We start from the raw sequence: 140,098 nt of genomic DNA, 5'->3' as shown, positions 1-140,098 counted from the left end.
GTGGCGCCTTAAAAACTGGCTTTACAGTAAGTGTAATTTAACTTTTGCTGGAAAAAATGTTCGGAAGATATTAAATGTTTGTAGTGATAATATTTATCAAGATGCTGTATTTTAAAATTCTGTTTTATCTGTGGGATTGAAGCTTGTTTCAGTTACTGCTTACAAGCCATTTATACATTTGTTCTGTTGAATGACATTTGAAGCAATATACAAGCAGCAGCCATTCCAAACACAATAAATCCCCACCGTCTAAACAATTCTTCAATTATTTTGAAGACACAAAACGATTAATTGAAATCATTAATTGAAGTAGCTGGGAGGATGAACGAGTTGATTTGCACTCTCTGCCAGCGAGCTAAAAGAGGTCTTACCTACCTGTCTCTGGAGTGCTTTGTCTCGACAGGAGAGCTGTCGCAGCATTTGGAGGTGAGCTGGTGTGAGGAGGTGCTTTTTGCTAGGAGGAAAATGGCTTTTGCATTGACGAGTGTTTCTCTTTGCAGCGATAACTCCCAGCATTTGGAGGTGAGCTGGTGTGAGCAGGTGCTTTTTGCTAGGAGGGAAATGGCTTTTGCATTGACGAGTGTTTCTCTTCGCAGCGATAACTCCCAGGTGTTCCAGGCCAGCGTGCTGCGCACCCGCAGGAACAGCACCACGGTCATGAATCGGCACAGCCTGGTAAGGACACTCCCCAGCGACCCACAGGTGCCGGGCAGAAGTGTGCAAACAGGAATAAACAAAACTGGGCTGCAGTCTGTGAAACTAATACCACATTGCTTTCAGAAACAAGGCTCTAGACTGTGACGTTAATGTGCTGTAGCTGTAATGAAGTGTTATTTATACATCACTGGGCTTGGAGAATGCCTGTATTTCATTGGGATCATAACTTTGCTTGCAAAATAGATGTTCCAAGGTAGAGTAAGAAAGGTAGCTTGCTAAAAAAACTAATTATATAACTGTATTGTTAACAGTAATCAATGTCTTAAATGATTTCTGATGCTTAAGAAAAAAAGTGCAGACAAATACTTCAGCAAGATTGCATCTGTAACAGAACCAGAATAGTTGTATATAAGAAAGATTGGTGGAAAAGCCTTTCTCCTGCTGGGATGAAAAAGCTGAAAGAAAGTGTTATGGTCAAGATTTCTTAATCAAGTCTCTTTCTTCATATTTTTAGGGCAGCAGTTTAGTGTAAATCTTTGCTTGTGGTCAGGAAAGAGGAGAAAAATCAAAGGCAAAAGCTCAGTTTATTGTGTTTACTCCTTAAGATCCTCAGTTGTTTGGCTAAAAAGATGCTAATTCAGGATGCCTTGCCCAGAACTTGCTGGGAAGCAGGAGCTAATTCACTGATGGGCTGCTCTTCTGCCTGCCCCTCATAAATGTTGCAGTCTCCTGGACTTAACCAGTGTTTCCATCTTCATGGGATGATGTTCCTAACCTTTCCCCTCACACTAACGTTATTAAAAAGTCTTCTTCTTCTTCTTCTTCACTCCCAGCTGACCAGGTGCTGGCAAAATACATGAAATTTTACTTACACTGAAAATCAAGTTCCCCACTGACTGCTTGATCAGGGCCTTGTCTGCTTTGAAATGCTCCTTTGAGTTATAATCTGGGTTATGGTTCTGTTGAATATGGCTGGGAGGATGGAATTGGAAAGGATCTTAGAGATTCTCATCCTTCTGTGGTCTTAAACCAGGATCATCCACAGATAAATGATTTTGTGATAGAATTAACCTTTCAGCATCAAGGACCCTAATCAACCTTCCCTGGTATTCTTCCTATAGCAGAGAAGTACCCTTAGTTTTATGATGTTAGAGATATTCTAAGGAGCTAGATCACATCTACTTTTGTAAATTAAATTTTACATAAGAAGGTGATAAAGTGTATTTCAAAACCCACTTCTTTGTATTTAAGAAAACTAATCCAAGTTTTACTGCAGTGTAAACTGTAAGAGGGTTAAAAGATTGAGCAAGCAACTCAAACTTCTTTATTACAAGTATTACAAGTGCAGTTTAAATTTTATGTTCTGTTAAACTTCATGGAAAAAAAGTTGATGAGTGTTCGTCTCATCTGTGTGGTGTTCCCTGGAGGTCATACACCATCAACTCCATCTTCAGTGCTGTCCCAGTTGCTCAGCTGAATTCCACAACCTGTTTTTGGAGTAGCTTCTCCAAGTCTCAGACTTCAGCTGAAGGTTTATAGTGATGACTGCAAGGGCAGTGGTGCCATTTGGGCTGGGGTTTGATCTGCACTTTTCTGACACTACATGTAATTGCCAAGGAAGGGTTAACCAGGCTCTGCAGTATCTGCAGTTTATTTTCCTCCAGGAGATACCAATGAGTAAATGTTTTGATGTTTTTTTGATTTGTTTTGCAGGGCTGGGGTTTTTGTTTTGTTTCTTGAGCGGAGCAGTTGAGTCTGTGGTTAGATGTTTAGGTGCTATTTCAGCAGAAGCCAATGTTAAATTTTTTCTAATATTTTTTTTAAGCCGGGTAGTTTCCCTGCTGGGTTCAAGTGGCTGTGCTGCAGGAGGCAGAGGGCACTGCAGGGCAGGGCAGAGGCACTGGGGCCGTCTCTGCCCACCTGGGCAGTGGCTCCTGCCAGCCTAGCACTGCTGAAACTTTACCTGCACTGGAGCACACTATCTGACACATTGTACTGGGGGCAAGGCCACAGTATAATAGTTTGTAATGTTTTTATTAAGCTTTTTGCTCTCTTAAAACAATGGGGATTTGAGTAGCACAATTTTGATGCATGGGTTCAGTTTAGCAAGTAGCCTTTGAAAGTGACAGAGGTTTCTTTTCACAAGAATGAAATCAAAGGATGCAAACAGAGCAAAAGTGAGTTTTACACACTGCAAAGCAAGGGTGGTGACTTGTTGGGAACAAGATGTAGGATCCTCAGAGCTGTGTTGGTGCATCAGACCCTGCAGAGGAACACTTCATTGTCTCTTTATATTTTTTGTTTTATACTGCAAGCCCCTGTTTTTTTACATATTCTATTAATGTCAAACCTTAAAGTATGTGGATCACAGTCATAAAATTAGAATATAATGAGTGGAACAAATGCATGTCTACTGTGGAATGACAGAGTGAATAGGCAGGAATGCACTATTGTCCAAATCCTTTTCTATGTGTGAGAATCAAGGTCAACTCAAGGTCTGCATTGGCTGGTGCAGCTTGGAGGAATTTTTATTAGATGCACAGGATTTTTGGGAACCCAGTATAATAGTAAAGCTGACCTAAACTGGACCTTAAAAGTAGCAAATCAAGATATTATAGTTGTTAGACTTCAGTATTATGTATTTTGATGACTAAAATCTGGCACAAATGTTAGTCATCCTCTGCGTGAGCCTGATAGGCTGAATTCTTTTGTGAGAAGCAGGGTGTGATGTCTTCGTGTTTGTTTTTTTAGAAGGAGGGTTCTGGATGTGTGAAGCATTAATAGTCTGTGTTAACTTACCCTGTCAGGCAGCAAAATCCTTGTATTCTCTGTGGCCTGATTGGAAGATGGTGCAGTAACAGTTAACTGAGTGTTTGCTAGTTCTCCAGCTTCAGCATGATGAAGAGCTCTAGTAATGTTTTGTGAAGCAGATGAAGCCTTATAATGAATGGAGTACAAAAACACCTATAATAATGCAAGCCTTACTTGCTGAACACATCCGTTTTGAAAAGACACCTTATTTTTTGGAAGGATTGTCATCTTACAGAGAAGTTAAAGCACTGTTCAAGGCTTCGGTTTAGAATTTTTGTTCCCTGAATGGCTATGACATAAATAAACTGAGGGCTGACAATGTGAGGGGTGGGAAGTTAATGAAAGAAAATTATATTTTGAGAAAATAATCACTTTAAATTACTCGGTTTTGGGTGTGCAGGTTTAGATCATAGCATTCCGGTGAGATCTTGATGCAAAACTGTCAACATTAACAGAAGACCATTTTTAGTGACGTCTTCTCTGATTTCACCCAAATTGGTGAAGCTCTTGAGAAACCATAAAGAAAGTGTTTAACTCTTTGTTAGCCTTCTAATAGCTGCTCTTTTTCACCTGTCAAAGTACTCATTTATAAGCAGACAACAATCCAGGAACCTTTTTGTACAATTCCTTGTTTTGGCTTTGTATTTTAAGGGAGCTATTGGGGAGCTTTCTGGACCACTTAAATGAAAATAAATATTCTGAGTCACATAAAGGAAAATATATATGCCAACATATATACTAGGGGTGACAGTGTGCTAGTGAAAAGCAGCTCCATTCTGTGGGGAAAGCTGTCAGTTCTAGTTGCCTGGAAATGGAATGGAAGCCAGGCTGATACCAATTAGCATCTGTGAGCTTACAAAGCAGTATAATGTGGAAATACATATTAACATGCAAGAATGCATGTTAACATGCAAGAATGCCAGATTGTTGCAAGTAAGTAATGTAGGTTATGTATACACTGAGAATGTTATAAGTGCTATGGCTTTTTTTTTAATGAGTTTTTAAATTTTTATTTTGGGGAGACACTGGTTCACTAACATTTCTGTGGCACCTTTCCCTCCCTTCTGCAGTACTTTCAATTGTGTGTGACTTTGTTTTGCAGTTTGTGCCATCATCTCCTATCCGTATTCCTAGCAGCCGTCTTCATCAAATCAAACAAGTAAGCACAGATTCTTCTAAATGTATTTTCTATAGGTGGCTGGGGTTTTTTGCAGTCAATGTTTAATATCCTTCAACTGGCTGTAGATTTTATTTTCAAACTGCCTGCCCAGTTCCACGTTTCATGAAGCAAAATGCATCTTACAGCAAGGAGAAGATTTAAGCAGAGAGAGGATTCTTAAAATGGACATTTTAGAAAGGAAACCTTTAATGTAAACCCTTAGGGTAAAGTTTCACCAAGTTTTTGGCAGCAGTGCCAGCATAAATATTCAGGGCCAATAACAAAGTGTTCCTTAACTTGTGTTGGCACAAGACTCTTGTGCAGCCAGAAAATGAGCAGGATAAGGAAGCACTCTGGCTGAAAAATAGTCTGTACTCTTCTGGCTGGGCTATTTTTCATCTGTATAATTTTCTTATCCAGATCCCTGTACTTGTGCTGTCACAGCAGGAACGCAGGGGGAAGGGCAGCAGAGCAAACACTCGGGAAGGGGGGTGGTGTGGGGAATATCTGAGCAGGCTCAAATAGCTCTGCTCCCAGCCAGCACACCGCAGGCTGAAGGCTCCAGCTTTAAAATCAACTAGCTCCAACTCCTGTGTCTCCTTCATTTTATATCTCCACTTTTTGACAGTAGAATGGTTATAAAATTGGATTGAAGATGTTTAATTTTTTTGAATTTTTTTTTTAAGCTGGCTAGTTTTCAATGGACAGGCTTAATTTTTACAGGGTCAAAAGTTAAGAAAACAATTTAATGCTTCAGGCAGCATTTTTAGGGTATGGTGTCTGAGGGGTGGAAGGCACTTCTGCTTCCTACCTCGGTTATTTAAGGTAGTTGCACAGTAATCCTGAAGAAAATAACTGCTTGCTTTCATTATGTAAATAATTTACTGGCTTGAGTAGACTCTGAAGCACTCAGGTCTGTTGTACAGCTCTCTTTATCAGTATAAAAACGCTTAGAATTAATATGTAAATATCATAGAATCATAAATTAGTTTGGGTTGAAAGAGACCTTTAAAGGTCATCTGGTCCAACCCCCCTGCAGTGAGCAGGGAGATATAATGAGAAATATGCTGGGAGCAAAGGAATGAACTGTTGTGGCTCTGCTCTATTACCTGAAGTAAAATTTGATAATTCAATCTTCTGGAAAATGCTTCTGCATTCATGTTTGTGTTGTCCATTTATTGAAGCAAACAGTGTAATTTCCTAATTTGTGTTTGAGCTTTAGATTCACTAAATCAATTGGAGCTTTAGATTCACACATCAATTGGAATTGATTCCATGTCCTGTATACTCACTGAGAACCTGTGTGATTGGCTTCTGATCTCTTTCAAATCTGAGCAAATTATCACACAGGTGAAGAAGTTAGACTCTTCCTACTTATGATGAGGATTGTGAAGATGTTTACTTGAACTTTTACTCTTGAACTAGGGAACCTGCTCATCCACTGAACAAACTGGGTAGCATTCAGTTAATTCTAATGTCTGCCTCAGAAAAGATTGAGTCGTGTTTGTACTTGGTGTTAATGTTTAGTTTAATTTTATATATTTGATCCATTTAAATAGTATTTTATGGAGGTTTGGTTTTTTTTGAAAAAAGCCTCACTGACTCCTGAATTCATTGTTTGCAATACAGTGTATTGCAACTGAGATGCTGACAAGTGTCTAGTTAGTCACTAATCCATAGAGTCAGGTAAGAATCCAGCCATGTTTTTGAGGTTTATATGTACTAGCGTCCCCTTTGTAAAATGAAATTACTCAGGACTGCATAAAGACGCTCTGACATGTGCAGAATTTCTGGTTCATACTACCATTATTCATTTTGGTAGCTACTTCTTGGTTAGTAATGAAAATAAAGCTGCTCTGGAAACAACCAGCTCACATAAGCACTTCTTACATGATGGTTTCTCCTGCTACATCTTTCCCATCCTCTCCTCCTCACTCCTTTCCATGGATGAAATCTTGAGGTTATTGTTGCTTAACCGAGTTGAATTACATTTTCCACATGCCAAAGTGAAGTGAAACCACAGCTTTTCTGATTTGCTGGAACAAAGTGAGGGGTTTTTTTTGACCTTATTTCTTCGTGTGCTAATCTTTTAGGAGGAAGGAATGAATTTGCTGAACAGGGAAACCGTTCGTGAAAGGTGAGCACTAAGGCAAAGCAGAACAGTCACTGCAGCCGTCTGTGGGCCCAGGACAATACATTTCTTTTCTTCTTTATAGAGAAGTGCAAGTAGCAATGCAGATGAGCCACTCATGGGAGGAGAGCTTGAGCCTGGTAATGCATTCATGCTTTAATTTGTGTTTCTATCATCAGTATCAGGACACTAGAGACTCTCTCATGTCAACATTTCCTTTGATAGTTTGACCTGCAGTTAAGTTGTTAGTATAGTACTGCTTTTGATCAGCAATTTATCACACTAACAAGGCATAGAATTATCAACTCTTCAAGGTACATGTGGGTTCCTTGGGCTGCTGTGTCAAAAGGAAATTGCATGGATGTCTGCCTATTCAAATTTTCTTCCATGTTCTGATACTCTCCATGTAATGTTTAAGGCTTTTTTGTTCTTGTTAAGCATAAGCTCATAAATGGCTGCCTAATAATTGTTCATATGATGGAGGATAACTTTGGGATTTCACACCAATCACCCTTTTCTTGTTAAGGTACCTGCTTGTAAGATTAATTATGTGTACTGTTTACAGAGTGACAATGATTTTGAAAAATCACTATCACCAAAGCAAGTAGACTTTGTTCCAGTTTCTCCAGCTCCTTCACCTACACGAGGAATAGGGAAGGTGAGCAAAATGTGGTAATAATGGTTTTATCTTACTAGAGCTAAATAAATTCAACCAAATTAGAAGCAAAAGATTAAGCCACCTGCTCCTTTCTACCTCAGCTGCAAATAAGAAACTAGAGAGTAAATAAAACCCCCTAAAACCCCAAACCAGAAAATACCAGCTGCTCATGTTGTGGGTGTGAATATCTGTGGAGTGTTCAGCTGTTATGCTGTGGTTAATAAAAACCAAATAAGTCTGTTTAACCAGAGTACAGAGGAATAAATCTGCATGAAAATGGAATCTGTCCAATTTTAATTTATTTTTTCTCAGTTGCAAAAAGTGATGTCTCAGTATAGCCAAAGCCTGGTTGCTGAGTTTGATACTGGCTTGTTTATTTCTCTGCAGTTAAGCATCAATTGTTACCACATGGGAGTGATACAGTATTTATAATAACACAAACTCTTTTCCTCTCAGCAATGTTTCTCACCATCTTTGCAAAGTCTGGTCAGCAGCAGTGGGTTGCCTCCAAGTCCCAGCCCAAGTCCAACAAGGAGATTTTCAAGGTAAGTCACCAGATCATGCCAATGATAGAAAATTAATGTAGCTTGTTCATAGTAGGCATTTGAAATACCAGAATGTGTTGCATCCATAATTGATTTCTGAGCACAAATACAATTTCATATACTCATGCAGACTTTAGATTTTACAGTGTTGTAAAACATTTGTCAAAACCCTCATGTCATAGCATTGGGAAATGGGCTGCATTGTGGCATCTGTCTTCCTGGTGTAGTCTCTATATTGCTCTCATTCACATCTTTAGTAATTGAATTCTGAGGGAAAGAAAACACAAACAGATTTAGGGTTTGTTACTCCTTTGAGTCATGTGGGCATACAATTAAATTTTACTAGGCCCTCTCAGTTCAGCCTGTCAACTGAGATGTAGTCAGTGCCTGGATGAGAGCTTTTAGACTGCCCCAGTTGTGAAATAATGTAATTAAACATTTCCTGCTCAGTTCTGTGCTTCCTGGCCTATCTTCAGAGGGGAAAAAAAAGGACTTGTTTTGGATAAGCTGCTTTAATGCCTATTTTCTTAGTGGCTTCCACCCAGTAGTTTTTTTCTGAATATCTTTTGATTCTTTTTTCAACCTTTCTCTTTCAATGGTGATCTCAGTGCAGCATTTGTCTTCTTTTAGCAGGAGAAGCCAGAGCCCAATAAACTGCATTCGACCAAGTGTTCTTGGATCAATCAAAAGAAAAGGTACAGTGTTTGGGTTGGGCAAATACAATAGGCCAACTTGTTAGTTATATAGTAGTTCATATAGCTTTCTTCATAATTCTGTCCAGCGGGCTGATACTTCAAAAAGTAACTAGAGATAGAAGATATTACACATAATGAAACAGATAAATCATTAAATTAGATTTTACTATTCCATAAAGCTTTTAATTCCATAAAGCTAATAATTGTTTTGTTCTGATTCCCCCTCATTTCTGTGGTCATATAGATGTGATAAAAAATCTGATGTAACCTGCTTAACAAAACAATAAATACAACTATTGGTATATTTAACTTACACAGAAAACTTTGAAAGCCTGGTTAACTGAAGCCCACAGGTACTGTACATTTAAAATAACTCTTCAAAACCCAAAGCTGATGCACAGGCCTGGTGGGCACCTTACAGCTTTATTAGGAAATGTTTCTCTGTCTTTCTGCATTTTTCTTCAAGTTTAACTTCTGGAAATTTTATTGCACCTATTTTTATATCTTCAAGCTTCACCTCTGTTACAGAACATCTCTGGCTCTGAGACAACTTCTAAAACACTTTCATCTGAGTTCTGTCGTAGCCTTTTTAAGCATGTATCTATCCTCTCCTCTTCCCGAGTGTTTGGAAATCAAAGTCAATAGAACAGTTTTGTGATAATTCTGGAGCTTGTTCCTTTTCCTTATTTTCAGCTTCTCTGCTCTGGTGGAGCTGGTCAGTGAAGTGATAGCTGGATAAACTGAAACAAAGGGATTATTCTTTGCTACTGAAGAATAAATATCTGATAGCTAAGCCTTAGTTAATTATTCACTAAACTGTACTGAAGCTTGGACAAAATGGCTCCAGAAAATAGACAGTCTTTAAAATTTCAGCATCTAAATTCTATGTTCTACATACGAAATATTGTAAGTTTGAACCTCTATTCTGTTTGCTCTGTAGAAGTACATTGAAAGTAGATTTTAGTTTTGGTGAGTTGTAATTTTTACCACTTGGTATCTCTTCCCAAAGGTGTGACAGAGATGGAAGATCACCCAAAAAGATTATTCCAAGGATCCACCACCATGCTAACCCCCGAGGCTGCACATCAGGCGGACCTTGGGGCATGGTAAATCTGTGCTCTTCATTGTCCCTTCAGCAGAAGCATTACAAATATTTTATTTTTCTAGCAGTAAGAATGCTTGAAGTTTTTTCTGCTTGTTTTTGTCTTTTTTTTTTAAATAGAAATACCTCATAATGGTACAGCACTGAAATTATCACAGTGAACAGGCAGCAATGTTCCCTACAACTCTGCAGTTTCTAGGCCTGATAACATGGGATGTTGAGCATGTTTAGGAAAAGACACCTCATGGATGATAGCTTTTGGAGTCTGATTCAATTTGCAGTCAAATGTGAATGCTGATGCTTTTTGGGTGAATTGGGTTTTTCTTCTTTTCCCTTGTTCTTAGTCACAGAGGAGGGTCAGAGGAGCTGAGAGGAGATAAAAAGTACTTTGTTAAAAATTGTAGTGATTGGTGACAGCAAGGGATTTTGATCTAGTGTTTTAGTGAAAAGGTTAATCCTACATAGGGAGTGCCTACACAACTGTCAAGGGTTGTTCACTGTATTTCTGTCTTTTTGCCTCTCAGCTGATGTACAAGGCATGCAGAAGCTTTGATAGCAATAGCAAAATAGATGTTTTAAAGGTACTTTAAAAACATATCTTTGTTGCACACCCTGTTTACAGTGGGGATAGCAGTGTGGGTTCAACTGCTGCCTCTTGGTGTAGGAGATGGTAATTTTTTAAAAAATCACTTTGCTGCTATCACTGATGACAGATCAGCTGTAGTTATGAATTTGTGTCCTGTGAAATACGTAGTACCATGGAAGATGGACAGTTTATCATTGGCTCTCTTGGCAAAAAGGCCTCAGGCTGTTGTGCTGGCCCAGGGCTTTGAGGATGGAGTGAAGCTGGAGTGGATTGTTGGGTCTGGAACTTCTGATCTGTGCCCCATTTTGGGTGTCCCCTGTGTGAGTCTGGAAGTGGCAGTGTGTGTGGCTGCAGGGGTATTTCAGATCACAGGGCTTGCTGCTCCTTCAGAGGGACACGTGTGTGTTCAGAATGGCTTTGTGGTGATTTGGGCTGGTTTTGGGCACTTGCCTGAGCCAGTGCCTGGTTTCTCAGCCCTGGTGTCGCTGTGTTTTCAGTCTGTCCTCACACGCCCTGGATGACAACAGGAGCAGTGCAGGCTCCTCCTGTGACTCCCCAGCTGAAGCTGGCACCAGCACAGACTCTCCAGTGTCACTGTCTGACTCCAGATCCCCGTTTTTGCCAGTGGATCTTATGGCCAAGCTACCGATGAACTGAGGAGCAGGAATCTGCTGATGGACACGGGATACAGGCGGACGTCGCCCCGACTTTCTGTTGTGTGTGACCCATTCTGTTCCTCATAGGAACTTCCAGCAATGTCATTACTTCTAGAAAACTTCCAGAATAGTTCCTTGAGGAGGAATTCACCTTTCTAGTGATTTGTATGACATTTACTACAATACAGAAGCATTTGGGCTGCAGACACGTTGGGTGCTCAGCCAGTCAGGCTGCAGGTTTGCAGTGGGTGTGATCTCCTTGGCATGAGTTACAAACACTGGACGTGTGTCCTGCTTGTGGAGGACTTGGCTTGCCAGCAGCCTGTGTCCTCCCTGCCTGTGGAGGAGCAGATAACTCACATTTGTCCTCAGCCTAAAACCAATGAAGCAGCTTACTTATTGTTTCTATTCCCAGAGTGTTAGATCTTTATATTTTTTTCTTCTTCATATGAAAAGGAGAATATTGAAGGGGGGAAACTGATTATTATTAATATTATTGTGTTCTATTATGATTGGCTTTTAATCCATTTTGTGTTCCAAGAAGATAACAAATTGGTAAATTGTCAAATTTATATGTTGGATTTCATTCATGATCATGACTGCTGTTGTGACTAAATCTAAATTAGGTGTGGAACATTCTTCTGGGGTTTTATATCTGGCGTTTGGTTCTTTTTCTTCCCCGTTTAGATGATGTATAGGAGTGGTAGATGCTCTGTTAAAGGTCCTTTAATAGGGAAAAATAGTGACAATATTTGGAACAATGCATTAAATCCTGAGATTGTAGTATTTAGTACTTCAGAAATGCATTATTTTAAGTCAGTATTTGTCCTCATATATGACAGATATGGTGAGGAATCTTGAATGCCTTTTTACAGCCTGAGGCCATCAATCATATTTAATCTGTATTTAATTTCCTGATGTTGCTTCCTCAAACAATGACATCAAGTCATTTCTGCTGTTGAAAACTTCAGATGCTGATTGGAAGCCTGGAATCTGGTAATCTGAGATGCTTGAAAAGTCAGTGTGTTGAGACATCCTGATCTCAACTCTGAAATTCCCCAACCAGGAGGAAGAATTTGCAGACCCCCCCATGGACAGCTGTCTGGGACTTTGCAGTGACACCCTCATTGGGGTTGTGCAGCTGAACTCCCCCAGCTGAGTCCCTTTTTGTACATGTCTGTGCATCTGTGCTATGTGGTTTCCAACCTTCTCTCCAGAGAGGTTAAGAATGAAGCAGAATGTTTTATTTTTAAACGCTAAATCTTTGTAGTGTGTCATAAAGTGAGAAAAGTATGGAAACTTCCTCAAGTAGGAAAAAAACCTCCCCTGAACTCTGCTGTGAAAGATTCACATGGATGAAGCTTTGACTGACAGCAGCCATCAAAATGAGAAAGGGATGACTTGGAGTGCAAAGACCTGGCAGCCTGAGGGCCAGTGACCCATTTCTGTGTGTCCTTATTGTAGAGAGAAAATAGAATGTATTTAATAGTCTGACTCTGTTCTAGTTAACATATGACATGGTTTACTTCTGGTATCATTCCTCTTAAATTATTGTAATAATCACCCTGCTGGTTGCAGTCGCTCCCCGAGCCCAGCTGCCCTTTGTCCCCGAGCAGAGGCACACGGGAGTGCTGGGCTCTGTTTGCTCTCTCTGCTGAGGCAAAGTTTGGCTTTGCAGTTTCAGGTTTGTGCCAAAGAGTTGCTGTGCCACCACTCTTCTGTGGTGACAGCAAGACTCTTCTTTTTTTTAGATCTTGCTTATTTCTTAAGAAGGAACCTCCTGGTGTCTCTTCCAGTCTTTGCTAGAAGACACATCAGTATAGGAGGGTTTAATAGCTGAGTGTGGGTCAACTTGTCTCTTTTCTGTTGAATATTTATGCTATTTTTCAAATAAGTGCCAATAAATGGAAAAATAAATGTGTTTTGCTGTTTCTGCACTTTTTTAGATAACCATATTCTTGTTTCCCTCTGGGATTAAATGCTTTCTTTTAAAATCAGAATATCTATTGTAATTTACTTCCACCCAGTCTAGTTAACATGCAAGCAGGTAATAAAATCTGCAGCAGACTTACCTTGTTTCCCTTGTGCCATGCTGTCTTGCAGGTCTGTGACAACTCTAGGAATAAAGAAGAATAAACCCAACCATTTTTGAATACGAGTTACATGTGTCCCTAGTTTATACCTAGAGGAAGTTGTAGTGAAATAAAGAAGACAGAAGCTTCTGCTGGCTACTGGGAAGTACTGAGGGTTCTTAACTCTTGGAAGAAGTGGGGAGTCTTTGTGGTTTGCTTTAATAGGGCAGTTAATCATAGAATTATGGAACGGGTTGGGTTGGAAGGGACCTTAAAAACCATCTCATTCCACCCCCTGCCAGGGGCAGGGACACCTTCCACCAGACCAGGTTGCTCCAAGCCCTGTCCAACCCAGCCTTTAACAGTTCCAGGGATGGAGAGTCCTCAACCTCTCTGGGTCCACTGATGCTGTTGGAGAAGAGTGAAATAGTTATTTATCTGTATGTGTTCCCTTCCCTGCTTTTGCAAAACAGAAACTGCGTTGAAATTGTGGGAAAGCATCTCGGTGTTTTATCTCCGTGTCACCAAGAAGCTGCAGTTCCACTCCCTGGAGTCCAATGACACATACAGAGGTTTTTTCCACTGAAATTAAAAATTCTGGAATCAATTATACTCCAGAATATGTATCTGGATACAGGGAATCAGGATGTTATACAATGCACATAATCAACCCTGTGCTTGTCTAGTAACTCATGCTTTTAACATTGCCTCTGCTTCCCTCTGGGATTCTGCCACGAATGGCACCTTCCAAAAGTCACACTTGGGTTTGGCACTTGCTTGGTCTGGTTGAAAATTATCCTGCAGGATTTGCTGGCAGCTGAATCAGATCTTGGGCTGCTGTGTCTTCCCTGACGAAGGATGGGTGTTTTCCTTCCTTCCACCTTCTCCAGAGTGACACCGTTGCTGAGGGAACGTCGGTAACGGTGCCAGTGCTCAGGGGGCTGTATTTTTGGAATGAACCCTTCAGTGGTTGCTGCATTTAGCAGAGGGATAGATACTTCCCTCTGGAAGAGAGGTACAAATGCCAGGAAAAATGAGCCTCTGCCTCAGCTAGATTTGACTTGCAGGATCTTGTGTGTGTTGCCAGCGAGGCAGGTGACCTGAATGCTCAGCTGAGCAACTGCCCAAGGTCCTCCTGAGATCAGGGACTTAAGCCTAAATTCTTACTTCTCACCTTTTTTCAGCAAACTTGAATGTAAATGATCACCAACCCATAGAAGCAGAACAAGTCTCCAAAGCCTGGTGAGACTGAGATATTTCCATTTATAGAAGTGTGCTGGGGTTCCAGTATCAGTGCTGTTTGTGACTCCAGCCCTGCTATTGTGCAATGCTTTGCTGGTGAAGTGACTGGAGGGACCTCCAGCACTCCCTGAGCTTGAGAACAGCTTGTGCCTCCCTTAGCAGTCATCATTTCAGAAATGTTCACTTTATGCTGTTGTATTCTTGCATATGCTGGAGTCGTAACTCATTTACTTAAAATAGAGAGCTTCAGGAGTCATAATTAAACTGTGTGAGCTCTTCCTATCCTCTTTTAAGCAACCTTTCTCATCACCAACAGGCAGATGGAGTTTGAGTTGATCCCTCTTCTCCTGGAAGCAACAAGTTAAAATATTTGTACATGCAACTGAATGTTTACAGCTACAGCACAGTAATTAAAACCTTACTGACACAGAGAGGAGTGCTTGGCAAGAATCCTTTTCAATAGCTGGGTGTAAAAATTGTCACCTCGGGTTCATTTTCTTGGCGTGATTGTTTTACCAGTCCCATTTCTGCATATCTGGTGGGAGCATCCTTGTTTGATAAACTTGAGAGCAGTTGCCATCCAGCCCAGGCCTTGCTCAGGAGATTCTTTTCCTCTGGCATGGAGCACTCGAGGCAGACACCCTGCATCCCAAAGACCCAGACCCCACACACACGCTGGGACTGCTTCCACCACTGGGCCTTTGTGATAGAAGCACAAGAGAGGAGGTGAAAAAAGTAAGCTGAGGGAGAACAACCTTGTTTGACTTCCAGTAGCTGGCTCGGGAGCAGAAATTTCCGAAGGGGGGAGGAGCCGGGTGCATTCAAACCAAAACCAAAGACAGCCTCCACACCCCTTGGTGCTGGCTCCCCTGCGTCTCTCAAGGAACTGGTGAACTGGTGAGACATCCCCAGTGCCACAAAGATTCCTCAGACAAATCTGGCACTTAGCAAATTTAAAATTCTTCTGTTAGTTTGGTTTCTTATCCTTTTATTTGTTGTGTAAGAGCCTTAAAAAAAACAAAAGCTTGCTATTTTAAGACTTCCTTCCATGACAAATAATTGTATTTAAAATGTTTAGAATTCTGCTGGATGTCAACCCAGGTAGGAAGAGCTGCTCAAGAGGAAGCAGGTTTTGCTGCAGGGACTGATCTTTGGAAATGTGGTTCTCCTCGTTACTTTCTGTTCTTGTGTGAAGAAGAATCAAACCCATGATGTGCACAGCACACGTCAGGGTTTGTGGCACAGAAATCAGGTACTGTGTTGTCTCTCAAGCCAGTTTACAGACAGCTCGCACTGAAATCACGGCAAGAAACTTCCTGCTAAAAATACATCAACATCCTTTCATTTAAAGTGCATTCACTTCAGCAGTCGGTTTGGATTGTGGAGATTCCTGGCACATTCCTGAGGGAAAGGCGCTGATGGGGTTGGTGGTGTTGATGGAACACGGGTTTTCTCCCTGCTGCAGTTCTGTCTCCTGATGGTGGTTTTTTGTTTGTTGAAGCAAATGTTCCTCTAATGCCTTCATGTTCATACCTCAAGCCACTGAGTGTGCCGTTTTCTTGAGAACACTCTCATTTTGTTACTGTAAATCATATTTTGCTATAGAAAATTTTATGGCTAATATTTTCTTTTCCTAAACTGGAATCATGGATTTAAGCTCCATTACAGGGCGCCTGTTACTCAGCTATACCTCACCAGCCTTTTTCCTCACACTGAGGAGACACCCAGAGCTGTAATCGTGGTTGTGCTCTTGCTTAAAGAGCAAGAAATTATTTCTTTTCAGTCTCTGCTGTTTTGAAGACCAGTGTGGTCACTTTGCCTGCATGCAATTCCACATGACATCGTCAGCGTGGTCATACAGCTTTGCAGATTTCCGAGAGCTGATGTGCATCAGCTACAGCTCACTATCCAAAGCAAACAGCTCGTTAGCGTTCACTGGAGAGCCTCTAACGAAGACAAAGATCCACCCAAAAGTGAGTGAGTAAACCCCTTACTGGCCTTTGCTGAGATGCTGTGAGCGTGCCTGCCTGTGTTCATTCCCCCTGCTCTCCTTTGGGCAGGATGCGCTCCTCCAGGATGCGTTCTCCAGGCTCCTTTCACTGAGGCCGCTAGCTGGAAATGGCTCCTGCTGGCTGCGTGGCGATTCCCGATCCTCACCGGCTGCTGTGGGGCAGGATCGAGTGAGCGAGGGCTGCTGGCAGCAGTGAACTTCCCTTCCCTTCGGTGGTTTCAGTCTTCATTTAATTTCCTCAGGCAGGACATTATGCCTGCAGGAAAGAGACTCCAGCACTGTTAACTTTGGCTGTTTCTCCTCCAGTTCTGCTGAGAGATGGGGCCTTCCCTGCCCTGCAGCGAGCAGGTGAGTGCCCCATTTCCCAGGGACACAGGAGGGAACCTGTTCTCCACGGCCACCGGGCCCCTCCATCGGCACACAGCGGGCAGGAGGGGCAGGAGCAGCACTGCTCAGCCCTGCATGCTCTGTAGGGCAGCGTGTTCCCTTCTCTTCTCCCTGCCCAGGGGCGCTCATGCAAGGTCAGAGGGCAAAGCTCCTGAGCTGCTCCAGCCCAACAACTCCAAACCCACCTGGCAGAGATGATTCAAGGTTTGGGGCTTTTTTTAAGGCCTCCTGTACAAAAGGTTTTTAAAGACCTGATCCTTAAATTTGATGTTGCCCTGAGTGTAAGTTTGAAGCGTGAGATTCACACTTCTGACAAAGGAAAGGGGTGTTGGAACTTGGCATTTATAAGGAAAGCTGTTATAAGGAAAGCCAGGTATATTAAGTGTACATTGACAAATAAGGACTAAAATACAATGATTTATTGCCAAACCTATTTGGCAGCCTCTTTCCAGTTTGGGCTTGTTGGTCATCAGATACTTGTACATATTAGCATAAGATGAAATAACATATGATTGGCTTTGACAGTTCTTAATTAGCTGATTGCAGGATTTCTCTGATTTTTTTTTTCCTGAAGGCACAGTTCTGTGCATGGGCTCCTCTTGGAGCTGCTGCAAACATCCCTGTGGAGCTGTTTCGAGAGGAGCAGTGACTGTTCCCATCTGACAGCAATGTCCCACTGTCTTCCTGGGGCATGTCTTGAGTCATGTCAGCAGCAGCAGCTCAGCTTTTCCCTCTGCAGGGGCTGATTTGTTTCCAGGTGGTGGCCCTGCTCCCCGGGGCTGCATTATCAGTGGAGTTAACTGATTCCCTGGCAGCCCATCCTGAGCCTGGAGCTCTGCGGCAGGGCGCTGGGTCTGCTGAAGTTTCAAGCACTCTGTGATTCACTCCTCCAGAGAAACACGATCAGCTCAGGATTTTCTGATCCAGACAAGTGCAGACACCTCGAGAAGATCATGTACCAAGCCATGGGAGTGACGCTCCCCAAAGCGTCCCCACCTCCTGCTGCCAGCACGGCTCCTCTGAGCTGTCACTGCATTGGCAGGCGTGGGTAAACACCAGGATTGTTTCTGCTGGATGATCTCAAACCCTCCCAACTGTCTGCTGCAAACACTTGCCCATTGCAAGGAAATGGCTGTTTGTTTGTGTTAGGAGTCAGGAATGGGAAATGACGTGAACACTTAACTGGTTTTCCTGGTGTTTCTAAGAGGTATATTCAGGGTCTCGGTCTGATTTCCAAAGGTGTTCAGTGTTTTCTGAAACTCTAGTATGTAAGTGCTAGAGGTATGTGCATGCATATAAATATACATAAAAGCAGGAACTATCTTCAAAATCTTGTGTATCCACCTGGTAACATTTTACTGGTGCCTGCTGTGACTATGCTGTAACATAATTTGATATGTTCTCCCTCAGTGCTGAACTGAAACAGTCCCCAGGTCTTGTTTTCATAACTGGGATAAATCTGTGATTCTGCAGTGTGCTGCAACCTCCCTGAAGGAGAAAGAAGTCAGAATTCACACTTGTCATCCTTATTTCACCCAAGCACCAGTTTTATCTACATCTGCTGAGTTACTCTGTGCATTTAATCTTTTTTTTTTTTTTTTTTTTTTTGCTGTGTATTGCTCCTCCGTTGCCTTGACAAAGAAACGGTCCAATGTTTTTAGTCTTTTTCATTTACAATAACTTTTTGCTCTGATTTCTTTGGTCAAGGTGTTTTTCTAAACCAATCATTTCCCTCCAGATTTCTTGAAAATGACTGCTGGCATCTGTGTCCTGTGATCTCCCCTCCCCATGCACTGTCCTGCAGGACTGAGGCAGCTGCAGGTGTCAGAGCTGGTTACAGTCACTCAGTGACTCTGGGTTCCTACAGTGAGATTGTCACTTCTGCACTACTGCAATGCCTGGCAAAACATCATCCCAGCCCATGACCAGAATTCCAGGACACAGGGGGAAAAAAGGGTTTGTGTTGGGCTTTTTTGATCTGCTTGGGCACAACAAAACGTTCAGCCTGGCTGTTGGGTGCTAAGATAAGGTACCACGTGGCACTTTTATCTCCCCAACTTCTGCTCCACTCCCTCACCTTTCCCTTCAGCAGCAGGTTAAACCACCTGGTGAAAATCAGAATTCACAGTGCAGGTACTGAGGAACAGTGAAGCTACAAGAACAGAGCCCTGCAGGGGCAGGGAAACACAGACCCAGCCACGAGCTCAGTGCTGGAGGGAAGTGCTGTGCCTGCAGCAGGCTCTGGCACACAGCTTGTAAGCCAGCTGGGAACCTTTTTTGGTTTTTTTCCTTAGTGAATGTTAATGTTTGACTTTATCATCTGATGCTGATCAATGGACGACACAATGCCAGCTCTTCCCAGAATCAAACTGGAGTAGCACTGTGTAAGAAAAAATGTCGCAGTTAACTCATTTCAACCTCTCTTTCTCCTTTTTTTTTTTTTTTTTTTTAAGAAACACTTTTTTGCATGGTTTCTTTATATCTCCATGCATAAGCAGAAAAGTCACCCGAAACATGCAGGGGGAAAGAAGGTTTGATTTCCAAACTTTATTATTCATATCAGAGCATACTCTATAGACTTCTTACAAACAAAGATTTGTCTGTATGAATCCAATGCAGTAATAGCTGCCCTTTTAGAATTAACATCTCGACAATGAAATGTCAAATAAAGGGAAATACTTGTTGTATGAAACAAGATTAATGTTCACCTCAAATATGAAACTGGCATTTAAGCAGGAGTTTCTGATAGAAAAGAAGTCCCTGTGGTAGCTGTGGGGGGAGGGATGTAGAGAAATGCCTTTGCTATTTCACTTAGTTTGGTCTCTAAAATAGAGAAAATGATTAATTTTGTATTAGTATGAGTTCAGCTTCCATTAATGCCACTTCCATGCATCCCTAAGAAATGAAGAATCTGATTACAGAACTCGGTTTTATTGTCTAGTAATTGTGGTACAAAATGACTGTTGCAAGAAATTATTTCCCCAGGTAAGAAAATGAGCACTCAACGATATATTGGTAATGATGAAGTAAGAAATTTGAGAATTACTTCTTCACCTAAAATTCATGGTTTATTTCAGTTCCACTGATGGAATTTTTCATTTTCCTCAATGATCAGTCACGACTCTCACCCCTCTGGTGTGTATATACAGAAGTGTTATGTGCCAGCCTCAGCAGGTACAGCCACAAACCAAATGAGCGTTTTTACAGAGGACAGTTTGCTTTTATAGTGATCACGCACTGATGTGAACATAGACTAAAAATAACAAATGTTGTTTTAATAAGGATTTTTTACAGTAGGCATAGATATAAAAGTTTTTTTCAAATTATTTTCACAGGTATCACTGAACATTTCATAGCTGTCTGTTACAGAAGCACCGCACAGTGCTTTGAGTCTTTCATTTATTATACACAGTTAAAATATATTACACTTCTGAAGGTATCTTAAATCACTGAACAGTTTTGCTAGCATCTTAATGAGCCAAATGGGAGTAAAAGGCAGTCCACATTCATGATGTGAATATACAGTAAGGTGTTTGACATCCTATGAACTCATTGCTCATGTTCTCAAAATAACCATGGTGATGAGACCTGAAAGACAAGAATTAAGAACTAAACACTTCTATTTCACTCAAAATAAAACATTTAAAATAAAGAGTTTACCCTGTCACAGGCCAGAAAATATGGTAGAAGTGCATAAATACATGCAGAATGCATTTATATACACACTTAAATATTAGAAGTATCACTCCAAATTTTGACATAGTCAAAAATCAACACTGATATGTGGTGCAGCTAATAACTGAATGTCAAAGAAGGCAGAAATATTCCAAACAATTACTGACCTCTCTACAGGAAAATCTTAACACTGAACTTTTGACTGGGGTTAGTGTTACACCAGCACTCAAACCCTACTCCTCGTGGGGGCCAGTTATGGGCAGTGTCACTCAAATGCTGAATCACCAGTAATACAGGCCAGTTGAAGGCTCCAAGGCTTTTTTTCTGCTCTGTGAATAATAACTGATCAAAGACTAGTTTTAGACAAAGATGTTAAGCTTCCTTGTCAGCTTGCAGAGGGAGCTTTCAACAGACTCTTTGTTGTGACCTTTAGAGAGGGAGGAAAAAAAGGACTGCTCTGGTAGAGGTTAAAAAGAATTAAAACCAGATGAAAACAGGAAATGGGGGCTAATAAACCTACCCATGACACACTGAAAAGTTCATTTTAATTATATGCTGATACAGGAAAAAGTACAAATCTGCAGTTTTTAGCCATGGGTTATATTGCACAAAGTGAGGTGGATGGAAGAACATCAGGGCTCCCTGAATTCCAGCCTTATGTAACATCAAAATAACAATTTATCAGTTCTTGAGCAATCTCACTTTCTTGCAGGCTCAGATGATGTCACTGTAACAGCTTTTCACTGCAGAAAGCTCAGCTAAAACCTACAGATCTCACCATGGATAAAGACATTTCTGAGACTATTTTATCTCCTGCCACTCCGTACTGATGGAACTTGGCTACTTTCTGAAGATGGTGAAGGCAGAAGCACTGCCTTCCATAGATCAGCAATTTGTCCCTTGAAGAGGAACTACAGCTCAGCTATTTATTAAGGTCTCTACTGGTTCAGACAATCAGTGCTCCCACAGCTGCTGGATCCTTAGCTTGGATCAATTCCATCACCTCAGAGGAACAGCAGAGGCTTCTGGAGAACATCCTGTACCCCTTGTACAGGGGCTTGCAGACAATAAAGGGTTTAACTCATTTCTGCAAATCAGATACTTCTCAAATATCATACAGTTCTGTTGGTGTGGTATAACAACCCTTTCCAATGAAATGCTCCACAATCCAGTTGTCCTTCCTTGTGGAACAAAGTGGTTTCAACTTCTCAAGAGCAATTGACTTTCTACACGAGCAAGAGTCACACATAAAAGAATCTGTCCATGAACACTAAAAGCACTGACAGCAAAGAAGTCAAAACCTCTCAAAACTTCCTAGGGAATCTAGAAACAGGTTCAGTTCTTGCAAATGTATAAAGTCAAAAGGCTTAAAACTGTAGCTGACACCAGCAGAACCTGGAGTAATTCTCAAAAGCAGAGATAAAAACCAAGTGAGGATTACTGCAAGGCCCTGATCTGAGAATCCATCAGCATCAGCCTGGGCAAAGAGCCACGAGGGAGATTCCAAACCACTTCAGCAGATGGACCTTTGTGAGTCAGCAGGGTGTGCATGAACCACCAGAACTTGCACCCCATCACTACCTCACCTCTAGCTATCAGTTTGGAGCTGCCTAGCTCTTTTCCTTTAAATCCTCTTTTCTGCCAGGTAGTGGGAGAGGAGAACTGAGTTTAGTGTGACTGTTCTTCAAATCTGAAATAGTTATAGAGAAAGAGTCATAACAAATGAAATGTGCAACTCATCTACCCTAGCTAATGCAGGAGCAAGTTACAAATCAGGAAGAACTGGGGATGGTAGTGGTCTCAGACAGGGTTTACAACAATTTACTGCTACACATACCAACTGCTCATTGAACAGGTACTGAGAATCAGGCCTTAAAACACAGCTCACAGGGGGCTGGAGAGAAGCACAATAACAGATTCTACATTCTGCAATAGAGTAACTACTGCAATGCAAGAGTAAGAAACAGCACATTCTGTTCAGGTGTGTTGGCAGATGACTGTTGCTGGCCCATCATCAAATAAAGCTGCAATTAGCATGTAGGAGCCTGTGTGCAATAGGTATCAACTCAAATCTGGTCTAAAGCACTTACAATAACTAATTTACCCTGCTATCACCATGGCTACAAATTAAGATGTAAGCTGAGGTGCAAAACAAAACCTAACGTGGTGCTTTGTTTCCATCCAGTTTCCTGAGGCCACTGGCAAAGACAGGAGACGTTTTCCAAACTCAGATTTTGCAGGAAAATGTTTAAAAAATCCAAAGTACTCACCTAAAACATAAGCAGCTACTAACTTTTGATTCACACTTAAGTGGAGGTAGAGAGGCACCAGGGATTCCATTTCCCCCAATGTAGGTAGCATTAGTGCTGCGACACACACCACTCCAAGGAAGACTGTGAGTAAACTAGGTCCCGACGAGGCAGTTCTGTTTTCTGAAAAAGCAAGAGAGCCACAATCATAAGGAAGATCTAAATAATATAAGCATTAAATATTCTGCAAAAATGTCTGCAGTGCGTGGGAGCTGAAATATCCTCAATTTTCCTTTTTGCTCTGGAGTTTGCAGGGGGTGGAAGACAAGTCTTAAGCCCACCCTTCTAAACCTCCTGCATTCTGCAGTGGAGGAGGCTGCTCCCTGCTCTGATGCTGGAGCTTGTTTTCACATGACTTCCCAAACCACTCCCTTCTGGAGGAACGGGCCCAGTTGCTATAAATACACACTCAGGACAGCTGGATGTTCCAGCAATGCTTCAGGTTTCCCTGTGCATCCTGACTCCATTCCTTGATGTGTTCCTTCAGTGATCAGTAATCAATCAGAGCACCCAAAAGAGCTGCAGAGGCAGGTAACTGCTCACACCTCCTGAACAAAACCTGCCTGCAGCAGGAGCACAGGTTCTTGGGCCAGGTGAGCTCCCCTTCATTCTTTACAGGGTTCAAGGGCTATACCTCAGCCAGTCAGTTTAGATGCCACAAATCAGTAAAATTTGAATCTTACTTTAAAAACTGTGAGAGTGAACCACTCTGAGAGTCCAGTATTATCAGAATAAGGAAATGCAAACCACAGACAATAAAGAGTCCTTCATAGTCTTTATTGTCCTGCACTTTAACAGCTGGAACCTACTCAAAAGCCCACTGTGTCATCTTTGAAAAGAGCTGTTAACATGTTAGCAGAATACCTCTAACCAAATCCTTAAAACCCATTGGAAAACAGCCAATGTTTTTATCAACTTCTCCTATCCTCAGCAACCAGCAATATGTGCTCCATTTTAATTCCATAAATCTCTTATTTCCAGGTTGCAGGTTACATGCAAAACTGCAGTTTCTTTGTTTCCTGCTTCTTCTTTTACTGCAATATACCATAGTCAATGAGGCTTTTAAGCAGAGAAACAGCATTTGGAGTTAGACCAGTATCAGATTGTTCAGGATGGCTCAGGCCCTGTCCTGGATCAACTATCACAGGAACATTTTGTTCTGTGAGCCCAGAGACCCTTGTAGGTTTGCTTTAACTGTGTATCCTACTAATATCTATTATGAGGGTTTTTTAATAAAAAGTGTTTCGCCAGCCAACAAACTTCGTATAAATAGTGAAACATTAATTTAACTACATGAATACTCTCAAGGAGGTTCATCTATTTTCTGGAATTGGTTTTTGTTGTTCTGAAAAATACAACAGTGACAAGAACATTTCAGTACGAATGAGTAAAAGTAAGAAGAATGTAGACCATCTAGAATCAGTTTAGATTCATTTCAGGTACAACTTGACACTTTATATCCTATCCCTTCAATTTAACTGTCTGGCCCAGGTTTTCAAGGCTGTTGATTCACTTCCTCACTGTGTGTATGAAACACACAGAGTTTTCAGCCACCAACTGTGCTCTTCTGTTCTTGTGGGACAGACAAAGGACAGGGCACAGAACAAGGAGCACTTTAGAAGATGTTCTGGCAATATTTCCTGCTCATCAGGAAATGGGGGATTAAGGGTTTGGAACAAACTCGCAAGGGGCGTATGTTTTGACAGAGCCCAAGGGAAAAAGTAACTAGCATCCTTTCACAGATAAATTCCCATTGTCTGCATGAGAACTCCTGCTCCAGAGGAAGAGTGGATGCACTCTCCAAGGTATAACATACAAACACAGAGCAGCCAAGGGTCTGGATTGATTGAGACAGCACAAACAGAATAGCCCCAGTTTGGGTTCTTGAATACTGCCATCCTCAAGTGATAAAGACAGCAGTCTTACAGGTAAGCAAAATGAATTATTTTCAAATGTATTTCTGTTTATATTTTAAAAATGTTTTAAGTCTAGTCACTTGAGCTATTCAAAACTGATTCAGAACATAGGAGTAGAAAAATACTTCAGTTACCTGGTTGACACAAAGTCTGCTCAAAAAAGACACTTTCAGCCAGGTGTTCTTTTATTCGTTTTTCCTCCTCTTCCTTTTGTTGTTGTTGTTCCTTTGCAGATGGAAGCAGAGTAGCAATGATCTCCTTTTTCCCTAATGCTTTCCTCTGGCTCTGCTCAGACACTTGGAGACGGAATTTATCTATGACACCATAGTAAGAAGCCCGAACGTCTCTGTGACGAATCACGCTGCAGAAAAACAACATTTTCAAACTGATGAACTACTAAGAAGCATGCCTGTTGTGGAATTACATTCTATATATCACCAAGTCTTCCCTCTGGCCCCCCTCCTCCAGATAAACTGGAATAATTCAGATCTCCATTATGTCCTCCACCATTCCATATGCGTGAAGACTTATCTTACCTCCTCTCTCCCCTCCTTATGTTTGCTTCAGTTCCCAAATATAAATGCTCCTGGCCAAACAGGACAGTTAAGTCTTTATCCCAAGCCCATCTCTGCCTCAATCTGAGGCCCTGCTGCCAACTGATGAAACATCAATGATCTGAAAAATGCCCCCTCCTCCTGTATCGAAGTTGTTTGATGCTGGCCAGTGATTTTAAAAGGATTGAGGGGACTGGAGTGGCCAGGGAAGGAAAGGAGTTGGACAGGTGTTTGGCAAGCAACAGTCCAGCTTCTGGAGGAAACCGGGCTCAAAGCTTTACAATTCTGCATTCTCAGAAGCAAAACTCATTCCCTCTACAGACAAGAGTCAGCTAGGGATTTTCAAAATCAGAAACCCACCACTGAGAGCATGTTTGGAACCTATAAAAAGCACAGCTTTAAAATAGCACTGATCAACAGCAAAACAGACCTCTGAGCAGTGCTGTGCTCAACTGCCTCCTCTCTGCATTTGTGATTCATCATCAGAATACATATCTAGCATTGAAAAGCTACAACATTTAGGTTTTGAAGTGATATAAGCTCTCGGGGTAAATAAGGATTTCAACTATTTTTTCCAGATGTTTTTTGTTAAAGGTTATTCTAAGTTTCCAAGATAACAGCAGCTGATCTGAAGAACATACATACAAAGAAGGTTGTCAACTCATGAGGGTAGAAAAAAATAACTGTACCCTTAGAAACACAGAACAGTAGCCTTAAAATTGCTTCAAGAAACCAATCTTTGTGATACTGTATACATTAAAATGCTGCAAAAAATGGATTTTTGTTTTTCAGTCCTTCTTTAAAGGAACTATATCACATCAAGATATCTAAAAGCATTAGCACGTAGCCAGTGCTTGCAACTGGTATCTGGTTTGAATAGACTATTCAACACAGAAACAGAGACCGAGTCATCCCCTCAGCAAGAGGCTGCAGTGATGTTTTACGTCATTTCAGAGGCAAAGGAGAGTGCTTATGACAGGCTTCCAGCAAGTGGAGTGTTGGCTGGGCAACTGTCTTCACTAAAACAAAAGGCTTTTCCCCCCCACAACCCGAATTCATCCAGCTCTCAGCATATCAGCACAGCAGATCAACTCTGATTTCTTCCTTGAACACCTCCTTTTAAATTGGTGTTCCTACTCCTAGTACCATGGTACCAACTACCAACCTAAACAGAATCTTTACATAACACCGTGCTAGGAGAACATGTATCTGCTGCCAAGCAAGGAGATATTTTCTGCAGACCCTTATAAACAGATCCATTCTCCTGTTTCTTTTTAGAGATCATTGCATAATTGGAAGCTCTGTAGAATATCTGTTTATCTGGCAAATGGCCACACTTGCATAGTACTGCTCATATCCCAGCAGTAAACACTGTCCTTAGACAGCAACCACTGGAATGGGATGGGGGATTTTGCTGCACAAAAAAACCCTCTTGGAACATGTGTCTGTCTTATTTTCCTTTATTTAATAAAACACATTTGTTCAACCAAATGTAATCAAGCTTGTGTAAATGTCTTCTGAAGAATGGAATAGCTCACTGGTACACTGGTGTAGTCTGACCTGTTTAGTTCCATTTTTAGCATTGTTGCCCCTGCTTACTGAAACTTTCCGGTTCCATGCTCCAAACTTCCTTTCTATTTAGTGAGTCCTTGGAATTTTTCAAGTTGCACCTAAGGAAAACAGTCTATAGGAATAAAAAGCCATTCCCCAAGAACAGTTATTATTTATCTGACAAAGGGTTTCTGTATATGGCCATTTGCTAGACAGAGATTCCAGGTGGTGTTTTACAGTTTGGAAAATGTCTATTCAAAAAGTTCAGTCTGCTCTTTTGGGTACTTCAGATTTTCTTCAGCTGTGTCTGTACATCAGCACAGAAATAATGTGGCAAATAGAAGATAAAAAGAGTTGGTCTATTTTAGCTTATACACCTACTCTGTTTCAGCTCTCAGCAGCCTACAGACCCTGTACATTACTGTGGTCACTTAAGCAGCCTCCTCCTGTTCTGAGCTACTGGGCTGAGACCTGACAGGAGAGATCAAGGGCGGGCACAGAGATCTGAGAATGAGCCATGTGGTCAGGGTGAAAGGCAGGCAAAACCACCTTTATTTACATGGCCCAGGAAAATGTGCTCAGTAGAACTGCATACATTTCCATTTTGCCAATCTGCAAACGAATATTTCCCACAAACAAATCTCAGCCCTGGGGGTTTTGCTTTTCTTGTTATTTCTAACGAAAAGGTGCTCAGAGAAGCCTCATATTACTCTCACTCCTGGATTACAAACTACATTACAAGATGCATTTACTGGCATTTTACTTATGCCCAAAGGCAAAATTAAAGAAGGACCTATCTCCAATATTGTAACAGCTCTGCTCTAGAGGGAAAGAACAGCAAAAATCAGAACCACAAGTATACAGGAGATTAGGAAAGCACATCTTTATCCAACTTACGTATTATAACAGGCATGCTGTCATTTACAACCTCTTAAATAATAAAAGAAATTAAGGTAATAAAAAGTTGTATATTAGGAAAAAACCCAACCAACTTCTACTTACATATCAACACAGCACTGAGGCTTCACTGCACCAGTAGCATCCACCACCGCATATTTATTTGGAGTTGTACAAAGAACTGCAAGGAAAAGGACAGGAGTGGTAACAAATCATGAACTAACACATCACCAGCTTCATCAACAGATACACGTAGAGAGACGAGCTTGGTTTTGTCACAGATAAGATTTTTACATGAATTATAATTGGACTGTTCAAGATCATCAACTAGCCCTTAAATAGAACTTAACCTAAGAAACCCACCTTTGAATTTTAAGGCAAACTCATAGGGGTTATATAGAGTCAACACCTGCTTGTGTGTTGACTGGTCATCTGCATAAAATATAAGTTCTGTAGGAAAAACAAAAACAGGAAGATTTCCTTCCACTAACTCTGGCTGTCTTTTTTGTTGCTGCATTGGCACTGAATCCTCCTTGCTGCTTCTTGTGTTCTTATGCTTTTGTATCCTCAGAGACTTCAGCTTTTGAATCGTTTAAGAATTCCAAAGCATTTTGGCAATTCTAAAGGAAAAAAAAGGGGAAAAAAAGAGAAAAGGCAAGAAGATTATTTCCATAAGTCTATACTAAACTGAGGCAGTTAACAAAGCTGCAAAAATATAAACCATGATGCTTGATTACGAATCTACCTCTACTTATGTTCCTTCAAAAATACTGAAATATAAAAAATGTTTGCACTGGCTTCCATCTATTTAACAAACTGCTACAAAATAAATGGATAAGCACCTCTCCAGTGTATCAGGGCAGCATTTGGGGGCCCAGCCCACGACTAGAGCTGCTTATGCTGGGTCTTTGCAACACAACCAAACAACGACAGCAGAAAGAAATCCCATCCTTGCCTCAGGACAGCAACACATCAGAAACACGAGGGCAGAACTGAGGAAACGCAAGGACACTGAGGCAGCAGGAGTCACTGTTTGGGCAGGAACCTTTCCGTGGGGATGACCTCCCTGGATGAGGTGTAACAAGTTAGGAATCTCCTCACCCAGGCACCCAGGTATGTCAAATCCCAGGGATTCAGAACAAAGGAATGGGGAACACCTGCATGTCTTGTTTAAACCAAACTCCCAGTTCCAACTGTGTAGTTACAGGTAATGAATGGAAAAATGACTGGGATGAGTAACAGCAAACAGATTTGGGATTCACTATTTTATTAAGAGATGACAGGTTTTCTACCACCACTACTCTAGCCGAAGTACAATCATCACAATTCTCCCTCTGCCACCCCCCACAGTTCTGTTTTATTTTGAGTGACATTCCAGAAATAAAACCACAACCAATGACCCAAGCAAGAAACAATCCCAAATGTAATTCATAAAATAAAATTAAGGCCAGACTCCTCAGCACACATACCACTGACTTAACACATGACAGGGAGAACAAAGTCTTTCTCCTCCCCTGAAGAAGGTCATATTCTACTGCAGCTTCTATAGATTAATTATCAAACTGAAGGTGTCCTTTGAGATCTAACTTTATAGCAAAAAATGTTGAAACAACAAAAAGTTCCTACTGACTCATTAGATCTAATTTCCACTTCCCATAGAGCTTTTTAAAATAAGGTACATTTTACCTGGTCTCCAGCTCAATACACTGGGTAGATGCACCTTAAAGAATTTAGCTTCTGAAATTTCTAGCAGCAAATAGCCCAAACATTATGAACAATCAAAAAACAAACGCTTGTTCCCTCATTCTAAACATCACAATGATCACATTTCCAAGCACCAGATACATATTCCATACTTGAAACATGACACACGTTCATATGTTTACAAAAGTGTATCTGTCATACCATCAGATTTACAGGTTCTGATTCTTACTCACAAACTAAACTTTTATTTTTATTTATTTAGTTATTAAAATAGCGAATTATCCCTGTAGAACTCAAGTTCATGGATCTCACTGGAATGTCTTTCCCCATGATCCAGTTCCTTTTCAGAGCACAGGTTTGTTTCCACTTCACTGAAATGCTACTAATAATATTCTGAAAACAAATCCCCAATGACAGTGTTCCAAGCTGATGTTCTGTTACCTTATTAAGAAGAGTCTAGAAAAAGAAATGGCTCTCTAAGTGGAATTTGGGTTCTGAGTGCTTCTCGGAATTACGGTGAATCCCTTTTGTTTCAGAAGAATCAACAAACTCTGGAATTATTTTTGCACAGGAGGTGTAAGTATTATTTCTTGAACAACTTCATGCACTATTGCAAAGTGAGTTTCATTGTTCCAGTCAAACATATTAAGAATATATGAAAAGCTTAAGTGAAAAAACTGCAGCACACAGGAATACAAAATACCTTTTGATGCTTGTCATAGGCAGAAGATGAAGAATTATTTATTTAAATTTCTTATACCAAAGTTAGCTCAATGCAGTATGCAGTAAGAATATGTTGGAGTCTTTGGTTTTTATATGTATCTACACTCCACTCATCATATGTAAGAGAAATACAGGCAAATTTTGACATTAACAAAAGGGATTTTTTTCAAATAAATGTTTTCAGATACCATTAAACCAACAGCAAGCTACTGCTTCACAATTTAATTGACTATGCTGAACAAAATTTTCATATATTATTATAAATCAGTATTATTTTGGTGCTTTAGTTTTTTATTTAAACACTGCACATGTTTCATTCCAATTCCTGGCTCCATCCCGCACCTTCGGCTTCTTCAGATCAGTCCACGGCAAGAGTTCAGCGTCCAAAACCCCACAGCTCTCAGTATCAGTGGAGGTATGGATCACTACACCTGCCAACAGGCTCATTTTTGTTACACATCTGTGGAAAACAGTGTGCAAACCTCCCAGGATTCCACAATCTGCATGTAGAAAGCCACCAATCTTAAAAAAGAATATCCCATTATTGCTTCCTTTTCCTATTTAACTTGGCTGCATGAGGAGCTACTGCCCCAACTTGCAAAAGTAACGTCTGGCAGGCCTATAGCAGACCCATTTATAGCTGACACAGCAGTGTCATTCAGGGTACAAATTCCTGTATCCCTAAGCAAGCAAACCAGCATCCTTTTTGACACAACAGTTTTAGCTTAGAAGTCACCTTGCTGGGTGGGACATCTCACCCAGTGACAGCAGGAAAAGCACTTTTCCCAAAGACTGATGGATAAACCACACATATGATAGGGAGAAGTGATGGTTTAGTACTGACACTCTTGATACCAGCACACCCTCCCCATCAACGAGAAACTGCCAACACTTTTACAGAGGAAGTTTGTATCACCACAGCTTCTTTGCCCAGATTAACCCCACAGCAGCTCTAATGGTGAGAATAAGGTCACGTACCCCAGAGAGTTCATGAACAGAAACTCAGCTGCTGCTCTTCTGCATCTCCACTGCACCACAACCACTAAATTTTGTGGTCAACAGTTACCACCATTACTTGCAGCACACAAAGGTAAGCACAAGCAAACCTGTCCCAACCCAGGATCTGTGGTCTCAGGTCTGTGATCTGCACTGCACAGATGGGCTTCTCCCAGGATGGAATTCCCATAGGAGCAGGGATCTGTCACAGGTAACACTCACCAGGGCCAGCTGCAACACCTGAACAATGCCAGCTCACTTCCCAGTGCCCTTTGAAGTCCTGACAAACAATTGTCACTGGTATTTTTTCAGCACAATAGGGATCTTTCCTCCATGAAGTTACTAAATATATACTGCTGGTGTCACAATAGCACAGATCTGCCAGCGTTTCCTTTGAAATCCCTTTCTTCATAATTTAACTTGACAGGGAAAAACAAGAAGCGAAACGTAACTTCTCTCCAGGGTCAGAAATAACATCCATTGTGATTTGTTTTTACTTAACAAGTATCTGTTGAATAAATAAATCAACTGAGGAACTTTTTTGTTCCCATTTTAACTTCCAACAGCCTCATCACCATGGCTTCCCAGTGCATTTGCTGGTTGTTTTTCTTCATAACAACTGCAAATAACTCTATAGAATGTCATCGGGTAAACACTTCATTCAGAAGAAAACCTCTTTACAGTCATGCCTCCACACTGCTGCTTTAAAAGTTGCCTAATTACGGTGTAATCTGCTTTTGTTACATCTCATGATCTACCCCCTAAATCTACACAAGTCTTTCTACACTACATACTCAGTAAAAGTGATGCTTTTTGAGCACATATTTACCAAATAAACCACAAAGTCTTCTTCAAAATTCCCTCCTATGCCAGGCTGAGCAATTACTTTAAGCTACATGCAAATACAGCACGGGATCTGAGGCACACCATAAACATTTTGTTTCTCTAAAATGTTTTGAAGGCCTCAACGTGCACTTACGCAAAGCAATGTTTAAACTACCTGCAATTATCTGGGAGCGTCACCCAATGATGAGAGCACAGAGCCAGCAGCCAGGATGGCTGGATTCCATTGTCGCTAACTCTGTCACTGACACTCCATGACCTTGAGCAAGTTGGTTAACCTCACCTCAAATTGCTGATCTATGAAGGCGCACACATTCTACAAAGTATTTCAGCAGGCGGAAGGTCCCCTTTGAACCCGCAGAACTGCTCTGATACTTTGCAAAACTGCTACTGTTTACCCCTTCACAGGATGATGAGAAATATCACCAGTAACTGTCTCCAGGATGCTGTAAAATGAAATCGTCTCAGAGCATTAACTATTAGCATGGATGACCACACACATAAATCATGCTGACACTGACAGCAAAATTTATTAGGACCACATTATTGTTTTAAATGCTAAAAAGGTGACTAACAAAAGGAAATATTCAAACACAACTAAGAGGCATGAAAAGCAGTGAAAAATTTAGTAACAGCTGTGCATCGCTTGTGATCCATTCTGCTACAGGCTCGCAAGGATCCTAGAGAAGACATTCAAGGGCACGTGTGCTTTAGTCTCTATTTCCTCACTTAAAGTTTATGTTTAATGCACTAAACTGGCTGATTTTTAAACGTGTGTTGTGCTCATTAGCGCTGCGTGGCCCCAAACCGCCCCGGACTAACAGAGGGGAGCACTGTTCCCCGGGAGAGCGACGGGAGGCAAGGCGTTCCGAGCCGTGCCCACAGCCGGCAGGGCCCGGCGGTAATTGCACACTCTTAATTGATCCTCTTTGTTCTCCGACGAGGAGCGGCAGCGATACGGGCAGAGGCAGCTGCGCGATAACGGCGCCTCCCGCAGCCGGCCCGGCCCCGCCGCACCGCCCCCGGCCCGGCCCCGCCGCGCCGCCCGCAGCGAGCCCCGACCCCGGCCCCGCACCGCCGCCCCTCGGAGCGACCCCGGCCCCGCACCGCCCGCAGCGAGCCCCGGCCCCGCGGGGAAGCGGCGCCGGGCCGGGGCCTCGGAGCGCGGCCGCCGCCCCGCTCCCCGTCCCGGCCCCGCCGCGCTCCCGCGGGGCCTGCGGAGGGCAGGGGCGGGAGGCCCGGCCCGCGGGGCCGCGCGGCCCGGGACGGGCCAGGCCGGGCCGCGGCTGTCGCTCCGCTCACCCGCCCCGTGGCCGCTGTCGCCCCTCGCCCCGACTCACCCGCCCGGGGCCGCTGGTGCGGGCTGGCGCGGCGCCCCTTTGTCCGCCCGTCACTGCGGGCAGCGCTGGGGCTGCTGGGACCGACCGGCCGCCGCCGCCGCCGCGTCACCGCCCCGCCCGCCGCCCGCCCCCGCCGCCATGTCGGGGCTGCCCCGGCGCCTCGGTACCGCTGCTTCCCCCGCCCGGGGCCCCGCGGCACCGCCCGCTCCCCGGGCAGCGCCGGCCCGGCGGCTCTCGGCTGCGGGGAGGTGTTTTCAGTGATCATCGCACGGTTCCCGAGGTCTGGCCCCGTCCCGGAGGGGTTCCTGCCCCTCTCGCGGCTCCCGCTGCGCTCGGGCCGCCGCGTGCTCTGCCCTGCGGGTCGCGGAGCAGCTCGGGCTCACCTCGATGCCGCCCATCGCGGGCAGCTCCCCGCTGGAAGGGGCGGCGAGTGTCACCCCCGGGCTGAGCCAGAATAGAAGGGTTAGTGAGCTGAACATCCAGGCTCGCCGCCTGCGCACCCAGCAGCACGGCTTAAATGGGACACGCTGTCCCTGTAAACACCCCAGTGCTGTTACCTTTGTTCTTTATTCCTCTTATTTACTTAATGTGCTTTCGCTCAGTTAGGCTCTTTGTGGACTTCACCTCATGCTATGCATTATCCACTATATCATCTTCCCTTGGTTTTTTTCCCTAACTTCCTCTCTGTATAATGCAAACAAATCCATGTGTAATCACCACCCAGTATCATCCCAAGCCTCAAGATCTTTAGTACAGTACAATGTTTTTGTTGCAAGTCAGGTGGATAATTAAGGTTTATATTGAGCCACCCAGTACAGGATTGCAAAATCTTTTACCCATTACCAAGCTCTACCCCTCAGTGAAATGAACACACATCCGTGGTGAAATAAACAGCAGCCATGAGTGTTTCACAATAACACCATGAAACAATCCAGAACAGGAAGTAACATATTTTAAATCATGGAAGACATTAAATAAAGAAATTCTAAAAAGTATATTTTCCAACTTAGGCAAGGTGTGTGTACTAGCACTCACCTTTTTTTTGCAGATCTAATGGTTCATTAAGAAGTTTAGTCTTTCAGCCACAAATTATTTAATATTGTTAAATTATTATTTAGAGAAATAATAATCTTGTCAGAATTTATGAAAATGTATGCAGTGAAAACTGGCAAAATATTTTGTTTCTTGATGAGTGTAAATCAGTTCAGACTTTTACATGTTTAAAAATAAACTGGAATTCTTGTTTTTAAAAAGATTATCAGACTTCAGGATTTCAGAAAATTATTGGGATTTTACTGAATATTAATCCAATGGAAGGTGCTCCTCATTTTGGAAACCTGTCTCAGAAGAAGCAGCATGCTTCAGAGATATTCAAATGAATAACAAACAGGATGAATAAATAAAAACATAATCTCAAATGGCTAGACTTAAAAGCACATTAATTAGACAAATTGGTATTATCCAGTTGATTTACAAAGAAAGTTGAGACTCTCTAAAAGCAGGTGCTATGCCTGCCTCTGTAAGCTTCCTAGGATCCAACTTCCTTCTGTCACATTTGATAAGGTTTGCATCCACCTGTTGAAAATCAGGAATCGAGCTGGTCTCCTTCCTCTCCCACCCATCGATCACTGGTGTCCAGGTTGGTTTGTGATTTTTAAAAGCCCTGTTTTAGCTGCAATTCAACGAGAAAGCTTGTACGGGTGCGAGCAGGACCGGTGGTGCTCCGTCCTTGCTGCTGGTGCCCCGGAGAGCACAAAGCCGCATCCCGGACCACTGTGCAGTGCCGTGCCCTTGGGAGGGACTCTGCCATCCCGGACATTCCCAAAGGTACGTGCGTGCCCTGGCTGTCGAACCAGCGCCGGAACATCGCAGAGCTGTTTGCTCTGGGGCACGCTCCGAGCCCGGCTCGGCCCCGTCCCGCTGCTCCTGCCCCTCGCTGCCCCCGGGGATGTCACAGCACGGCGAGGGCACTGCGGGCGCTCAGCGCCGGCGGCTCCGGGAGCGCTGCTCGGGGACATGGAGCCTGCTGCCGGTGCAGCAGCAACCGGGAGTATCTCACATCTGTGCCAACTTCTCTCCTCTATCCTTAGGTCATGGGTTCTGTTGCCTTCTCCTTTTTGGGCTGCTTTATTCTGCCCGAATTATCAATTATTTCAGCGGTTAGAAGGAGACCGAGGTTACATTCCTCGTTTTGATGCTGGTAGAGCAGGGAAAAGATGAGAGGAGAAAGTGGACGAAGAATACAACAGAAATGCAAATGCAAAGGAGCAGAGACATCAGATGCAGCGAAGAATCTGCAACAAGTTTGTCAGGTCCCCTGAAGTGTGAACCAAGGTGTAAAAAAATGCTGTTCTGCAGCTTATAATTGGTCCTCTGATTTTTTACCTATCTTAGAAACTGCTGTGAGTTACCTAAAAGCATTGGCTGGTCTTCTGTTACATAAAATACTGCCTCCTTATAGCATGAAACCTGACAGTGGAGTGTGCAGAGATGAAATGCTCCTGAATGACTCTGTGGTGGTTTTGGTTGCTGTGGTGATTATCCATCTGTTTAAATACTTCATATGGGAAATTCACAACTCATTTACCATGGAAAAGATTTACCTAAGTTGTAAGAAACACAGCATTATGCCTGATTCCTGTAATTTTGCACACTTGATTAGCAAAATATTCCACTTTATCTGCTGTGGCATAAGGACACGGTGTAGCATTTATAACAGAGAGTTCATGCTTGGGTTCTGTATTCACCTCTAGCCTGGTGGGCCTGGGACACTGGCACTGTGCAGTTGCAGAGGCTGACTGCAAACACTTCATGAGGGGCCTCCTTTAATGAATCCTCAGTCTGAAGAAGTCACGGGATTAAATTGTATGTTTACGAAATCTGATGTGAAAACAAGTGAGCAGATAGGAGAGAGCTAAACACTTTATATATCTGAATCTTACCTATAGCTCATAATGATTTAATTCTTACTAATCAATATTCTTTATGTGATGTTTTGGGTTTTTTTGACAGTTCCCTTCTCCATGGCACAATGTGGCAGATCCTCTTTGGCTGTGAATTAACTCAGGAAAGGAAGTGACATGTCTGCCTTTCCCTTTGCACTCATGTTGTCTTTCTGTGGAAAATGATTGGATTTTTCTTTCTAATTACTACCAATTTATTTAAAAAAGTCTCCATAACAAATATTTTTTTCACTTTTGAAGACTAGCAGAAGAAACAATACTGCAGTTAAACTGCCACCTTAAAGCAGCATACGTGTTCTGACTTACAATAGAAGAAAGAATTGTTTAACCTAAATTGTCCAAGCTGTTTCTTGTGACTTTAATTCACCAGTAAAAGTGTTTTGGTTTTTTTTTGACTTGCTTATGTGGCAGATTTTCAAATTTCCCCCCTCCAGTGGCAGCGAGCTGTATTCCCATTCCCTGTCACTGGGGACTCAGATGAACTCGTGTGTATTTTTTGTTTCAGAGGTTAGACTGTTTGTTTTTATGACTAATGATGTGGACCTTGGGAGCCACATATCACAGCACCGTTGAGGAAATATCTAGACTTCTGTTAAAGTGTAATCCTTTCCAGGGCATGCCTCTACAGGAGAATTAAACACAGCTCGAAGCTCTCTCTGCCCATGCTCTCCACTGGCTGGAGCCAAGCCAGTTCCATCTTAGGAATCTTTCAGCTCAGCTCTCTGCCTGTGCTGCTGGGTCCCTGAGATGTGCCTATGGACACAGTGTGCACAGCATGACACAGAACCACATTTGCTGCAGAACAGATAAAATTATTTGAGGAAAATACATCCTAAAGTGTTGCTGTCTTTGAAATACTCAATGTAAACAAGGCCCGGTTTCATGCATGCTCAGTGAATAAGGCTAAGTGTAAGATCTAAGGGATCAAGTCCCTTTCAGATCTCATACTGAGTGAATTTTGCCCAAAATGTGTTTGCATTACACCTCAGGCAGGCATCAGGGTTCACTTCCTTGTACTTGGTGTCTTTTGGTTCTTCATTTGGGAACTCCTGACATGCTGTGCTCCTAAGCTGTATGAAAGAAGCCATAATTGAGTCTTAGACACCATGGTATTTATAATCATTTTGAAACCTCAGAGAGAACAAACATTTAGAGGTTTATAGACAGTCATCATCTTTATGAAGTGTAGGATCTATTTCTGCATTGTCTTCAGGACCCTGCTGAGAATCTCCATGTCCTGCTCATCAGAAAGCTGCAAACCCAGCATGGGCTCTACTTTTTTCCAGGGATGTGCGCATACATCTCTTATAAATAAGCAGTTATGGTTGTTTCATTAGACCTCTAATAACATCTCTATTTTATTTTCCTTTCAAAGATGTTTATTCAGTGTTGACACATATTTATATCATCTCAACATTAAGAGTCTATCCTGTCAGATTTACAGCTATTATAAAATATGATGCTATCTGCATACAAATGGATGGTGGGAGCCCTACAGACATTTCTCCTATTATTACTGCCTAAGGAAGCAATAAAAATTTAACATTTACCATCGGGAAACACCTGCAGAGAGTAAATTAAAACTAGATTATATGCTTATCAGTTATATGTTACAAAAGCAAACTCTTTAGAGATTAACATAAAAATCATTGTTATCAAAATCTTATTAAAAGCTTCAGTTAATACGCTCAATTTTGCACCTCCGCTGCTCAAGCATTCTCTGTGTGTGACTTACTGAGTCTTTGTGCAGCTGTAGGGAGGGGAGGCAGGGCAGCCTCACCAACGCTTTGCTATCGCCTCAGCAAACGCCTGCCCTGATATTTGGATTTGCTGCTAAAAGCTGCAGCAGGTACCATTTGTCCTTCCCCTCTGATCCTAGCTGCTCTCTGAAGGGCTCTCCACACTGCAAGCTCTGTTTCTTGAGCATGGCGCCAAGGCAGGCTCCAGGCTTCCTCGTGGAGTTCTGCTGGGAATTACTCTGGAGAGCACTTGTCCTTCCTGCTGAACTCGTTCTTTAGTGTGGTCAGCAGCACCAAGACAAGGGATTTTCTAAGGCTAGAAGTCGAGGACAAGGAGCTGCTGTTGCTGCTAAGCAGATGGTCTCGTGTTCAGTTTGTGCAGCTTTTGACACGTTCCAAACATGCTACAGAAAAGAGAGACCAGGAGGCAACTGGGCTGGAGTTGATCTCTGACCTGGAATTCAAAATACTTCTGGATTTGGGCTTTGCTGCCACCAACGACTGAGAAGCTTAGAGTGCAGATAATCTACCTGCTCTGGCTCAAAGAGGACATGCAGATCCTACCTGTGCCTTATTTGCACACACACTGGTTAGGGTTTATTTCTCCATCTGGTATTGCAGTGACCCCTTTGCCTCCAGGTATCAGAAGCAACCTGCCTTGGGCATATTCCAAACTGTGTATGGGAGGGTATCACTTGTGGACAGCCTGAATTGCTTATCTGAAAGCCCAGGCCAAAACCCCCTTTGTGGAGATTCTGCCAAGTTTGGTGGATCTGGAGGAGGTCACACTAAGAAGAGGTTAAGATCATTGTTTCTGTGACTGTAAAACAACCAGAGTCATGTAGTTTACTAAAGGCCAAAGCCAAAAGAGGATTAGGGAGTGTTAGGCCATGGTTTCCTCAAGATATTTATTCTGAAGACAAAGACGATGTAGGGAACCTGTAGGTGATTTTTTTCCCACCCCTCTGATGTGTTGGCACAGACTGTAACATTTATTTAAATGAATGAGGAGTGGTGGGGGAATCAAGCTTTAAAAAACCCTTACAACAACTTAGGTTTACAGAAGTAGACAAAGTAGTGCTTAGACCTGTGGGGTGGGGAATGCAGAGCCAAAGCAGGCCCAAAGAAAGGGAGCAGAAATGGATGGAGCTTTCTTTGCAGGGAAGAAAATATGTCTGCGCAACCATGGCCCAACATTTTAAGTAATAAGGATTTGCTGGCCCAGGTGATTTTTTTCTGAAATAGGTTAAGGAGTGTTCAAACAAGTATATCCAGATCAGAGGGGTGGCAACCTATTGCTGGGCAATGCTCACCAGCCTCTGGGCAGACTGGGGGAGGACTGTGCTGTCAACAGAGCTGCGTTTGGGAGGAGACGTGTCCACAACCTGACTCTCAGCACTGTCACAGCCTCACCCAGGCCTGCTGTGTGTGTGCCTCCCTCTCAGAACAGCTGGAGTGTGCACTTTGCCTTCCCTCCTGCCTGCAGGGACAGGCTGTACATTAGCATTTTTATAACAAGCTCTCCTTTGAGGGGAGGAAATGGCCAGACCCCATCACTTCAGCCCAGCCACGGGTGCATGCCAGTTCAGTGTGGAAGCCTCAGTTCTGTCATTTTACTTGGGCAAATCACCATATTTAACTTGGAAAGGCTTGCTCATCCTCTCTTGCTCCACTTTCAGGCTCTGAGCAATGTGAATTATTGACAGGGGGATTTAAGGTTCCATTTTTCAAAAATGACGCACATTTTTGTATGTACACACCTATAGCCAAGATGTAGAAACTCCTTAACTGTAGTCTGAATTTTCCATGGTCATTATGCTAAATAATTCACTTCTGCTGCCACTAGAGGTATAACATTCACTTGAACAAATACCAAAGGAAACATTTAGTTGGAAATCTTGCCCATATTAATATTTCATTTTTCAAATAATGTTTTTGATCTTGGTTTTTTTGGAGGCCTCAGCCTACTTTGCCTATTCCTGTTGGGCAGCCTTTCTTTTATTGAACTACAGCTGGCTACTCCTGAGATGAAATGCCACTTTGTGATTAAAGGGTACAGAATTGAGTGCTCATTTAAACTGCATAAAAAGCTAAATTATAGTATCAGTCATTGTATCAATCATCTGTGACTACCTCATGTGCAGCTTTGTACCAACAAATTTGTAAGTCTCATTCCCCATCAATTCTGGTGCAAATTTACATTTATTCTGAAATGCAAACATAACACAATTTATTTTAAATGACTTTGCTTTTTTTCTCCCCATGTAATAACCAGCTCTCAGATATAATCTCCCTCTTGAAAGTCATGAAAATGTCACTGGGGACAAGGGTAGCAATGAAGTTCCCAGATTTCCTTTGGCACTGGTAGGAGAATTGCTGCATAACCTGGGTTTTCATGGCAGACCTGCGGTGCCTACGTGGTCCGAGTGCCGCCCAAGGATGGCTCAGCTCAGGGCTGATGGCTTCTTGTAAGAGCTCTAAACTACACCTGGCCACAACCTGGTGACAACCTAATCTTTGTCTCTTTGAAGTGTGTAACCTTCCTTTCAAAAGCTCTGCCACGCTCAGAGCCGGGCTCTGCTCGGCGGGTGCTGGGAGCCTCAGGGAGGTTTCTGTGGGCATTGCCCACTGTGCCACCACCAGCAGCTCTCCTGCTGCCTTCCACATGGCCCCCTTCACCTTCCCACCGCAGTTCCCAGTGCTGCTGCTGCCCACCTCCCCCTCAGCTGTGCCCGAGCAGCCCGGCCAGACGCCAGCACCAGCTCGGGAAGGAGCATGGGGACAGCGAGTGACGCCAGCCGGAGCTGCCAACCTGTGCGGAGACCAAGCCCCAAAACAGCCTTTGGGCCATGTTCTCCCTGCTGGGCTGCACCCACCTCACCCCAGGGACAAGCGGGAGAAAGCTGAAACAGCGTCAGCAATGCTGGAGGGAGAGGTCTCTTGCGCCTGTTTAGTGAAGTTTAATTTGTTATTTGGGTAAAATTGCAGTGTTCAGAAGATAAAGGTGTGATGGTTAGACTGAAAGGTGGGCTTTAATTCAGAATCCCCTGCACTGCAGCATGGTGTACCCCCTGTTTTTAGGCACTGTGCTACTTGCCACAGGAAAATTATTTTGGAGACACCAGATGATCTCAGAAGTTTTCTCTAAAATGAAATTTTGAGAAAATTATTGATTGCTTGAAGCATTTCATTCCAGTAAAAGTGGGCTTGAGCGGGAAAGGTGCTCCCAGCATAAGTGAAACACAGATCCTCATAAAACTCCTGGCCTAGTGCAGTCTTTCCCCAATATAACACTAATAGCACAGTTCAGTATAGAGCACATACATATTGCAGTTGGTATATTATTTTTAATTTCTTTGTATTTTTGTAGTAATACTGATAAATTCACCAAAGTCTTACTACACTCACAAGAAATATTTACTAAGAGAAACAGTGAACAGTTGGGATACTTTGGATTATATTAGGATAAAAGTCGATAAAGTAATACCACTGAAATTATAGTGTTGGGAGATAAAAATTAGATCCACTGAATTCAATGAAAACAACAGCACTGCTGTCTGACCTTATTTCTGCCCTCCACACAGTCATTAGCAAGACTGTGCCATTTATTTACAGCTTCCTCCTATTGCAGGCCCAATCTTAGGCAGCAAATTCAATTGCAGAAGTATTTTCACTGCAGCAGTTGCATTTAGAATAAAGTTACCAACATACTTTCTCCAAAAATTCAAGAAAATGTGTGGCAACCTTGTATGCTTTGTCTGAAATTTTGATAACTCTTCCCAGTGATACAGTTTAGAGTCAGGTTGACCTTTATGAGTTTCACAGCTAAGGCAACAGTTACATAAAAAGGATGAACGAGCAACAACAAACCAGGAAGGCTGGGATCGTGTAATCTGAACACCAGAACTGCCTGCCCTTATTCTTTACTATTTGAGTGAGGGAGGCAGCACTGGAGAGAGGCAAAACTCATAACTTTTGGTAAGGAAATGAAGTTCTGCTTTAATTTCTGCCTTTTATTCCCTGTATTGCCCTGCGTCATTTAAGACCAGACTGCAAATGTTACCCGATTTAGATTAAAAAGGCAGAAAGTGTACAATTAAAAAGAACAAATACCCAAACCAAACCTGTTACCAATAGTCAAAGAAAAGGGGGGATGCAGCAGTCAAGGTGATTTTCAATGACAAAAGTGCCTTTGGCTCCTACAAATTAGACACTGATTTCTTCCTCAGTGAATGAGAATAAAACACTGACACCACGTGAAACATGTTGGATGCGAATTGATTTATACAACTGTTAACAGTTGGGACTAATATCTGTCACTAAACTAAAATATTGGCAACTACACCAGTAACAGGAGTGTCTCTGTTGCTCAGTCTTGCTGGTTGGTTATGCTCCCTGCTTTAGTTTTTTGCTAAGATACAAAAGGCTCTGTTTTCATGCCAACAAATAAATTAATTATGACAAGAGATGTATGACATGCTCATAGCCATGGCTGGTAGAAGTGTTTCCATTTGTTATGATCCTAAACCAGATCTGGGCTCATCTGGAGAGCTTCTTCCAGCATGGTGATACTTGGTTTTTATGGGACTTTCTTTCCTTTCTCTGGAGGATTCTGGGGCAGACATTTGGGATGGCTTAAGGAACTGGATAATGTTTGGGTCCTCTTGGGGGAGCAGCAAAGACTCCCTAGCCTTTGAGGCCAGAAATTCATACTTTCTTCACCAAGTTTGCAAAAATTGACCTGTTTGTCCTTCTCTCCCAAGATTCAGTAAAGAAGGGACTCTTTTGGAGAGGCAGCAGATTGGCCTCAACGCCACTCAAGCCAACAGAATTTTTGTTCAGCTGCTGCATTTGAGGCCTGCCTACTTCTGATTTTAACTGTTCTTAAAATATTTCTGCACTAACAATGCAGAATATTAGCGCACATAAATCTGCTGGGCTTGCTGAAACAGTTTGCTTATAGTTTCATTGACCCTGACAGCAATAACAATAGTGTTTCCAGGGGGAGAACTGACTTTTTCTGTATGTTTGTTGCACTCGTTTTTGGTTCAGGATTTTTTTTCCACTATTGTCCGTTAAAATTTGTTTCATGGCCCGTGTGACACAGTGACTGATGCTGAAATTCTCTGATGTCTTTTGGAAATGCAGTAGAAGCAATTTCCAGCCCATGTCACAGGAAATTTACATATTCCAATGAATAAAAATTAAGATGAAAGCAGGATGTGTGGGAAGACCTGGTAGTGACAGAATCATTCCCAGCTGCTTTCTTGGTTGCAGAGTAATCACAAAAAGAGTTTTTTTACCCAGCTTGTTTAATCCTCATCACTGGATTTTGGAGGGATGTGGCCACTGCCAGATGCCTTGCTGAGTTATGTGTGTGTTCTGTACCACTGGAAAACTCATGATTAGGCTCTGACAAGAAAACAAACCTCAGTGAGGAAGAACTGCCACCAAACCCCTAAAGTCCACTGTCTACAGATTCCTATTTCTTAGATGAGCTGGCTTTGTTTTAGTGGTGTTAAGGAAAAGCTCTATTTGGGGGCAGAAGGCAGAGCGTAGCCCTGGCCTCTGAAATCAGATCACACTCTTTTGCCTATCTACTGGGAAAGGAGCAGCTGAGGATAAAGCTTGCACACAGGCAGCTCTGTATAGTGTTTCAAGGAAAGCTTTGGAGAAGATAAGATTCTCATTTTGTACTTTGACAAAGAGCTGCTCTGGCTGCAGGAGTCTCCACATTATACTCACGGCAAGTACAGCAGTTTTCCATGGTGCTCTTGCAGCACTGCCCCACCTCATTTTATTGCCCTCCCCGTTTGCCACATCACCAGCTCCAGGGAGCTGGGGGTGCTGTGGATGTGCCAGTCCTAGAGCCTGGAAGCAAAGTGTTCATGGGAGAGCTTTCTGAGTCTCTGCAAGCAATGGGAAGTTAAGAGTCCAGACAGCCTTTGCTTGAAAATAGTAAACAAGTAAGAAAAATATTATGGTTGTATCTAGTATGCAGTAAGACTTTAAATTTGAGCTTACTTACCTTTCAAGTGTTCCACATATCCCATACTTGACCAGAGGTTTGCAAACGTGGCCCTGGGAGGGTTGCAGGGGTAACTGGCTGGCAGCCTAGGACTGTATTTAATTAGCGAGGAATGCAGCAGCCCGAACTGCATTCCCTGCAGGAGCCACAACCCACATGGCTACAGGTGCTGTCCTGCTTGCTCCTCAGCCCAGGGGCTATTCCTCAGGCAGGAGTGCTGCACGTTGCAGCTTGTGCTGCATTTGGAAAAGAACCCTTTTGGATATCACTATCAGGACACAAGTCCCTATTTTCTGTTTTTTGCTCTGCCATGATGGCAGGCAATATTACCAGATTTAGGGTCTTGCTGCCCTCTTAGTACCTGAACCCCCAGTTGCCATAGCCTTGCTGGATTCATATTTTTTAATGTTTCTTTGATTGACCATTTTGGGACAGCTGGGCCTGACTCTGACTATCATCAGCTGCTGATCTTCCTGAGTTCGTCTGGAGTTTCAAGTGATTGATACCTCAGAGAATTAAGCTCAAAGTGCACCAGGCGAGACTGCCTAGAGCTAAAATACCCACAGTCAAAGCCCATTAACTGAAACGTCTGTGTTTCACTGAAAGTGTCTTTGGAAAGCTGAGGCTAATTTTTCCTTTGTTGCTACCATTCTGAAGTTTCTGCCTTTATACACTAAGGTATAATATACTGTTCTGTTTTTTAAGCAGTCTGATGGCTAAATACTTTCTTTAGTGCTAATTTCTGAACTAAAAAAAAAAAAAAAGTTGACTTCTATTTTTATGGTGATTTTAGCTTTAGCTTTATCAGGTAATTGTTTTCCTGAGACATGATTCAGGTAAGCTCCTATTATGTATCAAAGGGTAATTTATGGTTTCAATGCATTAAGTTATGTATTTTGCATCATGGTGGTTCTTCCTCAAAACAGCAGGAACCTTGTAGAACTGTGTAGAACCTTGTAGAACTGTGCTTCTCTCTTTGCTTGTTTTCCTTCTGATCCATGCTTGCTTTTTCATAACTACTTTTCAAAGGTTTATTCCTTTACTTTGTCTCTATCCATCCATTTTCCTGCATTTTATTTTCTGTTATCTGTGTTCCTTTAAGTGTGAGTATTGAGGAGACCTGAGCAAGTGGAGAAGGGAAAAGGCTTTGTGAGCACTTAGCTGGAAACCCCACGGCATTGTGCTGAGATACAAACCCCTGAGGGGCACAGTGCAGTCTCAGCGACTCTCTTCCCAGAAGACCCACACCACCAGGGGTGCTGAACAACTCAGGATCCCCCTGCCTTGGTGCAAGTGTAGCCATTTGCCTCTATTTTTAATTTTAACCTGCTCCTAAGCTGAGAACACAAGTGATGTGGAAACCTTGATTCACCAGTAGCTCATCACAGATTTTCACTGTGCCAGACTGTCGCTAGGCTTTTGTGGTCTTCCCCCTTGAATTTTTAATTTAATTTCTTGTAAAGATACATATACAAGGCCCGTACACAGCATTGATTACCCACCATGTCCTTTTCCCTTCCTCCTCGTCTGCTGCTTTCTTCTCTCCTCTGCTTTTCTGCTGGATGGTAAAAGGAGGGAGCAGGATGTGTGTGCTGGGAGGAAAGGGGAGATTGCACAGCAGGTGACAGGAGGATGGGGCTGCTGGGGATAAGGGACAAGCTGCCTGTCCCTGGCTCAGTGGTGATGCAGTGTGTGTTGTGCAAGGCTGCAGAAGTGTTGGGGTGACGAATGAGCTTGTTGTGACATGGGAAAGGGCTGGCACACGCTCCCAGTTCACTTGGATTTTCCTTGCAAACACAGTGGGCTTAGCTGAATAGGGAATAATAGAAGTTTGAAAATGTTTGGATTTCAATGAGAATTGACATTATTTCAGCCTTTTTTTAATAAAAGGGTGAGCTTAATCATAATTGGATTTTTTTTCCTTTATATGAATGTTGAATATAAAATGTTTTATTGCAGATACTATTTTTTAAAAATTAAACTGAGTGACTTCAGGGTGGAGTTTCTGGTTTTTCTGTTTGGTTGGTTGGTTGGTTTTTCTTGCTGTCTGAGGTAAATCATTACTTCCACTTGGCTATGGAGACCAGTTGTTTGGTTGTCTTTCTTTTTTTTGTAGAAAGTACTGAATTATTATCAGAGATTGACAAGCATTTTGACAAATAATGGGGGCAGCTACATTTTCTACCTTTTAAATATGAGATAAATGCTACAATTAAATGCCCAAACATAGGATTGACATTTTCCTTGGTTTTACCTGAGCTAACACAATGTTCTCTCTCTGCACAATTAGAGTGTGGTTGCTCTAGGGAAAATGGGGGGGAGGGTTGGATTGCAAAGCTCTGTCAGAAGCATCTCCTGCCCTCTGAGGGAGTCTGCTGGAAGATAGAGTCAGGCGGGAGAACGCAGAGAACGTTGGCTGCTCCTCAGTGATGTGCAACACCCGGGCTCCCAGAACAACAGGAACTGCCACGCTGTTTCCAGGAACAGCCAGCAGCGCTCAGGAGGGAGGAAAAGGCCACACACCGAATCATCTCGACTTGGTGCCTCCTCCCAGCTCTGGGGAAGGGTTTGAAAGCACAAAGTTTCACCAAAGCTACAGTGTTTATTTGCTGTTGATCACACTGTCCCACATGAATTTCTTTAATGCCTTTTAAAATCCATTTTCAGTCTCCACAACCTCCTGAGGCACTGACTGCCACAATGCAATTATGGATGGTAGGAAAGAGTATTTCCTTTTGGGTGTGTCTGTTTTAAACCTGCTGCTAAATGCCTTTGTTGGATGCCCACTCAGTTTTTGTGCTGCAAGAGAAAGTGAACAATTACTCTGCATTTACCTTCTCCATTCGGTTTTACAGACTGCCATCATTTCCCTCTGCAGTCATCTTTTTTTTCCAACCTGAAGAGCCTTTGTCTATTTAATTTCTTCTTGCAGTGAAACTTCTGTATTTCAAAAAAGATAAATGTGAGCTTTTTATTACTCGTCTCTTTTTTTTTTTTTTTTCCATTCAGACAAAAGTGTCAAGGAAACCCTATACAGGAATGCCATGGTTAAAGGTTTCTTTGGTGCTTCTTTGTGCCAAAATAATTACTTTTTGGCTCTTGGAAATTACCAAAAGCTTCTGAAAGGAAGAGAAAAATGTTGTTCTTGTCATCCCCTCCAGTCTGAGATTGTGTTCATACACAAAACTAGGTAAGAGAATGCAGCAAATAAACAGAAGCATCTGGGTTTGAAGTTTTCCGTTGTTGCCAACAAACTTTTCAACTTAATATACAAAAATTGAGTGAGTGTAAGGAAGTGGCAAAACTGGGACCTGAGAGTTCAGGAAGCTCAGTAATTCAGTCTGTACTGAGCAAGGTCGGCAGCACCAACAGGACAGAGCATCTCCAGAGAGTGGGGCTGTTTTATTCTACTTAGTCCAGAATAAGCACAGTATCTTCTATTATGTCTAAATCTGAAGGGACCCCTCGGTAAAAGAGAACACATTTTTATTTGAAGTTTCCGTGTTCCTATCTGGCACAAATACTCCATCTGAGAGAGACAAATGCAAATGTCTCCAGATCTGAGCACAGCCATCTGCAGGGAGCACCTTGCTGTCCCTTTGGTCCGGCAAAGTCACAAAGCTCTTCCACCTTGTGCCCCTTTTTCCTACTTTGTCACATTCGAGCTGACTCTTCAAGACTCTGTACACCTACTTCTTGCTTCCTGCTGTGTCTCAGTTCTTTGGATTTCCCATCTGCTGTGTGCTGCTGGCAGTGCTGCTGCCCTGCACTGTCTCCTCCTGCCATCTCCCCTTTCCATGTCCCTACACAGAGAGCTGCTCTCAAAAGATGAGGTTGTGTCCCTGCCTAAGGTCTTCCTTGTTTCTTACAAACAAGATAGCACATATCTCAGGACAGGAGCTTTCACTACTTCTTCTCCATCATTGTCTATCTAAAAAAAATGTATATATATTGAAGAATGAAAAGATCTTTGCTTCATTTTCCCATGCATTTGCTTTTTGCTGAGTTTCCTGCTAAGTCTCCACTGCTGCTTGGGCCTTTCCATCCTGTCCCGCCTCGTTGTCTTGTTACCACCCACTCATTAGATCATGGCTGAAATTAGCTGGTGAGAACTACAGGGCAGGGCTGATACAATTTTAAGTTTTTTTGTTGGTTTTTTTTTTGTTTTTTTTTTTTTTTTTTTTTTTTTTTTTTTTTTTTTAAATAGTGAAAACAACAAAATTAGCACTTCTGCAACTGGGGCAACCAAGGTAGGAAGGCCGGGTACCCATGGAAAGTGCAGGTGAACATCTGTAACAGAACCAGTGAGAGCTCACGTGGCACCTTGTGTTCCAAGTAGATCATTCTGTCTGCTTTTGTAACTCTCTTTAATGATAAACAATCTTTGGGATTAAATATGGGATTCCTTTAGGAGAAAAAATATTTTGTGAAAATTGCATATAGTAAAATGCAAGGACAATTAAACAACTAAATAATGATAAACATACTCATGTCATGGAAGTGTTTGCTTTCAGTAAGATGACGATGATCTGTTAAGGATATGTTGGAAATGTTAATATTCATCCCTAAATGATAATATTTCCTATTTGGGACCAGTAAGTTACTTTAGGTGCCCTCTGCACAGAGTTAATATCCCATGGAGTGGTGTCCCATCAATATTTTGGAGACTGTCCCCAATTTTATTTTTAAGACACATGGTGCCATGCCAGTGAGGGACAGTGGGTGCTCCCAGTGCAGTGAAATGATAGTGAGGGGTGAAAGGTGACTTGCTGAGCTGAAATCAGAGGGCTGAGGCTTCCAGCAGGGTCTGATCTGCTCTGGATCAGGCACTGGCAGCATGTGGAGTGCAGTCAGGTTAGCTAAACTTTCTCTGTGGGAGGTACTTTGAACTCTGCAAGGGAGAATTTCTGTTGCAGGCAAGCCATGTATATAGTAAAAAATCATAACTGTGTCCAGAAATGAAACAGCCAAGTGTGGCTTTTGCTTTATGATAAATCCTGTCAGTTCAGAGCAGGTCCCCAGCACATGAGTATTCTTTGCCATAAAATAAATTCTGATAGGTAATAGATGAAACAGCATGAACTTCTCACTTGGTGGCACAAATCTGTGTAGCATAGCCTGGGAAAACGACTCTCCTAACCAGTCCCTGTAGGCTCCAGTCTATTTAAACATATGTATTTTCAGGTTTCAGTTCTGGTAACGATATGCTGCTTTTATGACTCTTCCTCACAGGAACCCAGGCAGAGGGACGTAGTTTTCCTCAGAAGTGGCAATTTTTTAGTCTGTCTTTATATTTCACATTGTAGAATGTAATAAAATCCAAATCCTGCCACTTGTGCATTCACTTAATTCATATTTTTGCTTTCCACATTGGTAATATTCTGAATATTCTGGATTTTTTTTTCTACTTCTTCTTTTTATTTTTTTTTTTTTTTTTTTATGCCTTTCATCCAAAGATCCCAAGCTGATTTGGCCTGATTCCCAGGTACAGCTTAGCAACACTTAGCATAAGACCAGTAAAAGGAAGTAGTGGGGAATTTCACGCAGTTCTTGGCTGGCTGTCAATTCAAATGCACCTACAGTTGGAGCATCCCCTGCCCGTGAGCCCCTGCTGCCCGTGACTGTGACTGCCTGATGCAAGGCTCCTGTCTCAGCCACAAATCCCTCTCCCTTTCTCTTACCCCCCAGAAAAGGCTCTGTTGTCTCCCAGTGTTTATCAGCAAGAGATGATAAATCTTTCCCAGGGGAGATCTTGGCAGGACATATGGGGCTTGGGGCTGGGGCCATTAATCTGATGTTATTTGCTGTTGGATCACAAACATGCACTAGGCTGCAGCACGCACTTTCGGTTTTGTATCTCCCTGCATAGGTATGTGTACAGTTTTAATTTTATTTTCTTATCTTCTGAGGTTTAGAGCACAATTCTCCAGTTTGCTAAACAGGAGAAGGTTTCAGTTTCTTTTTCAGCAGCCAGAATATTTTTCAAACTTTTATTCTGAATGTTGTTTCTTCTTTGGAGAGACTCTTGGACTTTGAAACCTGTTCTCATATGGAAAGCCTTGCCTATCTGGAAATCTGTTCTGGCTTGCTTTGCTGATCAAAATGCTGCTTCGTGGGTTCATTTTATGTCTCCTCGGAGACATTTTGTCAGAATTTTGCTTATCTACCAGTATTGCAAAACGATCCCCCATCTTAGGCAACCAATCGCTTCCTCATCCCCTTCTCATTGGTCTTTAAAGCAAAATGGAAATTAAACTGTCTGCTGTTACGCAGGCTGTGGATCTGGCTTTCACCTTTGGACTCTGGGCAGTACTAGCTGTGCTTGCATAAAAACTTTGAAGGAAGAGGAAACCTTGCTGAACTGTGCACAGCAAAGGGTTAACACGTCTGAGGGAGAAGGGGAGAAAATCAGAATGGCTGGACTCTGCCCCTTTGCTAATGGCTGCTTTTTCTGAAGTATGTGGAAGACAGATGAAAAACCTCAGAGTTGCCCTGAATTATCTTCCTGAGCATACAGCTCTCTCTTTTTGTAGTTAAATATGACAGTTACAGTGCAGTATTTATGCACAGTCAATAAATCAGCAGAAAACGTGCTGCAGTCAGGGTATGTATCCATAGTCTGTTCTTTATATTTTAGCTGAAAATGGAATTCCTGAATTTGCTGAAGCCTGTGAAAAGAAATTCAGGTGCACATCTCCACCAGAGACTTACACAGAGTCTGATGGCTCACAGTAGCCAGGGTTTGCTCCTCAGCTTCCATTAATGTCCACCCATCTGCAAACCCACATTCCTGAAAAGCAGCAAAAAGGCAAATTTTGGATCAGGCTCCCCATGATTCTGGAGTGGAATCACTCCAGAAAGGAGACGGAGCAAGTGAAAGGGGCAGAAATCTTTAAGGATGAGTTACAATTTTGTGGAAGTTTGCAGTGTAGTTACAGAAAAGAAACAAGAAAAAAGGTCCTGCTGAGCAATATCCTGGAAAATACTGGTTTGGGGGTTTTGTTTGTGTTTGCTGGTTTGGGTTTTTTTCCTGTTTTGTTTTTCCAGAAGGGGCTGTGTGACACACTGGCAGAAGCAGCCTGGCCTTTTCTAGTGCCTGGCTTAAGAGCAGCTAGCTGCTGACAGGGGAGAATATTTTGCCCTGATACAACACACAATATCACAGGACTTGAATTTGCTCAGCTTCTGCCATCTTGAATATAACTGTGAAGGAGCTGTTATTTAGAACAATTTCTTACCTTCCTCACCCGGGTCCAGCTGCACACAAATTCTTTAAGTTAACAGAGGATTTCACCTTCCTGAAAGGGACAGCACAGATCTGTGGTTGCCTAAGAGCTAAACCCTTCTAAATTCTCACTATGGTACTGAAAAATGTACCTTCTGTGGTGCCAATAAGTCCCTTAGATCTGGTGACGGCCTCTTTTTTTTGTGTGATAGGGATCATACCTCCCAGCTCATGGCATGGATTAATCCGTATTTTTGTAGTGATTTAGCAGTGACCATTTCTGTTCTGGCTGGAAGTGTTTTAAATTAAGCAAAAAGTCATCAGGGCAGCTGTATTACATGACCAAGATAGGGAGCCACAGCAGCAGAGGGAGGTTTGAAGGGTTTAGCTGTTGATCCAGATTTTAAGTAGATAATTTCTGACTAATGTATCCAGTGTGCCCCAAATTCAGGTGGCTAATCACTGAGCACCTTCAGTGTCTAAAGCAGCATGGCTTCTGTCTCACAGGTGTATTACTTGTTCAGGGCACAAGGCAGCTAAGTGAGAAAAAAGTAAGATGAAGCAATATAAAAGTGTTAAGAAATGAACTGTTAGTGCTAAAATCCTGTTAGAGGCAGAAGTTTAGATGTTAAGCTGTGTTAGAACAAGAAACAGCAAAATAATACTTTATCAGCACAACAGGGAAAAATACCACTGATCTGTTTGGTTCAAATATTGACTAGAAGTAGCAATCCAGAATCCTGTTCCTTTTTACTCTGGGATAGAATATTTACACTGAAATTATTTCAAAATATTTAATTATAGGAGAGCTTAACCTGCTGTACCTGTTGTGATTTGTTTCCCCATAAAGACAATTTCTTTAACTATTGCAGCTGAAGAAATGTAGTAGATGAGTGTATTTTCAATTAAAAGCCAAGAAAAGTTTAAACTTTATGGAGATGATGAATGTCCGCCACCACAGCTGCTAGAAAGTCAGCACTGCAAAAACAAACTGTAGGGAGGAGGAGTAAAAGCCACTCTAGCTGTATTCATGCATGATAGCAACCATGGTGTCTGTAATTTCAGGAATAAAAAGTGTCTCATTACACTAAATAAATATCTTGCATTGTGTCTAGAAGATTGTTAGACTTTAGCTCTTGTGGTGTCCAGCTGGAGCAGGATCCAAAAAACAAGATCCTCAAGAGAAAAAGAGAGAGAGTGTGTGAACATTGCCTGCTGCTGCCCTTGGAAAGGTCAGCCTGTGAATTGGGAAACAAGAGTTTCATCTTGACCTTTAAATACTATGTTTGAATAGGAAAGAAGTAGCTGTTAGGTATCTGGTGGTCTGGAATTAAAAAAAAAAATGGTGAGGATATGAACTTGTAATTGTTTAGCATTTCATACAGCCAGTCAGGGAGGCTGCGGACACAGGGCATTGGGTTGCCAGCTGGAATTGGCTGAGGTCAGCTGGAGGCAGAAGGAGTCTCTGACCTCATCTGGTTGACATGAGAGTAATGCATAGGTGGCCTCATCGAGTTCCCAGTGCCAGGACCTGGCGGTGTTAGGTGGCATCTTCTACCAATCCTTCAGTTTCCATTCAGGCCTTTGCAAATCCATTCCCGTCCAGGAGTTATCTTTCCAGGCTAACATGCAGCAGTGCAAAAATACAGTATCTGCATTTTTATCTTATCTATAGAGATTCAAATCCCATTTGTTTCAGTCTGGCTCCATTCATGTGCACTAATGACTTGCATAAAAATATTTATCTGTTTATCCCTCCTGGCCTTTCTGCTATGATTGTTAAAATTCAGAAACCTTAATTGCAGATACACTACTTATGGAGGGCCTGGATAATGGAATGGAATCTCCAAGTTTGACAGGATTCTTTTTCAACTATTTAACCTACCTACTTTTGGTTCAATAGAATTAATTTATGAGATAATGTTATTTGAAAAATATCTGCAGAGGTTTTTTTTAAAAGACAAGCATCTTTCTAAAGCCAATATAAACATGTAGCAGGTCCTGTGTGCAGGTGTTAGGCTTTTTCTGGTGACAAAAGGGATGAGTACATGCCTGAATCAAATTAGCTTACATCACTTGATTATTCTAATCAAAATGGGCAATGGTATTTTACCAACATTTGTATTTTGCAATGCTTTGTAATGGGGCATTAGAATTCACCTGTGATGTTGTGCAACAACAGTATTGTCCAAGTGCTTCACAAAAATAGAGCGAGAACTGAAACTGATTCTGTCTGCTGTTGAAATGAATGGCAAAAAAATATGTGGAAAAAGCCTTTGAATTTAAAAGCACTGGAAAATATTATCAGTTTCTTTATTATTTTAAAGTAAGATACACGCTGGCAGTGCTTCTTTTGTGTGTTTTGGATTTGCTCCTAGAAGAAAACAAGCATTCATGAGTGGACATAGTGCTAAATGCTTCCTCAGCCTCCTTCCCCTTATCTGGTTGCTGTTGGTGGTGGCTGCCAGGTCCATTGGAGCAGGACACCTTGAAGAGAAGGCTCAGGGAGGACCTTATTTCTCTCCAAAATTACCTGAAAGGAGGTTGTAGCCAGGTGCAAGTTGGGCTCTTCTCCCAGGCAACCAGCGGCAGGACAAGGGGACAGAGCCTTAAGTTGTATGGGGAGGTTTAGGTTGGACATTAGAGAGATTTTCTTCACAGAAAGGGTGATTAGGCATTGGAACAGGCAGCCCGGGGAGGTGGTGGAGTCACCGTTCCTGGAGGTGTTTAAGGGAAAACTGAACGTGGCACTCGTGCCATGGGTCTGGCTGACAAAGTGGTGTTGGGCCATCGGCTGCACTCGATGATCTCAGAGACTTTCCAGGCCAATTGAGTCTGTGATCCCTCCTTTCAGATAATACTTTTTTTCATTTTTCTGAGTGGTGGGAAATATTGCAGGGTTTATGTATTTACAGTTTTGCCACGATTAGTTTGTTGCCATCCTGCCTTGACCCAGGCTCACTGAGGCGCTCCGTCAGTGTGCGATGCCCTGATCCAGGCACTGTCTGTGGGAGGTGGCTGTTACCTGACCCGGGAAAGGATCGCATGTGGGGACCTGGGGATTTAGTGCTTAAGTGAAACCTCTGGAGACCAGGAACGGGGGCGACTATGTGAGCACTGAGAGGCTTCGCTCGGCTCCCCGGGACCAGCACACAGCTCCTGCATACACCCCAGCCATCGAGGGCTGCGCGGGCCGAGGTGAGGCGGCGGCGGCGGGGAGGTGCGAGGCGGCGGCCCGGTGACTCAGCCGCGGCTACCGGAAGGTACCGAGAGCACACGGTTGGATCGCGACCGCGGTTGGATCGCGACCGTGACCGGCCCGTGAGGGGCCGGGCGGGGCGGCCCCTGGAGCGCGAGGCGGGGGACCCCGCAGAGGGGCGGGGCGGGCGCTGTGTGTGTGTGTGACAGGTGCGGCGCGCGCGCGCCCGCCGTCACCCCGCTCCCCCCCCCCCTCCGCGCCGCGCGCGCCGCCATGAATATGCAAATGTCGGTATAATTGCCAGCCAATGGCGTGCGCGCTGGTCACATGGTGCTGGTGGAGGCTCAGGGAAGAGAAGTTGAGTCCGGGCGAGCTCGGGCAGCGCCGCCAGAGCCGAGCGAGCCGCGGGCGAGCGCCGCGCCTCCTCCGCAGGGAGCCCGCCGGCCGGGGCTCTGCCTGGACCATGCCGATCCTCCTCTTCCTCATAGACACGTCCGCCTCCATGAACCAGCGGGCGTACCTGGGCACCAGCTACCTGGACATCGCCAAGGGCGCCGTGGAGATCTTCATGAAGGTGAGTGCGCGGCGCCGGGGGAGCCGCCGCCCCCCTCGCCCCCTTCGCCCCCGCTCACGCCTCTTCTCTCCGCTCTCTCCGCAGCTGCGGGCCCGGGACCCCGCCAGCCGCGGCGACAGGTACATGCTGGTTACGTTCGACGAGCCGCCCTACTGCATTAAGGTAATGACCCCCCCGGCCGCCTCGGCCCCGCGGCGGGGCCGCCCTTGGCGCGGCGCGGCCCCGTCCGGCCCGGCGGCGGCAGCAGCAGCCTGTGAAGATGGCGGACATTTTGCTTTTGTATGGAGGAGAGAGGCTGAGGGCGCTGCTGAGATGGAGGAGGGGGGGGGAGGAGACGGGCGGGCCGTGATTCACCGCCCCGGCGCAACGAGGGGCGGCCGCGCTCCGCCCCCCGCGGGGCGGTGGCTCCGGCGGGGCCATCACCGCGCTCGGGCCCCGCGCAGCCCCGAGCCCCCCGGGACACGCGGGCAGGGTGGGGCGGGCAGGGCCCGAGCCCGGCGGGCGGGCCAGGGCCGGTTTCCCCTCACGGCCGCGGGGCAGGGGCAGCGCGGAGGCCCGGCCCTGGCGCGGCTGTGGGTGTGGGACGGCACCCGCGGCTGTTTCCCCCTCTGCGATTGAAGAAGCCTCAGTGTTGGGGTTGTGTGGCCCCCCCCGTCCTGCTCCTCCCGCCCCGTTCATCCTGCTGAGCACGGTAGCCTGCACCAGTTCCCTGGAAGGTGCTCGCAGCTGCCACTCCGTGCGGGGTTGTGGTGAGCTGGATGTGGAGCCATCGAATCATCAAGGTTGGAAGACACCTTTAGATCACCAAGTCCATCCATCAACCCAGTACTGATACTGTAATTCCTAAACCACTAAATCACTTCATCCAGTGCCAGCCTCTTAAACACTGCAAGGGACTGGGCCTCTTAAACACTGCCAGGGACAGGGACTCTGCCACCTCCCTAAACAGCCTGACCTCCTGAATCCTGAAAATTTTCTTTCTAATATTTGATCTGAATTTCTTCTGTCCCAGTTTAAGGCCATTTTCTCTGGTCCTCACTGCAGGCACAGCTGAAGAGACCGGCCCCTCTCTCACTGCAGCCTCCTGTAAAGGAGTTGTAGAGAATGATGAGGTTTGCCCTAAGCCTCCTTGAGAGTAAACAAGTCTGGCTGGCTGGCTCCTCTTGTCCCTGTTTCTCATTCCTTGAGTTTGAGGCAAGTACAGCCATGCTGTTCTCATCACATCGACTGCACCACGAGGTTTAGGCAGAAGTAAAAAAAAAATCATGGTGCTGCATCCCTTATGCTGTAGGCTGCACCTTGCTGATGGAAACGTCCTAACTGAAAACACTTTGATGAAGTGTGTCACAGAAAGCATTGCTGTGGGAGTTTTAGAATCCTTCTGAATAGTCCTGGATTAGCGCTGTATTTGCTCACAGTAATGCACTACTTATGATAACTGTTGACCCATGCTATGAACGCCAAAGAAGTTCATGTACAAATACACTGTTGGTCATCCTAGTGAAGAAGGGAGAATATTCTCTAGATCTCCCAGCTAGAACTTCTTGAGATGTTTAAAAAGTAAGTGGGCTCACTGGTGCTGTGAGCTTATTCACTTATTCACATCTTTGATAATGAGGAAATGTTATTATCATGAGCTTTGAATCTTGGCTCCTTTCATCAGTAATAAATTTACACAGCTTTCTGAAGTGACAAGTCACAGAGTGAGTAAGTATTTATTGTTTGGTATTGCACCTTTCATTTTCTCAGAAGAAGGTGTAGAAGTCATTTCTGTGGATTGAAACCATCATTGACTTACAGAAAGAAACTGTCAAAAACCCTACATCTGCCTAGGAGAGGTGTTTTTTAGACACAACACAGGCACCATTTGCCCCATCTGTGTTTGTGGCTGGATGCAAACCCTAAGTCTTTGTTACACCAGTGTTAACTGGATTTCTTGTGTCCTAGATCTCTTCTAGTTTTGTGTCAAATATTTCACATCTGTATCTTATGTTTGAGAAATGAACTTGCTCTCTGCAGTGACAGCAAGCATACTGGTGATTGAATAAAAAAAGGACTTTGCTGCTGGGGGTCTGTGTGGTAATGCTACAGGTTATTACCACGTCTATACTCAGATTTGCTGAGGAAGATCCTTGTGTTTAATAAGCATCTGTGTACATTCTGATGTGCTAATGAGCATCTGACTGTTGACAGTTTTAGTAAATAGTAATTGAAATAAATGGGGCTGTGATACCCATCATAGCATTCAGTCATATTTAATATACATTAAGTAGCCAAGGGAAAGGAGAAGTATTGTGGTTCTTATAACTTGCTAATTTTTCTTCTTCGAAATTTATCTTCCCACCTTTAGCACACTTATTTCTAAATTGGACCTTAAACAATCTTAAAATATTTTTTCAAAAATTAGTAACTTTTCTAGGAACAGGCTGCAGATTCAATAAATATCTGATTATAGTAATTACGCTCACAAGTGCAGCTCAACTATTGCGTAAAGACTTCACGGAATAATGAGTGTTACTGGGCTGTCATCATGTCTGTTCCCTGAGCAGAGAAAGCCTCACAGCAGTGATGACTCCCTGTTTGGAGACTTGTTCTCAAGACTTGCTCTGGTATTTCTGCTGTTCCCTCCATTGTGTTTTTAACAACCACAATGGTGCCAGGAAAACTTCCTGGTCCAGGCCAGATTCTCTATGTCTTACAGAACATGCTTGTAAAAGATATAAAATCTGGTTTCTGTGCTAATGCTGCTGCAGTTAAATACTTTATTTCTCTTGATTTAGAGAAGGTGAAAACAAACCTGGCCAGTGAATGCATTTTGTAGGCTTGCTTTCCAAGTTTTGCAGTGGTGGCTGCTTTATCCTCTTGTTTTCTTGATGATTTATACTAATTAAATTACACCATCTCTCAGATAGTTTACCAGTGAAGCACTTGAAGGAAATAATATGGTGCTGGAGTTGAGACCACCTGGAAGGCAGAGGAATTACAGGAACTTCAGCTTTGGAGCAGGGGTAGCTGAGATATGTGCCTTGAGTTGGTTTGTTTCAGAATGTGTTGTCTGTAGCATTAAAGTATTTAAAACCAACAGCACCAGTTTACTTTTGATGGATAAGAATATATTAAAAAGTATTATGCATATGTATTGTGTTGTGCTAATGGAAGAATCATGCTATTGCACAAATGATTTGCCAAAATCTCTGAAAGTAACGTGGTGTTTTTGAAACTGTCTTTAGTATAGATGGTTTGAAATTATTTACGGGACCTGTTGATTCTGTTTAGCTGCTTATAGCTCTCTCTGCCATTTTTTTAAACATGGAATTATTTAGTCTCTCAGTTTGCAGTGGGGCTCTGCAAAGAACTGTGATGACAAGTGTCTGTAGAGGAGTGAGGGTGCTGTCCTGGGAAGATGGGGATGGCAGGAATCTCAGCCCCACGCTGGCAGCAGATGCCTCTGGAACCTCGTCAGCTGTTTGGCTCCTATTTGTTATATAATGTATAGGTGGGGATTTGTGACAGCAATTATGGTGCCACCATTTATAGCTCTTACTTTGTTTCCAAAATACAGAAAGAGACAAATATTTAATATTTTAAAAGTATGTTATGGAATGTATTAACCCTCTAATTGTCAAGTGACGTGATCCTCTATAGGTCAGTGGAAAAATACCTGTACATTCCGTTGGATGTTGGGTCAAACTCTCATTTCATGAACTTGGAGGTAAAATTAGTATGTTACTTCATGAAGTAAGAATGTTTAGCCTAATGTTTTTAGTGTATTTTTTAGATTGAAATTGTGATAGGGTGCTATTGAGTCTGTCTTAGTGAGTGCCCTGTTAACATGGAAGTGAGCCAGTCTGTTCTGGTATTTGGGTATCTGATTTTGGGTATTTGGCATGCATGGGAAGGTAATAAGATGTACAGTAAATACCTTTGTAAAAGGTGTCTATTATTATTTAAACACTAGTGCTTAAATTTAGTTATGGAAGGAGTTTATTTGCAGTGTGTATCCAGTTGGGCAAGAAAAATGGGTCCAAGAACAGCCTTGCTGCCTGGCAGGGTATTTGATGTTCCTGGCCTTGTGGCTAGAAGTGCATTGTCCTGTTCAGGGAATACAGTTCCCATGTCCTTGTTTTGAGGACTTTCTGTCCATGGACTGCTAGAGCCCGGATCTTGCTCCATCCCAGCCGTGTTATGGCCTGGTGCTGCAGCACCTCCAAGCCTTGTGTGCCAGCCCCACCCTTCTCATCCCTTCCTGCACTACGTGGCTGATCCGGAATGCCTGGGCAGGAGGCTGGCAGCGTGCCAGGCTGTTACTGACAGCTCTGCACAGCACTTCCCCAGCTCCCATGGCTTGTGGGGCAGGGGCCTGTCCTGAGCTCTTGGTATGGCCCTCATGGTCTTCTGTGGCTTTTTTCGTATATTTACCCAGTTGATTTTCTTTTTTTGAAATCACATAAATTTCATCATCCTCTGTCAAATATGGATGTTTCTCTGTACATAAGCACATGCTGTGGTGTAAGTGGGCAGAATCTTAAACCATTTTTTTTTCTGTGAAATAATGGTGCTACAGTAGAAGTATGGAGAAAAGAGAACAGTCTTCTCACCTAGCCTTTTCCCTGCAAGCTTTTATTTTCCAGTGATGGTGTTTCAGCAAGATCTATCTAGATTTGTCTGAAAATGGAGCTCGTGCCAAAATCTTAGCCTAAAGAGTTTTTGAAAAGGAAAGCAAGGCTTAACTCTTCGTTTATTTTTTCCATTCTCGATTTTTGTGAAACCTCACATCCTGCAGTTTGTGGTTTGCTTGTGGATTTAGGCTGCAACTGGCAAGTTCAGGCCCAGACCAAAAACACAATGGTGGCCTTATGTGAAGTTATTGATTAACTGGACTGCCCTGTTCCCTTGTGACTGATATCTGGCTGCTGGCACTGATATGGCCCTTCCTCAGGGCTAGAGGAATATTATTTATTATCTGGTCACAGAAATATGACTTCTATTTTATGTTCTTGTGAGACTCTATCGTCTGACCTTCATCAGTGATCTGGTCACAAGTCAGAGGATTGAGAGAACATAAGTTATATTCTGAAGTACATATTTTCCTCCTTCTGTTGTGTTACACCGAATTCAAGAGTCAGCTGTGACTGCACCGCAGAAATAGTCTCCATGAATTTGAGTGCAGAAATATGTACGTAGCTGTCTAAGAAGTAGCTCGAATTACTTTATACAGTGTGTGTGAAACACTGCACTGTTTGAGATGTGCAAACTGGGACTGATGGATAGGATGCCTTCCAGTTCCACTGCTGTTCCCTGCTAGCCTGAACATATGTTTCAGTGCTAAAGAGCTCCCTTGTGGAAGCAGCTCTTCATGATGGACTCTAAGCAACCTCTTCTTTTTACTCCTGAAATTCTGGAGTTGGTTGGGGTATCTTAGAGGCTGGAGCAGGAATTTGTAGAGGCTTTTAAAAACATCTGTCAAAAAGTACTTATTGTATGTAAATAACCTGTTCATTTATGATACTGAAATAGTGCTTCAAAACTGGGAGTTGATAAGGTCACACTTAAGGAGTCTAACTTTGCTGTCTTCTATTTCAGTGGCACAGAAGCTTCTGCAAGCATTTTTAAATTTGGCTTTCATGGAGAACCTGTGCTGGTGCAGAATGGAACTGATTACCACTCACTCTGCACAGGGCAGAGGCAAATGAATAAGCTGTGCTACTGAAACAGAGATGTGAGATCTGTTTGCCTGTTTCTGGGAGAAATTAGATCAGAGCTCCTGACTTGGAGCTGCAGGGAGAAAGAGGAACCCAACCGTGACACCTGTTGGGTTTGAGGCAGAGATCTGCAGGAATGCTGCCTGAGGTGGTAGAGAATGCATTGGTGCATTTTTTCACTTTTGGAAGGAAGAAAACCTGAGTGATACCTAGTAGGCTTAACTGTAGCAAATCCACAGAATAAGCCTAAGTTGATTAGGTTTTTACAGGAGCATTTAAACACTGAAAATCATTGGGTTTTATATGTAAAAGGTCTGCCTTTTGGCAGGCACGAGTTCTTGGTGGACCGGCCTGTGCTGTGGAAGGGGTGGTGTGAGCAGCTGGGAATACACTTGGAGGTTTACAAGCTGGCACTGGGGTGTGCAGGCAGAATTTTTGGTGCAAGGCAGATAGCAGCTGCAGGGGCAAGAGGGAGGCTGCTATCCGAGAGGTGCAAAGGGGAAAGAGCTGAGCTCAGTGGGAGAGGCCTATCTTTCTCTCCAGATATGCTGCTAATGAGGTTCACTTAGTGAACTCACTAGCCAGGCGTCGTTGGAAAGGGGAAAAAAAGGTGCTGAATGTAGGACTGAGGGACTGGATGAAATGTGAGCAGCACACAGTGTCTGTTCTTGATAACTAATTGAGGAGACTGTATTCTGTACTTGTTCAGTGGAGAGAGATAACCCTTCCTGTTGTACCACTGTACACTTTTTGGGTCAGTTACAGCAGTATTTTTATTTCTGAGCACCAACATCTTCCATTGCCTGGGAAGTACTGCACACAACTCTCCTCCACGTCTTCCACTGTGCTTGTTTGAGGCTTTGTTGTGAAATTTGTGTTTTCAGAAGGCTGTCTTGGAGCAGAAATGACTGACAGGTTAAAGCCAACAATTGCTTTTCCTCTGTTAAACACAACGACTTAAGGAAGAGATACAGAAGTCAGTTGTTTAAGGAACACTCATGCAGATAGGATCATCTGTTTTGTTTTTTTGAGGGCCAAACAAAATCAACTTAATACTGCTTGGGAGTAACCACCAATCAGTTTTTATATGCTTCTTTAAATTTAACTGCTTTATCACTTAAATCTGATCAAAGAATATGTACAAAAAAGTTATTTTTTTAAAAAATTAGTCATCTATTCTGAAATTGGAAAGTAAGGCCATAGGCAGAAGGTTCTTTTTGATGCAGGTGGTAGGTTTGTATTCTACCTACTGCAGTGTATGTGTCTCAGAATCTGAAAACATCTAAAAATGTATTTTACTAAAATCTTTGGAATCATCAGTTGGCATCCCTGCAGCAAGCAAGGAAGTATTGTAGTCCCTTTTAGCTTATAAAGGTTCTAAATTGTTTCCTATAGAGAGTGTCCTTTAAAAAGCACATTCCCATTCCTGAGAACCATCATACTGGGTAGTGTAAAACATGTTAAAATGCTTTTAAACATGCATAAGCATGCTGCTTTACTTCTTTGTGTCCTGGTTGTGAGTTGTAGTAAGCAACCTCTTCCAGGAATTGGTGTAATGAGGACAGAACATTATAATGAGGAATTTTGGGAAAAGTAATGTACCTTTTGCTTTTAAAAAAACCGAAGCAGTAGTAATCAGTGTGATTCATTCTTCTGAAAGGTATAGTTTGTGCCTTCTGAAATTGAGGTATTTTGTAAAAAATCAAATTGATGCAAGAACTTAAGGGTGATGGTTAAATTTTTGAAAGGAATAAATTTAAATGGAAGGACAGTTCAGAAATTAACTTCTTGATAGATATGAGGGATTGAACTCTTCTTAGCTGTCCTTTTTATTATTATAATTTTGAAGGAGTTAAATACTGGAACTTATGCTTTCACCTGCTGCCTGTCTTCACAGAAGGGCAAGTGTGTGTTGCTGGGTTAATTCTTAATGAAAATATTTTAACTGGTTCTGCTCCTACAGGAATCTGCAAAGTAAAAGCTTGCTTTTTCATGAGGTGGGTTTCTGCTTTGTACTGTACACTGGATGAGATGCCAGAGGCCTTGAATGGAAACCATCATCTGTTCACAGCCACTATAGCAGTTTATATTTTCATCTTTTTATTTGGTTCTTTATTTGGGCTTGGACACATTCAAAGATGTAAGCCCTTAAGACTACAGGATAAACTAGACAAAAGTAGATAGGTTTGCATTAAGAGGCTTTACTCATCCTCAGTGCAAAGGTCACTTTTATTTTAAAAATAGAAGCTTAAAATGTGGAATCAAACAGTTGAGTTGGATCTCCCGAGTTGTATTTTTGTAGGGAGGTGTAAGGAGGAAGGTGCTTTGTGAAGTTGGTGGTTCCTGGCACATGGAATCTTTGTGGTCTGCCTCCACCCCTTTTGTGCTGTTATTATTTCAGTTTCACTCAGGAGGTTTTTGAAAGATGTCTTTTTTGTTGGTATGTGTGTATATGTAAAAAGGCCTGGGCCTTGCACCCTGGCTGTGTGGTGTGGCTAAAAATATGCACAGAGTACATCTGTGATACCCTGAGAATGGGCATTCATTCTTTTTTAACTTGACGAGAGCTGATGTAGTATTTGATGGGCTCACATTTTAACAGTGGAAAAAGGTAATTAAGATTACAGACACTTCTACCTTGTTCACCCTTGCATATTTTATAACAGCTCGCCAGGAGGAACTGTGATTTGCAGCAGTGGTGCAACAATGATGTTTTGAACTTGCTGTGATCTAGAAAAGATGTATCTTACTGCTGTCTCCTGCAGTGTTCTCATACCTCAGGCAGCTGGGATCCAGTGGGAAAAAGCACGTTCTGTACCGTGTGACCTGTGCTCTGGAGCCGAGTGCTTTTGGGGGGGAGCAGTGCAACTCCAAGGGCCCTGTCAGAAGGTTCCAGATGGCTTCAGCCTTAGTGATTCTCTTCACTGTCTGTGTTCTGAGTGCCTATGTCCTTGATTTTATTTAATGACATAGGCTAACAAAAAAACCCAAAACAAAAACAAACAAAAAAAAAAAAAAAAACCCCACCCCAAAATTACAAAAAAACCCCACCAAAAAACGATCCAACCAACAACAACAACAAAAAAGAAAACAATGTAAAGAGCAGCTGGTGCTGTTCTGAATTTTAAATGCAGATTGTTACTTAAATAATTCACTCTTGTAGATTGAGTCTTGGAATTTTTTCTTTTTTCTTAAACTTTATTCTTACAGTGCACCTCATAATATTGTAACTCTTGTGCTTTAACACTCCCCAAAAATATAGCAGGCAATAATTGAAAGGATTTTTTTTTGCTTTGTATTTTTTCTGGCTAATTTCAGAATACTTAGAAAACACGTAGCAATCAATTTCAGCTGTAAGCAGCATGTTTTAGGATAAAGGTTTTAAGAATGTGCCAAGAGATTCATTCTTGTAAAGAGACTGTTATTGTGCAGATCAGAATCTGTAGTTGCCCATAGACTTGTATTGATCTGTATATTCACTCTGCAGAGCATTGAAAAAACAAACTTTATTTTGGTGTAAGAACTGAGATTGACAAGGATCTCTCAAACTCTTAACTGCTTATTGTCAGATAAGTAAACAAGTCTTGTTTTATTTTTAAATAGGTATTACTATTATTTTTATTGCTTTGATTTTCTGTCCCACAATTTACCCAGTTATGATTCTTGCCTTGTGTATCTATGCAAATTTCAGCATAAGCAGCACTAGATTTACTGAATGTTATTCTAGACTAAAAAAACTAACAGTTCAGAATGCCTTAATTTTACTTTTTAAAGATAAGGCAATTGTTGGTTTGTCTGTGTTCTCCCAGATGCTTTTAAAATCTTAAACGTGTGAAATAGTGTTTAAAAAAGTAAGGATCTTGATAAGATGGATGTTGTGGAGCAATTAATTGGACAGAAAACAAAGATCCACAGTGTGGTTAAGCTGGTGTTGCTATGCTCTGCTTCTAAGTGAGTATAATGCATTAGCACTGGTCTTCATAGCTTGTTAATGGTTCAGCCAGTGAGTTTTGATTAAAAAAAAAAAAAAAAGCTCTGCTTTGTGGGAGAATGTGCATCTGTTGAGGCAGAACACTTGGTGCCTTTAGCTGCTGCCAGGGCTCCCGATGGTTCTCCCAGGCTGGGATGTGGTGGGGCTGGAGGGCTGGATCAGGACCATGTGCCCTGCCCTCCGAGGGCCTGGCCTGGGGGAGCTTTCTCTAATCAGGAGAGCTTAAGCTCAGGTAGTTACTTTTGGTCCAGATGACTCTTGCATTAAAAAGAAATCCAACCTTGCCATCATCTGAAATAAAAATCTGACCGATAGTGATGCTCCCGAGGCCATCAGTGTATTTTTGGCTGTGTAAGAGTGAAGTTGTTTGCTAGGCTGGCTGATTGATATTTCCATGAGTGTATGAATTTAATGGTCATCTAAAGTATTTCCTTTCTTCAGCAGTGCCTTCAACAGCATTTCAGACATGACTTGAGGAAAGCTGGTGATCAGATGATTCCGTCTAGATTCTTGAGTTTTGAAGTGGATTTGCAATACCTGTAGCACTTCGGTGTGCTGCTCTAGTTCTGTGATGTGCTTTTGGAAGGAAGGAAGGAAGGAATGTGGCATTTTGCAAAATAAACATGAAACATACTGTGCTGTTTCAGCTCTGGGCTGTAAAGCTACAGTATCATCAGTAATGCTTTTCCACTTGATTTCCAAAAATGTGCAGTGAGAGATCCCTTGTGTTGATAGCAGCTACTCTGTAACCTTTGAGATATTGCCTTTGTTCCTTTTGACTTCACCAGCCATGCTGAGTGTAGGAAGGCACCAGGAGAAGGACAGAGCTGGGGCTGATTGGTATTGAAAGCATATTTGATCGGCTGGAAGAGCAGCAGGCACTGTGGGTAGCTGAAAATCTTTGATTGAAACCTCCACATTTCTGCAGTTGCCCTCTCTGCAGTGTTTGGCTAAGATGCACCTATAATGGTATTTCTGAAATGACTGCTATGCTGCTGAACAGGAGCGTGGAGCCTCTTGTTATGCTTGCTGAGCATAGGCTGCAAACTGTGATTACTTCTGTGCTTCCTCTCCATTAAGCTGTTATGTGAAATGTAGCTTGTTCTGGTTCAGCTCTGTACTGAAATATCCTGGCTTCTTGAGTGTTCCTCAGAAATAGGTGCTTTTTTAACTGGAAAGTGTTTTTCTATTTAAATAAGAGTGCTTTTTGGAACAGGGTGATCCCATGATCTCTTTGGTATTTATACTTTCCTTTCTTCATGTGTTTCCTTTTTTCCTTGTACAAGAAAAAGTGCAGTGAGAGTAACTGTCAAAATACATGAAATACTGTTGACCAAAAAGCTAAATCCAGAGATGGATTGAAGCAGGAGCAGCAGGTAATAAATAAAAAGGTAGTGTAGGCTTTTTTCTTTCTGCTTGGCATTGATTATTATCCCTTGGTTCCAAGCAGTTTCCAGCTTTGAGTTGTTCATACAGCTTCTGCATTTGGCGTTCCCACAGCAGAAGGTGCACCTTCTCTCTAAATGCTGATATTAACAAAAGGCCCCAGTACTTGTTTTGTAACTGGAGCTTAAGAACCTCTCTGCTCGTGTTTTGCAGGGGTGCTGTGCTTAAAGATTATTTGAGCTGTTTGTAACACAAACATCTTGAATTCTTTTTGAAGGAAAAGTGTTTCTATGTCTTATTTAATGGTGAAGTCATCTTGAAAGAACAGGGAATTGCATGGTGTAGTTTGACTGAGCTTTTTTGGGTTTTTTATTTTAAGGTTTCATGGAGAAATACTTCTTTCTATACAAGATGAAATAGTTTTCTGTGTAGCTGACTGCCTGTAATAAAAACTGGCACTTACATACTGTGCTAGAATGTAGTTAACATTCACTAATGTGCTTTAGGAAACCAGCTGGTTCCATCTGTCTCTAGAAATTATTTAGTCTGATGGGTGCAGGTACAGGAGAGTTCAGCTTAGAAATGTGCAATTGAAGGGGATCTCCTGGGCATCTCACTACACATTGCAGCCCTTCCTTGGAGTGCCAGGCCGGGATAGCTTTGAGGGGAGGTGAAGCTGGAGGATGCTGCCCAGGCACTGAGTGAGTGTCCAGGAGGGGCTGCAGGGGGGCTCTTGTGTCCCAAGGGACACCTGGAGGTGCATGAGACCTTCCCTGCACTGTTTCCAGCTGTGTAGGGAAAAGTAGTGTGGGTGAGGGCAGGAGAGATTCTGTGTTACCTAGGTACATAGTGTATCCCAGAGAAAAAGGAAGAATTGTGGTGCCTGGAGCTGGGTGGAGATAGAGGGGTGTGCAAAGTGACAGCTTTCTGCTAAAATTCTGGTGTCAGACTGTGTCAGCTGTGTGGCATCAAAGGAATCATCTTCTTCAGTGTCTTCTTCTTTTGAGATGTGTTTTTTTCTAAAGATGTTTTACAGCAGTTTATGCTTCTCTGGTCTCTTGGAGACATTTTATGTATATTAAACTTTTGTGATGTTTTATTTGACTGGAATTTAGGTGCTTATTAAAAAAATAAATTTTCAGAAAGTCCCCACTGGATTTCAAGAAGCACTTTTGGTGGATGGTTTTCAGTTTGAGTGTCCTACAAAAGCAGCAGAAATAACTTCACAGGAAGAAACAATTAACTTACTATTCACAATACTTAGCCTTAACACTCTGACCTGGTGCTCACTAGCTCTGATGTAAGGAGGACCAAGTGATGCTTCTCTAGACTCTTTACTCTGCCTGACTGCCTGTGGCATTATCGAGGGAGTAGTTTAAACCTGTGAATTGGTTACCTGCTCAAACACTCCTCAGATGAGAACTGGGAAGGAGGGTCTTTGTTCGGCAGGTCTCAGAGCAGACAGAGAGTGCACTGCTGGAGCAGCCAGCGAGCCCTGCTGCTCCCTGCGCTCAGCCCTGCCCCAGTGATGGGCTCAGTTCACAGCTGTGTGCCACTGTCCTTCTGTGCTGGAGCTGTGCTGATGGCAGATACCTGAGGTGGGTGCTGTGCTGCTCTCCTGTGCCAAGAGCAATGAAGAATTGATCTTGGGAGTCTCTTTTATACAGGCTGTTCAGTGCTGTGCAGTGACAGGGCTGCTGTGTTGCACAGAACAAACTAGAGAGAAGTGCTGAAGTGAGAAGAGTTCTGCAGCCAAAGGTACAGAAAACCTGAGAGCTCTGTTGCCTCAAAAATGGCATTAATAAGTATTTGGAGGGGAGTCAATATCTGTAAGTGTCTCTTAGTGCTGTTTTTCTGCCCCATTTGCACAGACAAACGTTTGCGAGGATGAAATTAGTAGCTGATTAGTAGGTCATATGATTTTAAATTATTTTAGGAAAATGAAAAATGTTAAATAAAAATGTATTTGATGTTCATAGTGTAGTCAGTACCTTTCTTGTCCTGCGTGCTATTTTTAGCTAGCACATCTTCAAATAACAAATCAAACACGTGGGGGTGGCATGGGCATTGGCTGCTCTGTGCTGACAAGCAGCTTTACCCTGTTCTTCATGGGCAGGGGACACACACAGGTGCCAGCCCCTCTCCTTCTCCCTGTTTGCTGAGTTTTATTGTGGCAGAACTGGGGTGACCAAGACAGTCTTGGCTTGCTAAAACGCCTCTGCCAAAGTTGTCAATGCTCAGGCAGGGAAGCTCAAGGCTACATAGGAGGTTATTCCCTCCTGCAGAACCCACTGGGCAGTGCTGGTACTGGGTTTAGAGAGGTGAAGATACTTGGGCATTTGGGAAGCAGCCCCCTGAATTATCAGGTGTCCAAAAGAATAATTCACTTCTGTACAAAAGAAACACCTGCTTGACTTGAGCTCAGACATGAGCAGGTCTGAGCTGTGATCATGTGTACAGTCTCCAGTGAACAGAAAGGTAATTTACAAATGAATCATTCTGGTGATTTGGGAGGCAAAATGCTCTGCTGGTTTCACTGTCTTCCTATGGTACTTGGAAATTCCATAACAGGAGTGGTTTCAGATTTCAACAGCTGGATTTTTTTTCTTACCTTATTTTTTCCAAATGATTGCCACTGACAAGCTAGGATGCCACGGGCATGTTCTCTTAAGGTAGTCTTTTCCTAAGATGGGTGCATTTAATAATAGCTTGAATTATTGAGAAACTTAAATACTTTAAACAAGTTGTAATATCTGAAATGCAGTTGTTCTTCCTAGGGAAACATTAGCAGAACTGTTAAAAATCTGTATGTTTGACTAACTATGAGTACATAGTGTAACACAGGCTGTTGTGATTGGCATGCAGGATTGCATATTGTCTTTTTGGAAGATTATTTTTAGTAATGTTGCAATTTTTGAATTAGATCTGAAAGCAGTCCAGTGAACAGTAAACTGTGCAGTTCAGTCTTAAGGCATTGCTTATTAGAAGCTCTGAAGAGGAAGACTTGAAGCCTCCAAAGCACCATGTCCCTGGACTTCCTGAAGCTGGTGAAACTGGGAACTGCTTTGGACCTGGAATTCTTGTGCTCTAATGCCCAGCCTTTGGCTCTGCCCCCCCTTTTTTTTTTGCAAGCTGACAAAACTGTGCCAAGAAATAGTTGGAAAGAATAAAAGAAAAAAAGCACAGCACCAATCAAAGCCAGAACAAACCAACAATGAACCAGTAAAAAAACTACAGTAAGACCAGTAAACCCAACAGATAAGCCAGTGTAGCTGAGATTTCAGGATCTGTGTTACACGTATTCAAAACTTGGTACTGTTTTACATGTACATCGATATTGCCCCCTTTTATGTGAGAAAGGTGTGGTAGAGTGGTTTTTTTTTTTTTTGTTTTTTAACTCCTGCTACAGAATTTTATAAGATTTTCTTTCTTTTTCTTGCAACTAAAATCTTCTATTTTTCCTAAGTCTTGAAAGTCTTTTTAAGCTACCCACCCTGTCCAAGATTTTCTTTTGCTGCTGAACTCTGTTCTTTTGATGTTCAGTTAGTCCTGATTCTGCTTGGTCTAAATAAGGCCTCCTTTTCCTCACTGGGTTTTTCACCTTGGTGTTTGAATTCTCATTAATCTGGGCCTTTCTCCTGCCGAAATAAGCTGTTTTGACCTTACCTGCTTCTTGAAGCAGCTGAAATACTTCTGTAGCTGTGTGCTGAAATATAGAGCAGGGCGCAGATTTGTCTGAAAACTAAGTTAGCAGAGAAAATTGTTACTTTTTAAGTATGTTATTTCTTGTCAGCACGACTTGCTTGCCAAGGCTGAAGCCAGGAGCTGGAGGGTGGTGTGATGCTTCCAAATCTCTGGGTGGTTTGTAGGATGCTATCCAGAGCTTGCAGAAGGCCAAATGACAGTGCATTTTTGTCTGTTGTTGGCATAAGCAAAGAGAGTGAGATTTTTGATTTTAGTACTTGTTTTTTCCTAGCTATCTTTGAAAGTCTTCTGGTATGTGTTTAGAGTCTAAAATTATATGTTCATATAAATTATCAAAGGAAAGGCCAGTAATATACTGGCAAGGTAAAGGCTGCTCAGATTGCTGTTAATAAATTCTGGGCATAAAAGTGACTGAGTCGGAATGTAATATTGAAGATTAGAAGCAAATACTCTCACTGTTCAAATTGGTTCATAAACAACTGAAGTAACTAATATTCTGTTCTGACTTCTTAGTTACTGACCTGTAGAGGATTCATAGTTTTGTGAAATATGTTTGTGTTTGCTCCTTTAAGGTTGTGGGGTTTTGGTTGGGGTTTTTTTGGTCATTAGTGTTTATCCTGGCAAATAAAGCCAGTGGGTTTTTTGTAAGCAGTGTTAGTGGCAGTATTTTAAATTTAGGAAGGATTATTATTTAATCACTTCAACGTGAACTCATTGGGCATCTGCTCAGTGTTGGGTACTTGACTCTGTTTGATGTTCCTAAGAATGTTCCTGCTGTATATATGGAAAGGAGAATACACAGACTTCTTTGGGGCTGGAGTTTCTGTCCCTGAAATACATGTTTCATTATATACATTGCTTGAGTCTTTCTGGAGAAAAACATTTTACAGAAGTAGACTTTCTTGTCATTGATTTAAGTGGTTTTGATTCAAGAATTTTTTTTTAATGATAAGGTAGAGAACGGAGTACATTAGCTAATCAGACTTTTAGTTAAAGCTGGATGTGGAAATCTAGCATTTGCTGCTCTTGTTCTGATTATGAGAAGTTCTTCCATTTTACCCTGTTTATTTCAAAGGTACAGTTCTCCTTGGCTTTATCTTTAAAGATCCTGTGAGAGCTGTAAGATGAAAAACAGTTTCCTTGGACAGCCAACCATTGCTGATCAGCTGCTCCTTGTACCTTCAGCTTCCCTCCTTCTGCCTGGGGAGATGGTACATGTTTTATTTTGCAGGCAGTTGACCACACTGCAGCAAGATCAAACAGAGAGCTGGAAGCTGAGCAAACATTTTCACAACGGGAAAATAGCAGAATCTCCAAATACCAGTGAAGAAGACTCTTACTGTTTATTTTATAAAGAATACTCTTAAATTCATTGGAGTTCAAATCAAGAAATATAGACTGGGAATAATGTTTCTTTTGTAAATGTTTTGTTCCCCCCTGTGCTTTAGTAACAACATAAGGCAAATGGTCTTTGCTGGAAAACACTTTCTGAGCTGCAGCCTGGCTGTTCCCAAGAGCATTGATGCACTCACTGATGGGTGTTTTTGCCAGACAAAAGGGAGCAGTCTCACCTGCATTTATGGATCCGTAGAATTCAGACAAAACGATTTTGGTAACTGTTCACTTAAAATTGTTTAAGAGAAGCTTTTTTAGGATAACACAAATCATCTTGTTGAGATTTGGTGCTATTTCACTCTGAAAAAGTACCATTAACTAAGTCACTTTTACTCCAAAACAGTCCTCTGTGCTTGCATTTCGTTTTTGTCTTGAGCTGACCACGGGTGTGGGAGGTTGCTGTGGCTCTGCTGATGAGATGCTATATTTTAAGCTGTGGTTGTGTGTGAGTGTTGGTGTTTTATTGAGAATTACCTCGTTCTTTTGAGCTTCCAGAGCAGTTTAATCATAAAGCTGAACCAGTCTTGGTGAAAGTCTGTTCCTTCTTTGTCCCCTTGTAGAGTTTTCTCACTTGTATCCCTTGCATTAATCTCAAGCTTGAAGAACTGGTTAAGGGAGCTAGACTTGACCAAAATGCTTTTGTTGTATCATCTTATGATAATTCTCCATTCTGAAAAGAAATCCACCCAGCTTAGGCTTGTCAACTCAACAGAAGTGTTGATCATCACATGTCCTTTCCACTCGATTCTTACATCTTTTACAGTTCTGAATGGTCTATCCTAAGACCGTTCACAGAGCCCTCTGTGTGTACTAAAGGTTGGCAGTGGGATAGAGCAGCTTAAAAAAGCACAGGAAGATCCTGTCCTCTCGTGTTCTTGCACAGCTTGGCACAGCCAGCAGGTGGTTGCTGCTGAGCCAGTGCACAGCGAGGAGAGCCTGCTTCACCTGGAGGATGTGTTGCTCAGAGGTTGTCCCAGCAGAAGTCAGGCTGTCTGAAATGGAGCTGGGATTCCTGGTGGAGCACGGGGAGTGTCTCTGGTGCCAGGTGATAGTGAGCCTGGCTGAAGAACTGCTGGCTTGCTGCAGGAGTGGCTTGGAGAGTATGGTGTAATAGCAAGGCTGAGAGTTACAGGAATATCCAGGACATTCAGGCTTTTAGCTGAGGCATCCTTAAATCCTGTACCAATTCCCTGTGAGCTGGTCTTTTCTAAAATAGCTTCCCAACTGTGCAGCAAACCACTTTTAAGGGAAGGGTATGTGAATCACACCTGTTGGGCCTGCTTAGCAGAGGGTCCAGAGTGCTTGGTTGGTGATCCACCCTCATCACTGGCTGTTCCTTTGATCCCTAGGCTTTGTCAGCAATAACTTTTTTAAAGACCTCCAAAATTTTAAGCTGTTACCCTGACACACTACACAGTGATTTGATTCTTAATAGGAATAGTGCAGCCACTCCTTTCTTTTCTTCCAGACTTAATTTATGGAAGAAAGGACAAAAAGGAAATTAGTTTATGCCAGAAGAGGCGGTGACATTATGGTGCTTTTATCTTCGTTTTACCTTTGCTGTTACTTTGGCAGCTGCATTTCTGATTTCCAAACTTGGCAGTTTCTCCTAAAAAAATATTTACATGCTAAATCCAAATACTTCTATTAACAGCATCATCTCTACAGCAGTTTTCATGGTAATGCAAAGTTGTTCCAGTGCTTGGCAGTGTGTGTGTTTCTTGCGTCTCCCACTGTAGGTGTAACCATGTTTCACATCAAGCTGTGCATACCTGGATTAGGTGTGTGCAGCATGTAAATGGTGCAGTGCATCCGTTAATCAGGAGTATAATTAATTTTTGTTGGGAAGAGAGATAAATGCCAACTTGCAGTTGATTGCAGTTTGCTGCTAGAATAACTAATAAGCTTTTTTGTTTTATGTAACAGGCTGGATGGAAGGAAAACCACGCAACATTCATGAATGAACTGAAAAACCTTCAGGCTTCAGGACTAACAACCCTTGGTCAGGCACTCAGGTCATCGTTTGACTTGTTAAATCTCAATAGATTAGTGTCTGGAATAGACAACTATGGACAGGTAACAAATCTATCTGTAGTCTTCTGTCTTTTATATTCCTATGTTTTTTTTAATTATTGTTGGTGAGGGATTTTGGTGGTTCAAGTTCTTTTTTACATTTAACTTTTTTTAATGTTGGATAGCTCTGTGTAAGAGCTTGAACTGGGAACTCATTTTTTCTTGTTATGGCTACTAAAAAGACTCTGGAAAATGCTGGCATTTTTTTTCCTTACTGAAGTACAAAGAAGCAGAGTATAAATGCCCCAACTGTTGTAGACACACAGGAGTAGCCCATCTTGTGTAGTTCTCTGTGGTTCCACAACTATTAAAAAAATTACAGGATTATTTTGAAAGATTGCGTATCTTACTGTTTATTTTATAATGACAAAAATACAAGCCTCTCAGCCTGTGTGTTAAGGTTGCTCTTAGCATTCTTGTGCTTTTGTCTGTAGGGAAGGAATCCGTTCTTTTTGGAGCCATCTATTTTGATTACCATCACAGATGGAAACAAGCTGACAAATACAGCTGGAGTCCAAGAGGAGGTAAACTTCCATTAAGTTCTTTCAAGTTACGATTGTGCCGGTTGGTGCTATGCTGAGATGAATATTAATCAGTTTTTTCCTGCTAATTGTACTTCTTCATCGTTGACCTGTTTTTATAGAGAAGAGAAACTAGCTATCCTGTCACTTCCCAGTCCCTAAATTCATAGTCTGTAAGGGTTTTGAGATGAGAACTTCAGATAAATTAGTGGATTGGGGAAAATGGGGTCTTTTACAGATAAATGAATAAATTGGGATATGATGTTTTTAGCTGGTTTGTCAAATACTGGAAAATGTTCTTAAATTTTTTTACCAGCTTCATCTTCCATTGAATTCTCCTTTGCCTGGAAGTGAGCTAACCAAAGAACCGTTCCGCTGGGATCAAAGGCTGTTTGCGCTGGTACTGCGTCTGCCAGGAGCTGCATCTGCTGAGCCAGAGCAGCTTGGGAGTGTGCCTACTGATGAATCTGCTATCACACAGATGTGTGAGGTTACAGGAGGTAACTGGATGCTTTTTTTGCTTTGCTTCACATTTGGCATTTGCCTTGAAATATTCCTTTAATTCACCTTCACCTCTGTTTTGTCTGTCTGACTCTGTGTCCATGTGAATCCGTGTTGTGCTTTCTTGGATTTCAGTAGCACAGGAGAACTTTAAAATAAAGCAATATTCCTATTTCAGATCTAGATGCGAGAGCATTTTCTAAATGCAGTGGGAGGTTTTGGAAAATTTCTTTGGTTATTCTGGATGTTGGCTTTGCTCATCCTGAGGAGGTTTTTAAAAATTTTTTTGTTATTTAAGTGTTGAATTGAGCAGGACTGCTATTAGTGAGATGTTAATTCTGCTGCAGGGCTGATAAGCTAAATTTAATCTTAAAAAAATTAATTTTGGATCCTATTGCTTGATATGTTGATTAGATTTTTTTTTAATTGGTGCTTGGAGAAATTGTTGTGTGGGAGGAAGAGGTTTGGGTAGACAAAAGCAGATAGATTACATAGTCTTGGTGAAATCAGGCCTTTGTAAGGGCTTCTGTAAACTTGGCCTTGGTCCAGCCTGATGAAGCCCTTATGGCCTCTTTTTAGTAACAAAATCTCAGCAGGTTGTGGGGTTTTGGTGCTTTTCCTTGGTTGTCTTGCATTTGCAAAGTACTTTGCCTTTTACATAAACTTGTACAGGGTTTGTTGCTGTTATATTGGATAAAATTGCAAGCCTTGGCAGTGTGACTTAGGTAATAAAACATCTTTCTTAAGTAAGATTACTGAAAATTTGCTTTTCTGTTTCCCTGTGTAATTTCTCTCTTGCATAGGTCGTTCGTACTGCGTTCGGACACAAAGAATGTTGAATCAGTGCTTAGAATCTTTAGTTCAAAAAGTCCAAAGTGGAGTTGTTATTAACTTTGAGAAGTCAGGACCAGACCCAGCTCCTATTGGAGAAGGTACAGTGATTGTTGTTTTTTTTCCCCCACTCCTAATGTTTTAAGACAAAATGTTTTGTTTGTGTGTAGATGTCTTTAAGTGTCTTCCATGTCCTTCCTGCCAGCTTTTCCCTGTAGTGTTCAGGATACTGACCTTTTACAAGTGTTAGTTTGATCCTTGCTAAGTTTAATGATGCCATATGTCTGCACATGCTTGTATGGATCATCTACTGCTGGCTGGCTCTGTGTCACTCTTTTTACCTCTTTGGATAGCTGAGGAAAGTGAATGTTTGCAGGAAGCATTGAAGTTTGAATTACGGTGTTGTCAGGACTGTACTTAAAATAATTAAATCTAGCAGTAGTGTATTTAAGCACTTAAACATCTCTAAAGCAATCTCAATGCTTAATTTTCTGTGGATTTTCATTCTGCTAAATGATCACAGATCAGTAAGATGCAGGTGAATGTTCTTAGCTGCAAGTGAAAAACCGTGCAAAGAACAAAGAATTACTTTGCTCCCTTGAGTCAAGTGCATAAGAGGAAAAGAGGAAAGTGCACTCCAAATGTGAAGCAGTTCCTCAGATTTGCAGAAGTTCATGGCTTAAAGGAAGGGGAGAGGGCTGACCAGTTCCAGTTTAGGAAGTTAGGATGCTGGAATATCAGAAAACATAATAGCTTTTAGCATCACCTGAACGTTCTAGCGAAGCAGCTTTATTCCTGCTTTCATTCTGGAATCAGCTTTTTCTATGTTTGTTTTCTCCTTTTGCTTATTTAAAGAAGGCTTTCCTGTAATGCTGTGCTGGACAGCACAGCAGCAAATTCCCAAATGTCTCTGGTGGCCCAAATGTTCTCTCCTGTGTGGCAGAATGACTGGTGAAATTCGGGGGTTTTGTTACCTTCATTTCTGTCACATTTGAATGGTGATGGACTGTGGATATGAATGTATAAAAATGTCAAGACTTTTCTGTGGAAATTGAGAAAGTCCTAAACTAGAGAGAAATACGATAGGATTTACCCAAGCTGTAAAAATCACTGCTTTTATAATGCAGAGAAGCCAAACTGATGTGTCACTGAAACATGGTTTCCACAGTATTACTGGCTAATTCTTTAAAGCAAGGAAAACTAGTAATGTAAAATCTTTTTAAAACAAGGAAGATTGGTTAAGTGGGTGGTCTCTGCTGTGCTGTTTGCTTTGAAGGGCAGTCTTTGAAAACTGCTGGTTACATCTGTAGTGCCACAAAGTTCTTTATCCTCAGCATGCAGGAGTGTCTGTGCTGGTGGGCTGGCAGGGAACGCTGGCCTTCGCAGCCCCTAAACTTAGGCTGTGGGCTTTAAGTGATCTGTGAATTGTTGTAATTAAAAATGTGGCAAAAGGTGCCTCCTGCAAGATGGATCCAACTTCTCCAAGAAACTTCGAGTTTCCATGTGTGGCAGCATCAGTCAGTGAGCACTGCAGCCCGTGTAGAAATGAAAATGCGAATGCTCAGCCTTTCCAGGTGCAGCAGAACTGGCAGCAGTAGCTTGGTGCTGCCTGTGGGAGCTGTGGCAGACACTGAGCTTAAGCAAATACATTTTCCCTAATACGTGAGTAGGCCTTGCTGCACTCACTGTGCAATGGCTGTGCCACAGGAGCAGAAGGGAGATCTGGGCAAATACTGTAATTGTTTCTCAGATGATTCTGTGGTGCACCTGGATGCACAGGTTATTTCAGCCTCTGATGTGAAGATCTGTATGTCTTTGGAACAAGAGTAATGAAATACCTTACTGGCTGCTAATACAGAAATTTTGCTAGCAGACAAATGCATGCATGTAGCTTTTCATTTTCTTTTTGTTATTTTGCTTTGTTTAAATTTTAGATGGACTTGTTGATTCATCCAGGCCCATCAATTCATTTGCTTCTCAGCCGTGGCATAGTTGTCATAAACTCATTTATGTACGGCCTAACCCTAAAACGGGTGTTCCTGTGGGGCATTGGCCAATCCCAGAATCTTTTTGGCCTGATCAGAATTCACCAACACTGGTAAGTAAAATAAGAACTGAAAAAGGATTCTGCACTAATAGTTGAACAGAATGAAAACAGATAATGGATAGAGTAGTTTTTACCTTCTCTGTTTATAATGTGATGGGACTTTGCTTTAAAAGGTTAACAGAATGGTATAATCTAATGTGGATACTGTAACCTGTGACATTTCTTGTATCCTGAGAGTTCACTTCCATGTATATGGTTAGTTAATTTGCTGAATGGTTTAAAAAGGTTAAAAAATTTAACTGAAAGTTACTTCATGTAACACAAATCATAGTGAGCCTATTAAATTTTAATCAAAGCTTTATAAAATTCATTAACATGGAAAAAGGAGTATTTGTTTTTGAAAGAAGATCAACCATGGGTCTTTTCCCATAGTATTACTTCATGTGTGGACCCTTTCACTAGCAGGAAGAATTAAAACTGAGACAGAAGAGCTACTCCCTGCAGAAAATGAGGAGAAAGCAGTATTAATTTCTCCTTTTCTTACTGAAATGATCATGCATTTGGCATGCCTTACTAGCCTATCTAAACATCTCTCTTTTGTTAGGCATGTTCTGTTCCTGCACTTCACAAGTGCACAAGGTACTGTCTGTCCATTCTCCTTGCTCCCACCTCCTGATTAAAGAGGGAAAAAGAGATTTTTAGGGAATTCTTTGAGAGATTCTTTGTGAATTCATTGCCCTCTCCCATCTGTTTTTCTGTGGACTTCAAGCTGGGAAGAGTTGAAGTTTCCTTTAAGCCTGTCTGTGTTGTAGCTCAGTTGTCATGAAGGCTTTTAAATATAAATAGTGGCATATTAACCATGTTTTTCTCTGGTGGGAAGAGTGTATCAGTGTGTGAGCATTTTTTTCAGTTAGAGAAATATTTAGTTTATATTCTGTTATAGGAGATTGTATTTTATTCTCTTTGAAGGAATACTGTGGAAACTGAGTGTTTAAGACTTACAGGATGGTGAAATACCCACTTACGGATGTTTTTAAGAGAATTGGTTTTTTACCATAAATATGTGAAAACTGATACCCTTTTCCTCCCTTACAGCCTCCACGCACAGCTCACCCCGTGGTGAGGTTCTCCTGTGTGGATTGTGAGCCCATGGTCATAGACAAGCTTCCTTTTGACAAGTATGAGCTTGAGCCTTCACCCCTCACCCAGTACATATTGGAAAGAAAGTCTCCCCATACCTGCTGGCAGGTACTTGCCCTTTATTTGATTCTAGAAATGTAATGGGTAATCTGAGGTACTCAGTCTTTGCAAGCCTGGAGAATCGGGGTCTGGTTCAAACTCTGCAGCAGATGAGAAGAAACATGTCAAGGTTTCACTTACCTCCTTTCTAAGAGAATTATTAGGAGTCAGAATTGAGTGTTCCCTCCACAGGCTTTGTAATCTCATTTAATTCTCTTTCTAGGTCCGTCTCATTTTGCTAAGAAATACGCCCCCCAGGTTCCATTTTTGGCTAAATTGAAATTCTCTGCAGGCTTCCACTTGCTTACAGGGAAAACCCAGCACTAGTTTCCATCATGTTACCTAATGAACAGCTGCAAATCATTTTCACTAGATGGTTGAGGCTGCTAATGGGAATTGAATGGAAGCTGTTGATCCTGTTGACTAGACTGGCCTTGAAGAGGTCAAATTCTGTTGCTGAAATCCTTTGTCACGTGATACTTTTGTAATTTTTTTTATAAGTTTCTGTGTTCTCTTTAAAATCAGGCTCTCTTCTTGGTGGTGTTCTTTTAAATATTAGCCTAATGTGTACACCAGGAGTATGCTTAGTATGATATGCTTTAGTTGGAAAGGTGAATTTGGAGGTGTTTGTTTTTGTATCCTTAGTAAATGCTACAGCTTAGTTGAAAATATAACATGCATATTCAGAAGAAAAATTGAACTTACTTTAAGAAAAACTAATTTCAAAAATGTCCTTTATATTCTGTTAGGGACATTATTTGCCTGAGTTACTAAAATTACTCTGCTGTTTTTCAAAAACTGCTTTTCTTCTCCCAGCTACACATTAGACCCTTACAAATCAGAGAAATAGGCTCATTGTCATAGAAACCATGCAACAAACCCAGTTTCTTATGCCCTGAAAACACAGAGGAAAACCACTTGCTATTTGCTGCAAGGTTTATTTTTTTCTAGGAAAACTATTTTTGACTTAGATGTGGGTTATTTTGCTTGCCTCAGTCAAGAACATCTACCGTTTTTATCCTGTTGGAATATTGTTTATATGTATTACTTTTCAGGGTTAAAACCCTCATATATGTGCGCTTAAAAAAATTAAGTCAATTTTAAGAATGTTGGCACTAGGCACAATCAAGACATTTCTTGAGTGGTTGTTTGTTTTGTTTAATTTCTGTGCTTAAAAACGTTTGCATTTCTTTTCATCATTGTTGTAAACATTAGTTGTGCTATTTTTGAGTCAGAAGACTAATTTCAAATAGCTTGTTTATTTAACATTCCTTCAACAGATGTCCCTAACCTGTTTTAAATAATTTCAAAAATTCTTCAGGGCATCACTTTCACAGTAGTTTCACTAAAGCACTAAAGATTACTCTGTGAAGAGCATTTCCACACTTACTGGGTGTACACTAAATGTTGCATGTCTCAATTTGGGGGCTGGGGATTGTAGGTCCATACTCAGCCTGATGTGTTCACATTTGTCTGTGCTTGGTAATTTACTGTCTTAATGCAGTTGGATTCAGGTTGATTTGAATTTTTAAATGCCCCATGTTTACTATTCTTCACATTCTTCATTCTAATACGGTGCTCTCTCTTATTCTTTGTCAGGTATTTGTGAGTAGCAGTGGAAAATACAGCGAGCTCGGCCACCCGTTTGGGTATTTAAAAGCAAGCACTACTTTAACCTGTGTAAACCTCTTTGTGATGCCTTACAACTACCCTGTTTTACTTCCATTGTTAGGTAGGTAACACATCTGCATTGGACTGCCAGTGCAGCTGCTCCAGAGTAAAAGCAAAACAATAATGGTTGGTGTTCTGCCTTAGTTTGAGACATTATAAAATAATGGAGATCAGAGAGTAGAGAATGTTGCAAACTCTTTTAACGTACTTTGGGAGGAGAGGATTTTCATACCCCCTCTCCCTTTTTTTCTCTCCAGCAGAGGAGGAGAGCTACCTGCTTCCAGTGCATGTTTGATGCTGTTCACCTCCTAGACACGTAGCCTCTTCCTTAACCTGGAGTAAGCTTCAACCTCCATTCTTTTCCCTCATTTAGGGTGTGGTGTATCCAGGTTTTGCAGTTGCTCTTGTAGCAGCTTATTTTTTACTGGAAGATGAGATGCAGTGTTTGTCACGGGTGTTGGGAAGAGGGAATTCCCTAATGCAGTTCAGAGCAGTAAGAAGGAATTGAGCAGTGAAACAGTCTGCATTTCTTTCCTGCCCAAAGGACCAGGTTTTGTTTTTGTTTTTTTTTTTACTCCCACAATGAAATTATTTTCTAAGGAAAGATTATATGAAAAGGTGCTGTGTGAGTAACTGGCATAAAGGTAACGGCAGAGAGGAGTTTCCAGAGTGCCACTAACCCTTTCAGTTGCAGATGCTGTTGAGGCATTTTTGTTCTAGTTTTTGTGGATGTTTTTAGTGATACAGAAGAACAGTGACCAAGAATTGAGTCTTACTGTCTTACACAGGATTTTTCTATTCATTTCTAGGAAAAAAAAAGATCAGAACACAATTCAGGAATGCTTTTTTGTAATCCTGGTCATAACCGAAAAAGAAGAAACTTGTGCTTGCTCATAATGTGTCTTTTATGGTTATCTATGTAGCCTGGTAATTGTCCCAAAGTGTGCAAGGAGAATGAGAGTTTCAGTGACTTTGTGGTTCCTGAAATACTGCAGCAGATCCACTAGCTGAAAAGCCATAACTGATCCTAAGTTAACTTCCCTGTTCATTTTGATGTTGACATTTGCAGTTCTGCTGTGTCTTCCCTGGCAGCTCTTGTCTTCCCCCTGCCTCTTTTTCACAGGGGTGTAAAGCTCTTCCTTCTCTTTGAGGAAAGGCACTTTTCAATGTGTGTAGTGCTGTTCTGCAGTTTACTCACCTGATAATCCATTTCTTATATTTCTGAAGGCTCTTCAAAGGAAAATGCAGAGTTTCCACATTGCCTGAGTTGTAAAGTGGATGTTTTCTTGAGGTCATGAATCCCATGCATTCCATATTGTTCATACAAACGCACACAGTGTTACCTTCAGATCTCCTTCCAGGCCTTTGTTTATCCTTGGTCTCTAAGGCATGGTAGAATTAAGTTCTGTGCAATATACCTTAAACACAAAAGTAGATCTGGGCCCTTTTCTGCTTAGCAGTACAGAAGCTGAATGAGACGATAAGCAGCACGCCTGGTAAATTATTTGTAGACAATTTTAGCAATACTGACTCTGTATTTGGCTCTGTAGGTAGGTAGGAACATTCCTTCTGTGCCTGCCTTCATACACTCTGGTAGTGGATACTGCTGGTTCAGCAAAGGACTGATATGAGTGTGTAAAACCAAATTTTCATTACTCTCACTCAGATTTAAAAGGATGTGAGAACTCCCAAGACCAGGAGAAGTCTGCTCCATTCAGCCACTACCTCCCATATTGATCAGTGTGGTTCTGGTGGCTCCTGCCCTACTGGTAGAATATTGTGTTGGGACTGGTTGGGACAGTACCATGGATAATCTACCTCTGTTCCTTCTGGTGACTCTTTCAAAGACAAAACCACTTTACAACTGTATATTTGTACTGTATTATCAAATGTGTTCAATCTTAGAAACAGATAGTAAGATGTTTAAAGATTTTTTTTTTTTCCCTGCATTTTTGTTTTCCTCCTGCATTGCTGGGCAGGTGACGTTTTAATTCTCTTTTTGAAAAATAATGTAAGACAACCCTACAAAAGGTAAGATAGGTAGGCATGAGGCAGTTTGCAGGTGATACTTGAGAAAACTGAAAGAAATTGTACTGGTCCATGGCTGAAGGAGGTAAATTGTACCACATCCTATAGCTTTGGTGATTTTATGTCTTGGTTTCTGCAAGAGTGGTTTTGGGAATGCTGTAACTTCTGCTAGCATTTAACTTCCAGTGCCTGCATTCAGAAGCTTTGTAAGGGAAAGGAGCCAATTAATAGGACTTGATAAAACGGTGAAGCCACACAGTCTGTGTGTTAATGGACTCCTGCATTGTGGTTAGTTGGCTGACAAAAACCCCTGGTCTCTGGTCTGTTTCCAGCCATGATGGATAATGTGGGATGAGCAGCTCCAGTTTGCTTTCCCAAAGCTAGAGAGAAGTCCTGACTAGCTTGGTGGTGGTTTGCTCCCAGAGCTGAGGAGGTGGGCTGCAGTTCTTTCTGTTCAGTGGGAGGCTGCTGAAGGCAGAGCTTTCCGCAGGCAGATGCTGACGTGCTTCAATGCTGAATGCTTGGCCCACAGATGATAGAAATTTCCTCTTGAAGGATTGCTGCAAAGCTGTTGTACTTCAGGTGCTGTTCTGTTTAAAAACATCGTACAGCCCAGTTCACGAAGCAGAAGTTGAAGGAGGGGTTTTAGGGAGAGCTAAGTAAAGATGAGGTATATTTCTAAATGCTTCTGCCTTGCCTGAGATGTTTCCTTGGTTCATTTTAGCTGCATGGGTGGGAGGGCAAGCCCTGCTGGGCAGTAGGAGTGACTGTTCATTGGGAGTGTCAGCAGAAGCAGCAGTGAAACAGCCATGCAGGAAATGCTTTGAGAAAGCGGTTAAATACCCTTTTTCTGTGGGTCTAAATATGCAACAGGATGAGCATTTAGAAGATGTCTGCCTGTGAAGGACTGCAGCATGGACAGTTTCCTTTGATGCTTTCACAGGCTCTGTGAGAGAACCTGCAAGTAATGATTTTGTATTTTGGAAACTGAGGGCTGTGTTCTCACCAGTGTGAACACAGCATGCTGTGCCTCTGGGAGGAACAGCCAAATACTTCTGATACATTTTGTGTCCATGGGGAAACAGTGACAGAACACCTTTCTTAAGTAATGACAGTTGCTGTTTTCCATTGCAATGCCTGATTTTTGCTTAGATGGTTTGCAGAGAAGGATACTGTTTTCTGTAAATGTAAAATCATGAATCTACCTAGAATAGAGGATTAGTGCCTAATTAGGAGAAATACAGGAGTCAACAGGGAATGGTGGTGTACTTGCTCAGGTGGAATTTACTGTGAGAGGTGATTTAAAAAAAAAAACAGGTTTTAAGTTTTGCTTTGGGTTACATGGTGCATGACTGTTGTAATTTAGACTCCAGCTGAACTACTTAAATTACCTGCTGACTCTCCTCTCTCTCATGCTCTCTTTTTTTTTAACTGTTCACTGATCTTTAACGGTGCATCCAGCCCCCTTCTGTAGTACTGAGTGTTAAAAGTGTGTATTGTGTCCTGTCAAAATTTGGTTGTTTTGTACATTAATCTGAAGTAGATAAAAACTTTGCTATGCAATTTTCAGTTAACTGGTCTGTGTGATTTCATCTGATCCCTTGAGTTGTTGCTTGCAGCCTGTTCCTTATGGTTTTTAATACCATGTTCCCAATTATACAGTGCTTTTAACTCCCTCTGAGTTCAGAAATAAAAAGAATTGTGCATTGAGTAGACTTTGCAGAAATTAGTTTCTTAAAATAATTAGGTAGAAGTAAAACTAAATTGTGTAAGGGTTTTTTTCAATACTTTTTGATTTTTATCTGCAAAAATTTGGGGTTTAATCTGTGAAAGACACAGTGAACTGGATTGTTTTTAGTTTGCTTATTTGTATAAATCATCGTGTGCAGCCCAGGGCACAGGGGAAAAGTGCCTTTCAGGTGCCTGTGTTGCAATCTGCTGACAGTGTGTGTCTCAAACTCTCAAGGTAGAGGCAGGTAAGATGCTGGTGGTGAAGTTCTCTTTGAAACTTGTGGCTGTGTTTACCTCCCTTTTGAGAAGGTGGTAGTTCCTGCAGTGAGTTTGTGCTGTGGGGAGGCTGATTTTAAAAAGCTGAAGCTCTGCATGGGTCTGAGAATTTTTCCCTGGGATAGCAGAGATCAGGGAGGTGCTTTTGCATTTGGTGACTGCGAGTAAAAGTGTGCTGTGGATTGGGACCCCAGGTGGCTGAGCTGAGGAGTGCCTGTGCCATGTCACAGTGCCCATAGTGGTACAACCTCACAGTGCAGCAAGTGAGACACTAATCAAGTGCTGATAAGGGGTTTAAGGGTCAAGCTGTACTCAACCAACCCAAAGACTGTAAAATATTAGGACATATTACAATACTGAATGTCTTGCTTTTTAAGTTTTTGGTTTTATGTTGAATTTTGAGAGAGGTGTAGTTGAAGTTGCATTTTGCTGCAAAAAGGAAATAGGTCTGTGAAATAAGAATGGATTTTTTTTTTTGCCATATGTCATGATATCACCCCAGGTTCTTTTGGATAACAGTGCTAAGCTTGAAGTATATTGAGATTTTAAATGGAATTTTGATTTGTCCTCTCCAACTCCAGCCCACTTTCTTCAGGCTAGGGAAGAGAAGAAGTAGCATCTGTAGTATGGTTTTTATATGTTATCCAGAATTCATTTAGATTGGAAAATACCTGTAATTGAGTGTGATTTGTCTGTGAGAACTTGGGAAGTAGTATCATAACATCTGTTCAATTTGTGCAGAGTACTATGCAAGTCAAATTTTCTTCTCCAAATACATCTTCCTGAAAACTCAATGTGGAGAAAACTATTTCTTTGCTACATCTGTCTTTTGCACACCCTCTTCTGTGCATCTCTGTCTCCTGCAGCTCTCTCCAGTTAATTTTTGGACATCCCTTTCTCCAGACCTGCATATCCTTCCATTAGCCTCACTTTGCCAGCATGCTACGATCCTGCTAAGAACCTTCATTTCAGTGGATAATTCCTAATTGCAAATGGTGAATTGCAGGATGCTGTGTTTGGTGTAGAGCCCACAGGCCCACGCTTCACCCCAGCCATTCCTGCAAGGCCAGGTGCACACCTGGAGTGAGCCACGTGCTTCTAAAACACTACTCAAAGCAAGAAGTGTCTGGTTGCCCCTCTTAAAGGACAGCACTTTTTGTAGCTAATTTCTCTCTCTTGTCTATACCTGTGGGAGACTTTGCTGCCCTGGCACGAGGCAGGTGTTGTGGCTGGAGGTAACCCCTTGTCTGCCGGGTGTAGCTGCTGCTGTTGGCAGCAAGTCCAGCAAAGCTGTCCAGAAGGATTCCCTGATTTGACTTATTTTCTTCTTTCCCTTTGATGCCAAAGAATATTTTTATTGGAGACCAGAATTCATCGTACAGGTTGAACAGAAGAAAGCTGCTTTGAAAATGGAAGTGGAACCAAATTAATGTTGTTTGATTTAATCAGATACAGGGACTCCCTGATGTGCAAGAGAGAGGCAAGGGAGGTGAAACTCTTAACAGGTGAATCTGTTGCACCTTCCATGCTGCTGGTAGTTGTGTGCAGTGTTTAAGTCTGGTGTACCTTGTAAGTTTGCTCGTAATGGGGACTTGCTCTGGATTACCTACTGCAGCTAGGAGTGGGGATTCCCAATCCTTCACACCTCAGGTTAAGAGCAGTTTTTGGGGGGAAGCCCCATTGGGAGATGGATGGGGGGAGAAAACGGGGGGAAACTTGGCACGTGCAATTTTGGACAAAGCTAAAGGTCTGGGGCTCTATAAATGACACCTTCTTTTGTTGTTTTCCTTGTTGCAGATGACTTGTTTAAGGTTCACAAACTTAAGCCAAATCTGAAGTGGCGACAGGCTTTTGACAACTACTTAAAAACAATGCCTCCTTACTACTTACTGGTATGTTCCTCTTCTCATCTCATGCCCCGGGGTATAATGGCTGGTGTGACCAGAGTCCTTTGCATCATACCTCTTCCCAGTAAAGTTTTTTTACATAATTATGATGGCATTTTAGGTAGTTAACTTTCTGCCTTTCAGAGGTATGTAGATTAGAGTAAATGTTTTTAAGAAGTAAAAAAATTTGTAGAAATACTGAGGAGGAGGAGTAGCTATGTTAATATCTTAAGTGTTTAATAAATGTGTTTTCTGATCATTAAATATTAAATTAATTTTGATCAAAAGTACTTCAGAACATTCAGAGAAGCCAAATTTGGCATTATTTTTGTAACTGGATAAGGAAAATGCAGATTAGGCTGTTTGTTAATGTGGGTGAAGTGCTACAACTTGGGAAGCTGATACTGACTGGGCCAAATAAAGGGTGGAGGGAGGCACTGTGTCACATTTTACATGTAGCTTGGACAATGCACCTCAATATGGACTTGCATCATCCCGGCTATTCTGGACCTGAGCCTTTCAGTGGAAATTGCCAGTGGCACCACGCTGTGTGGTGTCTTGGTGATGTGGCATAATGTCCATTGTGAGCTAGTTAGACACCAAACTCATGTCACATGTTATCTGAATAGACTTGAATTTTAGTGGCCAAAAGTGGAAAAGCTAGAGCACTAATCTATGTGCCTTAGCTTCCTATAATTGAGCTTATAAATTTCTTTTTTAAATACTTATTCTCTTACTATTGTGTATTTTGTTTTCCTTATAGCCATTAAAGAAAGCCCTAAGGATGATGGGAGCTCCAAATCTGATATCAGATAATTTAGATTGTGGACTTAGTTACAGTGTTATCTCTTACCTTAAAAAACTCAGCCAACAGGTAGTATTGATGAAACCTTTGCAATTAGAAGTGCGTTGATTATTTAGTTTGTGGTAATCTCATTATAAAGCAGTTAATCCCTGGGGGAGTTCATATGGGTGTGCAGCATATATTATAATTGAAGATTGGTGAGCATTTCCACTGCAAATATGGATGAATCCAGTATGGGTCTGTAGCCAGTGATTGTGCCTTCTGTAAGTGGTGGAGAGGAATGCCAATGAAACCTCTTCAGCTATACTTTAAATATTTGCTAGATTTTAAACTCCAAAGATAATCAATAATTGGAATTGTAGCTGCTCTTGCCATTGTTCTTCACAGCTGAAGTCAGAGGCTTGCTTTCAGTCTCATGTTTATTTCCATGTGTCCCTTGCAATGTGTATTTTCCAAAAAAAAAGTATGTTCTTGTCTGTGGGGAGTAAAATCACAGTTCAGGCTTTATATCTCAGCTTCCTGTTCCCTTCAGGTCAAAGTCTTTTTATGTGTTAAGTGTGACCTGGTGGGAAATAATCCTGTTTATCTTTTTCTCTTTGCCAAGACTGCCATTCCAGGCGTAAGGGCCTGGAAGTTCTTCCTCCTTAGCATGAGGAGCTCTTAAAACAGCAGTTCAATATCTAGAAGGCAGTGGGGAAGCAGCCTTTAAAATTACAAAGCAAAAATCCTCCGCCTTAAAGAATGCACAAAATACATCCCAGAGCCTCTGAATGACTGAGCATCTACTAGACATAAAACTTCCTGTGGTATTTTGGTAATCCAATGATATGCAAATTGATATGATTTATTGTACTGTGGAGTTGGAATGGCTCGAGATGGCTGCTGTGGCTCTCGCAGACGTTCTCGGCACATGGAACAGTCTGAATGTGTGGAATGCATTATCAGCTCCTCTATAGGCACAGGCAATTCCAGAATTCTGCTGTGCTCCTGCTGTCCTTAAATTCAGTTTCCCACAGATAATGAAGCAAACGGTGCAGAGGAGGAGATCTGGGGGAAGTGGCTTGCAATCACAGTGGGTTTTGGGGTTTTGGTTGGTTGGGTGTTTGTTATTTTTTTTCTTTGGAGGTATTGCTAGTGGGTAAAAAAAAACCTTAACTCTGAATACAGTTAGAAGTTAATACAGTAAAATTTTCTATAGCTGTAATAAGAAATCTGTGCTAATTGGAGAAGGGATCAATTTTTAGAAATGTACTCATAAAGCAGATTTCTATTGCAACTTTTCTTCCTTATATTGTTACAAGCATACAGGGCAAACCTTAGTTCTTAGGTTCGAAAATAAGCTGAATTTATATTACTGTATCTGAATAATACTATTGTTTTAAATGCAACTTTATTGTTACCTAAGGCATCCTACCTTCCATTGTGTTTTTTCTTTCCCTTTAAAGATGGCTCTTCAGGGACACAAGAGAGTCACAGACTTGCAGCAAAATCAGGGAATATTCACAGACCTCCTACTGGCATATAAATTTAGATACACTGGCTAAATATTTTTCCATATGCTAGCACATTAGGATTTCTTTATGCTTGAGATCTAATCTATGTAATCCAATGTATCCCTGGGTAGGTAGTAGGGAACTAAATTTGTAGTTTTATTCTGCTAAGTACTGTGTGTTTTGTACTGGAAATGGGCAATGCCTGCTGATTCTTTAACTCACGGTGTGATTCCATTTTAGACAAAAATAGAATCGGAACGGATAATAGGTTCAGTGGGTAAGAAAGTTCCACAAGAAATTGGAATAAAAGTGAAAAATCACTCCAGTGGCCTCTCCTTGGTACACAGTAGGGATTTTAAACAACTGCTGCAAGGGATCACTGGGGAATCTCCTCTGAGACTGTCAGAAATGAATGTTAAAGAATTTGCTGGATTCCACATAGGACTTTTAAACAAGGTAAATAGCACTGTAATCTTGCATGACTAAGCAGTTAATCTCATCTGTTTTATATGGGTAATTTTTATGGACTTAGTGTAGAAGGAAGTACCTTTGCTGAACTGTGATGAGTGCAGCGTAGACATAGAGGGAGGAAGAGTAAATGCAATTTTTTTGCACTTGATTTTGGGACACCGTTTGAAAACCCCATGGTAGTAAATGAAAATTACTGTGTTTTAAGTGCCAGTCTCTGTAAAAGACAGCTATTGTTGTTCATCCACGAGTTAATGTGCTTACTCTTAATGGAGCTGAAAGCACTAATGCTGAATAAGGTCGTGTTGAAAGGACAGCCTCTGAGCTGCCTGTATCCAGTTAGGAAGCTCTAAAGTTACTTAAGATTTTTTTTTTAAAGTTAATGTTATTACAGTTCTTAGTGGAATTTCTCCATGCATGAGAACTGATGGATTAACTGAAAGTCACTTGCTTTGTTACAAAACCAGGATTTGAAGCCACAGGCATTCAGAAATGCATATGATATTCCTCGTCGCAGTCTTCTAGACCAGCTAACCAGAATGAGAACCAACCTTCTGAAAACACACAGGCTTATCTTGGGGCAGGATGAAGGTAAGGGATCACAGTTCTTCATTAATAGTTTGAGGAGAATACACCTATTTTTGTTATTTCCTTAAGGTAGTGCTTTTTGGTGTGGGAGCAGAGGTGGCCATTGCATCTCTTGCTGAGTCAGACAATGTCCTTTTCTTGACTCTGAAGGGGAAGGAAGGAAATCTTTGCCTTCTGTCATGCAAGATGTCATGCTGGCTTTGAAATTTAAAAATAAGTTCCATGGGAGAGCTTTCACATTCACCAGGGTTCAGTAGACATGTGTTACAAAGTGATGGGGGCTTAAGGCAGAGAGGAGCTCTCTTTGTTTTTTGTGAGGTGCTAGTGGCCTAAAGATGCAGTTGTTGACATAGAAATTAAACTTGCTTATTTTTTATTCTTCTGCCAATTAAGCTCAGCTCTTGCCAGGCTTATTTCCACAGTTGTAGTCATCAGCTCATCCTTGTAGTCAAAAGAAATAATCAGTTCAGGTTCTTAAATGCTAACACTTGAGGTGTGAAGTTCATACTGCCTTAATTTTAAGACTAAATTAAGATCTCATTTCTGTTGCAGACTGCCTTCATAGTGTTCCTGTTGCTCAGATGGGAAATTACCAGGAATACCTGAAAATGATGCCTTCACCTCTTCGGGAAATTGACCCAGATCAACCAAAAAGACTCCATACATTTGGCAATCCATTTAAACAGGATAAGAAGGTAGGAGCGGCCTTGCTGCCTGCTGTGCCTTTATATTTAAGGCAACTTGAATAATTTGTGCATAGAATTTCTCCCCCACAACAACAATATGTTGCTAACCTGTGCAGCCTGTGGAAAGGAGGGATGTCTCCCATGTGGTCCAGGAGGAATGTGTATGGAATTGTACTGCTTTGCAGAGTGGCACTGGGCTCTCTCTGGTTACATTGGGTATCTCTGTTCTGAGAGCTGTCAAGTGTTCTGAAAGCCACTCGAGTCTGAACGCAGAGGGACTCAACTCATCAGTGGATTGGTGAAACAGATGCTGCTTTGTACTGCTACTGAAATGATTACTTCCTTCTCAGGGTATGATGATAGATGAAGCCGACGAGTTTGTGGCTGGGCCCCAGAACAAGATCAAGCGTCCCGGGGAGCCGAACACGCCGGCGTCGCTGAAGCGGCGGCGCAGCATGTCCCCCCTGCTGCGGCGGCCGCAGGCACCGCCCGTCGTCACCAACCACGTGGGTGGCAAGGGGCCCCCCGCTGCTCCTGGCTCCCCCTCCTACCTGAGCCTCAAGGGTGTCCCAGCAAATAAAGGTACGCTGAGCTGTGGTGCAGCAGCTCGGGTGGCGGGGGGATCTGGGGAGGAAGGGAGAAGGTTCTGCCAGCGCATCTGTGCTTCGCTGTTATGTAGGAGTGGGTTTCTTTTGTTGGCTTAGGTGGACGGGTTGCTGCTACAGCTAATGAAATCTGAAATTAAAAAAACTGTTTGGAGATAGAAAGAATCTCAGATCAGCTTTTAGTTTTTCTTTGTGTGTTCTGTGGTGAAGAAGGGAAGTTAAAATAGAGTTGTTTCATTTCCCACAAATAGGAATTTTCATACCCACCTGTTGCAGCAAATGGAGTCAGAAGAAAGCTCTGTCAGCTGGGTTTGGGGAAGAGAGGGAAAACATGAGTTTACTTAGGAGTCATGACATTGCACTAGGAATACAGAACATGGTGACTTAACAATGAGAGGAGATGCAGCAGTCCAAAGGGGGAGTACTCCCTTGGTCACACCCACAGCTGAATAAAAGTATTGGAGTGTTGTCCAGCGCTGTCAGACTGCTACACAGCACTTCAGACAAAAAGGATACACAACTACTTCTGTTTGGTTCTTTTGATGCTGCATTTATGCACCAGTAAGATATGTATTTTTCCCTTGTAGATACCAATAACAGTGTTGTCCAAGATGGCAATGGAGAGAAGAAAGCAGAAAATTGTCAGTCAATGGAGAAGCAAATTGATGGCTTACCTGTGCAAATGGCTCCTGTGGTTCCAGCTGCTGTGGGAGAGGATGAGATGTTACCCAATGACTTAGACTCCTTACCTGTTGAATTCAATTGTTTAAGCGAAGATGGCTTGGATCATAAACCTGGTACCAACGCACTTGTTCGAGGGCCTGTGAATTACAGTGTGAGTGGAGATGACCAAAAGCGGGCCATGGAGTCTACTTCTGAATCTGTGCCAAATTCCTTTAAAATAACACCTACCATGTTGGAGGGAAGCAACGCTGACATCAAAATTAAAGTGATGAAAGAGGTTCGCAAACCTGGAAGAAGTAAGTTCCTTGGGTTTCTTTATTTTAGTAGTATATATTATGTGTGGTGTGAGAGAGAAGACTTTTCCTGGAAGGAAGGAGCTATTTTCAATATACGCACAACTTCACATTTTGAGTAATTTCTGGTTGCTCATAAATGAGCAATGAAGGGGCAGAAAAGGAGGAAATGCTGGGCATGTGAGTTGAAGCTTAGACTTGTGCTTGGGAGGTTGAGTGCCAAGTCACCCTGGTTTGCCCTTGAAGACAGGTTAACTGGTGTAAGAGGTGCCCTGTAAAAGCAGCACCTTTTCAGAGGTTTTGGTTTTGTTACAAGTGATCTAATGAGACTGAATACTCTGCCCTAGGCTGCCCTGCTCCTTTGTACACAAAGTGTACTTGTTGCTCTGTGTCCATCAAAACTCCCTTTTGCAGGGCAAAGGCACATCTCTGTAAGGCTGTGCATCTTGGAATATGCTTGAAAGGGAATAGTAACAGTTTATAGCAGAGTGATTTTTTTAAATAAAATTTTGTGAGACTGATTAGTGATGAAATGCTAAAAGTTGCAAACTCTTCAGTTCTTAAGACTAAAAGTGGCAGTCTGCATGCAAAGTGGGCTCATCCAATTTCATACCACATTCATGCTTAGTAAATGGTGATGCAGAGGGAAACTGTTCAGTGTTAGTCACCTGTCTTGCTGCAGAATTCAAGCAGTCATCAGAGAAAGAAGATGAATTGTAGTGACTTGAATATGTAATCTGTTGAGAGGTCTCACCATTTATGCTCCCTCTGCTTACTGTGTCTCTCTGAGCAGGCTCTTGGTCACAGCACCATGAATGTATTCATACAGGGGTCAGTTATGGGAAATGGTGAAACAATGCTGGTTTTAAATTTGTTTCCAGTTTAGTATGTCCAGTTTATTCTTTTGCAGTGGACATATTTACTTTGTACCAGTGGGACAGTCGCGTTGTGCTCACACTAAGGGTTGATAATTTGTCTTTCTAGAGATGTAATGGCAACCTGTGCTTGCAGAAACAATGGCTCCAGGCCAGATCAGGGTTTGGTGGCCCTGTGTGTGTTAACTGTGATCATGGGAAATGGGGGGCTTCTCTCTGCCAGCCTGCATTTTCTGAGGATAAATGTTCCTACCTGCTGCTTTGTAAAGAGAACCTTAATCTTCAGTGCCACATTTCAGTTCCCAGGTCATCAGTATTATTTTATTCTATCACCTGTGTTCTGCTCTTAAAGCTAGTGCAGGTGTTTTTATTGCCTTGTGTTTTATCATACAGAGATACGTGAAACTGAGCTTTCTTTTTCCTTTTTGGCTCTTGAGCTTTTCTGACATTTTATCTACAACATTCATTTTTAATACTTGGTTGAATTTTTATCTCTTTTTTAGATTATGAAAAAATATTTTCTCTTCTTGAGGAGGTGCAAGGACCTATGGAAATTCAGAAGTATTTCATTGAATTTGCTATCAAGGAAGCAGCAAGGTTTGTATGGATAGAAATGACTCAGAGTAATAAATTTAATATTAATTTAGATCATGGTAGTAAATAATAAACTATCAGTGCTAGCATTCTGATTTTCTGTTTTGACATATTTAAATTAAAATTGTTTTAGTGGTCAAACTACTGTTACATTTTTATATAGTAAATGATGTTAAAGTTTAAATATGAATTACAGAGATAACAGGTTGTTCTTGAAGACCAACTCAAAAATATGAGTGGCTTGGGGAGGGGCAGATGTAGTAAATTAAATTTTCTAGCCATTCTAATGGCAGAAATAAAGCAAGCTCTTCCCTACTGGAAACAGAGAGCCTCTGGGAGTACGATTTGTCATGGCTGAACGTTCTTGAGTTGTTCAACTGTATTTTTGGAAGAAGAAATTTATATTGCTCTCCTTCTCTTCTGTAGGTTTAAAAAACGGGTCTTAATACAACACTTAGAGAGAATACTAGAGGAACTAGATTTCACCAGCCCACCCAACAGAGTTAATCATGTCAACAGCAGATAATAATGAACCGGCCAGACGGATGCGGACCAGGAACGAGTTTGCTGTGCCACAGAAGAGTGGAAGAGGATGTAGCTGCTGCCCTCACCATCTCGGCAGTCAAGTGATTTTACTGTCACAGTCTGAAAAGAAGCAGTGGAGCTTTAACTTTAAGAGCCTGATTCGGCAGAAGCTGGGCTATAACCTTAAGGATTTGCTATGAAAGGTGTGGCTTTTTCCTGTGGAGGGTGCTCTTTGCTCAACAGGCGGAAGAAAATAACCATTGCTGCCCCTCCTGCAGGTGATGAGAATTTACTCATTTGAACGCTGTCATTAGACATTTACGTGCTATAGGCAGCAGGTTGCACTAAAATGGGGCACTGTCAAATGCACACACAGTCTGCATCGTGGAGAGAGCCCGTGTGTTCCCAAAAAACCCTCCCAGAAACACCTGCACTGGTAAAATTGCATGTTGCCATCACAGAGACAAGGGTCTTGTTCCCAAGAACTGCTAGCCATGCCTTTAAACTTGAGATTCAGTGTAGATTGAGAGTAAAGAAACTGCTATTGTGTTAATGAAAGCTAAAGACAGCCCTGTGACTGTTACCACCTGATGGTCACTAAACAATCTACCTCAGACTCTCTTCTGTTTTGTCTGCAGACATTATGAAAGTGCACCTGAGGCTTCCCAGGTCCCCGACTTCAGTTCTCTTTCATCCTGTGAGGAGGACGGAGATTCTTCAGGTGGCCTTGGCACACGCTGTGCTTTGGAAGCACTAAAAGGAAACGCTTTTAAAAACGTGTATTTTAATGTTCATACAAAAGAGATTATTTTGAACAGTATTGTTACCAGATCACTAATTTGATATTTTAACTGTATAAAATTTTTGGAACATATGTATATATAAAATAAACCATTTTATTAATTTTTAAGAAGTGCTAATCTGAGGAGTCTGTAGCGGGCAGCACTGAGTTCCTCCAGTTGTCTGTTACCAGCAGACTGAGGATATTTTTGTAAAACCAGCTGAACCTGGTCTTTCACATCCTCAAACACAGCTTGTGGTGTTAGCTGCAGAATGTGTTTGTACCCTAAAGCAGCTGCCCAGGTGTCACTCAGCTTGGCCTCTGGGGTGCACATTTTTACTCAGTTTTGAGGGCCCTAAGTTCCAGTTTACCAAACCCTTGGTTACCTGAGCTGGTGCCCTCTCCTCTGTTCCTTTTAACTATTTTGTCCAAAGGCAATTCCATATATGACAGAACATACAAAGAAGACTGAAGCCACCTTCATATAATTTTTTTTCCCTCCCTTAAGCAGTACAGTACCAGTAACGTGCCAGTATCAAGTGGCTCTTGGGACGAGTGTGTATTTTCAGTTGTTTGCTCATAACCTCCTCTGATCCTCTAACAGCTTTCTTTAAAAGACAGGTTAAAGTTGTGCTCATGCTGACTTGTGCTCTTGGCCTAGTATGGGAAATATCCCAGGGATTCCAGTGGACTGGCCAGGCAGGGAAACAGATTCTCATGGCGAGCCTGTACTTCTCTGTTCCTGCTGGTATTTTTAGTACAAACCAGCCTGTGAGACATCTTTTCCATCCACTCTGAAGCAGTGGCCTTGGTTTCCTTGGAAGATGCAGTTTGACCATTGGAATGGCACCAGTGAAATCCAAGAAGGAAATGAAATTCAAGAAGGAAGTGAAATACAGCAACAGCAAATCTCTGTCACGGTGTACATGAATGAAGTGACATAGGAGAAGACATTACTATAAATGTGCCCTGATTCTTAGAAGTAACTTTTATTCATCTGTGCAGATGAAGAAAATGGAATATTTAAAACCCCACAAATACCTTGAAATGATACAAAGGAGGATTTACTCCTTCAAATTTCACATGGCAGCTGTTTGTCACTGTGATGGACGTCCCACGCCAAGTGTTGGACTCTTCTAAGGGATTTTATTTACAGAGGGTCAGATATACTGTGCATACCTCGTTGTAAAATGGCCTGGTTAAATGCATCAAGTTGCATGTAATGTGCTATTCTTGAAATAGTAGGTGATAAGAGGAGACAGCTTTTTACCTTATAGTTAAAGGCTGTTTTAGTTTTCATCACTGATTCCAGAGACACTCACTTGATCATTGTGTGTCTGAGCAGGGGCCATATTTTTCACTAGTGACCTTGGCAGTGTGTAAATCTGCTCTTTTGGTGAGGTGCAGTTGGCTGTCAAATCAGGTGCAGGGAGCTGGTAATTTCCATGCACTTGTTTGCAATCTTGCACCTCAGAAGCTACAAAATACTCAAGTGCAAGCAGTGGGAATTTTCCCTGACCTTGTCATTATTTTGTCTGAATAGATTGAATTTGGGTTAGAATATTAGAGTAGCAGAAACCATGTAGTGAACTGGACATGAATCTTCATAAGAAGGAAGGAAGGAAGATGTCCTCAGGGGTTGTCAGTGCAGAGATGAAGAAAAAGGTGCAACACCAGTTGATGAAGAGCACACACAGCCCTGAATTCCACATGGGAATGTTTCATTTAGGAAGCAGAAAATGCTTCACAACTGTTTTAGGAAGATTCTTAAAGGAGAGAATTCCTTGTGAGCTAGATCCCAGTGCTGAATGTGGTGGGACATGCCTTGAACAAATAGAGTCCCAAGCTGTGCTGGCACTTCAGGGACAGCCAGAGAGCCGTGCTGGTGTCAGGCCTTGCCTTTCCTGGTACAGAGCATAGCCCAGCAGCAAGAGCTGTGTCACCAGGACTGTGATCTGTGTGGCAGGTGAGCCTCTCACAGCAGGAGTGTGTGTCCCTCAGCAAGGGCTCAGGAGAGAGGATGGGTCCACTGAGGCATCCTGGAATTGGAAGCCATTTGTGCTTTGCTCAAATTTATGTGTTTGAGCCCTTGTTTATGTAAGGTTGAAATAATGTGGCACGGTTGAATGTTGGGAAATAGGGAAGAAATACGGCTCTATCTTTCCTGTAAAGAGCACTGTTTAACAATCTGAATTAACAAATTTAGCCCTTGCCTTCCTTGGGTTGGAAGGGTTGTGAGGTGCTTTGGAGTCTGGATCCCTGTGCGAGTTCTGCTGCATCTGAGGGTTTTCTGACCCTCTCTTAACTAGGCCTCCTCAGTGTGTGTTACCTTTATTTTTTCCCTTGTAAACATCAAGGGTTTTTCCTTCTAAGCCATGCAGCTCCCAGGCTGGTCGCTGTGGCATTTGTCTGTTGGGTGCTGCTGTTCCCAGTTTGGGGGTGCAGTGCATTTATGGTGGGCACGTGTATTCTTGCCCAGGTTTAACCAGCATCAGAGAGTGATTGTCATCTTCCAAAACAGCAGCTGCAGAGGCTGTTACTGTGCAGTGCTTGACTGTGCTGTGGTCAAGCACTTGTTTATCTCCCTTTGCAGGAAACTGTAAAAAAAAAAAAAAAAAACCCAAACAAAAACCAAACCTATTTTTTGGGTTTTTTTTCCATGTGGTAATTTTCTCCTGGTTCTTCCTCTAAACTGCCTGGCTGAAATGGCAGCAGCGTAGGCTGTTGAATTTCATTTCTTTTGGTCTGTTCTTTAGTATCTACTAAGAAACTTCTGATGGAAAAATACAAGAAATGCATTACCTAAGAGAAACAAACAGTTAAAAAACCTATAAAGCTCAATTACAGTGTTTCATACCAGCAACATGGCAACATCACACCTTTAGCAAATGGACTTGAGAGTGCTTGTCTTGAGAATGTGCAACCTAGTTAAGCAGAAAACAAGGCCAAAGACACTTCAGATCTGGCAGACAGGAGGTTTGGCAGAGATCTGAAGGAAGGATGTTAGTCACTGGAATTAAAAGGAGCTGCTGCTTGCAGGTCTGCAAAAACAAGTTGAAGTCTCTCCTCAGTGGAAAAGGAAGAAACTGGAGAAGAAGAATGCCTTGGGATTTAGCAAAAATCTTCTGGCCTGCAGGAATTGTTAAGCTGTGTGCTAAATCTGAATCCTGAGGCCATTTCAAGGAGGATGGACTAAACAAAAAATGTTGGACTTTCCTGAAATTATTCATTCAGTTAAGCTGCAGCCTGGCTTGTTGTTTCATCACTGGAGACTGTTGGCTTGGCTTTGGCATTGGTGTTTTTCTTCTCTCAGTCTGTGGTGTGATAGTGTTTCTTGGTAGTGGCTAAAGCAGCGTGGCTGGGAGCCCTGTGGTTGTCCATGGAGCTGGAAATGCAGACAGGGGCTGTGGGAAGAGTTGGTGGAAAAGGCAGGTGCTGCCTGTGTGCCGTGGGAGGTGGTGCAGCTTCACCTCTTCCATGTCAGAACCTTCATTTTAAAAGTGCACAAGATGCTTTTCAGGGCTGGGAGCACAGATCTGATGCCATGAGCAGCTGATTACTCAGAGTTCAGAGGATGGATGTGCCAAGGAAGGAGTTAAACTGTTGTACAGACTTGTACAGCCTCGTGGTAAATGCTGGAGGATGTTTCCACAGGCAGTGGAAGAACTGAGCTGCACATGCCTTCACCCACACAGCTTCGCCAGGAATGGGGACTGCTGGTACCATGTAGGGAAAATTGCCCTTCACCAGGAGGTGGGAAGTGCTCAAAGCAGCTGCATATTTCTTCAGATTTTGAGCCCAAGTTGAAGCTCTCAAACAATCTATATTGAAGTCCAGAAGAATAGTTTGGCCTGGGAAAGGTGGTGGAATGGAAACCTCAGATGAGATTTTTGCTGGAGATCTGATGTTTTTGAGACCTTGGGGAAGTTTTATCCTTACATCTGCAGTGGGAATTTGATGGCTATTTCCTAGTCCTGGACCATCTCCAGCTGCAGTGGAAGTAGCTGGATCCTTGGCATTTGTATATGCTTGCTGTCATCTCCATCACTGTCACTCCTCTAATGCAAACAGTCTTGCATAATGTCCCTTCAAATATTGGACACCTCTGGCAGTTTGCTGTATCCCAGTGCTCCACTTGCCACTGCTGAGCAGCTGGTGGGAGGGGGCAGAGCTTTTTGGGAGTGATCCCCATGGTGTGTGCTCCTTTCCAAAGTACTTAGAGCCCTGCAGGATGCTGAAAGGAGGAGAGGATTATAAAGCATTTTGGTAGTTATTAGGGCGAAGCTCTTTTTGCATGGTCAGCTTGTTTCTTGTCATTTACTCCAGAGCAGGTGTATATTTTAATGTTAAATTGTATTTGTAAATATTTAATATGTAGAATATATCAAAGAGAGGTTCAGTGTTTTGTAAAGGATGGAGTTGGAAGACCTCCCCCCTTGCTTCATCTCGCAGCTGTGACCCGTGTGCTTGTGCAGAGGTGGCCCTTGCAGAGAAGGATGCTGGGCTGTGCTCAGATTTTCCACAGGGAGGGACTGCTCTGGAACCATCCCAGGTCTTGGATCAGTGGCAATAGGCAAGTGGAGCTGATTTTTCCTGGGTTTGTGGAAATGCACTTACTGTTTCTTGAGGTGGTGGTAGCAGTGTGAGCAGTTCCTGTCTGGGCGCAGCTTTGAGCTGAAGAGGCTGTTTGGGGTATTTGGGGTTTGAGCAGCCACAGGTCTGGTCAGGGCACGCTGCTGTAGTGGGTGTCTCAGGGATCAAGGGTGCTTTCCTAAGTAGGACAGAAATAAAAATGAGCCCTGTTCCCCAAGACTAGAAAGTGATTAAAAAAAAGGCATTTTGCTGATTGCAGATGATTATAATGCAGCTGTTCGACAGTGACATCCCAGCCATGGAAAAATAACATTGATTCTTTGAGCTGTTTTCCAGTCTGCACAGCATATTAAAACCCTTCATGCACAGCTGGCACATTTAACTTTGATTATGTTGTTGAAGTGACTGATCTGAGAGCAGCCTGGATCCCAGTTGCTTGCAGAATTTGAAAATAAGATTGTTCCAATTCATCTGCAGTTGGTTATTTTGGAAGAGAGACAAGCTATCTTGAGCACTTTTAGGGCTGCTAATTAAAGTCTTGTGGCTCTCCTCTGAGAGTGTCTTTAAAGACGGATGGAGGGACTTGCCCAAGGTCATACAGTGTGTCACTAACAAAGATGATTATAAAATCTGTGCCCTAATTTGGTCTTGCACACTTGAATTATTTCCCTGGTGTGGACAATCCCACCACAAGCCAACACACTGGCTGCTGGGCTCTTGTAGATGTCAGTGGGTGCCTTTCTCCCCGTGCTCTCCCACCTGCCAGCCGGGTCTGGCATGGGAGCAGTGTAAGGTGGAGGCAGGACAGGCTCCCTGCTGCTTCCATACAGAGGTGGCTGCAGTGGGTGCCTTTTGGCTGGAAATGTGCTTCTGGGGCTGGAAAAAAGCAGGAGCTTGGAGAGGAAGGTAGGAGGACTGCAGAGAAGCTGATCAAGCCTTTTGGCACTTGTGGTGGTGCTGCCTCTTTTTTAGAGTTTGGCTTCTGACCTGAGCTGCTCCAGCACCTTTCCTTTCCCAGCTCGGTGAAAGCACGTTTTGAAATCCGCTGGCATCCCTGGGTTCAGGGCTCCTCCCTCTGCGCACACAGAACTTAGAAGCTGCTGTCCAAAAGGATCATTAGTGGAAACAGAGACGGTGGGGAACTCGGGAGCTCTGGAAGAGGCTGTTTTAAGTGTATCACATCCATCAAACCCTCCCGCGGGAGTTCTGTCAGAGAACAGGAATGCCAGGAGCTGGATGTGGGCAGGACATGCTGGGGCTCGGTGAGCTGGGAGGGCTCTCACCGAGCTGCTGCTGCGGCAGCGCCTGCGGCTTCCAGCAGGTGAAACCGGGTCAGAGCGACTCCTGGGAACCGTCTGTGAATTCCCCTCGGGAAAGGCAGCTCCTGGTGAGTCACGGCCCAGGCTGCGATGGGAAACGTTGCTGGATAATAGGTTGAGCGATCGTGGTGGCTTTTCTTCACACATCAGGACCCTGAGGAGGTTTTGACCTCGTGGGGCAGCTGAAAGCTGGTTTTTCTCTGGGTTCCAGGTGGCCAAAGCTGAATTCCTGCAAAGGTAGATACAACAGGCCCTCCTTGCCAGGGTATGCCTTGCACCCCTGGCCCTGGTGTACCCATTGTTGAAGGGGAAGGGGTTGTGAAGGTAGGGAGAGGAAAGGGACAGCTCTTACTATGATAGGAAAGCAGGAAGAGGTTGGAAACCTGTCCCTGTTATGTTCAGGCATGAGATGGGAGCTCTGAGGGATTGACCAGTGGTGGGTTTGGGAGCTCGGTGTTGTGCTCAGTGTGAGGCTGGCCTTGGGCCCCGTGAGGGGATTTTGTGCTGATGGAGTGCTCTGCTCTGTCTGCAGCTCATCTGTCGTGACTCACTTCTTATTTCACTGCTCCTGTTTTGACTTGCACTTCATCTCTGTGGAGCATCCCATTGCTCTGCCCCCGGAGTGTGGTGGGGTTGAGCTTCAGGTCTGCCTCTTCCAAGCTCTGCAGCTGCTGCCTGAACACAAGAAGCAAAGGCAGAGAAGAAAGTGCCTTGGGACTCCCCTGCCCACTGCTCCCATGCTGCGAGACAGCTCAGGCTGTTTGCATGGTTGTCCTCCCTGCCAGCCCAGGACAGCGCAAGGCAGCAGCACGGCCATGGCTGTGATGGCCACCAGCAGACCAGGGTTTTTAACCAGCCCTGCTGCTTCCTGTAGGATATGTGGGTCCCTCCCCTGGGAGATGAACATGGGCCTCACTCTGCTGTGGATTTCCCTTTGTCATCTGAAGCTGCTGTATTTAAACATGCAGGGAAGGAGCAGCTGGCTCCAGAGTGGTGGTGGTGACTTTGAAATGGTGCCACCATCTCCAAGGTCCCTCAGCAGGGATCTGTGTGGGTCAGGAGGCTGTAGAGCAACATGGTGGCCTTGGACAAGCAGGGGGCATTATGCGACCCCTTCTCTCCCCTCCATGTGCTTTGCATTGAGCTGGGGAGGTGGTGCCTCCCTGGGGGCTCACCCAGGCCTGTGGAGGCTTCAGTAATGGCCCAGGGGGTGACAGCCTGAGTGGATGGGGAACAGGAGGGCCTCTTTGGACTGCCTGCCAAACTGGCTGCTCCAAAACTGCTTTGGGCTGGGTCCTGTTTTGTGCACTTCTGCTTCAGCCTTTGCTGTGCAGAGAGGATGCTCCTCCTGCATCCTGCACTGGAGCACAGACCTCCTGGGGCAGGGACAAGGGATTCTGGAGCAGTCCGTGGCTCCGGGGACATCAGCACTGGCCTTTTGTGGCTGGCCCTGAACTGCTCTAAAATACGCAGCAGAAAAACCTTGGGGGAGGAGGGGAATATTTTCTTCCCTTCTATTATTTTTTTTCAGAAATGCAAAGTGAAGTGCCCCTGCAGCAGGGCCTGCCTCAGGCAGATCCTGGGGAAACTGGTTCAGCCAGCACCAGTCTGAGCAGGGAGGGCACTGCCAGTGCTGGGTGCTCTGCCTGGCAGCACTGGGCTATGAACTGGGAATAAACATCCACATCTCTCTGTGTGGGGAGCTGTGGGTTCCCCAGGACCACTGGCATAGGGTGAGACATTGATAATCCAAATGTCACCTTTTATTATGTTTTTTTCCATCTCCCTTCCTATTAAAATGGCCTGGGAAGCTGTGACACCACAGCCTGGGTCCCTGCCAAGGAGCCCTGGGGTTTGTGTTCCTGCTCACGCTGCCAGACTCCCGGCTGCCTCGCTGCTCTGTGAACTCCCATTTGCCTTTCTTGGCTGGAAAAAGGATTAAGTTAGCAGGACAGGAAAATTAATTAGCTGCCATTTTAAGGATGTAGCTTTCATCGCAGTCCGAAGTGTTTGGAAATGGCATTGTGTCACTGAGACCAAGCTGGGGTTGATTAAAAGGCTTTTACCTGCTGGAATATCAGATTTATTTCCGCCAGGGTTCTGCCCCTGGTGATTATGGCTTCAAGGTGAACCTCAAGGCCAAATCCAAGGAGTGTTTTGCCTTTGCTGTTAGTTCTGGCTGTGGAAAGCTGGTACCAAAGTCTTTTCTGCTTGTTTAACATTCAAAATAGCCTTGCTTTGCCCTTCCCCTCTGCAGGCAGCCTGCCAGTCTGGCACAGCATGGCTGGGACAGCAGGGAACTGCGGAGCTGCAGCTTCCCTGCCTGGCTCCCACAGGGAGCCCGGGGCAGCGCCGTGGCCCCGGACGCTGCAGGGTGAGCCACAGCCTTCCCGAATTGTCTGGTGGAAAACTGCTGCTGTTGGTGCAGGTGGCGAAAGGGAGCAGAAATGGTGCATCTCTTGAGGGGGGCTGTATCCAGCTGGAGGATGTCCCCACAGTAATGTCCTTGCTGAAGGTGTCGGAGGGGGAGAAGGGCAGCTCTGCTGCAGTGTGGTGAAGTGTGAGAGAACCCGAACCATGGGAAGCAAGTGATAAGGAAGCCAAAAATAATTTTAGGGTTAGAAAGCAATAGCCATTCCCTGCTTGCTTCAGCAAGGGGGACTGTGGGTACTCCAGAGCACCTGGAAGGGGCCATGAGCTGCCAGCTTTCCCGAGAAAGCTGTGCTCCACTTGGGCCAGCAGCGGGGCATGGAGCACATGGGAGCCGACTGCAGCGATGGCTCTGCCTGGGACACACAGAGGGGACACATCAGATGTGTGACCAGGAGGGATTTCCACACACGGTGCTGCATTTCAGCCCTCACTGACCTCTAGAATAAGTGCTTCTGCCAGCTGTGCTCCCATTCCAGCCTCACACAGAAGGGCTGGAATGAGCATGAGTGACCAATCTCTGACACAACCATGGTCCCCATGCCCCCAGCTGCAAGGGCGTCAATGACTGCTGCCCTCCTTAGCAACTCCCCACTGAGCTCTCACTGCAATAGTTCAAAAACCCAGGAAAATTATTGCAGATTAAAGCTGCTACTTCAGCAATGAATGGAAATTACCAGCACATATTTTTTATTTTACTATTTAATGTAGTAGAAATATCACGGCTTGTAGCCAAAGCAATTCAAGATGTGACGGCTGTAAATGTGCATTGGGCGAGGCTGGAAGCTCTCCAGTCTAATTCAAGAAACTCTTGGCTCAACTCTTGCTTTGCTTTTGAAGAAGAGAAGCTCATCTGTGAAGAACCCCATGCTGCAAGGTAAGCTCGAGGTGGCTTTGGGAGCTGGTTAAGGTGCCCCTTCCCTTTTAAAACACCGCTGTCACTGGTGTTTTCTCCTTGTGTGCTGTGCTGGATGCAGAACTGCAGCAGCACAGAAAGCAGATGAGGGGTGAGTCTGCTGCTCTCTCTGGTGCAATCCTGATGGATGTTGTAGTTGAGCAAACTCCTCCAGTGCTTTGCTAACTTTTCAACCTCCCCCAGTGGAAAAGCAGAGCAAGGAGTGAAAAGTGATCTTGCTCAAGTCCAGGATTTTAACTATCACCAGCCCCGGGAGCAGCCCCAGTGTTTCCCCCAGTGACTGTTGCAACACCAGACCTTGCAGCAGCCTGTCCCGTGGGCTGGCAGGGTAGATTAGCACATGGTAGAAAAGCCTTTACTGTGGTTAAACTGAAGACAGAAAATATGTCAGCTCTGCCAGAGAGGATGACGAGGAGCCTCAAAGGCAAGCGGATCCCCAGGCTGGTAATATTTCCCTCCTCAGTGTTTTACTCAGCTACTTGCAGCTATTTTGATCCCCCCCTTCTGATCTTATCTCCCAGTAATGAACACCAGGCCAGACAGCACTCTCACCCAGAGCTGCCATAATTAAGACAATCATTTCATGTCAGTGCTGGGCAGTCACTTTTAAATAGTCACTCACCAGGGATTTGCTGCAGCAGGCTCCAGGATGGTCAGAAACAAACAAACAAACAAACACTTTAAGGATATCAATTTTTATTTGACATTGTGAGATCAATAAGAAAAAATAATTTGTACAGCTTTGTGACAGAACCGCTGCTGCTGCAGAGTGAGGCTGCTCCTCACAGGAGGGGCCCTGAGGCAGCCCCAGGTGCTCCCAGCAGGACCTGCTCTGAGCAGCAGGTGATGTTCTCCACCTCCCTGTCCCAGCAGCACCTCACACCTTGGGCAGGTCCTGGAGCCTTCCAGCAGCACAAATGGGGCTTCTCAGATGTTTCATGTGAGCAGCTCTGCTCTAAGGCCCTCTGCAAAGGGCTCAGTGCAACCACGGCTGCAGAACCTGTCTACGACAGTGGTTACTGAGCTCCTGCTGTGCTTCTCTCTCCCTCTGCTAATTCTGCCTCTCCTCTGCCCCACAAGGCCACCTGGCCTCTGTTCAGCCTCCCCTCGGTGCAGCAGCTGCTGCACAGCAGCCCTGCTCCCCAAGGGGACAGCTCTGCCCACAGTGGAGGGGCGACCCAATACTATCCAGGGCCTTTGGTGCTGGCAGGAGCTGATTTGTGACACCAGCAAGAGGGGAACCAGGACACTTTAGGAACTAATCCTGCAGCTCAGATGCTTTCAGCTGGCAGAGTAACCCTTTCTAATCAAACCCAGATGCTTTAGAGTGATTGTAGAGCAGCAGCCACGGATATTGCTCGAGCACTGGGGCACCCACTCCATAGGACGGGCAGAGCTAGAAAAAGAGACTTCGGTTTACACAGTATTTTTGCCAAGCTTTTTGCCTTTGACAGTTCTTAACAGTTTAAAAAAATACCAAACACAACTCAACAGACGCCAGGACAAAAGGCTGAGTTTCCACTGTGTCAGTGAAACATCCTACAACCAGGCCAAATTCTTGCTGGCCCCACCAGTATCTCGAGCTACCTTCCCTCTGCTGCATCAGGGAGGTGAAAAGCCAGACCAAGAGAGATTTTAGCATTGATTCAGCCCCTGAGGGGGGATAAGAATTTAGACGTAAGTAAGAGTTAAGGACAGTATGATCAGTTCTAATACATGAACTCCAGACAGTAATATTAAATCAACGAGGGGCTCAGCTGGAAAAATCAAGGTGGAAGGCTCTGTTGGCAGAAAAGGGGTGGCTGTCCTGGGGTAGTGCCAGCAAACACAGCAAGCTGCTGGACCCTACCCCTGGACCACGCCCAGAAGGGACAGTTCTTACTGATACTCAAATATGAAGATGACTTGGAGGTTGTAGCTGGTGCCAAGCAGCACGTAGACAACGTTCAGCATTCCGGAGAACGCGGAGTGTGGCAGAGGAGCTGAGCTGAGCTGCCTCCCCACACCAGCACCAACGCACAGCCCAGGCAAGCTGGGGCAACCCACATGAAACCAAGGAGGGCAAGGAGGAAATAACATGGTAGTGAAAAACCAGGAAAAAAAAGAATAACCCTTCACACAACTGTTTTTCAGCACTGTAAAAAAATACAAATGAAAGCAATCTCTTTGACTTCCCCTGCTACACCGGGCTGCTGTCCCACAGGCATTCTAGGATCAGGTGCTGCCCCTTTTCCTGCTGTTCAGTGATGCAGTGCACACAGCATTTCTGAGGGGATCCATAGACTGTAGTGCAAGCAAACTGAGAAAATAAATACACTCAAACATTCCCTCCTGTCAAAGAACATTAATTGCAGGAAAAAACTAGCTTGCTTTTTGTTTTAACTGAAGTTAAGTTAGCTGCAACTCATTTTAATATCTGAAACTTTGAAGGTGTGTTTCACAGCATAACTGTTGAATTTACACTGCATTGCCAATCCACAATTCAGTCATTCTCATTAACAGTGTACAAAGAAGGTCATTAGTTTATATATATATATTTATATATATATATATATTTTATAAAGTCTGGAAGATCAATATAAATACTGCTCCAGAAATTAAAAAAGTGTTTACATCCCCGACTTCAATATTACATCTCAGTGTCCTGGGTATTGGTATCATCTGTAAAAGTCTTAGCGGCGCAGAGGTTCAAGTTTTCGAAATTTCAGTGCCGAGCTGGATGACAAAGCATCTTGGTTTGAAGAAGAATTCACTGTGTCTGGGGACTGGAACAACACTCTACCACGATGATTAAATACATAAAAAGATGGATGGTTCCTTAACGTGTCAAATGTCCTTCAAAATAAACGCAAAAAGCCAAGGTTAATACTCTCTCAGAGCAGGGAGTTTAGAACAGTCACTCTGGGGCCTACTGACTTCAGACACAAAAATACAAGCTTTCAATCCAAACTCCTGCTTGCTTTTAAGTTTCCTAAACTAAACCAATGAGGAAATTCACAGCCAGTTGTGAAAAAGACCACAAGATGTCCACGTGACCAACTTCCCCTTCCTCTCTGGAGCTCAGGGGCAGCCTGTGGGTGCTGCTGCAGGCACGGCAGTGCCAGCCTTAGTTCAGCTGTCACTTGTGTGAGCAGCCTGGCGATGCCCAGCTTTCCATCCCCTGGGAGCCTCAGGCTAAAGGCTTTAGGTGAACACTCTGAAATACAATTATGGCAACTTTTGCACTTCCCGTACTCCCCTGTGGTTTTGGAAATGGCCAGAGAGGCAGTGTCTGCCCATCCAATTTCCTGTCAGAACCACAGACTATTCTGAGCTGGAAGGGACCCACAAGGATCACTGAGTCCAACTCTGACGCGAATGGTCATAAAGCAGCTGAACCTACGACCTTGGCATCCTCTAACCAACTGTCCTCTTCAAAATCTTGGTCCAAAATCCCTCATTTTCCTAAAGTCTTTCAGATGTCCTGCCTTGAATACACTGTGTGAGACTCCAGTGACTCAGACTTGCAGTCTGACACCACATCCTGACAGCAGGTGCTGATTGCTGAGCTCCGTTCCCACCTGCACACTTCATTCCTCTCCCAAGTCTGCACAGCAGGATTTCAGATGAGGACAAGCAAGAAGTTTATCTGATTTCTGCCTGTTATCTAACTCTCCCTAAACCTCAAGACATTGCTGGCTTTTGCAAGTGTGGCTGTTCCCCTGGGGCCACTGCCTACAGCATGCACTGAAGGACCGAGGTAAAGATGATAAAGTGATCTCAGTTTGTACAGAGAGGCAGATACAAAAAGAAGAAACAAAACATACTTATTTTTGAGTTCTGAAGTGGCATCCATGTCTTTAAACTCTCCTGCAATGTGTGCTATCCCATAGCAGGTGACTGCAAAGGCCAGCAGAGTCTGCAGCACTATCTGCAACAGAGGGAGCACAGTGCAACACACACATCACCAGGAGCTCTGCACGTTACCAAAACATCTCAGCTTTCACAGCACCTCTGGTGCTGCTCATCCAGTGACAGCAGAGGTGGGCAATCCAGCAGTGGGGAAACTGAGGCACAGAGAATTAAAATGCTCTATTTGCACAGCAGAGTTCCAGCTGCCCCAGCACAGGTCTGGGCTGCACCAACTGAATCGAGTCACACGGCTCTGCAGCAAGAGCCTGAGACCAAACCCTGTGCTCTGTGCTCTCTAGGACCCAAATTCCTGCCAGGAACACGTGCCTGGCTCTCCTGGGCACCTGATCTCCCTGCCCTTGTGATTAAGGAGAGAGGGAACAGATAACTGAAGTGGAAATTTGAAAAGCAAGCAAATAAAGTCAACAAAAGCCCCCTTCCTGAAGCAGGCTGTGCTGGGATCAAACAGCCACACTGGATAAACACGTGTCAGCCACCCAGAGGCAGAGGGTGCAGGATGTTCATGCTGCAAAGGAGGTGACGGATGCAAAAGCTCTCTGAGCTACATCCAGGGAATCCTGGACAAGATGCTCCAGGGTAGTTCTAAAAGAGAGGGAGGTCTGGATCTGGGTGTGGTTCCACTAACAACTACAACTACAACACACTCGGCACGTTGGGATGAAAAGCCTGGTTCTTTTTGACAGTGGGAGCTCCAGTGAAAGTGCAGCTTAAAAACTACTTTATCCTTTATTCTTGCCTAGCACATGAAAAGGAAGCAACTGAGAGACCAAACCACCCCACAGCTACGCCTTCCACCCACTGCAAAAACTTACATCTATGGGCAACGTTTCATCTTCCTTTTCTGTCAACCTCATGTAAGAACGATCTACAAAACAGAAACACACGCATCAAACACTCTGCACCCAAATAAACAGCCCGGCAACACGAACCCCCAGCGAAACGGCTGCGGAGACACGCGTCAGCCTGACCCTCCCCGGGCCGCCCCCGGTGCCGCTCTCCGGAGCAGGGCTGGCCCCACCGCCGGCAGCCGGGAGGGAGGCGGCGGCACGGCAGAGGCCGGGCTGGAGCGGCGACCCGCCGGGCGGCAGCTCCCCCTTCCCACCCTCCGTTTTTCCCTCCCTTCCCGGCTGCTGGGCGCCCGCACGGGGCGAGCCCCGCGCTCCTCCCCGCAGCCCCGCTCTCCCGCAGCCCGGCCCCAAGGGCAGGGCCGCCCCCGCCGGCGGGCTCGCCGCTGAGGGCGATGATGATGATGCCGGCCCGGCCCGGCGCCCGCCCCGGGAGCTCCCCGTCGGCCGTGCGGGGGTGCCGGTGCCCCGGGGCGCTCCCCCGGCGGTGACTCACGCTGCGCCGCCGAGAAGGCCGCGTGTGCCAGGGCGAAGAGGCCGAGCCCCACCAGCCCCTTCCACACCGACCCCGCCGCCATCGCCGCCCGCCGCCGCCAGGGCGCCCCGGCGCGCCGTGATGGCGTCACCGAGGGGGCGAGGCCAGACCGCGCCCGAGGAATGCGGGCGGGCAGAGGAGGCGTGGCCTCCGCGGGAGGGGGCGGGGCCAGGCCGCCGCTTTCCCCACGCGGGGCCATTGATAAAGCGGCAGGGGCTGGGCGGGCTCCGGGAGCCGGGGATGGTCCTGGGGGGCGGCTGGGGGACAAGGGGCCCATCGACCCCTCGAACAGCCCCCTTCCCTCCACCGGGCCAGGCCGGATCCCTTCCAGCCGAAAACAGAGCGTAAGGCCAGTGGTGCCCGAGTTAATTCCCACTTTCCACGTGTTTAACCTCAGAGCTTCAGAAACCGGTGCAAGCAAAAACGGGGCGAAGGGATGCACACAACACGTGCCGGAGGGACGGCCCTGGCCGAGCCAGGCTCGCGGCAAAGCAAGGAAACACCAGGGTCCCACATCCTGGGTCTTCCGTGCCCCCAAGGCACAAAGGCAATTCTTTGAGGACGTTTCCTACAAGTCACCTTTAAGTTGATCACTGGCATTTATTGCAACTCTTGACCCATCAGCTCCACGCATCCTCCCTCTATTTCTTGGTAAAAAAAGCTGGGAAGTTTACCCTGACCCCCCCTGGGGGCTGACGGCGGCTCTTGGCACCAAACACACGCCTTGGCACGGCGTGAAGGCACGAGCAGGATCCCCCTGGTCCCCCATGAGCCCCCATGTCCTGCAGGACATCCCTCCCGAGGACCCCGCGCACAAACAACACCCGCGCTAAACCACCCTGCCCCTTCTGTTTGGGGATTTTTTTCCCTCTTGCAAACCCCTTTGAGCTCTGATCACCGTCCCCCTTCCCCGTCCCTCGCATCGCGTTCCCTAGGACTCGTCCCAGCCTCCCTAGGGCTCACGGCAGCCCCAGGCACCCCTTCCCCTCCCAAACCCCGCCTCACGAGCTCCCCAGGGCCGCCTTCCCCCGCTCCCCGCCGCCCCTCTCCCGCTCCGTCGCTGCCGGCCCGTCCCTATCCGGGCTCCCGGCGCTGTTCCCGCCCCCGGCGCCTGCGCCCAGAGCCGCTTCCTGGTGGCGGCGGGGCCGGGCCGGTGCCGGGGCGATGGCGGGGCCGGGGCCGGTGCTGGCGGCGGCCGCGGGGCTGTGGGCGCGGGGCGCGGCGGGCGCCGAGGTGGCGGCGGCGCGTCCCGGGGCGCTGGAGGAGGAGATCGTGTCCGAGAAGGCGGCGGAGGAGAGTCACCGCCAGGACAGCGCCAACCTGCTCGTTTTCATCCTGCTGCTCACCCTCACCATCCTCACCATCTGGCTCTTCAAGCACCGCCGCGCTCGCTTCCTCCACGAGACCGGGCTGGCCATGATCTACGGTGAGCGGTGCCCGCTCCACGCGTGCCTTCCCGGGAATCCCGTGCGGGAGCTGCCCCGGGCGCTGGGAGCCCGTCCGGGCCGGTGCCGGCTCTGCGGGGCTGGCTGTTGGGCTGGCTCTGCGGGGCTGGCTCTGCTGGGCTGGTTCTGTGGGGCTGGCTCTGCTGGGTCGGCTGCAGGGCTGGCTGTGGGGCTGGCTCTGTGGGGCTGGCTGCGGGGCCGGCTGTTGAGCTGGCTCTGTTGAGCTGGCTCTGTTGGGCTGGCTCTGTTGGGCTGGCTCTGTGGGGCTGGCTCTGTGGGGCTGGCTCTGTGGGGCTGGCTGTGGGGCCGACTGTTGGGCTGGCTCTGCTGGGCTGGCTGCAGGGCTGACTCTGCTGGGCTGGCTCTGGGGCTGGCTGCGGGGTTGGCTGCTTGCCCCAGCGCCTGCTCCCACGGCAGCACGAGTGGGACCGGCAGCGCATCGTCCTCCTGGTCAGTGCCCAGTGGTTCTTGGCTGAGGGGCTGCCCAGGGCTTGTTTGGCGGAGAAGGGCTGCGGGGCTGTGCGGGGACACAACACAGCCTCTCGTGGGTGCAGCTGGACGCTGCTGTGTCCCCAGGACTGCCCCGTCCTGCTGTGCTGAGCCTTATCTGGGTGGTGCTGGAGGGAGGGTTGGTTGTTTTCCAAACCCTAGATATGGAGGGCTCTCGAAGGTAGAGGTACTCCCAAATCTCTGGCAGTGAGGAACTGGTTGGGTTTTTCCAGACGGCCTCACAGGGTGAAGCTGGCAGGGTCATGGGCTACCACGTCACCAGGCACTGGCAGGTCACACTTACCTGCTCCAGGGTTGAGAGTGGTGACTTGGGGCAGCACAGACCAGCTGTTGCACTGGTCAGGAGCCCTGCATCCCGGGTTGGATGGGGCTCTGAGCAGCCTGGTCTAGTGGAAAGTGTCCCTGTCCACGGGGGGTTGGAGCTGGGTGATCATCAAGGACCCCTTCCGACCCAAATCATTCTGTGATTCTGTGACTCCACATGCTGGGGCCAGAGGCTGTGTTTCCAACATGTGTTTAGAGCATCCAGATTTCCAGAAGCTGCCCAAGAAGAGTGGAGAGGCCGTTTGGGGGATTCTCCCACACTTTGCCATGCTCAGGGGCCTGCAGAGCCAGCAGCCTTCTGTCCTGCTGCCTGGGCACCTGTGTGCCCCTGCCTTTAGAGTTCCTCCCTGTGCTGTGACAGGACCTCTTGGAGAGGAGCCCGTGTGTATTCCCACAGGAGGCAGAGCAAGGCTGGGGGTCAGTGCAGTGGGGCTGTAGACATTTGGGTTTTAATGGTGGCCTGTGGTTTCCTGAGGTGACATGGCCTGGTGAAGTGGCCTGAACCAGGGTATGACAGGGCCTTGTATGGCTCTCCCTGGATTATCTGGCGTGACTTTGAGTTCAACCAAAGCAGGACTGGGAGGTGTGCTGGGGAATGATTAACGTGGCTGTGGGTCTGTATCTAGGGATGATTTGTTGAGTTTGGGTTGAGAAGGCATCTCCTGCTGCGTGCTGTAGTTAGTGTCTGTCCTTTGTGTGGCCCTTGCTGGCTGGGGGTGATGTGTGACCACACAGAGTCCAATGTGGCCGAGTCTCCCACCCAGCAGAAAGCTTTGATCCGAAGGCTGTGACTTGACCTGTTTGGGTCACTGGCTTTTGTGGTCCCCAGTTTCAGTTAATTGGAAGTGTCCTTCCAAATGAAGGGGTGGAGGTGCTTGCGTCAGCGCACAGGCACGAAATACTGCTCTGCTTTTTCAGGGACACAAAATACTGCTCTGCTTTTTCAGGGGCACAAAATACTGCTCTGCATTTTCACATTCCTTCCAGCCACTGCTCAGGGGGGGTTCAGATGTTTCTGGCCTCCTGCCCGGGGTGGGGATGGTCACCTCCTGGGACAGGAATTGTGCTGTGGGAGGACATGCTTCCAGCATGAAAGGGCTCATTCTCGCTTCTGCTGCCCCAGAGCTCCCGACTTTCTATTCCTTTCACGCTTTCACACTTGCCCTTAACCTTGTTCTTCTCCTGGACATTTCTTCCTCTTGATTATCCGGTCTCCCTGATGTACCAGAGTGCTCACTTTATTCTCAGAGCTCAGCCTGGGTTGTTTCAGTCTCCTGCTGATCCATAAAATGCACCTTTTCTGTCTGCTCTTCTGCAGACTTAGGGAATTGCTGGTGAAATCGGGAATGTCACCTGTCTGATCATGCAGAAAATCCCAAGTTTTCCTCGGTGTCAAGGCTTTTGGCATTTGCTTCTCAGGTAGTGGCAGGTGCCATAGGAAAAGGGATGTGTAATTCCCAAGGAGTGGTGAGATGCTTTTGTTTTACTGTGACAAGTTGAAATCTGCAGGGAAGAAAGGAGTTATCGCTGTCCCTGGCTCCCTATGATGCTTTTAGCCCCAAGGAAGGTCACTGAAAACGTGTAAGGGGCTGCAAAACAGACCCTGAAATCTGAACAAGAGAAGCAATTTGCAAAAGCTTGTCTTTTTCTCTTTTAAAAAAACCCAACAACAACTAAGTCAAAACTTTCCCATATATCTCTTTTGGCAAAACACATCAGTTTCTTTGTTGTCTTTGTTTTTGCTGGAGGTTATAAGCTCTTGCTCCAGGAGGATTTCTGTCGTGCACATCACACTGTCAGCTCAGAGCTGATGTTCAAGAGCTGGACACCGGTGGAGTAATTTCAGTGACAGACTATAAGTGCTTAGTAGCCCTTAAGCTTCATTTCAGTGTTTAAAATGAGGCTCCCACATCTGAGGTGCTCAGCATTTAGGATGATTAATTGAACAATTTTGTTTCAGTTCTTCTCAGAGTCTGATGGTGGATGTGCAGGAGCTTCTCTAAAAGTTTAGTTTCCTTGTGCTTGTTCCCACTTGACCTGTGAATTGTGTGTGTCTAAACTGCTTGTTGTCAGGATGTCTTCAGTTGTTACATTTTTCTTCCCTTTTGGTGCTCAGATTAATGCTTGCCTGGGGATCCTGTCTGCTTCCATTGTTGTTAAGTGCTGGGGTTGGTAATATATTAGTCTTCATTTAAAACATTACCTCGGAAATGTTCAACAGCACCTTAAAAAAAAAAAGCCCATGGGCTTTTGTTCTTTTTAATGAAGTCAGGAGAAATGCAATGAAAATAATCTCTTGCACTTTGCATAAAAGAACTCAATTAATTTGCCGGCTTTGCCTTCAGCTTCTCAACTCCTTGCAGCTCTCAGCTGGCAGCTTCCTCAGTGTTGGGTTCCCTCTGCTCAGCTCAGCTCCCTCCCAGGGCTCAGTTTTGTAAAACTGGCAGCAAAAGCATGTCGATACTGGCTCACAGGCTGCTGCTGGGGCAGCCCTGTGAGTGCCAGGAGAGTCTGAACCATTTCCTAAGAGCCTGTCAGAACCAGGAGCACCTACAGGGTCCCCTGGGCTTGGTCCAGGTAGTCTGAGCTCAGGACTGGGTTGGTGCCTGGAAAACCATGTCAGGTTTGCCCCAGGTGCCTCCTGTGAGTATCGTTGGATAGGGAGGGTTGATCAGACCCACCGTGGGGCAGGAGGGGCTGCTGGTGGGGCCATTTAATGTTGGTGGATTAACGGGTGTCCAGCAGAGCAGCAGGATGCTTTCCCTGCAGGTAACTCTGCCAGTGTCTCTGTGTCAGGGCTGCTGGCAGGGTCACACTCAGTGCCCAGGAGCAATTTGTGCATTTGCATGTGGGTGTCTTCCCCCAGCTGGCAGCCTCCCAGGCAGCCTATTCCTGAGCAAGACAAAAAGTATGATTTGGGGACTCCCAAACAGGGAGATGTTGTAGGTTTATCTGTCCCTTTTTCCTTACCCCGTTCCTGGCCAGAGTGGGAATTTGGCCCTGTCTGGAGCTTGGCTGGCACACAGGGCCAGGAACAGGTGCCTGGATAAGGAGATGGCAGAGGAACAGGGGTGCTATCAGATGTACCACTGCTTTGGGACAGGGATTAAGGGTGGAGAGGCAGTGACTCAGGATCCCTTCTGAATTCCCAGCAGTGACTCCTTCTGTCTTGTCTGTCCCTCCTTCCTCCTGTGGGGTCTCTCATCTCACAGTGTTTAGCCTGGGTGTTAAAGGAGTTGCTGGTTGGGTTTCCTTCCATCTGAGCAAGGGCAGGCAGCTGCTGGTTTCTGATTGCTGCATGAACCTCTGAAATAGTTGTTTTTCTTTTAAGAAAAAAACCTTTTAAATAAAAGTCACCCCAGGTAGTTCTCGAGGGCTGCAAAGTATGGTGTACCTTAACAGCCATAAGCAGGTGTAAATAACCCTTTGAAACTCCTTTTGTCCCAGCGAGGGGTTTTGGTTGTTTCCCCTGGTACCTCTAGGATTATCATCTTCTGGGTGGAAGGAAAATGGGTTTTGTCCTACTGTTGTGGTGCCTTGCAGCCACTGCCCCGTGCTCCTGTGAATACATGCTGTGCCATCATTATGTGCTTGATATACTTGCTTTCATTGTATACTTTTATTTCTGGAGCATTGGAAGATCACAGGAGCAGAGGCTGGCAGAAAAGTAAGCTAAAGAATTACTTATGGTGTCCCCTGTAAGTGATGGTGGTGTAAAAGCAGCCCTCAGTTGCTCTGCACAGTGTGATGTGCCCTGAACTCTCCTTGCTGGAGCTGGTGGTGTGTGGCTGTGCCCAGAGGGAGCTGTTCTGGGACTCTTGGGATGATTCAGGGCAGGAGAAAGCCCAGAGTGCTGAGCACCTGGTTGATGGTGTGTGGCTTAAAAGCATTTCAGCTCAGCTGTGCTGCAAAGTGCTGTATTAGACCAGGGTTTTGGGTCTGCCCGGTCCCTGAGCTGAGCTGTTCTAGGTCAGCAGTGCTGACTTTGTGTGCAGCCATGTCTCTGCCTGTGCTCGTGGCCTGGGTGTGTGCTCTGGTGGCCCTGCTGTGTGTGGCACCCCTGAGATGGGAGGTGGGGGCTTTTCCTTCCACCGTTAGGAAAAATAGCAAATCTTGTCCTGGAAAAACCGTGGCCGAGGGAGGAGAAGTCAAAAAGTGTGTGGCTGATCAGGAACTGGCTGCAGGAGGTGCTGAACGAGCTGTGGCCCCACAGTGTCCTGCCCAGGCTCTGCTCTGAGAGGTGGTGGCACAGGAAGAGTTGGGTGTTCCCAGTCGGGGTTGTGCCCTGCCTGTAGGAAAGCAGAGAGCAAGGCTTTAATTAAGGCAGCAGTCAGGAGCAGGAGTGTCCTGGGAGGCAAATGGAGAAGCCTTCAGAGCCTTGCGGTCTGTGTTTAGTTCCCACGTGGCTGAAAGCTTTTCATAAATGTGTGGTTCAGAGATGGGGTTAAGATCCAGGATTTCTGTGGCAGCTCGGGGCCGCCTTAATCAAGGAGTTTCCAAACCCTTTTGTGCTGAAGGCTACGTGGAAAGGTGTCTTGTGGGACACCCCTCTTCCCCAGCCTGCAGATGTCAAAACGCTCTGCCAGGAGAGCACTCAACACACTTGAATCTGGATTTGAGATCTCAGACAACAAAAGAAAAATGCCTTATAAATGGCTGACTTGCAAATTAACCCCAAAATGCCCCTATGTAGCAGCTGAGCTGGAGGCAGACTTGCCTCATGGGGCTGCCCTGGGGCTGCTGTTTGTGGTGCAGAGCTGAAGTTTGCAGGGGCAAGGACTAGATCTGGGTGGTCAACCTGGGTTGGGAGAAAGTTTCATGTGTTTATATTTTAAAATGTGGTTTTATGAAAACAGAGAGGGCTGGGACGAGGCTGTATGGTGCTGCAGCACCTTAGGAAGGATGCTTGCCAGCCTCAGAGTGATCAGGGTGGTTGCTGGGTATCATCTTTAATCCCTGCCAAAATGAAGAGTTTAGTGTATCATTGTCAGGTTTCAAGGTGCACGGGGCACAGTTTGGGCACATGTGAGCAGCACCTGGCCTAGCAGTGCAAGATGCTCACCTTAAAAAACCCATCCTGCCCTCGATGTTGGCTGCCCTGGAGGGAGGGTCTGAGTGATTGCTGGGTGGCTCAAATCCTTCAGGACTTGTCCAGGGCTGTGTTAGAAACTCGCCATGAGCACGGAGCATTCCCCTGGCTCACGGGGACCAGGATGGTTCAGTTCTGTTACTGGGTTGTGGTTGGGCTCAGCAGGGGGGGTCAGGGGGGGTCAGGGTCCTGGTGCTGCATCCATGCTCAGAGGGGTCATTCTGGGGGTTTGCTGTGGTTTGTCTCACAGAGCTGTGTCCCTCCCCAGGTGTCCTGGTCGGCGTGGTCCTGCGCTACGGCATCCATGTCCCCAGTGATGTCAACAACGTCACCCTGAGCTGCCAGGTGCAGAGCAGCCCGGCCACGCTGCTGGTGAACGTCAGTGGCAAGTTCTATGAGTACACCCTGAAGGGGGAGATCAGTGCCCAGGAGCTCAACAACGTCCAGGATAATGAGATGCTGAGGAAGGTAAGGGAGGCAGTGACTGGAGAGGTGAGCGATGCTTCCCACGCCCTGCAAGGGGATGGGTCCTGCATCTGCTAGAATTGGTGTTTTTATTTTGGTTTTTTAACTTGTGATTGTGATGAGCAGTAATTTATATGTTGGACACAATGTAATGAAACTCTAGTTTTATCTCATCTTAATTTAAGCTGTTTAGACTCTGGGATTTGTATCCAAAAGGTCCCAGACGCATCCTCAGCATTGACTCAACAGGTTTCACATGGTGGGGGTACAGGGCTTCCTCCATGTATTACTTTCTTGTGTTTCGTCTTCCAAAATTTTAACAAATCATTCTACTGTTGGTTTTTTTTTTTTTTCTTTCTTAACAGGTGACTTTTGATCCTGAAGTATTCTTCAACATTTTGCTTCCCCCCATTATATTTTATGCAGGCTACAGCTTGAAAAGGGTACGTGCCTTTACAGTGCTGATGTTTTTAGTTCCTCTGCCTCCAGAGAATTTTTAATACTTTTGAATGCTTTAATGCTTGCTCAGCAGGCTGAGGCTGTGGGGGTGGGTATGGTTTTACCCAGCAAATGTGGGACTGTGGGAAGCAGAGCTGAGAGTGTCCCTGTCATTCTTGTCTGCCCCTCTGCCCCGGGAAGGGTCAGCAACTTCAACTGTTTCCAGCAGGGGTTTTTGGGGTCAGCCAGGTCATTTCAGCCGTCCTGGCTTTCCAAGCACATGGGAGTGTGGGAAGGTTTTAGAAAGCAGCAGCTCTCTGTAATGCTGACTTGGAAGGAGAGGAGAATGATGCAGTTTAGCTTGCGGGAGAAGGAAGGAGGAATGCTGCTGGGTTAGGAAATCAGTTCCCAGGACTTGGAATAGCACCTTATTAAACACCCAGCTATGAGAACATGGTACATTCATGTTTATTAATGCTGCATTAACTCCTGGTCTGGCACTGGGCTGTGCTGGGCACTCTGTGCCTGTCCAGCTCATGGTGTCTGAGCTGGGTCCAAGTTGCTGTGGACACTGTGGGTGCCTGTGCAGGCTTGAAATAAAAAAGTTTTTTTTTTTTCTCCTGCTAGAGGCACTTCTTCAGAAACTTGGGATCCATCCTGGCATATGCTTTCCTTGGCACTGCCATTTCCTGCCTGGTCATTGGGTGAGTAGATGGAGCTGGTCTGGTTCTTCCACAGGGGTTTCAGCTGTGCTTGGGAGAAGTGTTCTAAGCCTGGAGCTGAAGCTGCTAATCCCAGCCCTGAAAGGTCACACAGGCTCTGCTACTGCTGCTCAGCAGCAGCAAATAATACTATTTACTGTGCAAACTTCTGCTGTGTGGGCAGGGTGGTTGCTGTCTAATTGTGACGTGCTCTCTCAGCATCTGAGCATCCCATGAGGATAGTTATTCATGGCAAGGAAAGTTTCACACTTCAGAGAAAATTGTCTTGATAAATCAGCAACTTCAAATTTTTGGAAGCATAAGGCCTCCTAAACTTGAGGCACAAGAATAGAGGGCAGGATCATAGAGGTGGGTGTCCAGTGAGCACAGATGTGTTTCAAATTGTTTATCCCTCAGTGCAGAGGCTGCTGGATGGTTCCCACTCTGGATAGTAGCAGACAGGCTGACACGGGGTGTTCTCCACTGGAGCCCAGTGGATTCAAGCCAACTCAGCTTCTGCATTATCTGCTCCTCACTGAAAATTTGGGGCATTTCAGAGTCAGTCCAAGGTGACTTCTCTGAACTGTGTTAATGTGCAGCACTGCAAAGTGATCCTGTGGCCCCATAAGCCTGGCTGCTGCTTTCCTTTAGGCATGTTGTGCTCCTGGAGGAGTTCTGGTCCCAGTTCCCTCCTGGCACCATGCTTATGCTCCAGTTCAGAGGGTGCTTTGGTGTGTGTGGTCCAGCATTCTCCTCCAAGATCATGGCCCTGGGGTTTCACCAGGCTCTGTGCATCCCATGCAGCTCTCTGTTGTTCTGGCATTTGGATAGCTTTAATCTGGTGAATGCAGGCAAAGCAAGCCCATATGAATGTTGTTTTAATGCATTGCAGAGATGTGTAACTGCCTCTTCTGATCCCCAGCTCCGTGGTGTACGGCTGCGTGGCGCTGATGAAAGTCACGGGGCAGCTCGGGGGAGATTTCTACTTCACTGACTGCCTCCTGTTTGGGGCCATCGTGTCAGCCACTGACCCAGGTGTGTTACAAGCTTTCCCTACATTTTGGCCTGGTTTGAGCTGTGGGACAGAGGGGAAGAAAGGCTGAACCCCTGCGAATTCCCTCCTTCTGAATTTTGGAGCTTTATTTATTTGTGACATTCTTAGAAGTCAGATTTGTCTCTGTGCCTTTTCATTTTCTTCAGTTATGTGCAATACAGTTTCCAAACCTCTGCGTTCCTGAATCCTTGTTTGCAGTGAAGTCCTGGGCAACCTCTCTCTTGGCTTTGCTGGGGTTTGGCATTGTGTCTCTGCCACCCTGTGCCAGCAGCTGTTGCAGAACAAGATGTGTAATGTGAGGAGGGTTCAGTTGATAGTTTTAGTTAGTTTAGCTATTTTCTCCTGCTTCCAGTTTGGTTGGATTTTGACAGGGGCTAATCTAATCGAAATTAGTTTAATGAGACATCTTAATGAGCAGTACTGAGGAGTAGTGACACCTTGGTTTACTGATGCACTTTATAAATCAAAACTGTGAAAAACATGCCTTGTCCAAATAATTGAAGTTAGTTCATGATAGCTTGTGTGTGGTAGCTGTTCACTTGCATGCTCTCATTTCATGTAAAAACACAGGGCCATAAAGAGGGCTCTGTTTGCTCCTGCCCTTTGCTGAGCAGGGCTGTAAATCTTCTAATGCTTAGAAATGCTGCAGATGAGCTGTCGGTGTCGTGTCCCTTCTTTGGGCTTGAAATAGGAGCTAGAAGATTTCACAGGTAGAAATGGAGCATTTCCCTGTGCATAAATGGGTTAAACCCCACTCAGTGTGCCCTGAGTGCTGTTTGAAAAGACTCACAGAAGTTGTTTGGAATTGGCTCAGCCCTCAGCCTGAACTGTGCCCGATGCACCGTGTGTTACACCTTGCTTGCTTTGGATGTTGTGATGTCTCTGCGAGGCTGATGTGCAAAACCTGCTGCTTTCCATTATCTTCTCGGAGCTGCTGGATCACAGAAGAGCTTGAGGGAACTCTGATCTCTGCCATTGTGGTCCTAAATCACAGAAACCCCCACATGGGGTTTGAGCTGATGCCTGGCTATTTCCAGTCAGATCTGAAATGCTGTGTGTCTGTGCTGGCACTTACAATGTGTTGGATCCAAGGATTTCTCTCAGAGTGTCAGGAATGGAAAGAAAAAGCAGTCATCATCCTGGACAAGCCTGGTCCTTCTGGCCTTCTGCAGGTGCTGGAAGGCTCTCCCTGATGCTCTGAGCTAACAGCATCCCTTCAGCTGGGTGGCTCATGCCAGCCTGGCACTGTGGCCCAGCCCATGAACTCAGACCCTGGGAAGCTCAGAGCAGGGTTTGTTTTTGTCTGCCTGCGAAAGATTCAATAGGCCAAGATGTGTTTTAGTGAAAGGAGGAGGGAAATGATGAATCACATCCAAATCTGAAAGAGCAGAAGGAGGACTAGCAAAGAGAGCACGGGGGGCAGCTGGCACCATCGCAGCAGTGGCACAGATGTGCAGGAAGGCAGCTTTCTAAAAAGGACATTTAGTCTTTGATTACACTGAAATAACAGCACCTTTTTGAATGTCTCTCTGTTTTTCTATTTGTCAGTGACTGTCCTTGCCATATTCCATGAGCTGCAGGTCGATGTTGAGCTGTATGCCCTTCTCTTTGGCGAGAGCGTCCTCAATGATGCCGTTGCCATAGTGCTGTCTTCGTAAGTGTCTCCTGCTTTTATTTACAATTGTTACATGTGTTACATGTCAGGAGCTGGGGGGAGCCTCTCGGCCGTGCCCCTGTAGAACAGGAGCATGGGTGTTTGCAAGAGCATCTTAAATGTCCCAAAAAGCTGTAGGGACATCCTGATGCATGTCCTCATTGCTTGCCACTGCTTGGGATTATGGATTGCCCTTACAACTTCCCCCTGCATGATGGATGGTTTTGTTTTGCTTTTGTGGTCAGTTGACCCATCCACAGGGAAGTTTTTGTATCCCTCTGAAACAGGAAAAGCACCAAGTCTCCTTTTCAGCCACAAGATCCCACTGAAACCCCTTGCTGATGGCTTTGCTCCTACCTGCACTGCTTCCCACCCACAAACCCCTCTTCTGTTTAGGTGGAAAAAGCTGGTAAAGCAGCTGTTTCCTTTCTCTCCTCACCTTGAGGAGTTAATGTTCTTACAGCTGGAGTTAATGCCCATGCCTGAACACATGGGAAACTTGCTGCCTTTCTAAAGAATGTTTTATATTCTTTAACATTTTATGTCCTTTGCATGCAGGACATATTTTACCTGCGTTTTCACTGTGTTGTCATCATGGCAGTTTGTTCAGTAATATATAATACCTGCAATGGTGACAGCTTAACATATAGCTAAGACTAATGGAGAAAATATTTCTGGAATACTTGTCACTCCAGTGTGCTGGTTGTGTGGGTTTCACTGGAGGCAGCACCACACTGTGAGCTGTGTGTTGTATTTACTGAATTGAGTGTTTCTGTTGAGGTTTCTGGAACTCTTTGTGTTGCTCACTCTGGCTTTTTTGCTGGATGTGTCACTGCTGCTGCGAGAGGATGCGCTGCATAGCCAGATTGTGTTTCAGAAGTGGTCATGAGTGAGGAGGGGATGGGCTCTTCCGGCCTGTGCTGGCAGGCTCTGGGTGGGAGTGGGTGGATTCAGCTTCAGAGAAATGGAATTCGTGGTGGATCTCGGCACGTGTGGGTGACAGCACTGCCTGCAGTGATTTGCCTCTTGCTCTGCTTCAGTGCCAGCTCTAGAGCTGTTGCTCTGATTTCCTGCTTTCCTCTCTCTCCACAAGCTGAGCTCAGGCCACCCCTTTCCCAAAACAGGATAATTTGCTCTGAGGCAGCAGCTCTGAGTTCACTGGCAGTTATTTTATTTTGCCCCAGCACTGCGGGCAGGGGAGGATGTGGAGCTGGGCTCTTCGGTGGCTTTTGCCCAGTGTGGGTGCCCCAAGGCTCCTCTCCTGCTTTCAGCCCTGGGCAAATGCTTGCTCCTGTGCTTAAGGAGCAGGATCTGTGCCTTTCTGTTCCTGTCTTGGCCTGGTGTGGCTTGGCAGCAGGAGCTTGTTGCAGGATGAAGAGGAATTGAACCCAGAACTGAAAGCTGGTGGGCAGTGAGGTGCCAGAGCTGCAGTTTGGGAGCAGAGGGGTAAATGCAGCTGCAGGATCTCAACCTGCTTCTTCCAAAGGGAGGATTCGCAGGGATTAAACGCCACAGGAAGCTCCATGGGCAGCAAAAGGGGAAATAAAGGACAGCTGGCAATAGTGTCTTATTAGCAATGCAAAAAACAAAACCAGAAGGAGAACTGTAAGAGGTTAAAATGCAAAACCAACATTCAAAGAGTTGGTTATGGAGGGGAAGTGAAACCAGTCTGGATTTAAAACCTGAAAACCCAGAATAAAAGCATGTTGGTGAATGAGGAGTGTAAGATGGAATTGATGAAAAGAATTAAAGCACGGAGAAATCTGCAGCTTGCGGTGTAAAAGGCAATGCAGAAAAATGAGCTCTATTAAAAGCAGGGAAGTTTAGAAAGGGAAATTACCTGTGTTGGAAATGGGAGGTTTGTAATTTCTGTAGCAGAAAAATGTTGATGTATAGTTAGGGGAGAAAGCTGCAGGATGTGTGTGCAGGATGTCTGTTCTCAGCAGTTTAAACAGCAAACGTTTAAAGTTCACATCCAGGAGTTTTAACAGAGTGAGCCAAGGGATTGCTAACTAGGAAGTTAATGTTTCCGAGAAGTTTACATCAAGGAAAGTGATGTAGGGAGTTGATAAATGGGATTTAGGAGCTGGATAAGGGCTCCCCTGTGTCTCAGCCTTTCCAGGTAGAACAATGGCTAATGCAAGGCTCAGCTCATCAGGAGTTAGGAGGGAGCAGATTGAGAGCACTGCAGACCTGTTTGCCATCTCACCACAGAGGTCTGTTGAGGTCTGGTGGATGCAGAGAATGGTGTTGCTGCCCTGCATGGCACTGTCTGCCTTGGCTACCCCGTGGTATTGCACTTTGGAGCTCAGAGCAGTGCAGACTAAATGCAGTGCATGTTAAATGTGGCAGAACGGGAGCAGTTACAGCTCTCCAGGGGATGTTCACAGCAGCCGCCTCGCTGGAGAAATGGAGGTTTCCTGCCTGAATGCTTCGTGGTCCCACAGCACCTGGCATTACAGAGAGCTGGTGCCAACCCCCCCAGATACCACCAGAAATACCACATGTCACACAGGGCACAGGCTTTGGTCCCCTGCTCTCTAATGTCCAGGAGTAACTGCACAGCCAGGCCTAGGGGGGGTGGCTGATCCCAAACTCCCCAGGACAGCGAGGCTGCGCAGCCACTGCACGCTGTGATCCCAGGGGATTGCAGGGTGTTGTGTCTCCCTGGCTGCTCCGGCTCGGTGTTTGCAGCAGTTGTAGCACTTTGCAAGGCTTGTGTAGCACCGTGGGGTGCCTCTCCCTCCAGACTAAGCAGATTTGTTCTTGTGCTTTCCCTCCTCTTGCAGCTCAATAGTTGCATATCAGCCAGCGGGTGACAACAGCCACACGTTTGATGTCACAGCGATGTTCAAGTCCATTGGGATCTTCCTGGGGATATTCAGTGGATCTTTTGCAATGGGAGCAGCTACTGGAGTTGTGACAGCTTTAATATCCTTTTCACTGTTTGGTTTTTTTCCCAAGCGTTTGCATAACAGCTTTTTTTTTTTTTTTTTTTTTGCTGTGCTGCATTTCACCCAGATGTTTAATATTTTTTTCCCCTAAATTAATGAAGGACAGTGCCATAGGCTTTTTAGGGGCAGACTGTGTAGCTGTGATACACAGTTGGAATGTGATATGCTCTTAGCCTGCAGTGTCTCTCCAAATTGTCCTTAACCATCTGCAACGTCACCAAGTTCACCAAACTTCGGGAGTTCCCCTTGCTGGAGACTGGCTTGTTCTTCTTGATGTCCTGGAGCACATTCCTGCTGGCTGAAGCGTGTGGCTTTACAGGCAAGCTCCAGCACAGTCCTGCCTCTGGCATGGAGATCTGCAGGGATATGAGGCCACTGAGTTTTGCTTCTCTCAGTATTGGTTGTAGCCAGGGCTCTCCCTCTGCCTGCAGAAGTTTAAGGATTCTGGGTGCTGGGGTTACTGCATTAAGTTCCCTACAGGCCTGGGGTGCAGCTCAGCTCCCTTTTCCTGACCAGGAGTCTAATGTGATGCTCTGCTCCCCAGGTGTGGTGGCTGTGCTCTTCTGTGGGATCACACAGGCCCATTATACCTATAACAACTTATCTACAGAGTCCCAACACAGAACTAAGCAGGTGAGAACTCCTCAGACCCCCTTCAGCCTCTCTACATTTCAAATTAATTTTTTTCCTTCCCTCTAGCCAGAATTAGGTGCATCTGTCTTCTTACAGCTGCATTTCACTAGGGTTGCTTCTGCAGAAGTATTTATTGCATGACAGATGGGCTAACATGCTTTTCTTGTTAAATCTGTATTATGTCTAACTCACTTTTAATTTGTTTTTCTCTTTCAGTTGTTTGAGCTTCTGAATTTCTTGGCAGAAAACTTCATCTTCTCCTACATGGGACTTGCACTGTTCACCTTCCAGAATCATGTCTTCAACCCTACCTTTGTGGTGGGGGCCTTTGTATCCTTTGGAGCCCAGTTTACAAGACAGAAAGAAAGGGAGAGGTGCCTCATTCCCAGTTTGTGTTTTTCATTCAAATGAGTGGGTTTGGTTTTTTTCAGTCAGTCTAGCTTTATTTTTAAAAGGGGATTCCTGCCATGTAGTGGTGCCTTTGCTGGTTATTTTAAGAAGATGGAGATTATTTTTCCAGCTTTTCTGTCGGTTGTTTTTTTTTTTCCTGTCTTCTCTCCTCTTGTGGGCATCCGAATCAGCTGCTGCAGGGACTCATCATTCAGTGTGACCCTGATGCCAGTGCCAGGCTTTGTCATGTGGCACCAGGAGGGGCTTTGCAAAGGGGGGCTGCCTGGTTTAGCCATTTATTTCCTCTTTTCTCTGCTAGTGCACTTGGTTAACCCTGAAAAAAAAAGCCTTTTTTTGGTCAAACAGCACAGTTACAGCTACAGTAGATGCCTCTGAATGATGTCATGAGAAAGGATTTCCTGTTCTGCAGGCTGATGCTAATGGGAACAAGGGCCCTGGTATGTCTCAGAAAAACAAGAATTTTGAAGGAATTTTTTTCACATCACAGGGAAGCCAGTTAAATGTGCAGAATTATTTTCACCCTTTGTCAGCACTGATGCAAGTTTATACTGGTAAACAAAACATTTTTGCCAGTGCTGGTCCCTGGTTTTCAGCAGGCTCGGCTGAATTTCCCTGAGCAGCTTTTATGGGGTTGCAGTGGGGCAGAAGGGGTGAAGAGCAGAGAAATGCCATTTGGGCTGTTATATTGAAATTTGTGCTGTGCCTCTTCAGTGGGAACTGGCTAACTCTCTGATGAAATAGCTCATTCATGAGAGAGATCATGAAATACGTCTCTTATGCAAATTGTGATGTTCAGGAAAGAACATAAAAGCTAGAAGCATTTTCCATATTATTCAAGGCTGTGCTGAATACTGGCTCCAAGATTATTTTTGCCATCTGGGTGCTGGTATTAAAAGACACAGCTTCAAAGATAAAAAGCAATATGAAGGGGCTGGTGATTCTTGTATCTCGTAGGCTATGAAAACAGAAAGAGTATTAGATTTTTTTTTTTTTTCTTTCTCGACTGCTGCTGCTTTCATTTTGCTGAATAATATTTGGGAATGAGGCTTGGCTTAAAGCTTCAAACCCAGCTGTGAAGCATGGCATTCTGGGGAATGTCAGAGGGGTTGTCATAGCTGTGATAACTTGAGCTTCACAGAAGACAAATAATAATTCTTGGGTGCAAAATGGACCTGGCAGCAGAGAGCATACTGTGGGGAATGGTGTTTGTTCACTCCTCTCACTTGTCTACCATGTCCTTTCATCATTACCTGTGTTTATTTGTGCTTGTCTCTGTGTGAGGAATATCACATTTTTGCAGGGGTCACATTCAGTGAGGCAGTGGCCTGCTCTTCCCACACTGCTGTAGCACTCAGAGCTGGATTATTTTCTTTGCAGCCAGAGCACCAGCATTTCTGCAGCTCCCAGTTTCCTTTGGGCAGTAGAGGCTGGCTCTGTGTGCAGGTGGGGTGTGATGAGAGACACAGGAAGAGCAATTTCCTTAACATGTGCAAATACAGCTTGCTATCTTCCTAGGAAGAGCTGCCAATATTTACCCATTGTCATTTTTACTGAATTTGGGGAGAAGAAATAAGATTGGAACGAATTTGCAGCACATGATGATGTTTGCTGGTACGTTACTGCATCCTTCCTCTTGACCATGTCAAGGTGGGAGCAGAAGGGAAATCAGGTTTTGGGGCTGATGGACGAGCTAATTCCCAAGAGCATTTTGCTTTTCCAGCCTGCTGTTAGGTCATGAAGGGCTTTGTGGTGTACTCATGGTGGTTCCTCGTGGTGGTTCCTCCCATTGCCCCTGAGAACCTGGAAATATTCCTTATTCAACTCTAAATATCTTATGGGCAATGTCTGGAGGGGAGGCTGGGCAGGAAGGGACTCAGTGGTGTGAGATGTAGGAATGAGCTCCTCCTGTCCTGCTTCAAGTACCAGGCATGGGGCAGGAGGAGGGTTTGCCTTTCTGGGCTCGGAAACAGGGGTGACAAAACCGTCACTGTGGTGATGTCCCAACGTGGGGGGCAGCAGGATGTAAACCCCGGGTGGGGAGCTGGCCATGGGGGATGGCGTGTGCTGGGGGTGACCCAGCTGTGTGCTCTCCCTTCCCCAGGGCTGCGCGGAGCCATGGCCTTCGCGCTGGCCATCCGTGACACGGCCACCTACGCGCGGCAGATGATGTTCAGCACCACCCTGCTCATCGTCTTCTTCACCGTCTGGGTGTTCGGCGGGGGCACCACGGCCATGCTGTCCTGCCTCAACATCCGGTCAGTGCGGGGCTGCCCTGCCCCCCCGGCCTGCTCCCAGCTCAGGCTGCTCGGCTTGCAGAGAGCAGGGGCAGATCCTGGCATTGTCCTTCCCCAGATCCCAGCCCTGGTGTGGTGTCAGACTGTGGCTTGTCCTCCTTGGCGTGGTGTGTCACTCTGTGCTTGTTCTCCTTGGTGTGGTGTGAGACTCTGTGCTTGTTCTCCCTGGCGTGGTGTGTGACTCTGGTTCTCCCTGGCGTGGTGTGTCACTCTGTGCCTGTTCTCCCTGGCAGGGTGTGTGACTCTGTGCTTGTTCTCCCTGGCGTGGTGTGTGACTCTGGTTCTCCCTGGCATGGTGTGTCACACTGGTTCTCCCTGGCATGGTGTGTCACTCTGTGCCTGTTCTCCCTGGCAGGGTGTGTGACTCTGTGCCTGTTCTCCCTGGCGTGGTGTGTGACTCTGTGCCTGTTCTCTCCTCACAGGGTCGGTGTGGATGCGGATCAGGAGAACGTGGTGAGTGTGCTCTGCTGGGGAAGCTGCACTGCACCCTCGGGGCAGGGGTCACATCCTGACCCTGTGAATGCCTGTCTGTGCTCTGCTTCCTTCCAGCTGCAGGAGGTTTTAGCTCCCCCTGTGAAAGACTTTGCAGTCAGTGGGAGTCACAGCTTTTCTGTGCTCTCTGGTTTTCATGAGCCTTGTTTTGACTCAGCTGGAAAGAAGGGCACAGAAGCAATGCTGGACTGTTTAGTCAGTTCACGTTGCTGCTCCAATAGATTTGGTCTCTCCCTTGCTGGGTTTGAAATAAATCCCAAAGTGAGCATGACATGGAGGCTCTGCCTCATCCCAGTGTCCAGGGCAGTACAGGAACACCATTTACTGATGCATTTTTTTGTAGCATCTGCTCCACTTTTACCCATGGGCACCCTCAGCCCCTGCTTACCCCTTTTCCTGTGGGTAGTTCTGTGGCAGCCCTGGAGCCACTGACCACACTGAGATCAATGCTGGAGCCCCACAGCCCTGAGAGTTTTTCTGCCTGGTAGTTCCAGCTGTCTCATTCATGTGCGTCTGCAGCCTGGTCATGCTGTGGCTGTGGCTCTCCTTGGTTTCAGTTGGATTCTGCACCTTGGAGATTCATTTTATTCAGAGCCATTTATTGGGCTGTTCACCTCCTGGAGAGAAAGCATCAAATGTGACAGGCAGCCCAGGGCCATAAATCTGTAAGCCAGATTTCTATGAAATATGTAATTGTAATTCACAGTCCCCTCCAAACAGTTCTATATTTTTTCTCTGACTAAAAGGAAGCCTGGAGTTCCCATACCATACAATTATTTGCATGCAGCAGTGTCAGGCGAGATCTGATGGAGGTTGGGTCTGTCAGTCACTATTAAATGTGATGTTTGGGTGCAGCTGCTGGCTCTGAGGCACTTTAAACCTTGGGGCCAGACACTGGAAGGCTCTAGCAGCAAAATGGTCACTCTGTGCTTTGATACCCCTCCCTGAGGCAGTCAAATGCTGCTAAGTGCAGCCTGTTGTGGTGTGAATGTCCTTACACACCCAGCCAAAGGCTTCTTCTGAAGAGGCAATGGGAAAGTCTGTGTCTCTTTGTGTCCCCTGGGGATAAACCAGTGTCTCATGGGGTCTCCTGGCCCTGATGCAGCTCGTGGCACGTTGTCCTGCCCCTCTTTACTGTTTTGCTCTCCCACAGGGTGTCCCAGAGAGCGAGAGGAGGAGCACGAAGGCTGAAAGCGCTTGGCTTTTCCGCATGTGGTACAACTTCGACCACAAGTATCCTTGGGCAGCAGTTGGTGTGTGCTGTCAGATCCCACTGCCAGACACCTCTCACTGGGACCATGGGTTCCTCCCTGCTTAGCAGAGGAGCCAGTGTTTGCTTTCCTGTGACAGTGCTGTGTTTTGCTTTGCACCTGCTTGTGTCTGTGGCTGCAAGAAATGACAATTTCCACCTTCTGTGAGAAGGCAGCAGCAGTTCTGTTCAAAGCTGGGCTCTCCAAGATTGGCATCCTGGGGGTCCTTAATCCCAGGGGCAGGTGGGCAGGAAGGGATGGAGGTGTTCTTACTTGCAGTTCCCCTTGGTAGATCTGTGCCTCTCCTCCCTTCCAGATGCTGTGCTGTGAATTAGTGGAGGAGTGATGTGAGGCTGAGGGGCACAGGGTGGTGGGACAAGCAGTGCTGCTGAGCATCTTACCAGGACTGTGTCCTGCTGTCTTTGGTTGCATTTTCATTGCACACCGTTACAACTTCTGTGCTTCCACCCGTTCGTGTTTCTTTTCTTTCTGTGATTTCCTCGCCGTGCCGAGTCCTTCAGTGCTGCCCTCCCAGCCCTTGACTCACCCACATGGCCCCGTTCCTCTTTTATCCTTAACCCTCTCTGTAGCTATCTGAAGCCTCTCCTGACACACAGTGGTCCCCCTCTGACCACCACACTCCCGGGGTGCTGTGGGCCTGTTGCCCGGTGCCTGACGAGCCCACAGGCGTACGAGGTGAGTCCTTTAGTGTCCTTTCTGTCACAGTGTTGTGGGTTTGATGTGTTTATGTTTCTCTCTTGGATGCTGCTGTGCAGCGTCAAGGTGGGAGCATGAGGGAAATCAGGTATTGGTGCTGATGGATGAGCTAATTCTCAAGAGCATTTTGCTTTTCCAGCCTGCTGTTAGGTCATGAAGGGGTTTGGTGGTGTATTCATGGTGGCTCCTCAGTGACTGGCTCAATGAAGTTGTCACAGCTGTCCTTCCCCAGGCCCAGCTGGGAGGACACACAATTCCCTATCCCCTGCTTGCTTCCAGCCTTACAGCTGAGCCATTCCTGCAGCCCTTTCAGCTGCACCACTCACAACCAGAAAGGTAGCCAGTATTGCTGCGCCCAGGGGCCCCCTGCAGTGGCAGCTGTCCATGCCAGGAGTCTCTTGTCCTGTCTGCACGGTATCAGCAATGGCTGTGATGGGTCAGCAGTGCAATTCCTGTGCTCATGAGTATGGCTAAAGCCACTCAATGCTGCCTTCCCCGTGTACCTGGCTGTGGCACCAGAAAGAAGAGAGCTGGGAGAGCCCTTTTAGGCAGTCTGCAGAGAAATTCTGCGTGCTGTGAGTCACCTGGGCTCTGAGATGTGTGTGTGCCATGTCCGGTTCTGGTCACGGTGCTGGAGAGCCTGTGGCTCTGTGCCTGTGTCTCTGCTCAGTCACCATCACCGTGCCATTGTAGAAAGCCATTCTGGAAGAGTTCAGCAGCCCTTTCCTCCTGTTTGTTCCCCAGAACCAAGAGCAGCTGAAGGACGATGACTCGGACCTCATTCTCAACGACGGCGACATCAGCCTGACGTACGGGGACTCCACGGTGAACACCGACTCGGTGGCGTCCAGCGGCGCGTCCCGGCGCTTCGTGGGCAACAGCTCGGAGGACGCCCTGGACAGGGAGCTGGCTTTTGGGGACCACGAACTCGTCATCCGGGGAACGCGCCTGGTCCTGCCCATGGACGATTCGGAGCCGCCGTCAAACGTCCTGGATAGCGCGAGACACGGTCCAGCCTAAGGTTGCTCGGTTTAATTGACAGTAATATTTGCATATATGATCAAGAAGTATGTACTACCTAAAGTCTAATGCATGTCTCAAAATGTCTAAGCTGTATAAATATTATTTATATGGTGTCAAAAGAATATAAATATTCTCTGCCAAGCACTTGTAAAGAACAAGCTGCAAATTTAAGTTAAAAACTGTGTTGACTGCACTATGTAGGGTGGAACTGTTTTAGCGTCAGAGTCTTTTGCACACAGTGAGCTTCATTAATGTGTGATTTGATGAAGGGTTTCGTTCCCAGCGGGTGAGTAAAGGAGCTGTGACTCCCTGTTCATCCTTTGAACCTGGGAGAGAGGAGGGTAGGGAGTTGCTGGTGAGCAGTGGAAATTGCTTTCTAGTCTGATGAGGATTGTTGAGTTTCTTTTGGTCTCTGATCTTTGGATAGTCACATTTGGAATATCAGCAAAAAATCTGCTCACAGACCCTCTCGCCAGGCAGTGGATGGTGATAAACTTGTTTCACTGTGGGAACCTGGAGACTTTTTGCTTCTTAGTGACCCTCTGCCCAAGCCCTGCTTTAGTGGGCTCGTGGCAGACCCCGGCCAAAGCTGACAGCAAGGGCTGTGGGTGTCCGGCTGCTGGCATGGGAGCAGGAGAGAGGGATGGTTGGTGTCTGTAGTTGTGTTCAGGAGAAGGAGGCGATCCCACAGAAACTACACCAGGCGTGCACAGATTTTAGGTCTCGGTCCATCTTTCAGCTGTGGCTCAAGCAGCTTTCTCGAACCAGCCATCAAATCCTCTTTTGGCAACTAAATTTCACGTTTGGGAAGCGGCCGTGTCGTCGCGCGGGCGAGTCCCTGTCCTGCGGTCTCAGATGTAGCCAAGGTGTGCAGAGCTGCTGCAGCTGCACACGGGGCTGTGCAGCACAGCCAACCTCAAACTCGAGCTTTAAGGCTGCAGATCCACACGGTACCTGCGGAGCTCTCCAGAGGCATCCAGCTGGTACTGAAGGGGAGCCGTCCGTCCGTCCGTCCGTCCTCCCGCAGAGTCAGAAACCATTGCACTTTGTTTGGTAACTCCTTAGCATGCTGTGTGTCTGCAGTCCCCACCCGACCTTTCTTGTGTCTCTTATCATTTAATGAGAAATGTTTGTGAGTTGATTTTTGGTTTTAATTTACGTTTTCTGTTTTTCAAGGAAGAGCACAGAACAATTTGCGATTTCACACTAGTGTTAAAGGATTTATTCTGTAGTTATGGGAATGGCTAAAGGTGCAGTGAAACTGCTAACCCTGACATCTTTTTTATCCTGGAAAGGGGGAATCATGGAAAATTACTGTATGTAATTTTATTGTCTATTTTATCTACAGTTTTTCTATACAAACCTTTCAGGGTTACTGGTGCACTACAGGCCCATTCTGGAGTTAACCCTCTTCAGGGGGCTTAAACAGAGGTATTTAACATGAAAATACATGAAAGAGAGCCAGGTGAGTCCGAGCCTCACAGCTCCCATTAGCTGTCTTTGGAACAAACTCTGCATCTCTGAGGATCTGACCCTGAGACCTCAGAGCAGTGTCCCCACAGCTGTTTTCCCCAGCACCACCTGAGTGTTGGAGGAGACAGAAAATCCTGAAGTTTCAAGTGTATATGTATAGTTGAGAAAATAAATCTACACGGTTTGGTTTTTTTTTTTCATTTTCTCAGGTCTAAGTAACATTGCCTTAAATTTATGGATGTGAAACAATAATTATTTTGGCAGTTTATCCCCAAGAAAATGCTTTCTTTTTCCTTCTGAACAAAATGTGTAAGTGTTGCCATAGGACTTCCCTAGAAGGGAGGTAATGCTCTGTTTATATTTGGATATATTTGGGGCATCTTCCTTGCACCTGTAAATGGCATCCCGCTGTTAACAAAGCTGTTGGATTAGCACTGGCCTTTGTTTCCTACTATGCAGGAATTCCATAAAGTGAGTGTGCATTTTATATGATGTCTGTAACTTAACTTCATGTGTTTAAAAAAAACAAAAAAAAAAGAGAGAAAAAAAATAAAGTAGAAACCTGTTGATTTTAGGTTTACTGCATCACTTCTACATCCTGTTTTTTGTTCGTTCTGCCTTTTTGAAGAGGTATGATAAATAACTACCTCTTGTTTTTTCCTGTATAGCCTGACTATGAATTCAGTTTACAGAGTTGGTGCAGCTGGAGGTGCAGGACAGTTCTGCTGCCCCGGGGCTCACTCCCAGGCATTCCCAGCTGAGGTGCAAATTTGCTTCGAGGTGGCCACAAGCTGATGTTTCCCATGGCTGTGCTAGCACTCCTCTCTTCCTCTGACCCTTTGACTCCAGTAATTTATCCACTCGCTGTAAACTTGTGAACACATTACCCATAAGCCTCAGCTTTTGACACCAGGAACAGTTCAGTTACATGAAAGGAAAAAAGTTAACCAATGGTGATTTTATGGGTTATATTTTGATCCATATATAATATAACCAGGGCTGTTTTGAATTGCCTTGGTCGATGGATGAATTTAAGCTTAAATTAGTGAGTGATTTCATAAATGAATGGGATTCAACCTCAGCTGATTATTTCCTGTGCTGGGCTGCAGCAGAGCACACAGGAATGCCTGGTGTGCAGAGGCAGAGCCCTGATGCTTTTTGCTGCAGATGGAGCTAAGGGTTCCTTGGAAAATCAGGGCCTGAGACCTTTGGCAAATAGATAGGACAGCCCTGAGGAGGCACTTTACAACCCCCACGAAGATTTAGAGAAGGTGCCCTTCTTCTGTAAATTGAATTTCCATGGTTTTTGCACATGAAAAAGCATTGTAGGTAAAGTTATGATTTGTACTGGTACTGTCAGTTTGTGTGGTAATGGCATTAACCCCGTAGCTGTGGTGTTTGTGCAGCTGATCTGTGATAGCTGATGATCACTATTGGACCTTCTGTTTACACTGACTAAATCCTTTACTGTTGCGTTGTACTGTGAAAGAAGGATTATGGGCCTATAAAAGATGATTATTTTTTTTTTGGAATTGTGTGTACTGTTTCATTAATTCACACGGAAATAAATCTGTAGCAAAGTGACCACGTGCCACTTGACCTTCTGAGAGCAGTTTGTTCATGGCCTTTGGCAGCAGCCACGGGTGCTGGACCCCGAGGGTTGGAGGGCAGCTGGGCTGGGTGCACACTCTGCCTTCAGCCCAGCTCCCGGGACACCCCTTGCTGGGGGAACAGTGCTGGGGAGCAGAGCTGGTTGCCAAAAACTCCTCCAGGAGCAGCAAACCCAGCTGGGATAGTGCTGCTCACTCCCAGCCCTGGGGCAGAGAGTGGACCTGCACAGAGGCATCACCATGGGTTGTTTGGAAAATCAAGGTCCCTGAGCTTTCCCAGGCTTTCATATCCCCGGGACTGTTGAATTTGCACTTGGGCTCCTGGCTGGTGGTTCTGCCCTCTGACTCCCACCTGCAGTGGTTTTTTTGGTGCCACGTGCTGAAAAGGCAAGTTGTTCAAATGCTTTACAACCCTTGAGTACGAAGGGCACCTCAGAAATTTCAGGAATCTCTCTCTGAGGATTTTGGTTTGCAAAGGACAGCTTTCATCCTTTGGATGGTGTAAAACCACATTGTCACAGCTCTGCCTGGCTGCAGGAGGCAGGTACCTGATTTGTATTTACCACACTTACATCCCACCCCTAGCAGCTGAGGGGGTGTCTGTGCTGCCTTCCAAAGGGCCTGTGCCCTTTGTGTGGGGTGGTGGATCCTGAGCTGTCCTGCTGGGCTGTCCCAAAACAGAGCCTGCAGCTCACGAAAGCTCTGAGGAGGGAGGAATGCCTGGTGTCACGCTGGTCGTGGGTGGCCCGTGCTACTGGAAGTCACAGCAATGGGACAGGAGACAAAGGTGTTCTGTTATTTTCTTGCTATGAAATGATGCTAATTCTGCTGCACACTCCCACCTCACCATCCTGACAGCTGCAGTAAACACCACTAATCCCACTGGATACGTGCTGTCCAGCCCGGCTGGGGTTGGGCTCGGGCACGTAGCTCAAGCAAACAAGGACATCATTTAGCAAGTGAACAAATGCCTTTTGGCAGCCCTTCACCCTCCCAAACCCTCTGAAGAAGGGCAGCAGACCCCTTCAAATGGATTGCTTCCTTGAAACAAGGTATGATTCAGGCTCCTCATTATTGGTGAGCGGTATCCCCAGCACCCAAAACGTAGCTGGGATCCTCTGGTCTGTATCCAGCCTCCCCAGCACAGGCAGCTGCAGCTGGGCACCCCCTGAGATGAGCTGGCATCTCACAGCAGACGTGTTTTGGGTAGGTGCTGTTCAGGGGCGCAGCAAGCAGGGACGAGGCAGTTCCCTGCACGGTCTGGGATGGGGGACTTCCCCTGCAGGGAGGTGCACAGAGCTGTCATTTGCTGATTAGTCCCTGTTTTATCAGTTCTGTTCAGTTTGAGCTGATGAGGGGCAGCTTTCAGTCAGTACCATCTGTCCATCTTCATGTGGGGATCGGTAAAGTGCTGGGAAATGGGCCAGCACTGGGTATCTGCAGCCTCCAAAAAATCACAGGGCTGTTTTCAGAGCAATCCTGCGTTGCTGTGCCCAAAGCCACAAACAGTTCTGCACCCTTGGCTCTGCATCTTCACATCATGCTGGGGCAGCATGTATATGAGGTAAAATTTTTAAAAAAGCAAGGCTTTGATTCTTCTTCCTTATCTCATCGTGGCCTGCAAGGAGCTCTGGTCCTTGCTGGGCCCTCTAGATGGCAATATTGGAAAGGACAGCGATTGTCCATCACCACGGTGTCCCTGCAGCTCCGGGCCACCAGAGCCCAGCCCAGCCAGCTCCAGGGACCCTCCCATGCCCTGCCGGGCTCACCACACCTCAGGCACCACCCAGCTGAGTCCTTATCAGCACAAAGAGAGGAGACCCTGCTTCGACACCCCGAGCCCCTCGCAGGAGCCACCACCTTCTCAAACCCCTGGAGTATGGAGGAGCTCGCAGACATCTCCCCTGTGCCTTGTTTTCCCCTTTAAACCCAGCTGCCTGTTGGCCATTTTTTTCCCTACTGAGCTTTCAGAATGATGAGTTTGAGGCCAGTGGCCACAAGCTGACGGCAGCTTTGGTCAGGGATCAGCTGCAGCCCTTGCTGGAGCTCACAAGGACACCTTCCCCCACGGGCTCACAGGTGTGTGTCTCACATCACCTGGGCACTGGCCATTCCTAGCACTAGGCTCTGCTGACATTTGCAGCCAATTTGTGGTCATCGTGGCTGCTTGCACTGTTGCAAGAGGACTTTCTCTTGTCACAGCTCTAAAAGAGTGTTTCTCACCAGATGTGGGGAGTTTTGTGGAGGAAACTCCTTTGGGAGGTGAAGATGCCATCTGGGATGGCCTCTCAGATGCCAGTGAGCCCAAATATAATCTCAGAGCAGTAAATTTAAAAAAACCAAACAACTCTTTGGCCACACGTGTCTGTGACTGGAGAATAATTGGAAGATGAGGCAATTAATATGGAAATGGTGAAATGGTGTCCTTGCTGGCAACCCTGACAAAATCTGCCAAGCTGGTGAGGGAGCCCAGGGCCTGGGAGTGTTTGTGTACTCTCTGTGTCCATGCAGGTGTAGCAGCACTGCCCAGCCCCAGCCCTGCGTGTGCCCCCTGCTTTCCACCTCCCCCTCTCAGCTGGGAGCAATGTGTGTCTCATTTATCCCAAAGGCAGCTGCAGCACACTGGTGCCTGCAGCCACGTTAACCCCAGAGGCTGCTTTGCCCCTTGCTGGCAGGGGCAGCCCTGGGGACAGTCTGGCTCCTGGTGTCCTGGCCCTGCCGTGGCCAAGCAGGGAGTGGCACAGCAGCACAGTGGCTCTGATGTCTCTGGAAGCTCCTGGACCACAGATATGAAGAAAAGCAAAGTCTCAGGGTGCTGCAGAGGTGAGGTGTCGGGGTGAGGCTGTGACTGGAGAGCTCAGCCAGGGAAAGCAGAATTCCAGCCTGTCACCACTCAGTGCTGCTGGAGGTCTGCTCTCAGAACAGTGCTTGGGGGCCAGGGGCTCTGGAGCGTGTTCCTTTGGGACTTGCAGTCCTGGAACAGGCCCTCTTGGTGCTTTTCCTGTCTCCAGCCCTCACAGTCCCTGCTCTTGGAACCTGGGTCAGAGGCTACAAATCTCTGAATGAGTGCAGGAGTCCTGTAAGCGTCAGGATTCTGGGGTAGCAAAGCCTTGAATCTGTTGTCCAATATTTAGACATGTGTATACACAAAAGGATTGGGTCTTTATTAATTGTCCTTTCGTAGGAAATTCCACCAGCTGCCCTCCTCCCAGGGGTGCCAGGGATGCTCCAGCCCCAAGGAGCCCATATATGGTTGCAGTCTCTAAGCCTGCATGTTCCACAATAGTGTGGTCATGGCTACTTTTAAGGATATGTGTGAACATTGCTGCCTTTCCTGTGTGCATAAGCTCCCAGGAATGTGGAAAAAGATTAAAAATGTGCATGAATTAAAGCTGTCACTTCTGTACAGCATATCAACCCTTCCACCTGCAGCAGCTGGGGTGGTTATGCCAGCCTACCCCCACGGGTGCTGTGCTGGGCAGGGCAGGCACTGCAGGGCAAAGGATGCTTTGAGAATAGGAAAACACCAACTGGCTGAGCATGGAAACACTTGGCAATGTAAATGTGCCTGGCCTGAGACAGCAGCAAAGATTTTTCTCTTGCCCTTCCTGCTCTCAGCACTGGTCTGAACCAAAATGTATTTTTTCTGGGTAGTAGCTCCAGGGGTATGGCCTTAAAACCAGCTAAGGACAGCAGGTCTCCACATCCTCACAGCATCCTCATTCCCCGCAGGGCCTTGAAGTGTCTCCTCTGCAGCCTTTGATGATGGATGGCTGAATCTGCTCTTCTGTGACACAGCTCACTCTTAGAATTCCCAGAGGTACAAGAGAAAAGAGAACAAGAGATGCAGCATTGGTTGCTTTTCCCTTTTTTCAGGCAGTTAATATTAATCACCGGTGCTTTGGATATGTTATGTGAATTCTCACAGGTTCTGAAGCTTTTGACATCTGCAATAAGAGAGAATTGGAAATGTCTGTGCATCTCAGGGACAGATGGGCCAGGTTTAATGCAAATTTCTTCCCTTCTCCATGTACTCTGCCATTAATTTTTAGCTTTGAAATGACCCTGAACATCCTAAAGCTGTTTAGCTAAATGATGTCTGAGGGGTCTGAGGTCACTATTTGTATTGGTGTCCATTTCTCAAAGTGCAAAATCAAGGATTCCTCTGATGGGCCAGCTCAGGTGACACAGTTCTGAAACTGCACAGGGTATGTCTCAAATGTTTTCCACCCTGGGACCCCAGACCTGTGTCTGCTTCTCACACAATGTCCAAATTCTTACAAAAGGCAACCCAATTTCCCTTGTGATTGGTTTCTGCTCTGCACGGGCTGGAGCTCTGTTGCTGAGATATTTGCTGTGTTATACCTCAGCTCTGGTGAGATGCCTCAGAGGGCTCAGGGCTGTTGTCCTGCCAGGGAGAAGGCAGGCCTGTGGTACTGTGACATTCCTAAACTCAGCTCCATCAGACACTTGTTGCTGCAGCTGCAGTCTGATGGCAGAGCTGATAATAGACACGGTGCTCGTGACAAGGGTGGAGGGGTTGAGTGAAAAAACTCCCTGGAAAAAATGGATCATCCTGGCTTTACAGATATTCAGTTTGAGATTCCATCGCTGGCGTTTGGCCTCAGCAGTGCTGGCAAGACTGGATTCCATTGCTCTAGGGAGAAGAGCCCAGCTGGGGCCAGGCAGTCGTGGCTGGTGCTGGAGCAGCTCTGTGTGCAGAGCAGCCTGGGCTGGCACGGGAGCAGGGGCCAAGCTTCTGCTGTGGATGCACCACCAGCAGAGAAGCATGCACTGGCTCCTCAGGCTGGGAAAAGGAGCATCCAGGGGCCTCCCCAGCAGTGGATCTGGCTCAGGACACTGAGAGGAGATGGTGGTGCTGCTGGAAGTCCTGGAGCACCACAGGCAGCACAGTTAATACCTGCGCGCCGTGGCCGCCGAGCCTCTGATGCAGCAGAGCAGAGCTGAGGCCAGTGTGTAAATATTTATAGCCAGTTACCAGGTTTCATATTTGGCCAATCCCTCCGTCCCTCCTGGCTCCTGCCACTGGATGTTTGTGGCTCTGGGTTGCCAAGGACACTGGCAGGGGCAGGATCCTCTCTGCAGGGAGCCAGGGGCAGTGCCCAGGGCTCTGAGTGACCCTTCCTGCAGCCAGAGCTGGTTCTGGCTCTGCTGCCACATCAGCAGCACCCTCTGCTGCCACCTGCACCTACACCCAGCTTCAGGGAGGGTCCAGCCCCTCCCAAACCAGCCCCCAACGGCAGCATTTTTCACTGACCAGCTCAGGTTTGCACGAGAGAGGGGCAAAGGGAATGTGCAGCACCCAGAGCCCTTTTTGTCTTGGGACATGCCTCTGTCACCCCTCATGGCAGGGGGATGCTCTCCTGAGGGGCTGTTTCAAAAATCAAATCTAAGTAGTCTGTGCACAATTTTCTTGTTCTTCCTCAGATCCAGAATACCTAATGCCAAATATTTTTCCCTGCTGTTGGTTCAGTTTCTTCTTCTGTTCCCAACTCTCACTTGAGCTGCTGAGAGAAAAAAAAAAAAAAAGTCCCAATCTGCTTTTACTGAAGAGATTTGTTTCAGTTTGGAAGTGGCAGGAAGACAGCTTCTCTGTAGCCATGCATATGTCTGAGATCTTTCTCTTGGGTCTCTCAGTTTGACTTCAAATCATCGTTAAATCAATTTTCTTCAGCAGAACTCAGCAAAGAAGTGAGTTCTGTCATTTTTGCTTAAGAGATGATTCCCAGAAAATTTGGTTAAACCAAAGGCAACACACCCATGCTCTCTTTGTGCCAGCTAAGCTAAGCCAGTTGAAAATCCCATCTGACTGGAAGGAGAATAATAAGTCCAGCACAGACAAATCTCCTTCACAGCTGGGTATCAAATCTAAAATCTTTTGCTGGAGAAAGCTGCCTGACAGCTATTTACTGCAGCTCCTTCAGCACACTGAGCTCAGGAAATTGCATTCATAATTTCCTTAGTGCCAAATTGTTTGTAATTTTCCCATGACTATTTCTTTTTTTGTTTGTGAAACAAAGCCTCTGGAAATCTTGCACAAATTTACTTTTTGCCTCAGTAAGAAGCTAACATGAAGTATATAGTTTAATGGGATACCACTCCCTTGATTTGTTTGGCATAGAGAATAAGAACCCCAACCTCGTTTGTGACTAAGTTTTCCATCAATAGTCTTGTAATTTTAATACAATTGTTTTTTCAGCAAAGGGAAAATCGATCTGATACAGAAATTCAAGATGCTCATCTGGCCAGTGCTGTTGGACACGAGGAGAAAGCAGAAAAAGTGGAAAGGTGTGACCTGGCTTTTCCACATCTCCATCAGTGCAGGTCTGAGCAGTTCAATTCCCAGTGCCTTTATGTAAAAGAAAAAAGACTTTGATTTCTGCAGAGGCACTTGGGAGTGGTGAGCCGGGCTGGTTTCAGTTCCAGCCCTGGGACAGAGCTCATGCAGAGCCTTGGACAAGTGGCTGCTTTCTCCCCTTTGCTCCTGGTGGGACCCTGGGCACCACAGGGGTTGCTTAGGTTGGTACCTTGGAGCACACAAATTTACCCTCTGCACAGATTCAGGTGCCACTAACTATGACACTGAATGTGATTTTCACTGGCATTAATTGTGAGTCACAGAAAATCACTATGGAGGAGCCAGCAGAGCGTTTGAGACTCCC

General features: G+C 44.9%; 5 protein-coding genes across 14 annotated transcripts in view; 3 read left to right on the top strand and 2 right to left on the bottom strand.

Annotated features, from left to right (window-relative positions):
- The window catches only part of LOC119712905 (protein FAM122A), a 16,246-nt gene extending 3,088 nt beyond the window's left edge, over positions 1–13,158 (top strand). The window contains exons 2-10 of one of the 4 annotated variants that reach the window (XM_038164755.1): positions 501–675; positions 4,571–4,627; positions 6,721–6,764; positions 6,844–6,898; positions 7,324–7,416; positions 7,873–7,961; positions 8,595–8,656; positions 9,666–9,762; positions 10,842–13,158. In XM_038164755.1, coding sequence (XP_038020683.1) covers positions 501–675; positions 4,571–4,627; positions 6,721–6,764; positions 6,844–6,898; positions 7,324–7,416; positions 7,873–7,961; positions 8,595–8,656; positions 9,666–9,762; positions 10,842–11,001 — 832 coding nt within the window. In that variant the 3' untranslated portion in view covers positions 11,002–13,158. Of the gene's footprint in view, positions 1–500; positions 676–4,570; positions 4,628–6,720; positions 6,765–6,843; positions 6,899–7,323; positions 7,417–7,872; positions 7,962–8,591; positions 8,657–9,665; positions 9,763–10,841 lie in introns of all 4 variants that reach the window. The other 3 variants (XM_038164754.1, XM_038164757.1, XM_038164756.1) reach the window with 3 other exon arrangements.
- A 6,081-nt stretch (positions 13,159–19,239) lies between these two features.
- On the bottom strand, positions 19,240–33,756 carry MOSPD1 (motile sperm domain containing 1). Of its 2 annotated transcripts, none has more exons than XM_038164759.1 (6): positions 33,604–33,756; positions 27,978–28,234; positions 27,720–27,795; positions 24,747–24,973; positions 22,658–22,819; positions 19,240–20,300 (listed from the first exon to the last, which is right to left on the bottom strand). In XM_038164759.1, the coding sequence occupies exons 2-6, from the start codon at positions 28,129–28,131 to the stop codon at positions 20,269–20,271; spliced, it is 651 nt and encodes a 216-aa protein (XP_038020687.1). In that variant the 5' UTR covers positions 28,132–28,234; positions 33,604–33,756; the 3' UTR covers positions 19,240–20,268. The 2 variants fall into 2 exon arrangements, with proteins under 2 accessions (XP_038020687.1, XP_038020686.1); XM_038164758.1 differs by lacking the exon at positions 33,604–33,756 and adding an exon at positions 33,221–33,360.
- Positions 33,757–53,881: 20,125 nt separating this feature from the next.
- Positions 53,882–94,472, top strand: LOC119712883 (integrator complex subunit 6-like). Of its 6 annotated transcripts, none has more exons than XR_005259897.1 (19): positions 53,890–54,948; positions 55,033–55,110; positions 73,054–73,203; positions 73,635–73,724; positions 74,038–74,221; positions 75,026–75,154; positions 76,988–77,151; positions 78,196–78,348; positions 79,939–80,071; positions 85,843–85,937; positions 86,695–86,805; positions 88,470–88,685; positions 89,165–89,288; positions 89,838–89,980; positions 90,322–90,553; positions 91,164–91,556; positions 92,932–93,025; positions 93,449–93,750; positions 94,186–94,457. XR_005259897.1 is itself a non-coding variant. In XM_038164679.1 (18 exons), exons 1-18 carry the CDS (start codon positions 54,682–54,684, stop codon positions 93,546–93,548), a joined length of 2,856 nt encoding a protein of 951 aa, XP_038020607.1. In that variant the 5' UTR covers positions 53,890–54,681; the 3' UTR covers positions 93,549–94,472. The 6 variants fall into 6 exon arrangements, 4 of the variants coding, with proteins under 4 accessions (XP_038020610.1, XP_038020609.1, XP_038020607.1 ...); XR_005259896.1 differs by having other exon boundaries at positions 93,449–93,825; XM_038164679.1 differs by having other exon boundaries at positions 93,449–94,472.
- A 9,793-nt stretch (positions 94,473–104,265) lies between these two features.
- MMGT1 (membrane magnesium transporter 1) lies at positions 104,266–109,092 on the bottom strand. The gene is made up of 4 exons (XM_038123037.1): positions 108,840–109,092; positions 108,311–108,363; positions 107,393–107,496; positions 104,266–106,421 (listed from the first exon to the last, which is right to left on the bottom strand). Exons 1-4 carry the CDS (start codon positions 109,075–109,077, stop codon positions 106,259–106,261), a joined length of 558 nt encoding a protein of 185 aa, XP_037978965.1. The 5' UTR covers positions 109,078–109,092; the 3' UTR covers positions 104,266–106,258.
- A 950-nt stretch (positions 109,093–110,042) lies between these two features.
- On the top strand, positions 110,043–133,397 carry SLC9A6 (solute carrier family 9 member A6). Its single transcript, XM_038122871.1, has 16 exons — positions 110,043–110,304; positions 116,515–116,714; positions 117,077–117,154; positions 117,777–117,853; positions 118,773–118,885; positions 120,453–120,558; positions 123,348–123,489; positions 123,726–123,831; positions 124,057–124,145; positions 124,362–124,475; positions 126,056–126,167; positions 126,658–126,811; positions 127,273–127,303; positions 128,496–128,575; positions 129,183–129,288; positions 130,054–133,397. The coding sequence occupies exons 1-16, from the start codon at positions 110,043–110,045 to the stop codon at positions 130,327–130,329; spliced, it is 2,046 nt and encodes a 681-aa protein (XP_037978799.1). The 3' UTR covers positions 130,330–133,397.
- Positions 133,398–140,098: the final 6,701 nt, after the last annotated feature.

Source organism: Motacilla alba, chromosome 4A (assembly GCF_015832195.1).
Source record: "Motacilla alba alba isolate MOTALB_02 chromosome 4A, Motacilla_alba_V1.0_pri, whole genome shotgun sequence".
Lineage (NCBI taxonomy): Eukaryota > Metazoa > Chordata > Aves > Passeriformes > Motacillidae > Motacilla > Motacilla alba.
This window is presented reverse-complemented; position numbering and strand designations above follow the sequence as displayed.

Bases quoted from the DNA above. Each gene is read 5' to 3' on its own strand.
- MOSPD1 (XM_038164759.1), bottom strand. From the start codon at position 28,131: ATGCAGCAACAAAAAAGACAGCCAGAGTTAGTGGAAGGAAATCTTCCT. The intron at 24,974-27,719 runs GTAAGTAGAAGT...GTTTTTCTGCAG, and splicing joins CCTCAGTGCTGTGTTGATAT to CGTGATTCGTCACAGAGACG. The intron at 22,820-24,746 runs GTAACTGAAGTA...TTGCTTTTTCAG, and splicing joins GCAGACTTTGTGTCAACCAG to AAAACAGAACTGCCTCGTCG.
- LOC119712883 (XM_038164679.1), top strand. From the start codon at position 54,682: ATGGCGTGCGCGCTGGTCACATGGTGCTGGTGGAGGCTCAGGGAAGAG. The intron at 77,152-78,195 runs GTAAGTAAAATA...CCTCCCTTACAG, and splicing joins ATCAGAATTCACCAACACTG to CCTCCACGCACAGCTCACCC. The intron at 89,289-89,837 runs GTAAGGGATCAC...TTTCTGTTGCAG, and splicing joins TATCTTGGGGCAGGATGAAG to ACTGCCTTCATAGTGTTCCT.
- MMGT1 (XM_038123037.1), bottom strand. From the start codon at position 109,077: ATGGCCCCGCGTGGGGAAAGCGGCGGCCTGGCCCCGCCCCCTCCCGCG. The intron at 108,364-108,839 runs GTGAGTCACCGC...TCTGTTTTGTAG, and splicing joins GGCCTTCTCGGCGGCGCAGC to ATCGTTCTTACATGAGGTTG. The intron at 106,422-107,392 runs GTATGTTTTGTT...TTTATTTTGAAG, and splicing joins ACTTCAGAACTCAAAAATAA to GACATTTGACACGTTAAGGA.
- SLC9A6 (XM_038122871.1), top strand. From the start codon at position 110,043: ATGGCGGGGCCGGGGCCGGTGCTGGCGGCGGCCGCGGGGCTGTGGGCG. The intron at 116,715-117,076 runs GTAAGGGAGGCA...CTTTCTTAACAG, and splicing joins ATAATGAGATGCTGAGGAAG to GTGACTTTTGATCCTGAAGT. The intron at 120,559-123,347 runs GTAAGTGTCTCC...CTCCTCTTGCAG, and splicing joins GTTGCCATAGTGCTGTCTTC to CTCAATAGTTGCATATCAGC.